Raw genomic sequence first — 112,610 nt, forward strand, 5'->3', positions numbered from 1 at the left:
GGAAAATGCATGTACTGTTTCAGTAACCTCAAAATGTGTCTGACTATTACCAATGTGCTATGTAACCTTCATTTAACTAGGCAAGTCAGTTACAAACAATTTCTTATTTACAATGACAGCAAACCCCGGCCAAACCCAGACAATGCTGGGCCAATTGTGCACAGCCCTATGGGACTCCCAATCACAGCCAAATGTGATGCAGCCTGGATTTGAACCAGGGACTGCAGTGGCACCTCTTGCACTGAGCTGCAGTGCCATAGACCACTGCACCACTTGGAGAGAAATCTCCACTTAATAGATTCACTGTTGCTATCGAAGTAATTCCTAAAGGTAAGTTCAACAGAGTAAATTAAATGTATTTATTTATCAATCATACATTATCAACAGCTATTGTTTAAAAAATCTAAATTAAAGAATAGGATTATATCAAATCACACTGAATTTAAAGTGCATTTAAGGTTTGATTTGATTTAGTTAAAAAAAAACTACTTTTTGGTTGAATTTGAGATGTGAAAACTGTAATTAAAGCCAGACTAAATGGCCCAGCGAGAGATATCCAAGCAGAACATACATCTTCTTCAAAAGTTGATATTTGGCTGCGTTGACAACCAAACAATGAGTAACAGACAAATATTAAAGCTAGGCAGGGCTAAAACCCTGGATGGGAGACTAGCCTGAAGGGATAGCTGTTGATAGGGCAACTTTCAAGTAGGAGGTGATGCCCAACAATCTGATGCTGTTTCAAAGGTACAGATTCAACATATTTAATACAAGTTATGTCTGTGTGGAAGACTGGTTACCAGAATGACATAATCCTGTGATGAAATGTTACCCTCAAAACAATAGTTTGATTACTTTTTAAAATCCAATGTAGTTTTCACGTAAAGTCCATGTCACAATACATAAGCATTTTTCTAAGGCTGGCCATGGTTTCCACCTGGCTACCCCTACCCCGGTCAACAGCCCTGCACCCCCCACAGAAACTTGCCCAAACCTCCCCCATTTCTCCTTCACCCAAATCCAGATAGCTGATGTTCTGAAAGAATTACAAAATCTGGACGCCTACAAATAAGCTGGGCTAGACAACCTGGACCCTGTCTTTGTAAAATTATCCGCCGTAATTGTTGCAACCCCTATTACTAGCCTGTTCAACCTCTCCTTCATATCATCTGAGATCCCCAAAGATTGGAAAACTGCCCCCTCTTCGAAGGGGGAGACATTCCAGACCCAAACTGTTACAGACCTATATCTATTCTACCCTGCCTTTCTAAGGTCTTCGAAAGCCAAGTTAACAAACATAAACCAACCATTTCGATTCCCACCGTACCTTCTCTGCTATGCAATCTGGTTTCCGAGCTGGTCATGGGTGCACCTCAGCCATGCTCAAGGTCCTAAATAATATCATAACCGCCATCGATAAAAAACAATACTGTGCAGCCGTATTCATCAGGCCAAGGCTTTCGACTCTGTCAATCACCACATTCTTATCGGCAGACTAAACTCAAATGACTGCCTCGCCTGGTTCACCAACTACTTCTCAGACAGAGTTCAGTGTGTCAAATCGGAGAGCCTGTTGTCCGGACCTCTGGCAGTCTCTATGGGGGTGCTACAGGGTTAAATTCTCAATGATGTTGCTCTTGCTGCTGGTGATTCTCTGATCCACCTCTACGCAGACGACATCATTTTGTATACTTCTGGACACTGTGTTAACTAACCTCCAGACAAGCTTCAATGCCATACAGCTCTCCTTCCGTGGCCTCCAACTGCTCTTAAATGCAAGTAAAACTAAATGCATGCTCTTCAACTGATCGCTGCCTGCACCTGCCTACCCGTCCAGCATCCCTACTCTGGACGGTTCTGACTTAGAATAAGTGGACAATTCCAAATACCTAGGTGTCTGGCTAGACTGTAAACTCTCCTTCCAGACTCATATCAAACATCTCCAATCCAAAATCAAATCTAGAATCAGCTTCCTATTTCGCAACAAAGCATCCTTCACTCATGCTGCCAAACATACCCTCGTAAAACTGACCATCCTACTGATCCTTGACTTTGGCAATGCCATTCATACAATAGCCTCCAACACTCTATTCAGCAAATTGGATGCAGTTTATCACAGTGCCATCCGTTTTGTTACTAAAGCACCTTATACCACCCACCACTGCGACCTGTATGCTCTAGTCGGCTGGCACTCGCTACATATTCGTCGAAAGACCCACTGGCTCCAGGTCATCTACAAGTCCATGCTAGGTAAAGCTCCGCCTTATCTCAGTTCACTGGTCACGATGGCAACACCCACCCGTAGCACGCGCTCCAGCAGGTGTATCTCACTGATCATCCCTAAAGCCAACACTTCATTTGGCCGCCTTTCCTTCCAGTTCTCTGCTGCCTGTGACTGGAACGAATCGCAAAAAATCGTTGAAGTTGGAGACTTTTATCTCCCTCACCAACTTTAAACATCTTCTATTTGAGCAGCTAACCGATCGCTGCAGCTGTACATAGTCCAGCGGTAAATAGTCCACCCAATTTACCTACCTCATCCCCATACTGTTTTTATTTATTTACTTTTCTGCTCTTTTGCACACCAGCATCTCTCTCTACCTGCACATGACCATCTGATCATTTATCACTCCAGTGTTAATCTGCCAAATTGTAATTTTTCACCTACCTCCTGATGCCTTTTGCACACAATGTATATAGACTCTTTTTTGTGTTTTTTCTTTTTTTTCTACTGTGTTATTGACTTGTTTATTGTTTACTCCATGTGTAACTCTGTGTTGTTGTCTGTTCACACTGCTATGCTTTATCTTGGCCAGGTCGCAGTTATAAATGAGAACTTGTTCTCAACTAGCCTACCTGGTTAAATAATTTAACAAGCGTTGTTGGAAGGATCGGACCAAGGCGTAGCGTTGTAGGCTTACATCTTTCTATATTACGATAAACACAAAAAAAATACAAACTAAAGTCTAGTATTGCTAAACAGCACAGTACCAAAACAAGATCCCACAAACTACAGGTGGGAAAAGGCTGCCTAAGTATGATCCGCAATCAGAGACAACGATCAACAGCTGCCCCTGATTGGGAACCATACCCGGCCAACAAATAAATAGAAAACATAGATTGCCCACCCTAGTCACACCCTGACCTAACCAAATAGAGAATAAAAAGGCTCTCTAAGGTTAGGGCGTGACAGGTGAAATATATATATATATTTTAAATGAGAAATTACATTGAAACAATGTTGATTTAACAAGTTTGTGCCCAGTGGTAACCACTATCATTATGCTGCTCCTAGCCTGTTGAGTAGTGTGTCAGACGGTTTGGTGCTGTGGCAGTAAAAATAGACATTTCAACTGTACAATGGATAGATGAAAATTTAATTTGTAATACTCCTCATTAATTTTGTTGACTGATACTACAACACTCATAAATGACTAGTTTCATGAAGGTGTTATGAAATTCTTACATGAATGCCTTCAAGTAAAGTATTACCCTGTGATACTTCACTTAGCCAAACAATTAGAACAGCATAAAATGTGCACAGTGGCTTATCCATCTAATACACTTTAATCTCCTGTTAATGAGATGGAGTTCAGAGACGATAGAGCACAAAAAACAAACAGATGTGACTGAGGCAGCTGGGTGACAAATCAATTTCATCCCTCGCAGGCTTCCAAATGGAGATAAGCACTTCATTATAAGAAGTCCTAAAATACGTGCACCGTGGTGAGATACAGCTGCACAGTTAAAGAGAGTAAGAAATGATCGTGTTTTAATTTCACTCGTATAAGGGCTGTTTTAACATCTCTACATTAGATGGGTTTGTTCAGAGTGGTCAAATATGCTGAATAGAAATCATACTGCTATGAAGACAATGTTCACATTTAGAATACAAGTTATAATACCCTATCTGGCCAAAACATCCCGAATGGATATTTCTATCAAAAACGAACCCTCACACTTTTCAGTGTTCGGTATTAGAGACAAATGGAACAACCCAGACTTTGACACATACAGTGCCTTGCGAAAGTACTCGGCCCCCTCGAACTTTGCGACCTTTTGCCACATTTCAGGCTTCAAACATAAAGATATAAAACTGTATTTTTTTGTGAAGAATCAACAACAAGTGGGACACAATCATGAAGTGGAACGACATTTATTGGATATTTCAAACTTTTTTAACAAATCAAAAACTGAAAAATTGGGCGTGCAAAATTAGTCAGCCCCCTTAAGTTAATACTTTGTAGCGCCACCTTTTGCTGCGATTACAGCTGTAAGTCGCTTGGGGTATGTCTCTATCAGTTTTGCACATTGAGAGACTGACATTTTTTCCCATTCCTCCTTGCAAAACAGCTCGAGCTCAGTGAGGTTGGATGGAGAGCATTTGTGAACAGCAGTTTTCAGTTCTTTCCACAGATTCTCGATTGGATTCAGGTCTGGACTTTGACTTGGCCATTCTAACACCTGGATATGTTTATTTTTGAACCATTCCATTGTAGATTTTGCTTTATGTTTTGGATCATTGTCTTGTTGGAAGACAAATCTCCGTCCCAGTCTCAGGTCTTTTGCAGACTCCATCAGGTTTTCTTCCAGAATGGTCCTGTATTTGGCTCCATCCATCTTCCCATCAATTTTAACCATCTTCCCTGTCCCTGCTGAAGAAAAGCAGGCCCAAACCATGATGCTGCCACCACCATGTTTGACAGTGGGGATAGGGTGTTCAGGGTGATGAGCTGTGTTGCTTTTACACCAAACATAACGTTTTGCATTGTTGCCAAAAAGTTCAATTTTGGTTTCATCTGACCAGAGCACCTTCTTCCACATGTTTGGTGTGTCTCCCAGGTGGCTTGTGGCACACTTTAAACGACACTTGTTTTGGATATCTTTAAGAAATGGCTTTCTTCTTGCCACTCTTCCATAAAGGCCAGATTTGTGCAATATACGACTGATTGTTGTCCTATGGACAGAGTCTCCCACCTCAGCTGTAGATCTCTGCAGTTCATCCAGAGTGATCATGGGCCTCTTGGCTGCATCTCTGATCAGTCTTCTCCTTGTATGAGCTGAAAGTTTAGAGGGACGGCCAGGTCTTGGTAGATTTGCAGTGGTCTGATACTCCTTCCATTTCAATATTATCGCTTGCACAGTGCTCCTTGGGATGTTTAAAGCTTGGGAAATCTTTTTGTATCCAAATCCGGCTTTAAACTTCTTCACAACAGTATCTCGGACCTGCCTGGTGTGTTCCTTGTTCTTCATGATGCTCTCTGCGCTTTTAACAGACCTTTGAGACTATCACAGTGCAGGTGCATTTATACGGAGACTTGATTACACACAGGTGGATTGTATTTATCATCATTAGTCATTTAGGTCAACATTGGATCATTCAGAGATCCTCACTGAACTTCTGGAGAGAGTTTGCTGCACAGAAAGTAAAGGGGCTGAATAATTTTGCACGCCCAATTTTTCAGTTTTTGATTTGTTAAAAAAGTTTGAAATATCCAATAAATGTCGTTCCACTTCATGATTGTGTCTCACTTGTTGTTGATTCTTCACAAAAAAATACAGTTTTATATCTTTATGTTTGAAGCCTGAAATGTGGCAAAAGGTCGCAAAGTTCAAGGGGGCCGAATACTTTCGCAAGGCACTGTACAATCAAAGTGTCAGTCTCAAATGTATTCTATGATCCTTCTTAATCCCTGGTTGAAGTGATTGAGTGGTGGTGAGTGGTTAGAGTGTTGGACTAGTAACTGAAAGGTTGCAAGTTTGAATCCCCGAGCTGACAAGGTACAAATCTGTCGTTCTGCCCCTGAACAGGCAGTTAACCCACAGTTCCTAGGCTGTCATTGAAAATAAGAATTTGTTCTTAACTGACTTGCCTAGTTAAATAAAGGTAAAAACATTTTTTTTATTACATGGATGGTACAGGCAGACAGGGAAAAGGCAGTGTCACTTTTCCAATTTGTCATATTTCTCAGCCATTTGATTGAATGGTGTAAATCACAGGTGTCAAACTCATTCCATGGAGGGCAGTGTCTACAGATTTCCATGCCTCCCTTGTACTTTATTGATCAATTAAGGTCACTGATTAGTTAGGAATTCCTATCTTGAGATCTTAATTGGACACGAATTGAATGGAAATAACCAAAAGCAGCATATACGCACACCTCCATGGAATGACTGACACCTGATTGTGTGGTGTAAATACACTGTACGACCATCTAAACAATAGGAATGTGATCTGTGCATCTTTGGGATTGACGCAGCCTACGATAAGATAGCACTGTTGACACTATTGACATTTTCAGTGGGTGCTGCTCTGTTTTCTTAGAATGAGCGCTCTCTTATTGGTTTCCTTTAGTAGTGGTTTCTTTGCAGCAATTCGACCACGAATGCATGATTCATGCAGTCTCTGAACAGTTGATGTTGAGATGTGTCTCTTACTTGAACTCTGTGAAGCATTTATTTGGGTTGCAGTTTCTGAGGCTGTTAACTCTAATGAACTTGTCCTCTGCAGCAGAGGTAACTCTTGGTCTTCCTTTCCCTTGGCGGTCCACATGAGAGCCTGTTTCATCATAGCACTTCATGTTTTTTGCGACTGAACGTGAGGAAACTTTCAAAGTTCTTGAACTTTTCTGGATTGACTGACCTTCATGTCTTAAAGTAATGATGGACTGTTGTTTCTAGTTGCTTATTTGAGCTGTTCATAATATGGACTTGGTCTTTTACCAAATAGGGCAATCTTCTGTCTACCCTCCTACCTTGTCACAGCACAACTGATTGGCTCAAACGCATTAAGAAGGAAATTTACTTTTAACAAGGCACACCTGTTAATTGAAATGCATTCCTGGTGACTACCTAATGAACACTGAATGAGCAGGTGTGTCCAACATTTTGACTGGTACTGTACGTTTAAGGAAAATGCCCTGTGGGGTGCATCCCGATTCAGAGGGACTGAACCTCACTGCACCCCAGAAACTATAATTGTACTGTTAGTGTGTGATTGTGGGCTTCAGCCAAAATGATGGGCCTGGCAATGGGACTCAAACAAAATAATTAAAAGGTCAAAATAAAAATGTATACCAACACACTCAGGTAAAGTTCAGCCTTCAGCTAAGCAAGAGAATGGTTCTGAGGGGTGACTGTCGAATGGAAGTCAGTCAGACTGTATTTTTTTAAATCAAATACCACACAGGTGCTGTCTGGAAACTAAAAGGGTTCTTTGGTTGTCCCCATAGGAGAAACCTTTAAAAAAAACTTTTTGATTCCATGTAGCACCCTTTTAGTTCCAGATAGAACCCTTTTGAGTTCCATGAAGAACCCTTTACACAGAACGTTTTACATGGAACCTAAAAGAGGTCTACGTGGTAGCAAAAAGGGTCCTCCATGGAACCAAAATAATGATTATTCTATGGGGACAGCTGAAGAACCCTTTTGGAACTCATTTTTCAAAGAGTGTGGCCTGCTCCTCTCCTGTGTGTATCCCTATGGAAATATCTGTATTATTAATACAGCTCAGCTCCTCTGTAAACTGTAGCATTAACGGAGCCAGTGGGTTTATGCCCAGGTTTGTTCAACTACAGCATCCCATTTCCATGCATGCATCTGGGTCATGAAATATGGTTAGGCAGAGAGGGAGTGCTGAAGAAATACACTGGAAGCACTGACTTTAACCTTCTCTCTCTCCCCTGTGGCACATGTATAGCCTGATCCATATAACATAATCATCTGATTGAATATAAGTAATTACACCAGTAGTGATTTTACATTACGAAGGAGGACATTATGGAGGACATTATTGTAAATAACCCACTGGGCACACACTGGCTGAATCAACGTTGTTTCTACGGAATTTCTACTGAATTACGTTGAACCAATGTGGAATAGACGTTGAATCAAGGTCTGTGCGCAGTGGGAACTCTCCTACAGTGATTGTTGATCATCATAGTTCTGACTGGATAAAACAGAACCTATGTGATGCCGTTCTGTATACCTCTGGCCCTTCTTTGGACACTGTGTTAACTAACCTCCAGACAAGCTTCAATGCCATACAACTCTCCTTCCATGGCCTCCAACTGCTCTTAAATGCAAGTAAAACTAAATGCATGCTCTTCAACCAATCGCTGCCCGCACCTGCCCACCCATCCAGTATCACTACTCTGGTTGGTTCTGACTTAGAATGTGTGGGCAATTACAAATACCTAGGTGTCTGGTATGACTGTAAAGCATCTATAATCCAAAATTAAATCTAGAATTGGCTTCCTATTTTGCAACAAAGCATCCTTCACTCATGCTGCCAAACATACCCTCGTAAAACTGACCATCCTACTGATCCTCGACTTCGGCGATGTCATTTACAAAATAGCCTCCAACACTCTACTCAACAAATTGCATGCAGTCTATCACAGTGCCATCCGTTTTGTCACCAAAGTCCCATATACGACCCACCACTGCGACATGTACGCTCTCGTTGGCTGGCCCTCACTTCATACTCGTCGCCAAACCCACTGGCTCCAGGTCATCTACAAGTCTCTGCTAGGTAAAGCCCCTCCTTATCTCAGCCAAAATAGCAGCACCCACCTGTAGCACCCGTACCTGCTCCAGCAGGTATATCTCACTGGTTACCCCCAAAGCCAATTCTTCCTTTGGCCACCTTTCCTTCCAGTCTGGAACAAACTGAAAAAATCTCTGAAGCTGGAACACTCATATCCCCCTCACTAGCTTTAAGAACCAGCTGTCAGAGCAGCTCACAGATCACTGCACCTGTACGTAGCCCATCTGTAAATAGCCCATCCAACTACCTCATCCCCATACTGTATATATTTATTTTTTGCTCCTTTGCACCTCAGTATCTCTACTTGCACATTAATCTTCTGCACATCCACCATTCCAGTGTTTAATTGCTATATTGTAATTACTTCGCCACCATGGCCTTACCTCCATTATCCTACCTCATTTGCACATACTGCATATAGACTTTTTCTGCTGTATTATTGACTGTTTGTTTATTCCATGTGTAACTCTGTGTTGTCGTATGTGTCGAACTGCTTTGCTTTATCTTGGCCAGGTCAATCTTGTTCTCAACTAGCCTACATGGTTAAATAAAAGGTGAAATATATATATAGATATTTTAAATACTCACACCGGCTGAGGAGAACGAGAGCTCACAGTCCTCGTGAGCGGCGGTGGCCCGCGTCATCGGCACTGTGCTTTCCCTGAAGCAGGCAAAGAAGGTTATCTTGTCCGGGAGCAAATTAGCCCATGGCTGAATCTAGTTGCCTACGCCTGCCATATAGTCATGGAAACACTTGCACACATGCATTCACAGAAACGCACGTGGATGTGCACACACACACACACACACACACACAGAGCTGCACTCAGCCAACGGCCACTTTTTACAAGGGCTACGCTGCCTGAGTTAAATTGCCTGTCAGCTAAAGCACCAATGACACACATACTAATTGCTTATCCTACAGGAAGCAGGAATGACTGTGTACCCCAGAATAGACACACTTCCTAAACCAAACCTGATTTCCTGCTGTGATTGACGGGCGTGTTCATCACTGGTGCTCCTGTCACACTGCCTCCATGCTGGCTGGGGGTGTTGGGGAGATGCTAACACTTTATTTGGATAGTCCACCTGTAGATGCTTTACAGATTACTGTATATACAGACTATCAGTAACATTTCAGCTGACAATCTACTAACCCTAACCCTAGCCCTAACCCTAAACTTAACCCTTACCCTAGCTCTAACCCTTAACTTAATCCTTATCCTAACCCTTATTCTAAACCTAACCCTAACTGTAACCTTAGCAAGCAGTTGCTTATCAACAGATAGTTTGTTGATAGCCAAATAAAGTGTGAGCAGGCAGAGTCAAGGTAGCCCACTGTGCTCAGGTTAATAAGGGCTTCTATGCTTTTAGATTAGGGTAAATGGTAAACCAGGGTTGGGTGAAATTGCACACAATCAAGCCACTAAGTTTCCCCCAGAGCTGGTTGTGGTTTAAGTTCAGCTGAGGATGGAGGATGAGGTTACAGCCCTGCAGTGGGAAGAGGCAGGTGTTGGCTGGAGTCCTAACAGTGGTCGGGTCTGGTTGTGGCAATGCATGTGACATTGGGAGGGAGGATTCTGGGATTATGTTCTCTGGCAGGCTGTTATTAAGGGTAATAATAACAAAGTGAAAACATTAAGCAAATTTATTGAAAATGAAATACAGAATTATCTCATTTACATAAGTATTCACACCCCTGAGTCAATATATGTTAGCATCACCTTTGGCAGCAATTACAGCTGTGTGTCTTTCTGTGTAAATCTCTAAGAGCTTTGTCAGTATTACTTTAGTGCCTTGTTGCAAACAGGATGCATGTTTTGGAATATTTTTATTCTGTGCAGTCTTCTTTCTTTCTACCCTGTAATTAGATTAGTATTGTGGAGTAACTACAATGTTGTTAATCCATCTTCAATTTTCTATTTTCTCCTTTGCCAAGATAATCCATCCACCTGGCAGGCGTGGCACATCAATAAACTGATTAAACAGCATAATTATTACACAAGTGTACCTTGTACTGGGGACAATAAAGGGCCATTCTAAATGTGTAGTTCTGTCACACAACACAATTGTCACGGATCCCTCCGGTACTGTTGCTCAGACGTTCTAGACGACCAATTCTCATTGCTGTTAGCCGTACCCTTATCCCACTCTTTTCCTCTGGTGATGTAGAGGTGAATCCAGGTCCTGCAGTGCCTAGCTCCACTCCTATTCTCCAGGCGATCTCTTTTGAAAGACTTATGTAACCGTAATAGCCTTGGTTTCATACATGTTAACATTAGAAGCCTCCTCCCTAAGTTTATTTTATTCACTGCTTTAGCACACTCTGCCAACCCGGATGTTCTAGCTGTGTCTGAATCCTGGCTCAGGAAGACCACCAAAAATTCTGAAATTTTCATCCCAAACTACAACATTTTCAGACAAGATAGAACTGCCAAAGGGGGCAGTGTTGCAATCTACTGCAAAGATAGCCTGCAGAGTTCTGTCCTACTATCCAGGTCTGTACCCAAACAATTTGAACTTCTACTTTAAAAAATTCACCTCTCTAAAAACAAGTCTCTCACCGTTGCCGCCTGCTATAGACCACCCTCTGCCCCCAGCTGTGCTCTGGACACCATATGTGAACTGATTGCCCCCCATCTATCTTCAGAGCTCGTGCTGCTAGGCGACCTAAACTGGAACATGCTTAACACCCCAGCCATCCTACAATCTAAGCTTGATGCCCTCAATCTCACACAAATTATCAATGAACCTACCAAGTACCTCCCCAAAGCTGTAAACACGGGCACCCTCACAGATATCATCATAACCAACTTGCCCTCTAAATACACCTCTGCTGTCTTCAACCAAGATCTCAGTGATCACTGCCTCATTGCCTGCATCAGTAATGGGTCAGCGGTCAAACGACCTCCACTCATCACTGTCAAACGCTCCTTGAAACACTTCAGCGAGCAGGCCTTTCTAATCGACCTGGCCGGGGTATCCTGGAAGGATATTGATCTCATCCCGTCAGTAGAGGATGCCTGGTTATTTGTTTTAAATGCCTTCCTAACCATCTTAAATAAACATGCCCCATTCAAGAAATGTAGAACTAGGAACAGATATAGCCCTTGGTTCTCCCCAGACCTGACTGCCCTTAACCAACACAAAAACATCCTATGGCGTTCTGCATTAGCGTCGAACAGACCCTGTGATATGCAGCTTTTCAGGGAAGCTAGAAACCATTATACACAGGCAGTTAGAAAAGCCAAGGCTAGCTTTTTCAAGCAGAAATTTGCTTCCTGTAACACAAACTCAAAAAAGTTCTGGGACACTGTAAAGTCCATGGAGAATAAGAACACCTCCTCCCAGCTGCCCACTGCACTGAAGATAGGAAACACTGTCACCACTGATAAATCCACCATAATTGAGAATTTCAATAAGCATTTTTCTACGGCTGGCCATGCTTTTCTACCCTGGTCAACAGCACTGCACCCCCCACAGCAACTCGCCCAAGCCTTCCCCATTTCTCCTTCTCCCAAATCCAGTCAGCTGATGTTCTGAAAGAGCTGCAAAATCTGGACCCCTACAAATCAGCCGGGCTAGACAATCTGGACCCTTTCTTTCTAACATTATCTGCCGAAATTGTTGCCACCCCTATTACTAGCCTGTTCAACCTCTCTTTCGTGTCGTCTGAGATTCCCAAAGATTGGAAAGCAGCTGCGGTCATCCCCCTCTTCAAAGGGGGACACTCTTGACCCAAACTGCTACAGACCTATATCTATCCTACCCTGCCTTTCTAAGGTCTTCGAAAGCCAAGTCAACAAACAGATTACCGACCATTTCGAATCTCACCATACCCTCTCTGCAATGCAATCTGGTTTCAGAGCTGGTCACGGGTGCACCTCAGCCACGCTCAAGGTCCTAAACCATATCTTAACCGCCATCGATAAGAAACATTACTGTGCAGCCGTATTCATTGATCTGGCCAAGGCTTTCAACTCTGTCAATCACCACATCCTCATCGGCAGACTCGACAGCCTTGGTTTCTCAAATGATTGCCTCGCCTGGTTCACCAACTACTTCACTGATAGAGTTCAGTGTGTCAAATCGGAGGGTCTGCTGTCCGGACCTCTGGCAGTCTCTATGGGGGTGCCACAGGGTTCAATTCTTCAACTGACTCTCTTCTCTGTATACATCAATGATATCACTCTTGCTGCTGGTGAGTCTCTGATCCACCTCTACGCAGACGACACCATTCTGTATACTTCTGGCCCTTCTTTGGACACTGTGTTAACAACCCTCCAGGCAAGTTTCAATGCCATACAACTCTCCTTCCATGGCCTCCAATTGCTCTTAAATTCAAGTAAAACTAAATGCATGCTCTTCAACCGATCGCTGCCTGCACCTGCCCGCCTGTCCAACTCACTACTCTGGACGGCTCTGACTTAGAATACGTGGACAACTACAAATACCTAGGTGTCTGGTTGGACTGTAAACTCTCCTTCCAGACCCACATCAAAAATCTCCAATCCAAAGTTAAATCTAGAATTGGCTTCCTATTTCGCAACAAAGCATCCTTCACTCATGCTGCCAAACATACCCTTGTAAAACTGACCATCCTACCAATCCTTGACTTCGGCGATGTTATTTAAAAAATAGCCTCCAATGCCCTACTCAACAAATTGGATGTAGTCTATCACAGTGCCACCCGTTTTGTCACCAAAGCCCCATATACTACCCACCATTGCAACCTGTACGCTCTCGTTGGCTGGCCCTCGCTTCATACTTGTCGCCAAACCCACTGGCTCCATGTCATCTACAAGACCCTGCTAGGTAAAGTCCCCCCTTATCTCAGCTCGCTGGTCACCATAGCATCACCCACCTGTAGCACGCGCTCCAGCAGGTATATCTCTCTGGTCACCCCCAAAACCAATTATTTCTTTGGCCGCCTCTCCTTCCAGTTCTCTGCTGCCAATGACTGGAACGAACTACAAAAATCTCTGAAACTGGAAACACTTATCTCCCTCACTAGCTTTAAGCACCAACTGTCAGAGCAGCTCACAGATTACTGCACCTGTACATAGCCCACCTATAATTTAGCCCAAACAACTGCCTCTTTCCCTACTGTATTTATTTTTATTTATTTATTTTGCTCCTTTGCACCCCATTATTTTTATTTCTACTTTGCACATTCTTCCACTGCAAATCTACCATTCCAGTTTTTTACTTGCTATATTGTATTTACTTTGCCACCATGGCCTTTTTTGCCTTTACCTCCCTTATCTCACCTCATTTGCTCACATCGTATATAGACTTGTGTCTACTGTATTATTGACTGTATGTTTGTTTTACTCCATGTGTAACTCTGTGTCGTTGTATGTGTTGAACTGCTTTGCTTTATCTTGGCCAGGTCGCAGTTGTAAATGAGAACTTGTTCTCAACTTGCCTACCTGGTTAAATAAAGGTTAAATAAATAAATAAATTTAAAATCCGTGCACCAGTTTCGGAGGTCTACGTCATCGGCCTCTAGGAACTGAACTGTCATTACGCACACCTGGTCCCCATATTGTCCCCTGGTTCACCATTGGGCTGTTGATTATTGTTCCAATATACGTTGGTCGTGGGAGTACCTGTGCTGCGTTGTTTTGGCTTTTGTGCCGCGTGTATTGCACAGATGATTACAGGTCTCGTCCCGTGTGGTATCATTGTGCGCTTGTGTATTTATTCAAGGTACTCCTCTCTCTTTTGTTTGGGTCTTAATCCTGTGTTTTGTATACGTGTTTGTTTTGTTTTATATGGCACGCTGTAATTTAGGTCAATAAAAAAAAACTATTACGCATTCCTGCACCTGTCTCTCGATCCCATTATACCAACGTGACAGAATAATTGACCCCTAAGGGAGACAGCGGGAATGGCCCGTCCGACGACGCTGCAACTGGCCCATCCGACGTTGCCACAACTAGACCGTCCGACGACGCAACTTCAGTAGCTGCAACTGGCCCGTCGGATGCCACCACAACCGATCCGTCCAGTGACGCAACTTCAGTAGCTACAACTGGCCCGTCCGACACCGTCACAACTGGTCCGTCCAACGCTGCTGCCACTTCAGCAGTGGCAACTGGCCCGTCCGGTGACGACGTGACTTCGGCCGCTGCATCGGGTCCTGATCGACCCGCACTGTATTCCTGTGATCATCCTTGAGTCTGGTTTCGTTTCAAAATATGTACAGTTGAAGTTGGAAGTTTACTTGATTTTCAACCACTCCACAAATTTCTTGTTAACAAACTATAGTTTTGGCAAGTCGGTTAGGACATCTACTTTGTGCATGAAACAAGTAATTTTTCCAACAATTGTTTACAGACAGATTATTTCACTTATAATTCACTGTTAAAAACGTCCATGTATCTACAACACACAATGAGTCTAATGAGATTTCCAGACAATCACTTTGATTTGTCAATCATCTCCTCAGCTCTCTTCCAGTGGGACTGAATGACAGCTTAATCCAGTCTTAGTTTGCTACAGACTCACTGGAGAACACATCGCTCCATTCAACAACAACAAATCACCACACGGATAAAACCAGAAAGTCCCAAAACCTTGTGTGAGCATCGTAAACTAAAGCTAGCTTCATCCTTTTGGTAGATAGAGGACTCATCTTATATCTCTACCATTATAGCATCTGTGACAGCATGGGCAGAACCAAAAATACATAACCATATCACTTTACTACAAGAATGTTCTAAGACAAAACTGAAAATATATACAGTATGTCTATTTTTTGGGCAACGGAGTAAGCCAAGCCTAACCACAATGACATGACACCATGGTGTAGCTAATGTTGGCATATCATAGGTGAAGAGGTGCAATCGGAGACGGAAGAGGAAGTGAGACATCCCACTCCCTAATTTATTTTGTTTCAATGGAAGTCAATGAACTAAGTAGACCAGACCCAGCTGCTATCACATTGGTGTCTATGGGAGAGCCACCCCCTTAAGTAGACAGGAAATGTAAAAAAAAATCAATGGTAAACAGCCTGGATGAATTATCTTCAATTATCCACCATCTTTGGTGTAATTACACACCTGAGATGGCTGACAAACACACAAAAGGCTTATTATTACTGTATGAAGGTTAAATCTTTCATTGGGATTTACACTGTACAGTATTATCAGAACACTGTTCGCTTCAGTCTGACAAAATGAGCAATGCAGCTTTTTCCCTTCCCTCTACTTAATTTTGGCATTACTAACTCAGGCCAACCCGAAGAGTGCCCACAGACATCAGTAAATGGAAATGCTTTTTAACATTAAACAGTCGTACACTATCCAGATCAGATGGAACCAACATCAAAGACCTATTTTCTCCACTGCACTCCATTATAACTGCGTAATTCCATTGACAGGTCAGGATAGCTTCCCTATCCAGAACCTCAGCTTTCCTGAAAATCGTACCCTTCCTTTCCAGGCAGTTGCTGGCTATAATTCGAACCAGTTTCGATGCCCATGTGTCTCAACAAATGAATCATGAAAAGAATAAGCCCGCTGTTTCTCTTTCCGGCTGATGACCACTATATTCTGTCAATTGTAAATGAATGCCTCCTGATTGATGTGTAGAATAACACAAACCTATCACAGGAGTGAGTGAGAAAGTCACAAGTCAAGTCATTGTAGGTTCCATGCCAACAGTTGCTTGGTACCAGATGGCAACGCCTACTGTATCTGTTTGTCAGCAGAGTATGTGAGTGAGTGAGTGAGTGAGTGAGTGAGTGAGTGAGTGAGTGAGAGAATAAAGCATAAGCTAATACATTGCTCATTATCCTGTTATATTACGCTAATCTGGCTACTACTGAGCTCTGTTTTGCCTGCTGACAGAGGGGCTCAACGTATGTAGGCTGGCATACTCCGGTAGCAGAAAAGGGCTGTGATTTCAGTTAACCTCTCTTAGGAGAAAAAAATATGCTTAGCTACGTATGGCAGGAAGTTGTTGGAATTCAGATAGGAGAGAGGGTAGCTTTGTGCAGTATGCTGAATGGTGAATGGGTGGATGATGCAACGTAGAAAGAAGGGGGCTAGGTACAAACCGCATAAATCTATGTCTGTGAAATAGAAGCCAAGTACTTTCTTCTATCAGTCAATATATTGCTTAAAAAATTGGTGTTATGGATTAACATCCTCTACCTTATCATGGATGGACCGTTACCTATCCAATAGAACACAGAGGGTTTTCTTTAATGGAAGCTTCTCTAATGCAAACACAAGTGTGGTGTACCGCAGGGAAGCCAGCTTGGACACATATTGTTTTCTATGTTTACTAATAACCTTCCACTGACCTTGAATAAAGGCTGTGTGTCCATGTACATAACTCAACAGTATACACGTTGGCTGCAACAGTAAAATAAATAACTGACACCCTTAACATAGAGCTCCAGTCAGTTTTAGAATGGGTAGCCAGCAATAGGCTGGTGCTAAATTTCTCAAAAACTAAAAGCATAATTTTTGGGACAAATCGCTCGCTAAACCCTAAACCTCATCTGGATCTATTATTGAATAATGTGGCTACTGAGCAAGTTTAGGAGACTAAACTGCTGGTTGTCGACCTAGACAGCAAGCTATTATGGTCAAAACATATAGACTCAATGGTTACTAAAATGGGAAGAGGTCTGTCAATTTCTTGATATCTCAGTCAACCAGACAGGTCCTACAGGCCTTAGTTTTGTCGCACCTGGACTACTGTCCAGTTGTGTGATCATGTACAGCAAAGAAGGACATAGACAAATTGCAGTTGGTCCAAAACAGAGCAGCACGTATGTACACAGAGGGCGAATGTCAATGACATGCATGTCAATCACTCCTGTCTCAAAGTTGAGGAGAGATTGACTACATCACTATTGGTCTTTGTGTGAGGTGTTGATGTGTTGAAGGTACCGAACTGTCTGTTCAAGCAGTTGGCACACAGTACGGACACTCATCGGTATGAGAAAAGACATGCAACCAGATGTCTCTTCACAGTCCCCAGGTCCAGAACAGAGGCTGGGAAACACACAGTATTAAATAGAGCCATTACTAAATGGAACTCTCTGCCACTCCTGGTAGCTCAAGCTAGCAACAAAACCAGATTTTAAAAACACATAGTAGAACACCTTACAGACTGTCACGCCCTGACCTTAGAGATCCTGTTTATGTCTCTATTTTGGTTTGGTCAGGGTGTGAGTTGGGGTGGGTATTCTATATTCTATTATTTGTATTTCTATGTTTTGGCCGGGTATGGTTCTCAATCAGGGACAGCTGTCTATCGTTGTCTCTGATTGAGAACCATACTTAGGGAGCCCTTTTCCACCTGTCTTTGTGGGAAGTTGACTTTGTTTATGGCGCATAGCCTTTAGCTTCACGGTTTGTTTTGTAGTGTTTATTGTTTTGTTCAGCGTCTTTTCTAAATAAAATAATATGTACACTCACCACGCTGCACCTTGGTCCTCTTCTTTTAACGGCCGTGACAGAACCTCCCACCACAAACGGACCAAGCAGCGTGGTAAGTAGGAGCAGCGTGTTCAGGAGGACTGAACATGGGAGGACATCCTAAATGGCAAAGGATCCTGGACATGGGAGGAGATCCTGGCGGGAAAGGATCGCCTACTGTGGGAGCAGCTGGAAGCAGAGAGGAAGTTGGAGGCAGCGAGAAAGAGGGCCCAGGTTTACACAGGGTCACGGCTGGCACTAAAGACCGGGAGGCCACTCCCCAAATTTCTTTGGGGGGGGGGACATGGGGAGTGTGGCAGAGTCAGGATTCAGACCTGAGCCAACTCCCCGTGCTTACCGTGGCGAGCATGTGACTGGTCAGGCACCGTGCTATGGGGTGATGCGCACGGTGTCTCGAGTGAGCATTCACAGGACGGTGTGCTCTGTGCTAGCGTCCCGCATTTGCCAGGTGGAAGTGGGCATCCAGCCAGAACGGGTTGTGCCAGCTCTGTGCTCGAGACCGCCAGTGCACCTCCACGGCCCTGTGTAGCCAGTGCCTCTGCCAAGAACTAAGCCTCCTGTATGTCTCCCTAGCCTGGTGAGTCCTGTGCCTGCTCCCAGAGCCAGGCCTCCTGTGTGTCTCTCTACTCCAGTGATCCATGGCAAGAAGCCTCCAGTGATGATCCATGGCAAGAAGCCTCCAGTGATGTTCCATGGCAAGAAGCCTCCAGTGATGATCCATGGCACGAAGCCTCCAGTGATGATCCATGGCACGAAGCCTCCAGTAATTATCCATGGCATGAAGTCTCCAGTGATGATCCATGGCACGAAGCCTCCAGTGATGATCCATGGCAAGAATCCTCCAGTGATGATCCATGGCACGATTCCTCCAGTGGTGATCCATGGCACGAAGCCTCCAGTGATGATCCATGGCACGATTCCTCCAGTGGTGATCCATGGCACGAAGTCTCCAGTGAGGATTCATGGCACGAAGCCTCCAACGACGGCCTCCAGTCCGGAGCCTCCAGAGACGGCCTCCAGCCCGGGGCCCGCAGCGAGGGTGCCAAGTCCGGGGCCCGCAGCGAGGGTGCTCAGTCCGGGGCCTGCAGCGAGGGTGCTCAGTCCGGGGCCCGCAACGAGGGTGCCCAGTCCGGGGTCGGCGACGAGGGTCCCCAGTCCGGGGTTGGCAACGATGGTCCCTGCACCAGAGGTGCCACCAAAGTGAGGTGAGCCAGTGGTGGAGCGGGGTCTGCGTCCCGCACCTGAGCCGCCACCGCGGATAGATGCCCACCCAGACCCTCCCCTATAGGTTTAGGTTTTGTGTCCGGAGTCCGCACCTTTGGAGGGGGGTACTGTCACGCCCTGACCTTAGAGATGCTGTTTATGTCTCTATTTTTGTTTGGTCAGGGTGTGAGTTGGGGTGGGTATTCTATAGTCAGGGACAGCTGTCTATCTGTCTATCGTGACGTTGTTTATGGCGCATAGCCTTTAGCTTCACGGTTTGTTTTGTAGTGTTTGTTGTTTTGTTCGGCGTCTTTTCTAAATAAAATAATATGTACGCTCAACACACTGCACCTTGGTCCTCTTCTTTTAACGGCGTGACAACGATGGAGACTATGAAGAGAGACAAAGAAATGTTTATGCATTATGTATTGTATGATGTATGTGATACGTGGATGGGGTACAACTGTGATATGTGGTTGTCTCGCCTGGCTACTTTAAGATGAATGCACTAGCTGTGGGTCACTCTGAATGAGAACGTCTGCTGAATGGCTAAATTGTAATGTAAATGTAGTGCAAAAAATATCAGCGTAACATGCAACAATTTCTAAGATTTTACTGGGTTACAGTTCATATAAGGAAATCAGTCGATTTAAATAAATAAATTAGGCCCTAAGCTATGGATTTCACATGACTGAGCAGGGGTGCAGCCATGGTTGGGCAGGGAGGGCATGGGCCCACCCACTGGGGAGCCAGGCTCAGCCAATACGAATGAGTTTTTCCCCACAAAAGGGCTTTATTACAGACAGAAATACTCCTCAGGAATGTTAACAAATTTGCTCACAAAATTTGAGAGAAATAAGCTTTGTGTGCGTAACCCGGACAGCTGATGAAACTGTGGGTTTGCACAACCAAAGAATTTCTGCACAAACCGTCTCAGGTAAGCTCATCCACGTACTCGTCATCCTCACCAGGGTCTTGACCTGACTGCAGTTCGGCGTCATAACCGACTTCAGTGGGCAAATGCTCACCATCGATGGCCAATGGCATGCTGGAGAAGTGTGCTCTTCACAGATGAATCCCAGTTTCAACTGTACCGGGCAGAAGGCAGACGTATGGCGTTGTGTGTGTGAGTGGTTTGCGATGTCAACATTGTGAATAGAGTGCCCTATGGTGGTGGTGGGGTTATGGTATGTGCAGGCATAAGCTATGTAAAACAAACACAATTGCATTTTATCGATGGCAATTTGAATGCCCAGAGATACCGTGACGAGATCGTGGGGCCCATTGTTGCGCCATTCATCCACTGCCTTCTCATGTTTCAGCATGATAATGCATGGCCCCATGTTGCAAGGATCTGTACACAATTCCTGGAAGCTGAAAATGTCCCAGTTCTTGGCCTGCATACTCACCAGACATGTCACCCATTGAGCATGTTAGGGAGGCTTTGGATCGACGTGTATGACAGCGTGTTCCAGTTCCCGCAAATATCCAGCAACTTCGCACAGCCATTTAAGAGGAGTGGGACAACATTCCACAGGTTACAATCAACAGCCTGATCAACTCTATGCGACGGGATGTTTCACGCTGCATGAGGTAAATAGTGATCACACCAGATACTGACTGGTTTTCTGATCCACACCCCAACCTTTTTTAAAGGTATCTGTGACCCACACATCTGTATTTCCAGTCATTTGAAACCCATAGATTAGGGCCTAATGAATTGATTTCAGTTGACTGATTTCCTTATATGAACTGTAACTCAGTAAAATATTTGAAATTGTTGCATGTTGCGTTTATATTTTTGTTCAGTGTCGATAGAAGAAAGTGCATTGGGTGTGGGATGCATCTATGCTATGGCATATTCACCTCAAATCCCTGCAGACTGAGACAACTGTAAAGCATGTGTGAAATAGTTACAAATCGAACTATACACAAACTCTATGATCAACTCCTTGTTAAGATCAGAGAATCTTATCAAAATAACTTATCAAGCAAACTACAAATTAGATTACGTATCAGACATAAAAAATGTATAGCCTTGAAGCCAGACCAAAGAAGTACTGTGTAAGTTAGTTCACTGAGCTCAGTTCTCTCTCTGCGGGGTGCTGGAATGAACTCGCTCACAATTCACTCTGTTCAAACAGAGTAGACAAAGCCAGCCAAACAGGGGAAGACAGGAGCAGGTAAAGAGCGACAGAGAGAGAGAAAGAGTGGGAGAGAAAAAAAGAAAAAGAGCAAGTTCTGAGAGGGGGAGGATTATATTTTCATCCTCTTTTCAATATTTGTTCACTCAAAGCCCATAGATGTTATGCTATACTGTAGGCATGCACCTACCTGTTTGCATACACATGGTATGTAAGGGGCAATCAATGATTGTACACCAACTGGTTTTGTCTAGATCATTCTGAAAATAATAATCGTTGATTGCGAGCATTGAGCTTTGCACAAGATGTCAGTGAGCATGACATTGTGAGAAGCATTACATTTTCACCTTATCCACCACCTACTACTGCAACATGGTGATGCACTGAAGCCATTTTGTCACCGAATGAATCAGAATTCTCAACACATATCAGTTCTTGCATATAATAAGGAATTAGAATGTATATATAGATCAGCAGAAAGCTGAAGAGGAAATTGAAGCAATTTCAGTGCATCACTTTTAACAGAGACTCTTATGGGGAGAACAGTGATAGCTGATAGCTGACACAATGAGACTGCCCGTCCTCTGCTAAGCACTATGTTCAGACAGAAAAAAAGAGACAGATCGAGACAAGACACTGCATAACATCTGATCTGAGGAGCAATAACACTTAAAGGAATACTTCTAAGACTTAAGCCAAAGGGCTGGTCACCATTCAAACACAATCTGTCCCCTCCAATCTGTTCCATAGCCAAACATTTGTCAAGGGCCTCAAGTGTGTGTGTTTGTGTGTGTATGTGCTTGTGCATGTGTGCTTGCATGTGTGTGTGTGTGTTTTTTTGCATGCGTGTATGCGTTGTTTACAGTATCTGGGATTCATGGTGTTTGTGCAGGCTTTGGTACGCAATTTCTCAGCTCCATGCATGATATGCAGGGGCTGTGGAGAGTGGATGGGATGTACTGTACCATGGGCTTCACTGGAGCTGCTGAGCAGTGTGTCTGGTGAGTGGTTGCCCTCTGCCGTGAATAATGCAATGAGTGGTGTGGGTGGCAGAGGAAGTAGGTATTGCCTGATGATAAACACAGCTTTCACTCAGTCAAATTGCACTCAGCAGCACAACAATATATAGGCTACATGCAAAGAAATAGAATAGATAAGTACCGGTAGCTAAATAAAATTAGATGGCAAGCTCTATGTCATCCCTTACTTAGCCCAACAACAGTACCTTGTATTTACATTGAACAAAAATATTAACTCAACGTGTAAAGTGTTGGTCCCATGATTCATGAGCTGAAATAAAAAATCCCAGATATGTTCCAAACCAACAAAAAGCTTATTTCTCTCAAACATTGTGCACAAATTTGTTAACATCTCTGTTAGTGAGCATTTCTCCTTTGTCAAGAGAATCCATACATGTGGCATATCAAGAAGCTGATTAAACAGCATGATCATTACACAGGTGCACCTTGTGCTGGGGACATTAAAAGGACACTAAAATGTGCCGTTTTGTCAACACAACACAATGCCACATATGTCTCAAGTTTTGAGGGAGCTTGCAATTGGAATGCTGACTGCAGGAATGTCCACCAGAGCTGTTGCCAGAGAAATGAATGTTCATTTTAGAGAATTTAGCAGTACGTCCAACTGGCCTCACAACCGCAGACCACGTGTAACCTCGCGAGTCCAGGACCTTCACAGTCGACTTCTTTACCTGCGGGATTGTCTGAGACCAGCCATCCGGACAGCTAATGAAACTGTGGGATTGGACAACCAAAGAATTTCTGCACAAAGTGTCAGAAACCTTCTCAGGGAAGCTCATCTGCGTGCTTGTCATCATCTTCAGGGTCTTGACCTGACTGCAGTCGGCATAGTCACTGACTTCAGTTGACAAATGCTTACCTTTGATGGCCACTGGCACGCTGGAGAAGTGTGCTCTTCATGGATGAATCCCGGTTTCAACTGTACTGGGCAGGTGGCAGACAGTGTATATGGTGTCATGTGGGCGAGCAGTTTGCTTATGTCAATGTTGTGAACAGAATGCTCAATGTGGCAATGGGATTATGGTATGGGCAGGCATAAACTAAGGACAACGAACAACGAGCATTTTATCGATGGCAATTTGAAAATATTTACAAATATTTTTTCTGCTAATACAGGAATATTAAAGAACCACTGCACTACTTTTGTGATGTAAGAAAAATGTATTAATATTTTTGTAAATATATTTAATAAAACTATATAGATATTCACATTTTTCAGGGGGTGCTCTTCCCGCGGCTTTGGAGCAGCATAAATTCACTGACTAGACACCTATTCTCATATCGTCTCACTGAATATAGGAATAGGTGGACAAGCAAGCAGAATGGATTGATGTCACACGCGCACGGTGAGGTGGTGGTGCCATGTCTTCCAAGCATCAAGACTTTCTTCCTGCCTTATCATCGCATTCAACCAGAGTAAAGTTGAACTTTATATAATAAGCGGCTTTGCAATTCGACAAAGTGGCAATTAGATCAAGCAAAGCGTGAGCTCTTCTACGTTTTGGAGCTGCCTGCGCTGAAATGGGCTCATTAGAGGACAAGTTACTGCGCTATTAATAGGCTTAGTTAAATAGGCAATGCTTGCAATAGTTTCGTGGAAAATGAGCTGACATGAACATCTATGAGGCCTGATCAAGACATCACAGCAATAGGGACGTTGGATTCTATTTTTAGAAACCAATTTTGTTCATAAATGTGATGGGAACGTTTCTGCTAGTGTGCGTCGCACCTGCTCTGGAGTAGTGTACACCGCTGGAGAATATGGAATGCCGTTTAATTGATTCCTTTTGCCCAAAGGTTGCAAAGTGAAGAGTGGTTGCCTTATGCTCTCCTAGAAAGCAACATGTGAGAGAGGTAACTTTTGCACTCTGGATTACAGAACACGTTTATCTGCTAAAACGGGTTGCTATTCTTGTGGGACTTTATGTACTATTTTCATCTTTGAATTGTAAGAGCCATTTTGTAAAATGTCATGATGTGGAAAATTTTTGACTAACAGAACTCCGACTAAATCCTTAAATATATACAATTTCATCCTATTTTTTTTATCCATATCGAGACACCATCTCTGTGGCTCTTATGGGAATGAAACACTCCTCCCGCTGTATGCTCCTCAGGAGAAAAATGGCGGAGTCCGAGAGCACTGAGGTAGGTGTGCAAGTTACGATAAATGAATGTAGGCTACACTAAATATATGAGTGATGAATAGGCTAGTGCAATGAGCTGTCAGGTTTGATTATCATTTCGAGAATGCAAAACCCATCCAGAGTAGGCTGGTACCTCTGAGATGTATTTTCTAGTACTCATCGGGTCCACTCTTGTGCACCAAATGCCCTTCGGTGACAGTGGCATGCTCCACTCATGCCATATAATTTTAATCAAAGCATAAAATAGTGACATCAAATTGTTATCTGAGCATAAATTGAGTCTTGTGACACCCTGTTTCATGGTAGCCTAGCTATCATAATGATAGCCTACTCGTGTGTCTGCCACCAACTATTTGTTTGTCTCTTATTCTGAGAAATGTCGCACTCCGTCACAGGTAAAGATTCAGAGCGATGTGATTTAGGGCGCGAAGATTTGAGCTCGTGCGTCTTCCCTTGTCCTGTAGCTGCATTGCTGGACCATGCGCCAAATTGTCGACTAAAAACGAGTTATAACCAACATATGTTTTTAGTTTGTTAGGCGAGTGTTTAAACAGATTTTAGCAGGAATCTGACTGGCCAAAATCCCGTTCAGACGAGTGAGAGGTCCCTTAGTTTAATCAGTAATGTGTGTTTATCACCAGTACCTAGCTGAGTGTGTTTGGAAAATGCATATATTTCTATTAAATGTTGGATACGGTATTGGGAAGTCCATAACTCATATTTGTATGCATAGCATAAAATAATCTGCTCATCATAATATGACAGCCTAGAAATCAGTTTCACTTTAGAAGTATGAGCAGGGTCTGTAAAAAAACTTTAAAGTACTACTTAAGTCGTTTTTTGTGGTATTTGTACTTAACTATTTATATTTTTGACTACTTTTACTTCACTACATTCCTAAATAAAATGTGCTTTTTACCCCATACATTTTCCCTGACACCCAGAAGTACTCCTTAAATTTTTAATGCTTAGCAGGACAGGAAAATGGTCAAATTCACTCACTAATCAAGAGAACATCCCTGGTCATCCCGGATTACTGCCTGTGATCTGACAGACTCACAAAATGCAAAATGCTTCCTTTGTAAATGATTTCTGAGTGTTGGAGTGTGCCCGTAGCTATCTCTGAATTAAAAAGATTAGCTTAATATAAGGAACTTTAGAGCATTTATACTTTTACTTTTGATACTTAAGGATATTTTATCCATTACATTGACTTTTTTCAAACCAAATACTTTTAGACTTTTACTCGAGTAGTATTTTACTGGGTGACTTTTACTTGAGTCATTTTCTATTAAGGAATCTTTACTTTTACTCAAGTATGACAATTAGGTACTTTTCCACTACTGGAGCAGGGTTTATGGATATTTAGGGATATCAAGAGTTAACAAAGGGTTGAACATTTTCTGGACATTTTCCATGGAAGTTAAGCCCGGGAATTTAGGGAATTTTGCTTAAATTCATCAAAAAAGTTAGCTTATAATAGTGAACCTTTTTTTTTGTGGGATATACATAAGACAATTCTAGGTCTTGTGGCATATTTTGGTTAAACTATCCCCAATTCAATGGAATTGCAACCCTTTGCGTGCACAGTGCATTCTTCCATCACATGTGCAGTGCACTCTTCCATCACATGTACAGCTGATTCTCAAGATCTTGCACACTAGTGAGATGCTATTGAGCCCACACTACTACACTGTCTGAGCCAAGGACTACATGCTTTCTGGTAAGTTTTTGATTACAATACTGGATGGGGTGAATATATTTTATGTGACATGCATGATTTTTTTTGTTAACTAGTAAGTAGTAGCCTACAGCAAAGTGTGTTTAAATCATTTCTAACTTGTTAGGAAGTTCTGCTAGTTAGTGTTTTGCTACCATGTGGGTTTTAGCTTGCTTGAGCCTGCTAACTGAGGAGTGTTAATTCACCTGTTTCCATACTTGTTTCATTTTAAAACATGTATTTTTACAAAGGAGTTGTTTAATCTGACTGCTTAACTATTTATCTGTACATGGAATTGTATTTATTTTTTTACTCATTTTTTTCTAATCTTTATAGGAAAATGCCATGGGCACGACCTGATGTGTGGAGACATTTCACTGCAACTAATGTAGATGGAAAAGCATTGTACATTTGCAAATACTGTGCCAAATCATTTGTGAAGAATGCAACAAAGATGCAGAATCATTTGGCCAAGTGCATGAAGTTCCCTCAGCACTCACAACAAGCAACCTCTGACAAAAGTCCCTCTACTTCTACTCGAGGTGAAAATGATTAATCAGACACCTTATTGATAGCAACAGCTCATGGTCCTCCTGGAATCAGAAGTTTTTTTTGATTCAATCGTGGAATGTAGTCAGAGAAATGCTGATTAATGTCTTGCTCAAGCTGTGTATGCTGGTTCACCTCTGATGCTCACAGGCAATGTGTATTGGAAGAGATTTCTGAATGTTCTTCGCCTAGCATACACCCCTCCAACCAGACATGCTTTATCTACTAATTTGCTGGATGCGGAGTTCAGCAGAGTTCAAGTGAAGGTCAAGCAAATCATAGAGAAAGCAGACTGTATTGCAATCATCTCTGATGTGTGGTCGAATGTTCATGGCCAAGGAATAATTAACTACATAATCTCCACCCCTCAACCAGTATTCTACAAGAGCACAGACACAAGGGATAACAGACACGCTGGTCTCTACATTGCAGATGAGCTGAAGGAAGTCATCAATGACCTTGGACCACAGAAGGTATTTGCACTGGTGACAGACAATGTTGCGAACATGAAGGATGCTTGGTCTACCCTCACATCACACCCATATGACTGTGCTGCTCATGCATTGAATCTGCTCCTCAAGGACATCATGGCACTGAAAACAGTGGATACACTCTACGAGAGCCAAGGAATGGTTAGGTATGTGAAGGGTCATCAAGTTACAGCAGCAATCTACCTCACCAAGCAAAGGGAGAAGAATAAGAGCATCACATTGAAGCTGTCCAACACCCGTTGGGGTGGTGTTATCATGTTTGACAGTCTCCTGGAGGGGAAGGAGTCTCTCCAAGAAATGACCCTATCACAGTCTGCCGATATGGACTGCCCCATCAAGAGGATCCTCCTGGATGATGTATTTTGGGAAAGAGTTGTAAGCAGTCTGAAACTCCTGAAACCTATAGCAGTAGCCATTGCACGGATTGAGGGAGACAATGCCATCCTGTCTGATGTTCAGACTCTGCTTGCAGATGTAAGAGAAGAAATCCGTACTGCCCTGCCACTTCACTGTTGCTCCAAGCAGAGGAAACTGCAGTTCTGAAATACATTAAAAAGCCTGAACACTTCTGCCTGAAGCCCATTCATGCCGCAGCGTACATGGTGGACCCCAAGTATACTGGCAAGAGCATCCTGTGTGGTGCAGAGATCAACAAGGCCTGTGGTGTCATCACTACTGTGTCTCTCCACCTTGGCCTGGATGAGGGCAAGGTTCTTGGCAGTCTGGCGAAGTACACTTCCAAGCAAGGGCTTTGGGATGGAGATGCAATATGGCAGTCGTGCCAACATATCTCATCAGCCACCTGGTGGAAGGAACTTTGTAGATCTGAGGCTCTTTCCCCTGTTGCCTCCATCCTCCAAATCCCACCAACATCAGCTGCCTCAGAGCGCAACTGGTCCTTTTTTTGGGAACACACACATCAAGGCACGCAACAGGCTGACCAATACAAGGGTTGAAAAATTGGTGTCCATCCCAGCAAATTTGAGGCTTTTGAGCCTGACAACAAGCCATCCTCAATAAGGTTGGAAAGTGACAGTGAAGAATAGGCCTCAGAGTCTGATGTTCAGGAGGTGGACATTAATGAGGTTCAGGGAGAAGACATGGGAGCCTGAGAGGAAGACAACGAAAGCTTTAGTTTCTAGACTATGATTTTACTGATGTATGTAGAAAATGTTTTTGGGAGATGTGATGGATCATTGGGGATCATTCGATATTCTTTCTTTTGTTGTTCAGTGAAATCATCCATGTGAAGACTCATTTAAATCAAGTTCAATTCGTAAGTAACATTTAATTTTTTTATTTCTCCTGGAAGGATTTAATCATTTGCAATTGTCATACTTATGATAAGGTCAAAGGTTTATGTTTCTGTCTCCATATAATATGGTAAATATATTCAATGTGAAAAACATCTACATTTAAATGGTATTAATCTTAATTTGCATATATTTTCGTTAATTTCCATATATTCCTGTTGATTTCCACAGAAAGTTTCCCCAAAATTTTCAACCGTAGGGATGTCCCAAGAATCCCAGATAGCATTGGGTGCTGCTGCTTCCAATTATTCAAAAACTACTTCTCTCTGCTGACATGTTGGCACATACACTTACATATAAGAGGCAGACTGGCACTCTGTTTTTCAAAAGGTCTTCTGTAAATGATTCATCCACAAAGTTCTTTCAGACGCGGATAATACAGGGGAAAAACATTGTCAAACCCCTCATCCTGTCGATTGTCATTACTAAGGTAGAGTGTAGTAAGTGGACTAAGACCATTATCTGAGGGCAATGGAGCCCTCTGAAGAAATGGAATGAGCCTAGTTGGATGTGAAGTGTTTGAGTGCCGTGGTGGCAGGAGCCCAGTTCCACAGTGGTTTTCTTGACTTCTGAAAGTGATAGACTCCCCTGACCAGGGCCAGAATACAGAACGGGCACACAGGGCACGCGACCCGGGACCGACGACCCCACAGATAGCATGTGATAGCAAAATGTGTACAATTACAGTAAATGGACTTTAACACTTTAAAATGATCTATGCTTCATGGCAAAATAGGAGGAAATTATCTTTAAAACTGTAACATTTTCCCTCAGCCTCATGGTAAAATGTAAACAATAGCATGAGATAAAAACAGCACATTTTTCTCTTACCCATGGCAGAAAGTGTAGAATTGCAGGAATTTAGCTTTAAAACTGCAATATTTGCTCTCAGTCTCATGACAGAATGTGTAGAATAGCATTATAAAACTGCAAATTCTTCCCACAAAATGTGTTAGAGGCTAGTGCCCCGGGGCCCCAAATGCGGTAGACTAGCCCTGAGAGCAATGATGCCTTCATGCACGAATTGCTCTTAGGGAACCATGGTCAATATCAGTCATTAATTTATGGGGAGTTTGTCATGTATATTCTGATGAAGAGCAGCAAAATCTGCCATGCACCTATTTCTGTTTCAGCTTGTTTTTCATTTGTACTGTACAGAATTCTGATTTATTTGTCTACTGTGGTTGTTCTCCAGACACCAAGGACTGAAGAGGTCACTTGAGGGTTAAGGGGCTGTGGTTTACACTAGCCAAAATAATGCTCCTCCCAAATAACAAGACCACATGTTGATGTCCAAATCTGACTGGTCAGTGAACAGAGGTTGACGGGGACACATCCTGTACAGTGTCTTAACCTTAAAAAACATCAGATTGCACGTTCCCCTTTCACACAAAGGACCCATCATTCCGCTCTTGCATTCTGAGTGTCTGTGCTTAGTGGAATTACTTTTTTCTCTGTCATTCTATACACCCTGGAATATTCTCTTCAGGCATCTGATGTTGAGCACAGCAACTTAACAGATTTAGGGAAGGATCTCAGCATTTATTTAATTAATGTCTCCAATTAACATTCATTCAGAGAGTCTGAGGTCCATTGCAGGACAATCCAACTCACTGAACTTTAGCAGATAGAAAGTAGTGGAGTTTTATTCTGTTTTTGTGGATGTTCCTGAGTAAAATATTCCCTGCTGTTTTGGGATGCGCTGTCATATTTCACATGAAGTGAATTGCACTCATTGTGTGTCATTTCCCGATGGAACATCAGTAAATAGATAATACCAGTGGATCTCAGTTTGGCAATTCACTGGCAGCGGCTAAAGGCTGCTGTTTTCTTTACATGCTTGACATGGCAATTGTACTATTTTCTGCTTGAGAGTAAAAGTTGAGGGAAAAAAATTGTGGTGAAAAAAAGATTACTGCAGTACCCATAGATGACCGCTCAGTCCCCTGCTGCTAGACCATCCCCATTACGAAAGAAAACAAGGACAAAGATAAAGCTGCACAGTCAGATTGGCTGCTGAAAGCACAAGACAGAGGAGAAGCACTTATTGTTTTTAACAAGACCAGATCAATATCACTGACATCCATGAGAGTGAAGTCTAAATCTTAAGATGTATGTGCACTGAGGAATGGAACAAATGGATTGAGTTGAATGCTCACATTAGATTTTTTCCCCCTCTGTCCTCTGATAATATGTCCAGAAGGGATCATTTTGAATCATTTTTCTCCTGCTGAGCTATGGGCTGATCAGATAGGCTTTTCTCTGCTCTCCCAGCATTCATTGCAGGTGACTATCAGAGTTTTACAGGCACACCTGTGTAGAATTATTTATATTCTGCTTTCCTCAGACAGACAGATATACAGACAGAAATGTAACATTTACATTTTAGTCATTTAGCAGACGCTCTCACCCAGAGTGACTTACAGTAAGTAGTGAGAGCATACATTTCCGTACTTTTTCGTACAGACCTCTGGTCAATACTGTTATCGTTGTCTAGGAGAATAGGCTCTGTGAACTCACCTCTGGGGCACCATGGGAAAGCTAATGGCAGCTGAGAGATGAAAATATCAAAGAATATAAATGTCTGCATGATTTAAGCTTCCCGCAGATTGTGAGGTGAATGCAAACAGTGTTATGTTCTCCAGAGTCAATGCATTGGGTTTTTGAGTTTTATCATCATTCAGTATGCCCTTCACCCACTGTTTCTCTATGGAAGACTTATCTGGCCCCGCCCCATGAAGACTTTATTGTGTATTACCATTCTTTCCAACCCTTAGCAGCAGCCACAGCCAATCCGCATCATCCAGTCTCAGCGCGTGCAGCCAACCTCGCTGCCCAAGCCTGTGCCCTCCATCCACCATGTCCCACAGCCGCCCCATACGCCCCACGCTGCCTCCCTGCCCAGCTGCCCTGGCCGGGGGAAGATGGCCAAGTTCCTCAACCCTGAGGAGATGACCTCCAGGGACTACTACTTTGACTCCTACGCCCACTTTGGCATCCATGAGGTAGGGCTGCCCTGTGGCTGTATGTAATGTATCAAGCATCTCAAAGTGGTAGTGCTGATCTACGATCAGCAAAAGATTAGACGGGGGGGGGGGGGTGGCTTGAGTTTAGATGAGCCTTCCTACTCTATATTATGATTATGATGACTATTATTCCTACTTTGCGATACCATGTAAATACAGGCCCACTTCTTACCTACTGTGTCTTTACATGACTATGTCAAGTTTGTGTCACAATAGACTGGCCCACTTTAGAACATATCACAGTAGTGCATCTCATCCCCAGAGATGTACTGTGTTTCAGGGAGTAAGGGAGGAAGATGTCAGAAGGGTGCAGAGCATCTTTCAAGTTAGACCTGTGAGATGAGGTTTATTCTGTGACATTTTTAGAATGTAAGTCAGATAGGTTTTAATCATTTCTGCTCTGTAAATGTTTCTGTCAGAGAGAGAATGGCTGAAATGACTTAAGAGGTATATGCAGTAACGCATTGTTTTTCACTGTGTACCAGTGTGTCTGAAATGGAAGGGTAGGATTACTGCAGATTAATATCTACATAGCCTGTGCAATTATGATTTTTATCCATACTACACGAATCTAGATTTGGACATCTCCCACCCTGACATCAATCATTTTTCACTGAGCAGGAGATGCTGAAGGACGAAGTGAGGACGCTGACCTACAGAAACTCCATGTACCACAACAAGCACGCTTTTAAAGACAAGATCGTCCTTGATGTGGGCAGTGGGACTGGTATCTTGTCCATGTTTGCAGCCAAGGCGGGAGCCAAGCACGTGTATGGGGTAAGAAAAGCTTTCTCCCTCCATGCGCCCTGTCCGGTCTCAAACTAGAATGTTATCAGTCAGAACCATTGCGACCAACAGCACCAGGAAATGCTGTGAAACCTAGCCTGACAATATGCTCGCTCTCCCCAGACTGTCTTTGTGTGTGTGTGTGTGTGTGTGTGTGTGTGTGTGTGTGTGAATTTGGACAAATGTTCTGCCAATACCGAGGCTGTGCAACACTAACTTCTCACTGCCTGAAAGTTGCAACTATATCGTTCCATCCGTCATTCTATTTTCCTGTTCTATTGGTTTTGATTTCCCATCTATATTCTACTGCAACCTATATGCAGTTTCCCGTCTTTGGTTTTATTATGCTCTCACTGTGAGCTCTGGGGCCATGCCGTTATCAGATCCATCACTTAGACTCCACCAGAGAGACAAACCCCAGAGAACAGATCTGGGCTCGAGGCCAACTCTGAACTCTTCCATACAGAACATCACCCTGTCAGAGAGATGGTCTTTCACAGAGAAAAGGAACATCTAATGTTATTATAAAAAACAGATCAAAGACCTTTCATACAGAACATCAAACCTGACATCCCAGTATCAGGATCATATCTAAGCAGTGGTAGACTCTAAATCACACAATTGGAGTAAAATCCTGTATCACCATTGCTGAACTGATAAGCCACAGTCTAGGAGTTTAATTAACAGGAAAAGCACACCCAACTATAGCAGTGTTGACATCTCTGCTACTGTAAGTCCTTCACACTAAATAGTTTAACAGTCCTTATGCAGATGTTTGCCTGCCTTAAAGGCTACCTAGTAGAAGTTATTCCTAAGAGGTAGCTGTGTGACTATCTCCAGGTAGGAGGAGCCGTGTGACTATCTCCAGGTAGGAGGAGCCGTGTGACTATCTCCAGGTAGGAGGAGCCGTGTGACTATCTCCAGGTAGGAGGAGCCGTGTGACTATCTCCAGGTAGGAGGAGCCGTGTGACTATCTCCAGGTAGGAGGAGCCGTGCGACTATCTCCAGGTAGGAGGAGCCGTGCGACTATCTCCAGGTAGGAGGAGCCGTGCGACTATCTCCAGGTAGGAGGAGCAGTGCGACTATCTCCAGGTAGGAGGAGCCGTGCGACTATCTCCAGGTAGGAGGAGCCGTGCGACTATCTCCAGGTAGGAGGAGCCGTGCGGCTATCTCCAGGTAGGAGGAGCCGTGCGGCTATCTCCAGGTAGGAGGAGCCGTGCGACTATCTCCAGGTAGGAGGAGCCGTGCGACTATCTCCAGGTAGGAGGAGCCGTGCGACTATCTCCAGGTAGGAGGAGCCGTGCGACTATCTCCAGGTAGGAGGAGCCGTGCGACTATCTCCAGGTAGGAGGAGCCGTGCGACTATCTCCAGGTAGGAGGAGCCGTGCGACTATCTCCAGGTAGGAGGAGCCGTGCGACTGCCTGTGGGTGATAGGTAGTGATGCCTCCTGGCCCCAGTGAGAGCTGAGCTATGTGAGGGGCATATAGATCTCTGTGGGAGAGAGTGCCCACTCAGGAATGGCACTGAAAGTAGATATATGTGCCCGTCTTGGGCAAGTGGAGAAATCAGTGCACACACACACACACACACACACAGGCTACACAAATCAATGGCATACTCTCGTCCACATGCCGTTATACAGCAGGTCAGGCCTTGGGGAACAGATGTGGTGGCAGGCTGGCAGATGACCATGGGCACTGGGGTGTAGAGGGCCAGGCATTCCCCAGGTGATAGACCCAGGACAGTGAGGCACGGAGCGGGCAGGCCTCAGCTGGGTCCCTCTACCCTGGCTTTACGAAGGGCCCAAGCATTAGCCAGCTCCACCCTGTTGCCCTGTCCTCTCTGTTTTCCAGAGTTCATTACAGATTGAGATCACATGGGTGGTGTAGAGCATGATTCCCCTTGTACACCTCAGACATACACATCCATAGTAGGCTGTGGCGCATACATGGAGGAAAAATCGATACCTTCAGAATCCTGACACTTTTAAAGTTCAATATTGATCAGTATGACTGTGTCCCGGGGCCTGCTTTATTAATGTGAAGGCTTTCAATGGAAGTCTCCACAGTTGATGGATGAGTGCTTTCATTGTAGAAAAACGTGTATAGGGAGCTGTTGGGCTCTCCTGGTGGGGTTCCAGACTATGGGCCTCAGCCCCCTACAGTGTGGCCATGGTGAAAGCCAGTCCGGGAGGCTGAGTACCAATGACAGGGGGAGAGATGCTTTTTTATACAGGCAGAGAGCAAAGTGTGAAAATATGACATTTTATTGAGATGCCTAACTCGCTGTGCTCTGTGTGTGTGTGAAAGGGAGAGAGAGAGACAATAGCGAGATAGAGAAGGCGAGAGGTTCTTCAGGTCCTGCTGAACTTGGGTTCCCGAGTGGCGCAGCAGTCTAAGGCACTGCATCTCAGTGCTAGATGTGTCACTACTTCGAATTCAGGCTGTATCACAACCGGCTGTGATTGGGAGTCCTATAGGGCAGTGCACAATTGGCCCAGTGTCGTCCAGGTTTGGCCGGTGTAGGCCATCATTGTAAATAAGAATTTGTTCTTAACTGACTTGCCTGGTTAAATAAAATGTTACATGACCTGAAGAACACAGCTCTGACAGCTGAGCACCGGAAAGGACAGACTGTTATATTATTTGTTTCTACAACTCTACTGAAGAAGACTTCAAATCAAATTTCATTTGTCATGCTTTGTAAACAACAGGTGTAGACTACCAGTGAAATCCTTGCTTATGGATCCTTTTCCAACAATGCAGAGTTAAAGGTAAAGATACAAAATTAAGTGTGTGACACAAGGAATAACGAATACAGTGAATAACGAATAATAATGAGTAAAAATAACATGGCTATATACAGGAAGTACTTGTAATGTCGATGTGCAATGGTACTAGGTAATTGAGGTAATGATGTATACTCAACAAAACTAAACGCAACATGCAACAATTTCAAAGATTTTACTAAGTTACAGTTCATTTGTAAGGAAATGAATTAGGCCCTAATCTATGGATTTCACATGACTGGGAATACAGATATGCATCTGTTGGTCACATACAGTGCGTTCTTGTCCTAGTCCTCTTCAATGGCTGTGCGAAGTTGCTGGATATTGGCTGTAACTGGAACACGTTGCCAAACACATTGATCCAGAGCATCCCAAACATGATCAATGGGTGACATGTCTGGAAAGTATGCACCGGGACATTTTCAGCTTCCAGGAATTGTGTACCAATCCTTGTGACATGGGGCCGTCCATTATCATGCTGAAACATGAGGTGATGGCGGCAGATGAATGGCACGACCAGCCTCCAGGATCTTGTCACGGTATCTCTGTGCGTTCAAATTGCCATTGATTAATATGCAATTGTGTTCGTTGTCCGTAGCTTATGCCTGTCCTTTCCATAACCCCACCGCCACCATGTGGCACTCTGCTTACAATGTTGACATCAGCAAACCACTCAACAACATGCCAACAGGCGGGTTATGGTAGAGAAATGAACATGACATTTTCTGACACTAGCTCTGGTGGTTATTTCTGCAGTCAGCATGCCAATTGCACGCTCCCTCAACTTGAAACATCTGTTGCATTGTGTTGTGTGACAACACTGCATATTTTAGTGGACTTTTGTCCTCAGCACAAGGTGCACCTGTGTAATGATCATGCTGTTCAATCAGCTTCTTGACATACCACACCTGTCAAGTGGATGGATTATCTTGGCAAAGGAGAAATGCTCACTAACAGGGATGTAAACAAATTTGTGCACAAAATGTGAGAGAAATAAGCTTTTTGTGCTGATGGAACATTTCTGGGATCTTTTATTTCAGCTCATGAAACATGGGACCAACACTTTACATGTTGTTCAGTGTACATATAGGTAGGCGTAAAGTGACTAGGCAACAGGATAGATAATAGACAGTAGCAGCAACGTGTCAAAGGGTTAGTGTGTGTAACTGAGTCAGGTTTGTAGGCCTCCTTGCTCGCACACGCTTTTTCAGTTCTGCCCACAACATTTCTATAGGATTGAGGTCAGGGCTTTGTGATGGCCACTCCAATACCTTGACTTTGTTGTCCTTAAGCCATTTTGCCACAACATTGGAAGTATGCTTGGGGTCATTGACCATTTGGAAGACCCATTTGTGACCAAGCTTTAACTTCCTGACTGATGTTTTGAGATGTTGCTTCAATATATCCACATAATTTTCCCTTCTCATGATGCCATCTATTTTATGAAGTGCACCAGTCCCTTCTGCAGCAAAACACTCCACAACATGATTTTTCCACCCCTGTGCTTCTCGGTTGAAATGGTGTTCTTTGGCTTGCAAGCCTCCCCCTTTTTCCTCCAAACATAACGATGGTCATTATGGCCAAACAGTTCTATTTTTGTTTTATCAGACCAGAGGACGTTTCTCCGAAAAGTACAATCTTTGTCCCCATGTGCAGTTGCAAACCGTAGTCTGGCTTTTTTATGGCGGTTTTGGAGCAGTGGCTTCTCCCTTGCTGAGCGGCCTTTCAGGTTATGTCGATATAGGTTATCTCGTTTTGCTGTGGATATAGATCCTTTTGTACCTGTTTCCTCTAGTATCTTCACAAGGTCTTTTGCTGCTGTTCTGGGATTGATTTGCACTTTTCGCACCAGTACGTTCATCTCTAGGAGACAGAATGCGTCTCCTTCCTGAGTGGTATGCCGGCTGCGTGGTCCCATGGTGGTTATACTTGCGTACTATTGTTTGTACAGATGAACGTGGTACCTTCAGGCGTTTGGAAATCGCTCCCAAGGATGAGCCAGACTTGTGGAGGTCTACCATTTTTTTCTGAGGTGTTGGCTGATTTCTTTTGATTTTCCCATGATGTCAAGCAAAGAGGCACTGAGTTTGAAGGTAGGCCTTGTGATACAGTGAATTATAAGTGAAATAATCTGTCTGTAAACAATTGTTGGAAAAATGACTTGTGTCATGCACAAAGTAGATGTCCTAACCAACTTGCCAAAACTATAGTTTGTTAACAAGAAATTTGTGGAGTGGTTGAAAAACAAGTTTTATTGACTCCAACCTATGTGTTCTTCCGACTTCAACTGTACATCTCGCTGTTTTTGCTATCTATCATCAAGACCGGACTGCAGACTGTGGTAAGACGAAGGGATGAGGGATGTGTCTATTTAACAACAGCTGGTGTGCGATCAATAATATGAAGGAAGTCTCAAGTTTTTGCTGACCTTTGTTAGAATACCCCGTTATAAGCTGAAGACCATACTTTTTACCAAGGGACTTTTCATCCATAGTTTTCGTAGCTGTCTATTTACCATCACAAACAGTTTCTTCAAGTCCTGGACTTCCAGTGCCAACTACTTTCTCAGAACTCATCTGTTGGACGGAGGTAGAGAGCACCATATTCCACCATTGTTGATTTGATTTGTCATCCACACATCTGATGCACAATGATGCACACATTCTTAAGTATTTTTCAGTTAATTAGTTTTCCTTGGTGATCAGTGATATCGGTGTCAAAATGTTTGAAGTGATGTTTGTTTTTTTCCCCAGATTGAATGTTCCAGTATATCGGAATACTCTGAGAAAATCATCAAGTCTAACCACCTGGACAGTGGTAAGAGCTGAAGGTCTTTCTTATTCACTGTGCCTATTTACTTTTCTCCTTAGAGATGCAGTACAACAAAGATGTGACCTTGACTGTCATTGTCTAAAAGGGGAGGATTCACCAAGATCGTGGGAAGTTGTCCATCTGTGTGTGAGAGGAAATATGGCTAATTTAAAACATAATGCGAAAGTAACTATATTCTCACTTCTCTGTAGAAAACAAGTGAGTTTACTTCTTGGGGATCATTTTCACAATTTGTACAGTGATATTTAATAGGGGATTAACCACATATTCATGCAAAATGTTTACTCAGCTAACAGCCAAATTGCGATTTAAGCTCTAACAAAATAATAGCAAAAAGTAGCATCAGCAAAATCAATCTTTCCAAAGCCCTGCCTGTTAAATATGGATGGAGTAATTGTGTGGACCAGCTCATTTGCAACTTCCAGTGTGTTTAGGGAAGCTTTTGGAAAGCCAATGACAGAGTGGTAACTGGTACCAATCCTGGGAGCGTTCATTTTCATGCTGACAAGACTTCTGTTATCTGAGAAACTGTATTCAATAACTCCAGGTAGGAGAAGAAACGTGATTGTTGCCAACTCATCTCAGCCGGAGTGAGATTCCACTTATTTTCTTTAGCCTCCAGGTGAGCTGATTTATATGAGAACATTATGGACTGGCTGTGTGGCTCTGTATAGGGATAGCCACCACTTAGAAAACCTACAGTGCATTCGGAAAGTATTCAGACCCCTTGCATTTTCCACATTTTATTATGTTACAGCCTTATTTAAAATTGATTAAATTAAAGATTGTCCTCGTCAGTCTACACACAACACCCCATAATGACAAAGCTAAAACAGTTATTTTTTATAAAAATAACAGAAACCTTATTTACAAAAGTATTCAGACCTTTTGCTATGAGACTCGAAATTGAGCTCCGTTGCATCCTGTTTCCATTGATCATCCTTGAGATGTTTCTACAACTTGATTGGAGTCCACCTGTGGTAAATTCAATTGATTAAACATGATTTGGAAAGGTACACACCCGTCTGTCTATATAAGGTCCCACAGTTGATGGTGCATGTCAGAGCAAAAACCAAGCCTTGAGGTCGAAGGAATTGTCCGTAGAGCTCTGAGACAGGATTTTGTTGAGGCACATATCTGGGGAAAGGTACAAAAACAAGAACACAGTGGCCTCCATCATTCTTAAATGGAAGAAGTTTGGAACCACCAAGCCTCTTCCTAAAGCTGGCCGCCTGGCCAAACTGAGCAATTGGGGGAGAAGGGCCTCGGTCAGGGAGGTGAACACTCTTACAGAGCTCCAGAGTTCCTCTGTGGAGATAGGAGAACTTTCCAGAAGGACAACCATCTCTGCAGCACTCGACCACTCAGGCCTTTATTGTTGAGTGGCCAGATGGAAGCCACTCCTCAGTAAAGGCACGGCACACTTGGGATTTGCCAAAAGGCACCTAAAGGACTCTCAGACCATGAGAAACCAGATTCTCTGGTCTGATGAAACCAAGATTGAACTCTTTGGCCTGAATGCCAAGTGAGATGTCTGGAGGAAACCTGGCATCATCCCTACGGTGAAGCATGGTGGTGGCAGCATCATGGTGTCGGGAGGTTTTTCAGCGGCAGGGACTAGTCAGGATTGAGGGAACCGTGACGTGAACGGAGCAATGAACCTGTCAGGACCTCAGACTGGGGCAAAGAATCACCTTCCAACAGGACAACAACTCTAAGCAAACAGCCACAAGAACGGGGTGGCAGGGTAGCCTAGTGGTTGGAGCGTTGGACTAGTAACCGGAAGGTTGCAAGTTCAAATCCACGAGCTGACAAGGTAAAAAATCTGTTGTTCTGACCCTGAACAGGCAGTTAACCCACTGTTCCTAGGCCGTCATTGAAAATAAGAATTTGTTCTTAACTGACTTGCCTAGTTAAATAAAGGTAAAATAAAAGAACGCAGGAGTGGCTTTGGGACTGTCTCTGAATGTCCTTGAATGGCCCAGCAAGAGCCTGGACTTGAACCTGATCAAACATCTCCGGAGAGACCTGAAAACAGCTGTGCAGCGACGCTCCCCATCCAACCTGACAGAGCTTGAGAGGATCTGCAAAGAAGAATGGGAGAAACTCCCCAAATACAGGTCTGCCAAGCTTGTAGCGTCATACCCAAGAAGACTCAAAGCTGTAATCGCTGCCAAATATGCTTCAACAAGGTACGGAGTTAAGGGTCTGATTACTTATTACTTATGCCATGTTTCAGTTTTTTATATTCATATATTAAAAACCTATTTTATAATTATAAAAAACCTGTTTCTGCTTTGCCATTATGGGCTATAGTTTGAGACATCCCCCGATTTAATCCATATTAGAATAAGGCTGTAACGTAACAAAATGTGAGGGGTCTGAATACTTTCGGAATGCACTGTATGTGTAGACAAAGCGCATACTGACTGGAAAAGGACTTTAAATTTGTTCAACTTTAATCTCAAGAAGAGATATGTTTTTGTGGCTACAACAGTACTTTGAGCCCACTATTCAGTCATCATTAAAGCGTAAATCTGATTTGATCTGAATGTCAGAAACAACATGTTGTGTAAAGTGAATAGAAATGTCGGCTGTGTGCTGTAGCCAAGGTCACCTAATTTTCCATGATGCACTCTATTCCTTGAAAAAGAAAGGAGAGCCACACACTCTAGGAGCTCAGATGCAATAATTTAATATTATTGCAAGCTGTCTTCAATCATCTGTCGAATGTTGGTTATTAAATTATTGCATCTGAGCTCCTAGAGTGTGCGGTTCTCCTTTACATTTTTAAGAGTTCTACACCGCTAGCCAGCACCTCGCCTAAATAGGTGTGCTTTTCTTTCGCCTCCAAATTACACTGTACTCCTTGTCATTATTGCGTTACCCAAAAGCACTTCAGCCTAGCTTGAACAGAAGGGGAATCAGTCGCTCAAGTGAGGAACTTGATTATCCAAAAACGTTTTCCTTAGCCTAGGACACTTCAACAGGTGACTCTCCCAGAAAAAACTAAAGGATCTTTGTTTTTATTCATGGGACCAAACAGACAGGCTTGCGTTTCAGCATAAGACGCCTTGAGCAGAGCCTGAAACTCATTGGTTTGATCAGAGCTAACATATTTGTCTTTGTGTCATTTGTAAGCGCACTTACTCTACAGATGATCTCAGGTAAACGTGAAGATATGGAGATTTTGTTGTTTGTCAACTGGTGCGATACATTTGGAGCAACACGGGTTTGTCTCTGTAACAGGGAGTCACACAAGGCACAGGGCCTTTTGCAGGGGGTGGATTTAGTGATTTGTCAAACAAATCAGTTCAAAAAGTAGGTTACCTTTGAACATTTATCCAAAATAACAGTGCACTGTGCACCTCCGCCAACTTTCCTTCAATTCCCAAGTGGCTTAAACATCTCACTGGAGAAAGCATCCGAGCGAGCGAAACGGCCCCCTCTGTCTTACTATATGTAGCCTGTGTATCTGTTGTCTGGCCAAAAAAATAGTATGACATGCAATAATATTTTGGTCCAGACAGCATCAGAACATGGGCTACACAAACATGTCCTCTGCCTTGAAGACGATGGCAGTATTTTACTAAAGAAATGTGTAAGCTCGAGTCACTGTGCAGCTCGCTGCTGGGTCTCTCTTTGTAGTCCGTAATAGCCGGTGTAGTAGGATTCAAGCCTAGTCCTGTATTGACACTTTGCCTGTTTGATGGTTCGTCTGAGGGCATAGCGGGATTTCTTATAAGTGTCCGGATTAGTGTCCCGCTCCTTGATAGCGGCAGCTCTAGCCTTTAGCTCGGTGCGGGTGTTGCCCGTAATCAATGGCTTCTGTTTGGGATATGTAAGTACAGTCACTGTGGGGACAACGTCGTCGATGCACTTATTGATGAAGCCGGTGACTGAGGTGGTGTACTCCTCAATGCCATTGGATGAATCCCAGAACGCATTCCAGTCTGTGCTAGCAAAACAGTCCTGTAGCTTAGCATTTGATTCATCGGACCACTTCCGTATTGAGCAAGTCACTGGTACTTCCTGCTTTTGTTTTTGTTTATAAGCAGGAATCAGGAGGATATAATTATGATCAGATATACCAAATGGAGGGCGAGGAAGAGCTTTGTCTCTGTGTGTGGTAAAGGTGGTCAAGATTTTTATTTATTATTATTATTATTTATTTTTTCTCTGGTTGCACATGAGGTAAAATGGATTTAGGTTTGCCTGCATTAAAGCGCAGCTTCTAGTTTAGCATTTTCTTGTTTGCTTATGGCCTTATCTAGCTCGTTGAGTGCGGTTTTAGTGCCAGAATAGTTTTTCTTTTGTGGTAAATAGATGGCTATGAATAATATAGATGAGAACTCTCTTGGTAGATAGAATCCCTCATGATACGCTGTAGATCACACTATCTCAGGCGAGCAATACCTCGAGACTTCTTTAATATTAGACATCGCGCACCAGCAGTTATTGACAAATAGACACACACCCCGTCCCTCATCTTACCAGATGTAGCTACCCTGTCCCTCATCTTACCAGACGTAGCTACCCTGTCCTGTCGATGAACAGCTTTGCACACTCTTGGCATTCTCTCAACCAGCTTCACCTGGAATGCTTTTCCAACAGTCTTGATGGAGTTCCCAAATATGCTGAGCACATGTTTGCTGCTTTTCCTTCACTCGCGGTCCGACTCATCCCAAACCATCTCAATTTGATTGAGGTCAGGTGATTGTGGAGGCCAGGTCATCTGATGCAGCACTCCATCACTCACCTTGGTAAAATAGCCCTTACACATCCTGGAGGTGTGTTGGGTCATTGTCCTGTTGAAAAACAAATGATAGTTTCATTAAACCCAAACCAGATGGGATGGCGTATCACTGCACACCTGTTAATTGAAATGCATTCCAGGTGACTACCTCATGAAGCTGGTTGAGAGAATACTAAGAGTGTGCAAAGCTGTCATTAATGCCACTGTGTTCTTGGGGACCTTCAATGCTGCAGCCATTTTTGCTACCCTTCCCTAGATCTGTGCCTCGACACAATTCTTTGTCGGAGCTCTACAGACCACTCCTTCAACCCCATGGCTTGGTTTTTGCTCTGATATGCACTGTCAACTGTGGGACCTTGTATAGATAGAGGTGTGCCTTTCCAAATCATGTCCAATCAATTGAATCCAAATCATGTCCAATCAATTGAATTTTCCACAGATGGACTCCAAGTTGTTGAAACATCTCAAGGATGATCAATGGAAATAGGATGCACCTGAGCTCAATTTCGAGTCTCATAGCAAAGGGTCTGAATACTTATGTAAATACCTTTTTTTATTTTTATTTTTATTTTTTTACATTTATTGTTTTAATACATTTGCAAAAATGTCTAAAAATACGTTTTTGCTTTGTCATAATGGGGTATTGTGTGTAGATTGCTGAGTTTTTATATTTTTATTGAAGCCATTTTAGAATTAGGCTGTAACTGAAAAAGTTAAGTGTTCTCAATACTTTCTGAATGCACTTTATGTATGACAGAATTACACTATTACAGAAAAACACTTCAGCTAATTGAATTCTTGTCATGGTTCAAGGCTAGCATCATTTGCAGATTGTGTTATTAGAAGCAGAGCTTAAGTGATCATATTAAGTGGTAAGCAAATGTCATAGTTGAGTAAAAGAAAAGATACCTTAATAGAAAATGAAAGTCACCCAGTAAAATACTACTTGAGTAAAAGTCTAAAATATCAAAAGTAAATGTTAAATATACTTATTTCAATTTCCTTATATTAAGCAAACCAGACGGCACCATTTTCTTGTTTACGGATAGCCAGGGGCACAGTCAAACACTCAGACATTTACAAATGAAGCATTTTTATTTATTTTAATTTGACCTTTATTTAACCAGGCAAGTCAGTTAAGAACAAATTCTTATTTTCAATGACGGCCTAGGAACAGTGGGTTAACTGCCTGTTCAGGGGCAGAACGACAGATTTGTACCATGTCAACTCGGGGGTTTGAACTCGCAACCTTCCGGTTACTAGTCCAACGCTCTAACCACTAGGCTACCCTGCATTTAGTGAGTCCGCCAGATCAGAGGCAGTAGAGATGACCAGGGATTTTCTCTTGATAAGCGTGTGAATTGGACCATTTTCCTGTCCTGCTAAGCATTCAAAATGTAACGAGTACTTTTGGGTGTCAGGGAAAATTTATGGAGTAAAAAGTACATAATTTTTATTAGGAATATAGTGAAGTAAAAGTAAAGTCTACTTAAGTAGAGGTACTTTAAAGTATTTTTTCTTAAGTTCTTTACTCCACTGCTCCCATGTTAACTTCACAGATACAGTGGGGCAAAAAAGTATTTAGTCAGCCACCAATTGTGCAAGTTCTCCCACTTAAAAAGATGAGAGGCCTGTAATTTTCATCATAGGTACACTTCAACTATGACAGACAAAATGAGGGGGGAAAATCCAGAAAATCACATTGTAGGATTTTTTTATGAATTTATTTGCAAATTCTGGTGGAAAATAAGTGTTTTCACAATTTGTGGCTGACTAAATACTTTTTTGCCCCACTGTACCTAATGTGATTTGCTCCATGTTAATGGTGTGTAATGATATGTTTTGCAGTTATCACCATCTTCAGGGGCAAGGTGGAGGAAGTGGAGCTGCCAGTAGAGAAGGTTGACATCATCATCTCAGAGTGGATGGGCTACTGTCTCTTCTATGAGTCTATGCTCAATACCGTCATCTTTGCAAGGGACAAGTGGCTGGTAGGTGTGTGTGTGTGTGTGTGTGCACATGCACTGACCAGACTTGCTAGCAGCATGACGAATGCTCTAACCTCACTGACTTACCCAGGGATAAAAAACATAACCTGGCCTGGTGTTTGCTTCTTCTCACATGCAGCACAGCTGAGAAATGAGATGTCCTTCTATGCAGGATTGATTGCAGGTACTTTTTTTCTCCCCAAATTTTAAACAGAAACCCGGCGGTCTGATGTTTCCAGACCGTGCTGCACTGTATGTGTTGGCCATCGAGGACAGGCAGTACAAGGACTTCAAAATCCACTGTGAGTGTGTATGTTTACTTGGCCCTGTGCCCTCACATAAGTCCCTCTGCCCCTGACTCGCTCTCTATTCCCGTGTTGGGTCTTACCTGGCTTATATTTCTGCTTTGCTAATCAACCCGTGAATGTAGAACAACCACAGCAGCACACGCACCAAAGAGACACACTTAAACATACACAATATACTGTACGCAGACACACACACACATACGGCAGGCACACACACACACGGCAGGCACACACGTTAGTGTTGGTCATACATTTGAACTTTACAAAGGCATAAGTGATGATCGATACACTATTCAAGTCAACAAGCCTCTCCCTCTCAGTTCTAGCTCACACAAAGCTCTCCTGGTGGATTTGGTGGAATTGTTCATCTCAGCACAGAGACCAGAGCCATGACATTCAAACAGAGGACATGAAGCAGAACAATGCCTCATACCACCACACACACCCATTCCACATACCTACACACACATACGTACACCACCAATAGGGAATTCCACACCAACACAATACTCTGAGACAGCGAGTTCCTTAGGCTTACAGAAACCCAGACCACATGACTGAGCGAGCACTGAGGAGAAGTCCAGCCAGTGCTGTTCCGCTTTCTCAGCCTTGTGCAGTGAGTGGTTTTAGTGAAAGCAGAGATAGGAGGTAGAGGACGAGTGGGGGACAGTGTCCATATTTGGCCCAGTCTGGTTCCAACAGACAGATGTCTTTTGGGAAAGGATGACATACCTGATCACTTAGTGTGCTAAAATAATGTTCTGCCATCATGAGAACAGGGTGGTATTCATTATGGCATATCATTGCAAAACATTTTGAAATTAAATTAGCATTTCTTATTGGATAAAGTCAGATAGTCACTCCCTGTTTCAATCTGTGTTCTTGCATGTTCTAGAATAATACCCAGGAGTACTTCAGTTTTAGGGCCTGATAATGCACAGCTGAGGAGCGACCTGCTCATTATTCCCTCCTCCTCCTGTCACGCTTAAGTGTTTCCACTTCAAAGGGACACATAAAGATGTTTACACACTATCTTTAAAAAATATATTATAATTCTTTTTTTTAATTAACCCATCCACCTCTTCGGATTACACAAATAACTTATTTTGTTTTTACATCTTTTATGCTACATATACATACATTTTACATATCACACTTTATATATACAGTTTATTTACACATTTGACATACATGGTACTTTTATATACAGCAATCACATACAATAATACATGACCAAACATAAGCTCTTAATCTCACCCCTCAGCAACTCTTAGCCTATCAAGTGTTGAATCAAGTATTGTTTTTTTTGTATCAGTTCATATGCCATGGAATCGGTACATCGAACATCTCTGCCCATTTATTTTGCAACCTGTATGGCGCAGCTGTAAAAAAAAATATATAACAAATTTTTAAAAATCCTCAAATGAAACTGGTATGTTTGTCTATTTATGCCAATCCTTTTCAGCCAATTCGTATCTTTAATATATGGCAGACAAACAAGTTCTCATTTTTGCGATAATGATGCAATCAGTTGGTTGTAAATTTGGATTGAGCAGACATTCCCATTTATTTTTGATAGCTGCACCATTTCTATTCATAGTATCATTAATAAATATAATAGCATTTAAATACTTTTTTCCCATTGTTTTTTTTTAATCAATCACCATATTTGAGTTTAACCATAATTGTTGTAATATTTGTTATTTCTTTTCTGGAGGATAAAATTGAAATTGTAACCAGCTTTGTATGGCTTGTTTAAGAAAGGGTGATACTTTTAACAAAGTTTAATTTTCAATTTGTTGGAAATGAGAAGTGGTAATATGTATAAAAGCTCATTCTTTGTTCCAACTTTTGCCTTAATAATTTACTGGAGAACCAGTTCAGGTTTTAGTATAACTTATGTATGAGTGAAGCTTTTAGTGATAGATTTAATGCGTTAATATTTATTAATCTTAGCCTCCCAAACTCATATTCATTATATAAATAGGCACGTTTAAATTTGTCTGGCTTAGCATTACAAATAAAGTGAAATATTTTTGGCTAAAAACGAGTCGTCCGGAGTAGGCAACACCATCAGTAAGTAAACTGTGATAGGACCAAAGAGTTAATCAATGTGATTTTTTTTCATAAATAGACATGTACAGTGCATTTGGAAAGTATTCTGACCTGGTGACTTTTCCCACGTTTTGTTACGTTACAGCCTTATTCTAAAATGGATTAAATAGTTATTTTCCCTCATTAATCTACACACAATACCCCATAATGACAAAGCAAAACAGGTTTATGTATTAAATATAAAAAATGAAATATCACATTTACATAAGTATTCAGACCCTTTGCTATGAGACTCGATATTGAGCTCAGGTTCATCCTGTTTCCATTGACCATCCTTGATGTTTCTACAACTTGATTGGAGTCCACCTGTGGTAAATTCAATTGATTGGACATGATTTGGAAAGGCACACACCCATCTATATAAGGTCCAACAGTTGACAGAGCATGTCAGAGCAAATACCAAGCCATGAGGTCAAATGAATTGTCCGTAGAGCTCTGAGACAGGATTATCTTGAGGCACCGATCTGGGGAAGGGTACCAAAACATTTCTGCAGCATTGAAGGTCCCCAAGAACACAGTGGCCTCCATCATTCTTAAATGGAAGATGTTTGGAACCACCAAGACTCTTGCTAGGGCTGGCTGCCCAGCCAAACTGAGCAAACGGGGGGAGAATGGCTTTGGTCAGGAAGGTGACCAAGTACCCGATGGTCACTCTGACAGAGCTCTAGAGTTCCTCTGTGGAGATGGGAGAACCTTCCAGAAGGACAACCATCTCTGCAGCACTCCACCAATCAGGCCTTTATGGTAGAGTGGCCAGACGGAAGCCTCTCCTCAGTAAAAGGCTGACTGCCCGCTTAGAATTTGCCAAAAGGCACATAAGGACTCAGACCATGAGGAACAAGATTCTCTGGTCTGATGAAACCAAGATTGAACTCTTTGGCCTGAATCACGTCTGGAGGAAACCTGGCGCCATCCCTACGGTGAAGTATGGTGGTGGCAGCATCACGCTGTGGGAATGTTTTTCAGTGGCAGAGACTAGTCAGGATCGAGGGAAAGGTGAAAGGAGCAAAGTACAGAGAGATCCTTGATGAAAACCTGCTCCAGAGCGCTCAGGACCTGACTGGGGCAAAGGTTCACCTTCCAACAGGACAAAGCCCCTAAGCACACAGCTAAGACACGGCTGGTGTGGCTTCGGGACAAGTCTCTGAATGTTCTTGAGTTGCCCAGCCAGAGCCCGGACTTGAACCCGATTGAACACCCCTTGAGAGACCTGAAAATAGCTTTGCAGCGACGCTCCCCGTCCAACCTGACAGAGCTCGAGAGGATATGCAGAGAATAATGGGAGAAACTCCCCAAATACAGGTGTGCCAAGCTTGTAGCGTCATACCCAAGAACACTCGGAGCTGTCATCACTGCCAAAGGTACTTCGACTATGCACTGAGTAAAGGGTCTGAATACTTACGGAAATGTGATATTTCAGTTTTTTATATTTAATACATTTTCAAAAAAACTGTGCTTTGTCATTATGGGGTATTGTGTGTAGATTGAGGGAAACTGTATTTAATCCATTTTAGAATTTTAGAAGTCCAAAAAGGGGTCTGAATACATACCTCGCCATGGTTGCAGCATCTTATCTGAGATATGAATACCAAGTATGTCTACTTCACCATCCACCAATTTTATTTGTAAACTATAATACGTAATATGGTACACTTTTCATAATTCGGTTTTAATCCAGAGAGGCTAGAAAAGTGATCAAGATCTTCATTGAGACTGTAGGGATCCAGATTGCGGACTCAATAAAATACTTCATTCATTGCAATACATTGACATTTTTTTTTTATTCCCTGGATTTCTAACCCCTTGATGTTCTTGTTGGATCTAATTTTAATAGCTAACATTTCAATGGCCATAAATAGATATGGAGACAACAGACAGCCTTGTTTTGCTCCTCTTAACAGCTCAATACTTTCTGAGAAGTAACCATTATTTACTATTTTACACCTGGCATTGCTGTACATATCATTTACTTATGTATAAGATATTCACTGAAATTAAAGTAGTCCAGGCATTTCTATATAAATTATCAAACAAAATCTGCTATGAAGACCAGGCCTGGTATCTTTGACGTTTCATAGTGTTCAATTGTTTCAAGTAATTGTCATTTATTATCTCCAATATATCGTCCTTGTAAAAAACCTGTCTGATCAGGATGAACAATATCTGGTAAAACCTTTTTTTATTCTATGTGCTATGCATTTCGCTAGGATTTTCGCATCACAACATTGAAGTGTAAGAGGCCTCCATTTTTTTTTAAATGGACTGGATCTTAAACACTATCTTAAGTACTGTAGCCATGCTTAATACATGATGAGTTAGCCTGAGGAGAGATTAGGCAATCTCTCTGTTTACTGCTGTGCACTGCACTACAGTGATGGTTAGCCGACACTGCGTCTGAAGTGGCCCCCAATTCGCTATTTAGTCCACTACATTTAACCAGGTATCTTGTGCCTTGGTCATCTACATAGGGAGTATGATGCCATTTTGGACACACACTATGTATTCCTCCCTCTCTAAGACTGATTTATTTAATTGCCCTTCTTCCACAAAGGTGTTCCATAATGCGCTGTGCATCCACAGGGTGGGAGAACGTGTATGGCTTTGACATGACCTGCATCCGTAACGTGGCCATGAAGGAGCCCCTGGTGGACATAGTTGACCCCAAACAGATGGTCACCAACTCCTTCCTGATCAAGGTCCGCTTTGTCTTCATTTCACGTGTGTGTGGATGTGTGTAGAACTATTGCATGTCTCTGTGTGACTGTATGTGTGGGTAGTTAATTGTTTTTTGTATTTGTGGAGAACCAGCAGTTCGAAAGCCCACTGTTGAATCACAAAGCATTGCATCAGCGTTGTCTCTGCCCATAAAAACGACACCCTTTTAAACTGTTTGTCTTCTGTGCCCGTTTCATTGTACCCTACGATGTAACTGCAATGATGAGATGGATGTTCTTCTTTGTTTTTCTGTTTTATTATCTCGCTGCCATACTGTGTTCATCCGTGTCTCAAGAGGACCACAATCCCTTTATTGTGTTATCCTCCATGATTTTACTCAAGTGCACCTATGGCTTTTTCAAGTTGTGTGCTTGTTTTTTTAAAATAGTAAGTAAACAAAAAACTCTAGGCTAATGTAGTGTAGGATTTACATCACCCGGTGTTACGGTTATTAGTATAACGGGCCACCAGACAATATCTTGATCTGTTCATTCGAATGGTGAACATAGCTGCTAAGCTTCAGGTTTTGGACTGCTGAGGTGTGTACTTCTCATCCACGTGCCTCAACGTAACATTGTAGCATTTTTGAAAACACACTGTAGGAATCAAGACTTTTTAACCTGTTTAACCTAATTCAGAATCAGGAAAGAGACCATATGTTACAGTAAAGAGACTGTAAATCATCCACATACATATCACAATCTAGTGGCGTATGTCTTCAGCTGTAAATGGACAATATTTCACCCTAATGTGATCCTCCAATTCCAGCCTTCTGGCCATGCTTTCTGTGTCCTTCACTACTGGCTACAGATTGTGCCATGCATGTTAATTCCCATGTCTAGACTGCTAATTGTCTGATTGTCTTGTTCACCTAGATTATTGATTGGATTGCCATTTCTAAGTGCATATGTTTATGTTTCTTTCTAAAGCCTTTTGTCTGTAAAAATAACAAGCAGGGAAATAATCTTTGAGAAGTCAGTGTTTTATCTTCCAGATTTTTATACTGGCACCTTGTTTGCACTCACGCCTGGCAAGATTAAACCTGACAACCCAGAAAATGACACGCCACTGACAAGGTGTTGCATGTCTCTGAATGGATTATAGGATGAGTCCTTTTAATTAATATTGTACACAGACAGTGTGCAAAGGAGCTTAGGATGTTAAAGGGATCAAACAAGTTCCTCATGTTCAAAATGTTTCCTTTACTGTGAGTGAGAGGGCGCCGAAGAGGAATTGTCGTCCTGCACTATGAAATATGGCTTTAAGGAGTTTGTGGCGCATGACCAAAGTAAACAGTTGTTACTCTTATGAAAGCTGGGAGTTGTTTGAGAAAGATAGCTGGGGACGTTGACTTGAATTATGCTGTTTTAACTGCTGATCGCCCGATACATAAAAATGGTATTTTTCACTGTAAATGGGTCTCTTTGGAAACAGAGCCAGTTGCCCCCTGCGGTGAATACATTATAGGGGACTGCATAACAACACATTATCTGAGCTCTAAACCATCTGTCTGCTTACCTTTCTCTGTAATCAAACGCTAACGTGATTTGGGAACCGCTGGTGTGCTGACATTTGAGTGAAAGATGAAATGTGGGCCTCACCGGAGCAGAAAGCTGTGTTTCACAACCATATGCTCTCCTCTCCCACTGCAGAATCACGAGGCAGTAGATACCCTTTTAAAATATGGGATATGAATCATACTGTAGGAGGTCTATAAAGGAGCAGCATGTGAGCACAATACAAGCCTAACAATAGTTATTGCCTTGGTTCTCCAGCCAAATGACCCCATCTTCTCCTCATTCATCCACCTTTTTAGTGGTGGTTTCTGGGCTGGTCCCTCTGGGGTGAGGTGGGGTTTGGTTTCAGCTCTGTGGCCCTTGAACCCAAAGGGAGAGGTTGGAGCAGAGTAGCAGAGAGCAGAGGCTTCAGCTCTGACAGACAGAACAAGAGGCTCATGGATAATACAGGACACAATGCCCAGGGGCACCGCCACATAGATCATATGACTCACATATAAGACATGCACGTGGACCTGCTCCGTACAAGACTTGTAAGGCAACAGGGGAAGAGTTAGGCCTACATGTACATACACAATGGAGAAACCACTGTGCTGGCAGTGAATGGTGTGAATAGAACCCCAATCACTATGAAGTATGTATGTGATTAGCATTAACACTGCTAGCTGTAGATGTAACAGGGAAGTGTGGTTGTTGTCCCTCTTCAACAGGAGGTGGACATCTATACAGTGAAGACTGAGGACTTGTCCTTCACCTCAGCCTTCTGCCTTCAGATCCAGAGGAACGACTACATCCACGCCCTTGTCACCTACTTTAACATCGAGTTCACCAAGTGTCACAAGAAGACTGGCTTCTCCACCGGTACATTTTCAACTCTCTCTCTTCCTGTTCTCTGCCTCTCTTTCTCTGTTATTGATATTCACACAGGCTTACACAAGTGTAGCCTAATTGTAGATGTAAGATTGACATGTGATTAATAAGAGGAATGTGTAGGTCGGGTTGGCAACAGGCAATTGTTGGGGGACGATGACAATAAACTGGATGATAAGAAAGTATGAGCAATAAAGGAAGGCTCGGTGTGGAAGGCTCATTAGCACTCTTTGTACCGTAGTACTAGCAGCTCTTCAGTTCAGTGTCGTTATCAGAACAACTTCTGCAGACCTAGGATTTTATCCTTTTAATTGGCGGCAGCAGCAGATTACAGGCTAGGAGAGTCCTGCTGCTCCCTGACTGGTTAGCTAGAGTTCCTGCTCCCTGCCCACCATCCATCCTCCCTATGGGTTCCATCCCAAGACAAAGAACCCCCTCTAATGAGCTCTTTGATAAGCCAGAAAGGCCTAGACTACAACAGCAAACGCTGATACACTATATATATAAAAGTAAGTGGACACCCCTTAAAATTAGTGGATTCGGCTATTTCAGCCACACCTGTTGCTGACAGAGGTATACAATTGAGCACACAGCGATGCAATCTCCATAAACAAACATTGGCAGTAGAATGGCCTTACTGAAGATCTGTCTTTTTCAATGTGGCACCGTCATTGGATGCCACCTTTCCAACAAGTTGGTTCATCAAATTTTGGCCCTGCTAAAGCTGCCATAGTCAATTATTGTGAAGTGGAAGCATCTAGGAGCAACAATGGCTTAGCTGCAAAGTGGTGGCCACACAAGCTCACAGAACAGGACTGCCAAGTGTTAGTGCACAGCGCTCCAAAGCAACGTCAGCACTGGAAGCAACGTCAGCACTGTTTGTTCGAAGCTTCGTGAAATGGGTTTCCATGGCCAAGCAGCCACACACAAGCCTAAGATCACCATGGGCAATGCCAAGCGTCGGCTAGAGGGATGTAAAGCTCGCGGCTATTTGACTGTGGAGCAGCGGAAACTTGTTCTCTGGAGTGATGAGTCACGCTTCACCATCTAGCAGTCCGGTGAACTAATCTGGGTTTGCCGGATGCCAGGAGAACGCTACCTGCCCCAATGCATAGTGCCAACTGTAAAGTTTGGAAGAGGAGGAATAATGGTCTGGTAATATCGATGCATCGCCTGTGTAAAAGAGTGCTTGCGTGTGTTACTCTTGTATAGCCAGCCAGCGCAGGGAGTTTTACAACCCTTCAAGTGTAAAAATGTGTTGTAACTCTCTATCTAGACCTTTATGATGGTTCGGGCTAGGCCCCTTAGTTCCAGTGAAGGGGATTCTTAATGCTACAGCATACAATGACATTCTAGATGATTCTGAGCTTCCAACTTTTTGGCAACAGTTTGGGGAAGGCCCTTTCCTGTTTCAGCATGACAATGCCCCCGTGCACAAAGCGAGGTCCATACAGAAATAGTTTGTCGAGATCGATGTGGAAGAACTTGACTGGCCTGCACAGAACCCTGACCTCAACCCCATTGAACACCTTTGGGATGAATTGGAATGCCGACTGCGAGCCAAGCCTAATCGCCCAACATCAGTGCCCGACCTCACTAATGCGCTTGTGGCTGAATGAAATCACAATGTTCCAACATCTAGTGGAAAGCCTTCCCAGAAGAGTGGAGGCTGTTATAGCTGTAAAGGGGGGACCAACTCCATATTAATGCCCGTGATTTTGGAATGAGATGTTTGACGAGCACGTGTCCACATACTTTTGGTCATGTATTGTATCAAGTCTAAAATTAGAAGACCTTGAGGCCCCAGTTGATTTGCATGTCCACAGAACGTAGAGCGATGAGCTGAGTTCATTTGGATCAGTCAGTGAGCGACCTCTAGTGGTGTGATGTTATACATTTTGTGATGTGATACCGCATAATATCTTAATTTGTTTGCCTTCATTTAAATTTGTGACACACATAGGAGACTTTGCACCGTGACTTTCTGTGGCGTACATTTTGCAGAGGCAGTGGCAAGATGACCATGTGTTGTCACTCTGCAAAGTGGACCATGTCTTAATTTTGACCTCTAATCATACAGCTCTTCCACCTCTTTGTATTGATTTGAGCCAGTCCATCAGACTAAATCACCTTAGCCAACGCTAAATCTTGCTACCCTCGCTGCACCCCTGATACGCATCTAAATGCACACAGAGGCCTAAGTCCTTTACGGCCATTGATTTCCTATGTTCTCCTGGAGGACAGGTATATAGTGTATGGAGCACACTCAGACATGCTGAGTTGAGGTAGAAAAAGTTCAAGTTATCTGCTGCTGGAAAATAACAACTCACCCATTGAATTAGCGAAACAAATCGAATAAAATGTTATGTCACATGCGCCGAATACAACCTTACCGTTAAATGCTTACTTACAAGCCCTTAACCAACAATGCAGTTCAAGAAATAGAGTTAAGAAAATATTTACTAAATAAACAAAAGTTAAAAAAAAATATGTATGCATGTGTTACAAGATATTTAAGATTACAATAACAAGGCTATATACAGGGGGTACCGGTACCAAGTCAATGTATGGGGGTACAGGTTAGTCGAGGTCATTTGTAAAGTGACTATGCATAGATAAACAGTGAGTAGCAGCAGTGTAAAAACAAAGGGTGGAGGGGGTCAAAGTAAATAGTCTGGGTGCCCATTTGATTAGTTGTTCAGCAGTCTTTTGGTTTGGGGGTAGAAGCTGTTAAGGAGCCTTTTGGTCCTAGACTTTGTGCTCTGGTACCACTTGCTATGCAACAGCAGAGAGAACAGTCTATGACTAGGGTGGCTGTAGTCTGACACCGCCTAGTGTATAGGTCCTGGTTGTCAGGAAGCTTTTCCCCAGTGATGTACTGGGCCGAACGCACTAGAATCTGGGGACCTTTCGAGGATCTGAGGAGGAAAAGCTGTTGTCATAACCTCTTCACAACTAGATTTACCTATTCTGTTTGTTCCCACACAGCTTTCATACTCTGTGTGTGTGTTTATGCAGCAACCATGCTGATCAGAAACTCTGTTTTTTCCGTGAGCCCTCAAATGGCATACATTTTTAAAGGTGCAAAGATACCCAGGGACAGCCGGCTGAAATTTGATTAAAGGTGTATTGACCTTTGGCTTGGTCCAGCAATCGTTTAACAGCGCATTCACAAGGGAACGTACACTTTTGTTTGGGGCGGTGATGACGGCTATCATCAGTGTGCAGCTGGAGATAAGCTGCCACACACATATACACACACAATTCAGGTAGCGGAATGCATGATGAGTGGCGAGGTAATGGGAGGATAAAGACGAATGTCGGTGGGGAGGTCAGCCCAGTCAGTTCCTCTTATCTGTTCATTACACCAATGATATTTATATCCTCAACCAGCATTTTAGCATTACACATCTGTGGTGTTACTAAATAGTATGATGATTAGTGATCAGGGTTCAATTCCCTCAGGCTGTCAGACGTATCATGTCCCTGTTCAGCGAGCTTAGCTGTCCTGTAAATTCAGCAATACAAGGAGAAATGCATTTTAACAAATCCTGCAGTCCATTTTTGACACTAAGTGCATTCATTCTATTAACTGGGAAATGTACAAATAATGAATCTCAATTCCAAAGATTTGACTGAGTTACAGTTCATATAGGGGTCAAAACTTTGGCTCATGATTGTTTTGGTTTTAAGGGTAAATGGTCTGGGGATCATGTCCACTCCAAGGGCCGAATTCTAAAATGAACTCTTCAGTTGACAATTATGCATAATTTACGTGGAAATGCGAGTATAAGGGGCAGTGCAGTCAAAAACATGATTTTCCTTTGTTTTATATACTGTATATTTCCACACTATGAGGTTGGAATAATACTGTGAAATTGTGAAAATCATGAAATTCCCTTTTAGTGTAAGAGCTGTTTGAAAATAGTACCTGGAATTTCAGCTCGTTTAGCAGGGTGGAGTTTTGCCCTGCCTGGCTACATCACCAGGTATAAGTTAATAGACCAATAACAAAGATAACTTTAAACCTCTCTGCCAATAACAGCTTGTTTTCGGGGTACATATCCCTCCCATTAGGTCCTTGTCTCAGACCACTCCCAGACAGTCCTAGCAAAATTATTGCTTGAAAAATGGCTTTTTGCTAATAAGCTATTTATTTATTTTTGACCATTGTAATTGAAAACAATTATGCAGAAATTATTTGATATTAAGATAAAAACGGTTGCATTGGACCTTTTTAAGCACACTGACCTGAAGTTAGGATTTGGCCTTAACTGCCTGTCTGTCTTCCTACAGCCCCTGATGCTCCGTACACACACTGGAAACAGACAGTGTTCTACCTGGAGGACTACCTGACTGTGAGGAGAGGGGAAGAGATCATTGGCAGCATCAACATGAAGCCCAACGACAGGAACATAGTGAGTATCTGGAATCTATGACCAGTAAAAAGTCATCAATTTAGAAGTTAAGCTTATAAGGAAAATTTCTGGGACACAGTGTAGAATCTCCATTGAAAGTGCTTTGTAGTCCAGGACTAAGCTAAATCTGTGTCCGGGAACATATATAATATCTATACTTGTCTACCCCACAGGGATAGGTACAGGTCATATATATAATATAATATCTGTACTTGTCTACCCCACAGGGATAGGTACAGGTCATATATATAATATAATATCTGTACTTGTCTACCCCACAGGGATAGGTACAGGTCATATATATATAATATCTGTACTTGTCTACCCCACAGGGATAGGTACAGGTCATATATATAATATCTGTACTTGTCTACCCCACAGGGATAGGTACAGGTCATATATATATAATATCTGTACTTGTCTACCCCACAGGGATAGGTACAGGTCATATATATAATATCTGTACTTGTCTACCCCACAGGGATAGGTACAGGTCATATATATAATATCTGTACTTGTCTACCCCACAGGGATAGGTACAGGTCATATATATAATATAATATCTGTACTTGTCTACCCCACAGGGATAGGTACAGGTCATATATATAATATCTATACTTGTCTACCCCACAGGGATAGGTACAGGTCATATATATAATATCTGTACTTGTCTACCCCACAGGGATAGGTACAGGTCATATATATCATATCTGTACTTGTCTACCCCACAGGGATAGGTACAGGTCATATATATAATATCTGTACTTGTCTACCCCACAGGGATAGGTACAGGTCATATATATCATATCTATACTTGTCTACCCCACAGGGATAGGTACAGGTCATATATATCATATCTATACTTGTCTACCCCACAGGGATAGGTACAGGTCATATATATCATATCTATACTTGTCTACCCCACAGGGATAGGTACAGGTCATATATATAATATAATATCTGTACTTGTCTACCCCACAGGGATAGGTACAGGTCATATATATAATATAATATCTATACTTGTCTACCCCACAGGGATAGGTACAGGTCATATATATAATATCTGTACTTGTCTACCCCACAGGGATAGGTACAGGTCATATATATAATATCTGTACTTGTCTACCCCACAGGGATAGGTACAGGTCATATATATAATATCTGTACTTGTCTACCCCACAGGGATAGGTACAGGTCATATATATAATATCTGTACTTGTCTACCCCACAGGGATAGGTACAGGTCATATATATAATATCTGTACTTGTCTACCCCACAGGGATAGGTACAGGTCATATATATAATATAATATCTGTACTTGTCTACCCCACAGGGATAGGTACAGGTCATATATATAATATCTGTACTTGTCTACCCCACAGGGATAGGTACAGGTCATATATATAATATCTGTACTTGTCTACCCCACAGGGATAGGTACAGGTCATATATATAATATAATATCTGTACTTGTCTACCCCACAGGGATAGGTACAGGTCATATATATAATATAATATCTATACTTGTCTACCCCACAGGGATAGGTACAGGTCATATATATAATATCTGTACTTGTCTACCCCACAGGGATAGGTACAGGTCATATATATAATATCTGTACTTGTCTACCCCACAGGGATAGGTACAGGTCATATATATAATATCTATACTTGTCTACCCCACAGGGATAGGTACAGGTCATATATATAATATCTATACTTGTCTACCCCACAGGGATAGGTACAGGTCATATATATAATATCTATACTTGTCTACCCCACAGGGATAGGTACAGGTCATATATATAATATCTGTACTTGTCTACCCCACAGGGATAGGTACAGGTCATATATATAATATCTGTACTTGTCTACCCCACAGGGATAGGTACAGGTCATATATATAATATCTGTACTTGTCTACCCCACAGGGATAGGTACAGGTCATATATATAATATAATATCTATACTTGTCTACCCCACAGGGATAGGTACAGGTCATATATATAATATAATATCTGTACTTGTCTACCCCACAGGGATAGGTACAGGTCATATATATAATATCTATACTTGTCTACCCCACAGGGATAGGTACAGGTCATATATATAATATCTATACTTGTCTACCCCACAGGGATAGGTACAGGTCATATATATAATATAATATCTGTACTTGTCTACCCCACAGGGATAGGTACAGGTCATATATATAATATCTGTACTTGTCTACCCCACAGGGATAGGTACAGGTCATATATATAATATAATATCTATACTTGTCTACCCCACAGGGATAGGTACAGGTCATATATATATAATATCTGTACTTGTCTACCCCACAGGGATAGGTACAGGTCATATATATAATATATGTACTTGTCTATCAAAATAAAGTCACAAAGTCTAAAGTCATTTCAGGCAGATAAAGCATTTATTCTAACATTATATAGCTAGAAAGAAACTATTCCACTGCTACTTCTCCACAATAGACAGCTTGTTATAATCATGTTTGCGATAAAGGTCAAAGAAGAGAACACTGATCATTCCCAGACCAAACAGGAGATGATACAGAGTCCTGGAATCCACCCTCTTTCCTCATCTGTAGAAATTGACTGTGAGAGAACTCTGTCAAGCCCATGTTCAGGTGACAGGCCTGAAATAAGAATCCTTTGATTTAACACTCACTCTGATTTCTCTCTTCCCCCCCTGGTGAATTCTCTCTTGTTCTCTCTCTCTCTCTCTCTTTCTCTCTTTCTCTCTTTCTCTCTCTTTCTCTCTCTCTCTCTTTCTCTCTCTTTCTCTTTCTCTCTCTTTCTCTTTCTCTCTCTTTCTCTTTCTCTCTTTCTCTCTCTTTCTCTTTCTCTCTTTCTCTCTGTCTTGCAGCGGGACTTGGATTTTACCTTTGAGTTGGATTTCAAAGGACAGTTATGTGAGGCAGCCATCTCCCACGACTACAAGATGCGTTAGCTAGGTGTCCAACAGGGAGAGCCGGTGTGCAGTGCTGCCTGCAGCCCCACAGAGGGAGGCAGAGGCACCCCCCTTAACAACAGACACTGAGGAGAGAGAATGGGGTGGAGGGAGATGAGAGAGTGGGATGGAAGAATGCGAGAGGTTGGGATGGAGGGAGGAGATGGTGTGAGGCAGGAATCAGAGAAGATAGAGGGATGAGAGAGAATAGATGAAGGAATGATGAGAGGATAGATGGAGAGATATGGTGGGATGGGCCAGATCAGAGGAATCAGGTGACGATGAGAGAAGAGTACAGAGGTGGCACTCCAAGCAATATCAACATGCACATCAACAGCTCTTACTGGTACTTTTTTCATTTGCATTTTTTTAATTGAACCTTTTTATTTAGCTAGGCAAGTCTTAACTGTTAGGCCAACTGTTCAGAGGACAACTTTGAATGTAACACCTTGTGAATTCAAGAATGTTCTAGTCATAATGAATGTTATTTATTATTTATCTATATTGTATGTTATCTTGATTTAGTTAATTGTTCTTCCAAAATAATCAGGCCACAGGATTAGTTAGCACTTTTTAAAATGTCTTAATTTTCCCCCTTTTTGGGGAAAATATTTTCTGTGAGCTTCAGTGTTTGGAGCCCATTATGATCAATTACTGCAGTTACTGTACTTTGCATATATATTGCATATAATGATACTTTTTAATATTCTACATCCTAGGCCAGCATCTTCTATCTTCAAATATACTTTTAAATTACCCAATTTTGCATGTTTGCAAATAATCTTCACCGTATCTGGTAGTGCAGTAATTAAATGTATCGGCCAAGAAGAATTCAGTGCTGCATAATGTATGTGTAACGATGTGAATGAGAGTGTGTGTTTGCAATCAGGTCATGTCATGTAGCTTTTTGGGAGTGTGCAATATAACAGTATGAGCGCTCATACATTTGCGCAGCTTGCACTCCAAAGTGTGGTCTGTGGTTTCTGTTAGACCTGTGATGTCGGCGTTGTAATCAGCATTGTCTGCGGCTCTTGTCTAGATGCCTGCAAAAGCTCCTGATTACAAGGCCTACCCCACTGGGCAGACACTGATCTTCAATAATAACCATTGTCTCTTAAATTCTGTGTACACACTGAAGCCATACCAAGAAGTGGCGAATGTGCCGAAGCATTCAGTGGGTGGGGCCTCACTTCGGTAGCTGCTGCTCACTGAACTTCTCTCAACTTGAGGGCATTGTAGTTACCATGCTTTCCCTGGCTCTGCTGATCTCAGGTCAGTGACTGGCCTGTCCTCAGAGCCTGGCCTAGCAACTGTCAGCAGTTAGTCCTGTCCTTAGATCAGTTGCAGACCATTCATTCCAGCCTCTGCTCAGTGCTGGAGTTGGACTCTCAGGCGGCAGCTCCTTCCCTTCACCTGTGCTCTTACTAACTCTAAGGTCATCGCCAAGGCAACAACTGGAAGTGTCCTCCAGTCCAACTGTGTGACCTCCCCTCACAGTTGTGTAGTACTGTTACACCATCCTTCCTCACCAAAGACGTTCTATCTGCAGCCAAGATACAGACTCACTTCCAGTCCCCTCGCTCTTCCATGCCTCTCAATGAAGCTCATCAGCACAACACGTATGACTGTTCAGAAGACGTAGGGTGACATGCCATGTATGAATAGACTAGTGGCTAGTAATGAGTGAGTGACATTTGGCTCATGCAGACTCTTTACGGTAGTTTCATGTTGACAGCGCTGTCTCTTGTGAACAGATAGTATGTCTTTCTTACCCTTTTTGCTTTTGATCCAGTATCAATGTGTGTATGTATAGCACAGCGTGTGAAATATAATAAAACAGCAGAATACTATGAAGAAAATCTAACTGAAATAGTATCCACTAAGTAGATTGTGTGCAATAGCAAGTCAGTGATTTAAGTTAACTAACTTTAAATTTTACCCTTCAGCAGATATAACACTTGATAAGTGTTATTCCTGTTTACCACTCATGGCATTCATTTAATTATTTACACCTGGTAACCTGCCTAAGTACTAAAATGTGGTTACCACTATTTCATTCAAGTCAGCTACTGAAATTGTGCTATGTTCATTTTGTATGGCAATTCCATATTCTATAGAGTTAAAAAATCGTGCTAGTCAAGCATTGTATTGTTCATTTGACCAACTGTAAGAGTTAAATAAAAGTTAAGCTAAAGACTAACATTGTCCACTAGGTGGCATCTGTAATTCAAGTTCACACAAGATCCCTGAAATATACAATATCCATTTATTATTCAGAGAAGCCATAACATTGTTCATATTTAAATTTTCACATTATTGTGCAAGAACACAGGCACAGTAACGTGGCACAAATGCAACCGGGTTGGTTAGTTTAGAGTGGCCATAGCACACTGTCAAATACACAAGATACTCTACACCGGAGGACCCCAAAGGACGATTTGTCAGTGTTCCTCAACATCCCAGAATATACACGTACTAATGACACCTCCATTGTCTCATAGGTATCGATTGGAAGCTAAATTACTATACTGTACGAGTGCAGTAATGGTGTACATTACAATATGTTATATTTACAACACATTCCCAGCTGGAGCACAAGAATTTGTTCAAGAATACTTGGTGCTATATCAACTTTTATAGAATTATGAGAAATGTTTTGGCAAGTCCACAAAAAGACGAGATCTGGTTATGGACAAGGCATATCACTTGGCAAGATTGAGCAAACAACTGCAGTTCAATAGACAACTCCTTCATATAAATAACACTTTACATTACATAAAAAGTATATTAAAAAGCCAAATAGTGATGACAGTTTACATGCAAGCGCTTTGATAGAGGTACAGTTTGGCAGAGCTCTACTACCATACACTGTCATTGCTAAGGCATTTCTATACACATAGTTGACTTCTGGACAATCATCCCCACATACAACAGTAAACCTTATTACGTTTGAGAGAGGCTAATATATTAACCCAATTGATCTGAGAGTCAATCTGACAAATACTATTAACTCTTCTTTACTGTTGGAAATGTTCAATTGGTTCTGAACAAAATCCCCATTTCACAAATTGTCTAAAACCTAACCCAGCCATAAACAAAGGTTTACTTTAACTATTTCAGTTTTATACAGGATATAACTGTTGGTTTTGGCTTAGCTGGTTGAAAATACATTTGAATTAAAAATACATTGTAATTATTAGGAACATACATCTATCTATATGATATTTTAATAGTACAATACTGTCTTTTTTTATTTCATTCTATTCACCAATGGTAGTGTCAGCCCATAGTCTGGCTCTTTCGTGGTGTGAAGTGCTAAGATAACATCTGAAAGAGAGCTGTTTTAAAAGCCACAGACTCATGAAAAAAGGTGTACACACTACATGTGGAGAGGGAGAGTTAGAGAGAGAGACAGATCGAAAGAGGTACAATTGAAGTAGGAAGTTTACATAGACTTCGGTTGGAGTCATTAAAACTCATTTTTCAACCACTCCACAAATTTCTTGTTAACAAACTATAGTTTTGGCAAGTCGGTTAGGACATCTACTTTGTGCATGACACAAGTCATTTTTCAAACAATCGTTTACAGATTATTTCACTTATAATTCACTGTATCACTATTCCAGTGGGTCAAAAGTTTAAATACACTACGTTGACTGTGCCATTAAACAACTTGGATAATTCCAGAAAATGATGTCATGGCTTTAGAAGCTTCTGATAGGCTAAATGACACCATTGGAGTCAATTGCAGGTGTACCTGTGGATGTATTTCAAGGCCAACCTTCAAACTCAGTGCCTCTGCTTGACATCATGTGAAAATCAAAAGAAATCAGCCAAGTCCTCAAAATAAATTGTAGACCTCCACAATTTCCAAATGCCTGAAGGTACCAACGTTCATCTGTACAAACAATAGTACGCCAGTATAAACACCATGGGACCACGCAGCCATCATACCCATCAGGAAGGAGACACGTTCTGTCTCCTAGAGATGACTGTACTTTGGTGCGAAAAGTGCAAATCAATCCCAGAATAACGGCAAAGGACCTTGTGAAGATGCTGGAGGAAACAGGTATAAAAGTATCTATATCCACAGTAAAACGAGTCGTATATCGACATAACCTGAAAGGCCGCTCTGCAAGGAAGAAGCCACTGCTCCAAAACCACCATAAAAAAGCCAGACTACGATTTGTAACTGCACATGGGGACAAAGATCATACTTTTTGGAGAAATGTCCTCTGGTCTGATGAAACAAAAAGGAATTGTTTGGCCATCGTTATGTTTGGAGGAAAAAGGGGGAGGCTTGCAAGCCAAAGAACACCATCTCAACCATGGAGCACGGGGGTGGCAGCATCATGTTGTGGGGGTACTTTGCTGCACAAAATAGATGGCATCATGTGTCAGGAATATTATGTGGAAATATTGAGGCAACATCTCAAGACATCAGTCAGGAAGTTAAAGCTTGGTCACAAATGGGTCTTCCAAATGGACAATGACCCCAAGCATACTTCCAAAGGTGTGGCAAAATGGCTTAAGGACAACAAAGTCAAGGTATTGGAATGGCCATCACAAAGCCCTGACCTCAATCCCATAGAACATTTGTGGGCAGAACTGAAAAAGCGTGTGCGAGCAAGGAGGCCTACAAACCTGACTCAGTTACACCAGCTCTGTCAGGAGGAATGGGCCAAAATTCACCCAACTTATTGTGGGAAGCTTGTGGAAGGCTACCCGAAACGTTTGACCCAAGTTAAAAAATGTAAAGGCAATGCTACCAAATACTAATTGAGTGCATGTAAACTTCTGACCCACTGGGAATGTGATGAAATAAATAATTCAATCTACTATTATTCTGACATTTCACATTCTTAAAATAAAGTGGTGATCCTAACTGACCTAAGACAGGGAATTTTTACTAGGATTAAATGTCAGGGATTGTGAAAAACTGAGTTTAAATGTATTTGGCTACGATGTATGTAAACTTCCCGACTTCAACTGCATTGTGCTATAGATCTTTGAGTTCCTAAGGACCGGAGGTTAAAATGTACAGAACATCTGAACAGGTACATGTGAGTACACTATGGTGTTGTGAAGACAGTAACTAATAGCCATTAAGTTGCTAGCAGCAGGACCTCTTATTCTGTGAAGGGCTGTTTACCAGATGGATCGTCTTCTCTTTCTCTCTGTCCTCCTGCTCTTTCAGAATTCTAGGAGACACAGCAGAAGAGAGTTCACTCAGAAATACGCCAGTCACACATGTACTTTAGGTTAATTGTTTATTATTGAGAGTGAGAACTCAACCTCTATTACAGTGACTTGACTAGAGAAGAAATTACACACAATATAAGATTCTGATCGTATTATTGAAGTTCTAGGATAAATGTATGTACTACGTGTCTAAAGTGTGTATTTAGGAATGATAAGATTGGTCATTGTTTTCTTAATCTTGCCGTGACACATTTGGCTTAATGTGAGTCACTGCAGACTGCACAAAGCCCAGTTTGGACTATGTCCAAGCAGGCAGTTATTACATTTTTGGCCTGACAGTATTAAGTTTGTTTTCCCGTCATATATAGCCTTGTTAATTAATGGCCTAAATTAAAATGACAAATAGTGTTAAGACAATAGTAATGTGGAATAAGTAGGAATTATGTCCTGTTAAAAATCCCTCACAGCACTTTACGCAACTCACCTTGCCAAATTTACCATTGAGTCTACCACGTTGTGTCCAGAGCAAGCACTGCACTCGTAGAAAATCAACTGGCAGTCCTGCAAAGGAGATTTGATAAGTCTTTACCAGATGACAAACATGAAGTCAATGGGATGTACAGAACAGCGCTGTGATTGGAAGCGGCTGTAGTAGGTATATCAGTCTCCTCTCCCACACAGCCATCTCCTACCCCACACAGCCATCTCCTACCCAGGCCTCTTTAGTAGCATTAAGGTGAACATCATCTGGACTAATGGCCATAGGAGCAAAATGAAAAAGAAGAGCAGCACTTGACTGATCTGAGGCACTTAGCAATTATCTATCACCATAGAAACTACATACCCAAAGAAAGGAAAAAGAAAACATAGATGAAAGAAGAATGTAGGAAGTAGAAAATAAATCCTGTGCCATATTAATAAGACCACATACGTCTTGTTAAAAAGCCTACATTTTTTGCTTTGACTTATTCAGTGAGAAGATCTGTGGGCACTGTGAAGCCTGTGGGTTGAAGACTGGACCATTAACAACGCCCCCCCATCCACATCGATGGAACAGTAGTGGAGAGGGTAGCAAGTTTTAAGTTCCTCGGCATACACATCACAGACAAACTGAATTGGTCCACTCACACAGACAGCATCGTGAAGAAGGCGCAGCAGCGCCTCTTCAACCTCAGGAGGCTGAAGAAATTCGGCTTGTCACCAAAAGCACTCACAAACTTCTACAGATGCACAATCGAGAGCATCCTGGCGGGCTGTATCACCGCCTGGTATGGCAACTGCACCGCCCTCAACCGTAAGGCTCTCCAGAGGGTAGTGAGGTCTGCACAACGCATCACCGGGGGCAAACTACCTGCCCTCCAGGACACCTACACCACCCGATGCTACAGGAAGGCCAGGGAATGGCTGATAGACAGACCTTGGCTAATTTTTCACCCATTCTCGTCTGAACCTTCCGCTCACTCCCCTTGTCCATTTTGTTCCCCAGCAGCATGATGGGAATGTCCTCGCCAGCCCCCTCCTGTGAAGAGAGAGAGACAGAGATTATGGACACAGAGGCATTACATTAGGGCTAGATCTCTCTCTCTCTCTCTCAGGTAGTACATGACAAAGCTGGCTTTATCAGTATAGTGGACATGATGTACTCTGAACTGTGTCACCGAATGCGTAACGATATTGAATGGTAACATGCCTCTACAGATATCCAGTATGAACTACAATAAGTGGCGCATTTCATCTGGTATTGTATATCAATGTTATGTAGGCATACAGTGAATGTGCTATTGAGCAGGAGGAGGCCTTCAGTGCGATCTACATTTCTATGAGCTACAGTGGCAAGAAAAAGTATGTGAACCCTTTGGAAATACCTGGATTTCTGCATAAATTGGTCATATAATGTGATCTGATCTTCATCTAGGTCACAACAATAGACAAACACAGTCTGCTTAAACTAATAACACACAAATACGTTTTCATGTCTGTATTGAACACACCGTGTAAACATTCACAGTGTAGGGTGGGAAAAGTATGTGAACCCTTGGATTTAATAACTGGTTGACCCTCCTTTGGCAGCCTCAACCAACTGTTTTCTGTAGTTGCGGATCAGACCTGCACAACGGTCACGAGGAATTTTGAACCATTCCTCTTTACAAAACTGTTTCAGTTCAGCAATATTCTTGGGATGTCTGGTGTGAACTGCTCTCTTGAGGTCATGCCACAGCATCTCATTCGGGTTGAGGTCAGGACTCTGACTGGGCCACTCCAGAAGGCGTATTTTCTTCTGTTGAAGCCATTCTGTTGTTGATTTATTTGTGTGTTTTGGGTCGTTGTTCTGTTGCAGAACCAATTTCTGTTGAGCTTCAATTGGTGGACAGATAGCCTAACATTCTCCTGCAAAATGTCTTGATAAACTTCGGAATTCATTTTTCCGTCGATGATAGCAAGCTGTCCAGGCCCTGAGGCAGCCCCAAACCATGATGCTCTCTCCACCATACTTTACAGTTGGGATGGGGTTTTGATGTTGGTGTGCTGTGCCTTTTTCCTCCATACATAGTGTTGTGTATTCCTTCCAAACAACTCAACTGTAGATTCACCTGTCCACAGAATATTTTGCCAGTAGCGCTGTGGAACGTACAGGTGCACTTTTGCAAACTTCAGACTTCTTCCGTGGTGTCCTCCCATGAACACCATTCTTGTTTAGTGTTTTATGTATTGTAGACTCGTCAACAGAGATATTAGCATGTTCCAGAGATTTCTGTAAGTCTTTAGCTGACACTCTAGGATTCTTATTAACCTCATTGAGCATTCTGCGCTGTGTTCTTGCAGTCATCTTTGCAGGACGGACACTCCTAGGGAGAGTAGCAACGGTGCTGAACTTTCTCCATTTATAGACAATTTGTCTTACCCTGGACTGATGACCATCAAGGCTTTTAGAGATACTTTTGTAACCCTTTCCAGCTATATGCAAGTCAACAATTGTTCATCTTAGGTCTTGTGAGATCTTTTGTTCGAAGCATGGTTCACATCAGGCAATGGTTCTTGTGAATAGCAAACTCAAATGTTGTGAGTGTTTTTTATAGGGCAAGGCAGCTCTAACCAACATCTCCAATCTCGTCTCATTGATTGGACTCCAGGTTAGCTGACTCCTGACTCCAATTATCTTTTGGAGAAGTCATTAGCCTAGGGGTTCACATACTTTTTCCAACTTTCTGTCAGGCGTGTGCGTACTTGTGGTGAAGTCAGATGCAGGAGAGCAGAGAATTGTGAATAGAAGTACACTTTATTACGGCAGTAGAGATATACAGATGGACGCAGCTGCCTCCAGCCAACAAGGCAAAGTGTATAGCGCACACAAATGTCACACAACATAAATGTATAGCAATACAAAATAAGCTTCGCGAAAACACACGGAAAAGAACAAACGCTTAGCCTAGTGCGTACAACACATAACACAAAAGAATTACACACAAAGACATGAGGTGGAACAGATGAATAAATACATGTAGTGTGATTGGGGAATGCAAACCAGGTGTGAATGGAACAAGACAAAACCAATAGATAATTGAAGAATGGAGCGGCGATGGCTAGAAAGCCGGTGACGTTGAACGCTGCCCGAACAAGGAGAGGAGCCGACTTCGTCGGAAGTCGTGACACCTACACTGTTTAAATGCTGTATTCAATATAGACAAGAAAAATACAATTTGTGTGTTATTTGTTTAAGCACACTATGTTTGTCTATTGTTGTGACTTAGATGAAGATCCGATCGAATTTGATGACCAATTCATGCAGAAATGCAAGTAATTCCAAAGGGTTCACATACTTTTTCTTACCACTGTATGTCAGAGGTGAGCAGTAAAGTGTTTGGGCACTTCCTACCTGTACACTGGTCAGCCACTGCCTCACCGCGGTAAAACTCTGCTCAGCAGTAATGTCATATATGACTACCACACCGTCAGCCTTGCGGAAGAACTGCTTGGTGATGCTGCGATACCTGAAATCAAATCAAATAGTATTCGTCATATGCTTCTTAAACAACAGGTGTAGACTAAGAGTGAAATTCTTACTAACGGGCCCTTCCCAACAATGAAGACAGAAAGAAAATAGAGAAATAAAAGTAAATACACAAAGAGTAACAATAACTTAGCTATATACACGAGGTACAAGGGTATTGTAGTCATTTAGCAGACACTCTTATCCAGAGTGACTTACAGGAGCAATAAGGGCACAGACAGATTTTTCACCTAGTCGGCTAAGGGATTCGAACAAGCGACCTTTCGGTTACTGGCCCAACGTTCTTAACCGCTAGGCTATCTGACGCCCCAGTACCAATATCGAGTCGATGTGCAGCGGTACGAGGTAATTTAGGTAGATATGTAAACTACCGTTCAAAAGTTTGGGGTCACTTAGAAATGTACTTGTTTTTGAAAGAAAAGCACGTTTTTTGTTCATTAAAATAACATCGAATTGATCAGAAATCCAGTGTAGACATTGTTAATGTTGTAAATGATTATTGTAGCCGAAAACGGCAGATTTTTTTCATGGAATATCTACATAGGGGTACAGAGGCCCATTATCAGCAACCATCACTCCTGTGTTCCAATGGCACGTTGCGTTAGCTAATCCAAGTTGATCATTTTAAAAGGCTAATTGATCATTAGGCAGGGAGCTCAGCCCAGTGATGTACTGGTCAGTATGCACTACCCTCTGTAATGCCTTGTGGTCAGATGTCAAGCAGTTGCCATTCCAAGCAGTGATGCAGCCAATCAAGATGCTCTCAATGGTGCAGCTGAGGGCCCATGCCAAATCTTTTCAGCCTCCCAAGGGGGAAGAGGCATTGTTGTGCCCTCTTCACGACTGTGTTGGTGTGTGTGGACCATAAGAGATCCTTAGTGGACACCAAGGAACTTGAAGATTTTAACCCACTCCACTACAGCCCCATCGATTTGAATGTGGGTGTGCTCGACCCTCCGTTTCGTGTAGTCCACGATTAGCTCCTTTGTCTTGCTGAAGTTGAGGGACAGGTTGTTGTCATGGCACCACACTGCCAGGTCTCTGACCTCCTCCCTATAGGCTGTCTCTTCGTCATCGGTGATCAGGCCTACCACCGTTGTGTCGTCTGCAAACTTAATGATGGTGTTGGAGTTGTGCGCGGCCACACAGTTGTGGGTGAACAGGGAGTACAGGAGGGGACTAAGCACATGTTGAGGGTCTGCATGGCGGATGTGTTGTTGCCTAACCTCACCACCTAGGGTTGGTCTGTCAGGAAGTCCAGAACCCAGTGCACAGGGCAGAGTTCAGAACCAGGGCCCTGAGCTTTGTGATGATGAGCTTGGAGGGTACTATGGTGTTGAAGGCTGAGCTGTATTCAATGGAATGCATTCTTACATAGGTATTCCACTTGTCCAGATGGGATAGGGCAGTGTGGAGTGTAATTGAGACTTCGTCATCAGAGGATTTGTTAGGGCGGTATGCGAATTGGAGTGGGTCCAGGGTGTCAAGATGATGGTGTTGATGTGAGCCATGACCAGCCTTTCACATCATTTCATGGCTACAAATGTGAGTGCCACGGTGTATAAGTCATTTAGACAGGTTACTTTGGCGTTCTGGGGCACAGGGACTATGGTGGTCTGCTTGAAACATGTAGGTATTACAGACTGGGTCAGGGAGAGGTTGAAAATGTCAGTGAACACACTTGCCAGCTGCTCTGAGTAATCCATCTGGCCCTGCGGCCTAGTGAATGTTAACCTGTTTAAAGGTCTTACTCACATCGGCTACGGAGAGCGTGATCACACAGTCATCTGGAATGGCTGGTGCTCTCATGCATGAATCAGTGTTGCTTGCCTCGAAGTAAGCATAGAAGGCATTCAGCTCATCTGGTAGGCTTGCGTCACTGGGCAGCTCATAGCTGGGTTTCCCTTTGTAATCCATGATAGTTTGCCAGCCCTGCCACATCCGACGAGCGTCAGAGCTGATGTAGCAAGATTTGCTCTTAGTCCTGTATTGACGTTTTGCCTGTTTGATGGTTCGTCAATGTCGTTAATTCCCCATATTGATGAAGCCGGTGACTGATGTGGTACAATCCTCAATGCCGTTGGATGAATGGCGGAACATATTCCACTCTGTGTTAGCGAAACAGTCCTGTGTCTTAGCATCTGCTTCATTGGACCACTTCTGTATTAAGCACGTCACTGGTACTTCATTTCAGTTTTTGCTTGTAAGCATGAATCAGGAGGATATAGTTATGGTGAGGGAGAGATTTATATGCGTTTCTGTGTGTGGAGTAAAGATGATCTATAGTTTTTTTTCACCTCTCGTTGCACAGGTGACATGCTGGTAGAAAATCACAGGCCACTAGGAGCGCCGCTTCTGGATGAGCATTTTTCTGTTTGCTTATGGCCCCTATACAGCTCATTGAGTGCAGTCTTAGTGCCAGCATCGGTTTGTGATTCTAAAAAGACTGCTATGAAAAATATAGATTAAAACTATCTTGGTAAATAGTATGGTCTATATATAGCTTATCATTAGGTATTCTAACTCAGGTGAGCAGAACCTCGAGATGGCACACCAGCTGTTGTTAACAAAGAGACACCTCCCCTCTTGAGATTACCTGATGCTGCTGTTCTGTCCTGCCGATGCATGGAAAAACCAGCTAGATGTACACTGGGTGTACAAAACATTAGGAACACCTTCTCTTTCCATGACTGACCAGGTGAAAGCTACGATCCCTTATTGATGTCACCGTTTAAATCCACTTCAATTAGTGTAGATGAAGGGTAGGATTTTTAAGCTTTGCGACATGGATTGTGTAGGTGTGCCATTCAGAGGATGAACAGGCAAGACAAAAGATTTAAGTGCCTTTGAACTGGGTATGGTAGTAGGTGCCAGGCTCACCGGTTTGAGTGTCAAGAATTGCAACGCTACTGGGTTTTTCACCCTTTACAGTTTCCTGTGTGTATCAAGAATGGTCTCCCACCCAAAGGACATCCAGCCAACTGTGGGAAGCATTGGAGTCAACATGGGCAGCATCCATGTGGAATGCTTTCGACACCTTGTAGAGTCCATGCCCCAACGAATTGAGGCTGCAAAAGGGGGTGTTCCTAATGTTTCATACACTCAATGTATATTATCCATGACCTTGTTCAGCCACAACTTTGAGAAACATAAGATATTACAGTTCTTCAGGTCCCGTTGATAGGATAGTCTTGAACAGAGCTCGTCCAGTTTGTTCTCTATTGAGTGTAGAGGCGGTTTATGTACTCGCCAATGTAGTTTTGTCAGGGTGCCCGCATGCCAGCCTCTCTTTTCTCTGGGATTATGGTCTGGTCCGGGATGAGCAGTATGTCCAGTGCCTACGACTTGTTGAAGTAGAAATCTTCATGCAAATCAAGGTAATTGATCGCTGTTCTGGTGTCCAGAAGCCCTTTTCGATCATAGGAAACGATGGCAGAAACATTATGTACAAAAAAAGTTACGATCAGCGCAAAAAACCCCACTAAATAGTAGAATTGTTCAGGAGCCTGTAAAATGACTGCTATCTATTGCAGGACCATTCTGATAGTCCTCTCCTGAAGTGGTGGAGAAGGGAGTCATTGTAAGACTGAGAATTCCCCCATTTGTATTTTATCCTCATGCACAACATTACATGTCATTTGATCTTTTAAAACTTTTGTCTCATTATTAAAATACTGACATTTAACCATAGTAGCAGTAGTGTGCCATACAGCCTAACTGCTTGTAGCAAAATAAAAGCTGCTGAGGCAAAAGGTTGAACATGTGTAAATCCACCCAGTAGAGTTCCCACCTCTCCTGTCCTGCTGTATCCCACATCTGCAGCGCCACCTGGCTGTTGTCCACCCGTATCGTCTTCACACTGTAGTCTATGCCTGTTGATGATGCAGGACGGACAAGATAGCATTCATCTGATTTAAGTCACTTAGTCATTTACTATCTTTTGCCTTACAATAATATTTTGGCCCTGTAATTTTGTATCCATATTCATTTTCAAAAGCAAACAAGAAATGATTGGCACGTAATAAGATACAAACATGATGAAAGGAACCAACAATTGATTTCCGGGCTAAATCTGGATAAAACAAGGAACTTCAAAGGATAACATGTGGAACTTTATATGGAAATGTCCTTCTGAGTTTCTGAAATGTTACTTATCCATTGATGATTCCAAATCGACTACATTTGTCCCCAGTGCTCAAATAGAAACGGAGGAACAACATGTTTTTTGTCAATGCTTGCGTCACAATTGCGTCAACAGGAGTTGATTGGATATTGTATATTGTTCTAAAGGGACCACACAATTCAAAATCCATCTGACTTTCTCAACAATAACAAAAATACATTCTCAGAATCGTATGACTATTTTGAGAATCAAATGGTTCCAAACAGGGCCTAAATAGAGGGGATATTATGAAAGCTGGAGCTGTTTGTACCAGGCTGCAGAATGACAGGAGAGGAACACGTGTCTTCACAAGCTGTTTCATGTGGCACTGTTTGGTCTGCCCAGCTCTACTGGTTTAAAACTACAAGATCCCCAATACACTTACAGTGCGCTTGATTCATGTATACAGAACGGTACACTGACTTACGATGGGATTGCACAGCACTATATGAGTGAAAAAACTTAATTGCATTAAACCAATATAAAATGGTATGGTGAGTCATGACATAATTGAGTATGCTCTCAGTCACACACAGAACAAACTCGTTTTGGGTGTGCAACATTAACCTACAGTACAACAGAAAGGTCAATCGGAAGAATCCAAGTCATGGTCAGTGTGAGTCAAGTCAGTCAATATACAGCACCACAATATGGTTTCTCTGCTTATTAGGCTGTGGCCTATAAGTGCAAGATCAACACAACATAATCAGCTTTCCACAGTGTTAAACAATCAGCATCTTAAAGTGCTTAGTGAGTAAAGCCAGTGTGAGAGGGAGGGTGAGGTCAACCAGCCACAGGACTGGGCTCGGCTCTGAGTCGTGTTCAATAGGGCACACCGTAGCGAAACATTTTTCAACGTAAAATAAAATGATTCTTCTACAACAATTCCAGGTAGTTCTGTTTCAGTTGGTTTTGTTCCGTTGGTACCTAATGAACACAACCCTGCTCTGCTGTAGAAAAGGAAGCCTGGAAAGGCCACTCACCGACGGTGGCAGAGGTGCCTGGGTAAAAGCAGTCATCACAGAACCGCCTGAGGAGAGAGGTCTTCCCCACACTGGAGTTGCCCACCAGGACGATCTTAAACAGGCGGTCTGGGGCCAACGCTGCACCCTCCTCCTGGAAACACAACACAGAGTGAAAGAGGGAGGTGTGTGTTAAGACTTCATATTATAAGTTTCATCCAACTCACTATGTACTCAAGTCTACTTTTCCTCAAGTAATTACCAGGATAATTCAGATGGCAAGTATCCAATTCGATATATACTGGGAGAGAGTACACTACAAACGACGACATGGCAACAAATATTTGAGCATTGAGCAGCATATTTGAACATATTATGAACACTGCATAATTAGCCCCCCTAATTCCAAGAAACTCCACAACTATTATCCTATTAAATTATTCTGTTATAGTAAAACAAAGTTGCACAAAGTTCTTGAAATACATAGTAATTTTCTAAAATCGACAGTAAATCATGGAAACACTTTCAACAAACACTAATACAAGTAGCTAATCCTGTTTGTGAGGTTCACTGCGGGGTCAACTCACTCAAAGTGAGAAACCCAACACCTGTGACTGTTTTGTTCCTATCTCAGGTCTGGTCTGTTGGAAAAACAGAGCTTTGTGAACACACTGTGCTGTACATCCACCTACACTCCTCCCCCACACCTCTCTTTACGGGGTCAGGAGAACAAACAAAAACCTGGTGACCTACAAACAACCCTGGAGGGAACATAATGTGAAAATGCTGAACAATCTCTTTCACTTCAAATGGAGGATAATTATGCCAAGCCAACTGAATCCTTCTAGTCTATTCAGTAGACGGACCACAATGTCTCTCCACATAATTTCATACCAACACTGATGTTGTGTCTATCTATCTATCTATGCTTACATTCCCCATATTCTCCTTTCCGACAGGCTGGCCCCTGGGGGATGTAGGCATCTCTGTCTCTCTGGTGTCAACTGGCTGCTGCTGCTCCATCGTTGGAGGAGAACTGGGAGGATTTATAGAGGTCATCTGTAGCTCTATGTGCTCTTCCTCCTCGGCCTCCTCATGCCACTCCCAGAGCTGAGTCTGGTAGTTATCCTGTAGGAGCTGGGGTAGGTGGTCCTCTTCTATGGAGATGATCCTCTGGAGGGGTCTGTGGAGGGGTCTGGAATCCACAACGTCCTCCAGGCTGTAGCCATTCACTCCACCTGGACTCTTCCTCTTAGATTGGGGGAGCACTACCTCCTCATCCTCACTGGAGAGACAGGGATGAGATGGAAATTGATGGGGAAATTGGCTCAATTTTTTTGGGAGTACAATGGTATGGATGTAGAATGTGAATGGACTTACAGGCATTTGCATATATTAAGAACAATGTAAATACTGTACAGACACATTCTACACAGAACTTAAACTGCAGCCCCATTGAGCAGCTTTCTGTCCAACATGTGACATCTGTTTCATGTGCTTTATTTGGCTTTTTGCAATGCCACCTACTTAGAAAATATGAATCATTCACTATTAATAACTACAGTCATATTCATACTGAACAAGAGTGTATTGTAGGTGAATTGAACATTTGTATCAATTAAGGCTTCCATAACAGCACCAGGCACTATCCATTCAATTTGTATTAAAAGCCTTTCTAAGCAAATAGTATACCTAAAGGCCTTTCTGTCAAAGGGATTCAGAGTATTTGATCCAGGTCTCAGGTTGCAAGCAGGATTTTTAACAGTATTCCTCAGTTTCTGCAAAACAACAAAATAAAAACTAATTCATCTGCAATTTGATTGAAAATGTTTTCTAGATTCCATGCTTTTCAAGGAATCATGTTTTTAGGTTAGTATCTATCAAACTTGATAGAGACAGACAGATACTGTAGATATATAGAAGGGGATTTCACAAAAAGAGAATGATTAATAAATACATTGCACATGTGTATACTTACTTGATAAGAGCACATGTCTCGCTCATCTCGTAAGTGCTTGTTCATTTCCCTGAAGATAATATAACAAGGAAGGGGTTCATTGCAACAGAAATACATACTTTCTAAGCACTTATAAACTGGATGGTTGGAGCACTGAATGCTGATTGGCTAAAAGCCATGGTATACGAGACTGTATACCACAGGTATGGCAAAACATTTAGTTTTACTGTTCTAATTACATTTGTATGACTAATTTCCCACAGCTAAGGGCTGTTTCCAGGCACTCCGCATTGCGTCGTGGTTAAGAACAGCCCTTAGCTGTGGTATATTGGCCATGTACCACACCCCTCGTGCCTCATGATTTAGTATAAAACAGCTTGAGGAGTTTGCCTGAGGTCAATGTGGTCTGTTGGATTGATGGCCTTGGTTTGTAGTGAATATAACATAACCTTCAGTATTGTACAGTATGATCATTGCTCCTTGATTTGGAGAGTAGTGGCTCTGAACTGATATACAGTAACCCACTGCCTCTCTCCTAGTGTGTGTGTGTGTGTGTGTGTGTTTGTCTGTTCCATCTCCACTTTTACCTCAGCAGGTCAAGTTGTTTCAGCAGGCTCGCTCGCTCCCTCTGCAATCCCTCTGTGACCCGGTACATCTCCCTGTGTTGGACAACAAATAGTCATATTCATGTTATAATATCAGTATTTCATTAGGATCCCCATTAGCTAGCAGCTGTGACTCTTCCTGGGGTCCAAACAGAACATAAAACATGATATAATACAGAATATTAACAGACAAGTACATCACACAGACAGAAATACATCAACATAAATTTAGGTATAGAGGCTTTTATACATTTATGCCTTCATAATCATGTGATTTATAGACGCTACTGAACGCAAGTAGCGCCTATGACAGATGTTCCCAACTCCGGTCCTTGAGTACCCCAAACAGTACACATTTTTATTGTAGCCCTGGTCAAGCACACCTGATTCAACAAATTAGCAGGCCCTCAATGAGTTGAATCAGGTATGGTTGTACGGGGCTTTTGGGGTACTCAAGGAGGGGAGTTGGGAACCACTGGTCTAAGATGTGGACTCACAAGGAGAAACAAGCACCCAAACAGGATCAAAGACACAGCCAGCCATCCAGATACTTACATCTCCCTCTCCTGGTTCAGGTGTGAGGACTGCTCCTGCAGGAGGACCAGCTGCTCCTGGGCCAGGCTCAGCTCCTGACTGGTGTGCTCCAGCTCCTGGGCCAGCTCCTCATTGGTCTGCTTCAGTGCCACGTTCTCCACCTTGGTCACGTGTTGCTCGCTGTGCAGCTCCCGGCACTGATGCTTCCACTGGGTAGGGGACACGGTCACACAGAGGAGACAAGCAGAGGTGACAACACACAAAACAACACTACAGCCTAAAGCAGACGCACTACAATAACCTGCACTTTCATTTCATTGATATCTGTGTTGAAGAATGGCAAGGCCAGTTGATCTGGGGTCACCATATCCCAGATGCTACTATGCAGTAACAATCATGGTCTGGGGTCTATGATTGGTAGAGTATGATCAATGTGCGATTGCTATGATACACCAAGCATTGATGAATCAAAGGATGAAACAAATGATATCTTCTAAACACATACTGGTCTGGTCTGACCATTGAAGCCAGGGGTTGTGTGAGAACACGCAGATAAGGCTATTGTCTGAATGCAGCCTCAAACACTACTATCACTGTTCTAAATATATAAGTGTCACAACAGATCCAACACAACAACATAAGAGATGTTTTATCTAGCGACACTGATTAGGCTAGCCAGCATAGCGCCTGTATGCCTGCTCTAGAGACGTGTTGGCACCATAGAAATAGAATATCTACATCGGACATTCCCAATCCAGTCAATGTTCTGCCATTCTATTTCTGGTTGGCAGAGAGGAATGTGGATGGTGCCAGGGAGATCTGAGTGAAGGCTTATGTGACCTGGGCACAGTACAAATTAAGATGCGCTGGTAAGACTCCTTTACATTTGATTAATTCGTTTTAAAAGCTTCCGTGGAGTTCTGTTTTTGATAGTGTTATTGTTGCGTATTATCATCATTGTGTATTATCATCATTTCATTTCCATTTGAGAGTAAGCTGCAGACACTCAGGGACAGCTCTTAGAGCTTCAAGTCTACTAATAAGGCTGGTCACAATTCATTCCTGATCAATCAGAGTTGATAATTCACATTGTTCAAAACACTTTCAGGAAAATGTGATTTAATAAATAATAATGATATGTTCTGTACAGTAGAATTCTATCCTTTACTGTGATGCCAGTGATGATCAATTTCTCATCATTGGTGTCCCGACTCACCCTCCTTTGTTTCTGGAAGATCTGATCCAGCTCCCTTTCCTTACTGGACAGCTGATGCTCCAGATCCTGACTCCTAGACAAGAAGTGCTCAGAGTCCTGCAGTGGAGAGTGAGAGTCAGTGTGAAACAGAGTGAGAGTCAGTGTGAGAGAAAGAGTGTGTGTGAGAGAGAAAGAGAGAGAGAAAGAAAGAAAGAAAGAAAGAAAGAAAGAAAGAAAGAAAGAAAGAGAGAAAGAGAGAGAGAGAAAGAGAGAGTGTGTGAGAAAGAGTGTGTGAGAGAGAGAGAGAGAGAGAGAGAGAGAGAGAGAGAGAGAAAGAGAGAGTGTGTGAGAAAGAGTGTGTGAGAGAGAGAGAGAGAGAGAGAGAGAGAGAGAGAGAGAGAAAGAAAGAAAGAGAGAGAGTGTGTGAGAAAGAGTGTGTGAGAGAGATCTCAGTGTGTGTTGTATTCAGTGGGAGATCTCTTTACCTGCAGTAAGATCCTGTCCTTCTCCTTTTTGATTTGCTGTTCCATTTCTTCATATAAGCGATGGATCTCATCGTCATGTGTTGCTGATTTTCTGTTCGGATTTAGAAATATTTTCATCTTGTTAATGCTAATACAGCATATTCCGTTAGTTTGGTGAATCACATGCATAGGCATAGAATCACATGCATAGGCATAGAATCACATACATAGGCATAGAATCACATGCATAAGCATAGAAAAACACATGCATAGGCATAGAATCACATGCATAGGCATAGAATCACATGCATAGGCAGCACATAAATTCCGTACTTGAGATCTTACATGAGCTTCCAGTCTGCCATTTCAATCATACAGTAGGTATTTGTAACCTATTGTGATGCATTCCAAACAGGCACAGCAACAAATAGATTTTCAAGGGAGTACCATGAAAAAATAACACGTATTATCAGTCTAGCATTACATGCAGTTCACATCTGAAGATAATAGGGATAACTGTAATTACTGAAACATTCCAGGCCTGACTACTCTGGTCAGCTTTAATTAAACTTCCCTGCGTGTCTACAGCTCAGAATACAGCAAGAAAGACATTGACAATACATTTTGAAACAGCTGCAAAGTGTGAGCCACACTTTCTCTCTCTTATGCAACATTTGCATTCATTTCTGTCAGAAACAGCCCACCGAACTGGATGCTTTTCAACTATGTGAAACTGTGTGATAATGCACCACTGTGGTACAAAAGCTTTGCTCAGTTGAAAAGTGACATAATAAACAAGTACTGTAGGTAGAGATTGTGGAGTAGTATTCCTTGCAGGACTAACACTCAATGTGTAGAATTTAGCTGGCTTAACTAAGGACTACAAATCTGAAAGAAAAAGTGATGCTTTTAGTAATAGAATTAAAAAAACTGGGAAAAACAGATACATACCTGGGGATGACCATTCTGTAGATGCCCTCATGCCATAAAAGTCTAACTGGCACACATAGCAAGTACATGCAGTAGGCTACTTCGTCCTTCATTACTCATGCAATGAGGTTTTCTGTAAAGGAACATTTAGAGCTAGCCTGGTCCCAGGTCTGTTGGTGCTGCTTTGCCAATGACCATAGGAGTTGGCAAGACAGCCCAAACAGATCTGGGACCAGGCAACAGTGGGCTGCTAATTGCCTAAATCTTACACGTGCACCAATATCTGATGAATGAAGTTGTAGGCTTCTAACCTTTTAAGGGCGCTCTCCATCTCCATCCTCTCCTGGTTGGCCCCTGTGATCTGTAAAATTACTCTGGCCAGGAACTCCTCAAAGTTGGACAGGAGGTGCGGCTCGTCCTTCCTCAGCTGGGCCCAAAGACTACGCACCTCACCAGGGCTGATGGGAAGCGGGTCAGAACAAAGATTAGCCTGAATGACAAGACCTGGAATACAGTCTGTATACTGCAGTTAGATTTCTGTAGAAGAACTGTACTGAGGTTCTTCATGGAGGAAAGAAATTGAATTATACTTGAAGTAGAATTGTATGGAGACACGGACATAGAAATAGAGCCATGAATAGATTTTCTTTTAAGACAAGGTCAATGTGAACAATTAGGACAATGTAGGCAGGCAGGCTGTGGACAGGCAGTGGGTGGCTGTGGACAGGCAGGCAGTGGGTGGCTGTGGACAGGCAGTGGGTGGCTGTGGACAGGCAGGCTGTGGACAGGCAGTGGGTGGCTGTGGACAGGCAGTGGGTGGCTGTGGACAGGCAGGCTTCCAATGGTGCAACTGCTGTCAGCATCCAAAGATTATCCATCTTGAATAAACGCTTGGAGGTCAGGATGACAGCAGTGGTGTAGTCAACGGCGATACGGATATGACTTATTATTGATATTCTCATTCTCATTCTTATTCCAAGGTGGCATAGCAGTTCAGACGTCTTTTGTCCTCGTCTTGTCGTGTCCTGTATATATATATATTTACAACTTTTTCACATACATTTTATTTTTATTTTCCATCAACTCATCTTCAAAACACTCTCCTGCAACCCGCCTCACCAATGTATATTTATAAAAAAGTATTATTTACCTCAGATCTGTAATCCTCCAAGAAGCTAGCCAGAAACTCCAAGAAGCTAGCCTGAAACTAGCCAGAAGCTAATCCAGAAGCTAGTTCAGAAGCTAGTTAGCTCCTTTACTGGCAAATCGTTAGTATTCAGCTAACCACGGTTTGTGGTCATCAGCTATCCTTTAGCTCGAAAATCTATCGCCAGTTCTGTACGGCGCAGCGCGGCTCGGAACGGAACATACCGGACCAATGTTTCTCTCCATGTCCCTGGATTTCGACTGCTCTCTGGACATTCATACCCGGATCTCACAGCTAGCTAGCTGCTATCCGTGTGACTATCGGCCTTCGTCGATTCCGGAGCAAACATCAATTGTTCCGGAGCTAGCAAGCTCCGTCAATCACTCCTGAGTTCCATCAATCACACCTGGGCTGCAGTCACCTATCCGGACCCGTTTTACTGCCTTCGCGGAGCCCCACCGGGCCTTCACAACTGGACTGCCGACGTTATCTACCCGAAGGAGTTATTCGGCTGGCTCCTCCGTCGCGACGTTACCTGAACGCCCATCTGCGGCCTGCTAACCGTTAGCTGTCTTACCGGCTGCTATCTGAATAGACAATCGGACATTTTTTTATTTTTTATTATTATTATTATGTTTTCTTCTTGGGCCTCTATAACTATATCTATTGTTTTTATTTTTGTTGTTGTTGTGTGATTTGGATTAATCCCCTCTACCACACGGAACCCCACTAATCTACTGACGGAACGCAAGAGGTGGCTAACAACAGACCTCCATCCTATGCTAGCTTGCTACCGATGCCCTGGCTAGCTGTCTAAATCACCAACCAACCTCTCCACTCACCGGACCCTTTTGATCACTCGACTAAGCATGCCTCTCCTTAATGTCAATATGTCTTGTCCATTGCTGTTCTGGTTAGTGTTTATTGGCTTATTTCACTGTAGAGCCTCTAGTCCTGCTCACTATACCTTATCCAACCTATTAGTTCCACCACCCACACATGCAATGACATCTCCTGGTTTCAACGATGTTTCTAGAGACAATATCTCTCTCTTCATCACTCAATACCTAGGTTTACCTCCACTGTATTCACATCCTACCATACATTTGTCTGTACATTATACCTTGATGCTATTTTATCGCCCCCAGAAACCTCCTTTTACTCTATGTTCCAGACGTTCTAGACGACCAATTCTCATAGCTTTTAGCCGTACCCTTATTCTACTCCTCCTATGTTCCTCTGGCGATGTAGAGGTGAATCCAGGCCCTGCAGTGCCTAGCTCCACTCCTATTCCCCAGGCGCTCTCTTTTGACGACTTCTGTAACCGTAATAGCCTTGGTTTCATGCATGTTAACATTAGAAGCCTCCTCCCTAAGTTTGTTCTATTCACTGCTTTAGCACACTCTGCCAACCCGGATGTTCTAGCTGTGTCTGAATCCTGGCTTAGGAAGACCACCAAAAATTCAGACATTTTAATTCCAAACTACAACATTTTCAGACAAGATAGAACTGCCAAAGGGGGCGGTGTTGCAATCTACTGCAAAGATAGCCTGCAGAGTTCTGTCCTACTATTCAGGTCTGTACCCAAACAATTTGAACTTCTACTTTTAAAAATCCACCTCTCTAAAAACAAGTCTCTCACCGTTGCCGCCTGCTATAGACCACCCTCTGCCCCCAGCTGTGCTCTGGACACCATATGTGAACTGATTGCCCCCCATCTATCTTCAGAGTTCGTGCTGCTAGGCGACCTAAACTGGAACATGCTTAACACCCCAGCCATCCTACAATCTAAACTTGATGCCCTCAATCTCACACAAATTATCAATGAACCTACCAGGTACCTCCCCAAAGCCTTAAACACGGGCACCCTCATAGATATCATCCTAACCAACTTCCCCTCTAAATACACCTCTGCTGTCTTCAACCAAGATCTCAGCGATCACTGCCTCATTGCCTGCATCCGTAATGGGTCAGCGGTCAAACGACCTCCACTCATCACTGTAAAACGCTCCCTGAAACACTTCTGCGAGCAGGCCTTTCTAATCGACCTGGCCGGGGTATCCTGGAAGGATATTGATCTCATCCCGTCAGTAGAGGATGCCTGGATATTTTTTTAAAATGCCTTCCTAACCATCTTAAATAAACATGCCCCATTCAAGAAATTTAGAACCAGGAACAGATATAGCCCTTGGTTCTCCCCAGACCTGACTGCCCTTAACCAACACAAAAACATCCTATGGCGTTCTGCATTAGCATCGAACAGCCCCCGTGATATGCAGCTGTTCAGGGAAGCTAGAAACCATTATACACAGGCAGTTAGAAAAGCCAAGGCTAACTTTTTCAAGCAGAAATTTGCTTCCTGCAACACTAACTCAAAAAAGTTCTGGGACACTGTAAAGTCCATGGAGAATAAGAACACCTCCTCCCAGCTGCCCACTGCACTGAAGATAGGAAACACTGTCAGTGGCTGTGGACATTTCAATAAGCATTTTTCTACGGCTGGCCATGCTTTCCACCTGGCTACTCCTACCCCGGACAACAGCACTGCACCCCCAACAGCAACTCGCCCAAGCCTTCCCCATTTCTCCTTCTCCCAAATCCATTCAGCTGATGTTCTGAAAGAGCTGCAAAATCTGGACCCCTACAAATCAGCCGGGCTAGACAATCTGGACCCTTTCTTTCTAAAATTATCTGCCGAAATTGTTGCCACCCCTATTACTAGCCTGTTCAACCTCTCTTTCGTGTCGTCTGAGATTCCCAAAGATTGGAAAGCAGCTGCAGTCATCCCCCTCTTCAAAGGGGGGGACACTCTTGACCCAAACTGCTACAGACCTATATCTATCCTACCGTGCCTTTCTAAGGTCTTCGAAAGCCAAGTCAACAAACAGATTACCGACCATTTCGAATCTCACCATACCTTCTCTGCTATGCAATCTGGTTTCAGAGCTGGTCATGGGTGCACCTCAGCCACGCTCAAGGTCCTAAACGATATCTTAACCGCCATCGATAAGAAACATTACTGTGCAGCCGTATTCATTGATCTGGCCAAGGCTTTCGACTCTGTCAATCACCATATCCTCATCGGCAGACTCGACACTCTTGGTTTCTCAAATGATTGCCTCGCCTGGTTCACCAACTACTTCTCTGATAGAGTTCAGTGTGTCAAATCGGAGGGTCTGCTGTCCGGACCTCTGGCAGTCTCTATGGGGGTGCCACAGGGTTCAATTCTTGGACCGACTCTCTTCTCTGTATACATCAATGAGGTCGCTCTTGCTGCTGGTGAGTCCCTGATCCACCTCTACGCAGACGACACCATTCTGTATACTTCCGGCCCTTCTTTGGACACTGTGTTAACAACCCTCCAGGCAAGCTTCAATGCCATACAACTCTCCTTCCGTGGCCTCCAATTGCTCTTAAATACAAGTAAAACTAAATGCATGCTCTTCAACCGATCGCTACCTGCACCTACCCGCCTGTCCAACATCACTACTCTGGACGGCTCTGACTTAGAATACGTGGACAACTACAAATACTTAGGTGTCTGGTTAGACTGTAAACTCTCCTTCCAGACCCATATCAAACATCTCCAATCCAAAGTTAAATCTAGAATTGGCTTCCTATTTCGCAACAAAGCATCCTTCACTCATGCTGCCAAACATACCCTTGTAAAACTGACCATCCTACCTATCCTCGACTTTGGCGATGTCATTTACAAAATAGCCTCCAATACCCTACTCAACAAATTGGATGCAGTCTATCACAGTGCAATCCGTTTTATCACCAAAGCCCCATATACTACCCACCATTGCGACCTGTACGCTCTCGTTGGCTGGCCCTCGCTTCATACTCGTCGCCAAACCCACTGGCTCCATGTCATCTACAAGACCCTGCTAGGTAAAGTACCCCCTTATCTCAGCTCGCTGGTCACCATAGCATCTCCCACCTGTAGCACACGCTCCAGCAGGTATATCTCTCTAGTCACCCCCAAAACCAATTCTTTCTTTGGCCGCCTCTCCTTCCAGTTCTCTGCTGCCAATGACTGGAACGAACTACAAAAATCTCTGAAACTGGAAACACTTATCTCCCTCACTAGCTTTAAGCACCAACTGTCAGAGCAGCTCACAGATTACTGCACCTGTACATAGACCACCTATAATTTAGCCCAAACAACTACCTCTTTCCCAACTGTATTTAATTTTAATTTATTTATTTATTTTGCTCCTTTGCACCCCATTATTTTTATTTCTACTTTGCACATTCTTCCATTGCAAAACTACCATTCCAGTATTTTACTTGCTATATTGTATTTACTTTGCCATCATGGCCTTTTTTGCCTTTACCTCCCTTCTCACCTCATTTGCTCACATTGTATATAGACTTGTTTATACTGCATTATTGACTGTATGTTTGTTTTTACTCCATGTGTAACTCTGTGTCGTTTTATCTGTCGAACTGCTTTGCTTTATCTTGGCCAGGTCGCAATTGTAAATGAGAACTTGTTCTCAACTTGCCTACCTGGTTAAATAAAGGTAAAATAAATAAATAAATAAAAAGGCTGTGGGTGGCTGTGGGCAGGCAGTGGGTGGCTGTGGACAGGCAGGCAGTGGGTGGCTGTGGACAGGCAGGCTGTGGGTGGCTGTGGACAGGCAGGCAGTGGGTGGCTGTGGACAGGCAGGCAGTGGGTGGCTGTGGACAGGCAGGCAGTGGGTGGCTGTGGACAGGCAGTGGGTGGCTGTGGACAGGCAGGCTGTGGGTGGCTGTGGACAGGCAGGCAGTGGGTGGCTGTGGACAGGCAGTGGGTGGCTGTGGACAGGCAGGCTGTGGGTGGCTGTGGACAGGCAGGCAGTGGGTGGCTGTGGACAGGCAGTGGGTGGCTGTGGACAGGCAGTGGGTGGCTGTGGACAGGCAGTGGGTGGCTGTGGACAGGCAGTGGGTGGCTGTGGACAGGCAGGCAGTGGGTGGCTGTGGACAGGCAGTGGGTGGCTGTGGACAGGCAGGCTGTGGACAGGCAGTGGGTGGCTGTGGACAGGCAGGCTGTGGACAGGCAGTGGGTGACTGTGGACAGGCAGGCTGTGGACAGGCAGGCTGTGGGCAGGCAGTGGGTGGCTGTGGACAGGCAGGCTGTGGACAGGCTGTGGACAGGCAGGCTGTGGACAGGCTGTGGGTGGCTGTGGACAGGCAGGCTGTGGGCAGGCAGTGGGTGGCTGTGGACAGGCAGGCAGTGGGTGGCTGTGGACAGGCAGGCTGTGGACAGGCAGTGGGTGGCTGTGGATAGGCAGGCAGTGGGTGGCTGTGGACAGGCAGGCAGTGGGTGGCTGTGGACAGGCAGTGGGTGGCTGTGGACAGGCAGGCTGTGGACAGGCAGTGGGTGGCTGTGGACAGGCAGGCTGTGGACAGGCAGTGGGTGGCTGTGGACAGGCAGTGGGTGGCTGTGGGCTGCCTGCAACCATGCTTACATATTTGTTTAAAATGTACATTTGGGCAAGATGATCTTGGCCTTGAAAATCCCCTTTCCGGTTAGAAGAAAACTATTATTGTGACGGTTTGAAGCCCTCTTTGTCTGTGCCCAGGTATTCACGTCAGTGTTCAGATAACGACTGCTATTGAACATTGTATTGTAAAAGGCAGGTGAATGTGTGGAAAGACAAAACAATCATCCTACGCCATGTCACCTTCAGGAAGACACACCCAGAGGTTGGTGCTCAAACCGATCTGATGTTATTGTCAGCATTCCTCTCTGGTTCTAACCCAGGTTTACACAGTCAATAGGAAGTCCTTATCAAATGTACATCCTCCACTACTACTGTTTAACTTTATTGAGCTGTAATTGTTTGCTAAAGGTGAGTCTAGTCATGCGTTATACGAGGCCTGGCTTTATCTTTTCCCTCCCAATGCCTGGTGTTCAAAAAGCCAAAATCATTGGTACCAGCACCCAGTCACCAATGTCTGGAATAGACATGAATGTCGTCGACTGTAATGATTTGTCGAAGGTTAAGCAAGCCAAATCAATTTTGATGAACTTTTCCTATGTCTGATGTTTTTGAGGAAGAAGACAGTACACTTCAGGATTTAATCTATATTCTATGCTTGGTTGTTAAGCTCAGAATTTCCAGAGAAATATCAAAGCAAGTAGATTGAAACAGCAAGTAGTGGCTCGCACTACTAAGGAGTGGCAACTTACAGTGCTTTTTGTTTTGCACAGCTGACCAATCTAATGGAATAGACAAATAGGTCATTTTAGGGCATTGTTGAGGGGTGGATTGCGTAAGACAAAAACACTCACTCCTCAAAGACGTTGCTGGCTCCCAAGCTCTCCATTAGCATGCAGAAGTGCTTCTCCTCCTCGTCCTCACTGCCCACCAACCGTTCCTCCCACTGGGTCTGGTACAGGGAGTCTGGAGGGCCCTGAGTGGGTTCCTTGGCAATGGGGCTGGCCATCCCCTCTGTTGCAGAGATCCTCCGGCCAAACAGGAACTCACCTAGAGAAACAAGAGTCCAGGAGATGATTCATAATATCCTTTACTCTCACTCTCCACTCTTTCCCTCTACCTGCACCTACGCTGAGCTACCATACTCCGCCTGCACAGTGCACTAGCACTGTTGATGTTATTATGTGGAAATAGAAGACACTAAGATTGACATCAAAACTGAACAATCACAGCACAAAAACATACAGTGGAGAGTAGAAAGTGAGAAGGGAACACAGTCAACCTACTAAAGCCCAAGGAGAATTCCTCCAGGGTGAGGTATCCATTGCCGTCAGAGTCCAGGGTGTCAAAGACGTTCTCCAGCTCCTCGGCACTGAGGGGCAGCTCTCCATGGAGCCTCTGTGGAGTAGGACACACTGTCAGGTGACATTGACACGACTGGGGACCTGAAGGATTCTGGAGTATTTACATTAACAATACAGTACATGGTACAACAGCTGCCAGCCAGGCATAAGCCCCTGGGAAAACACTCAACACTATGATTAGCATCAGAAGAGATTTGTATCCAAGTACAGGATGAGTCTTTGTAAGGACTTCATGTAAATAAGGAGTAGGATAGTGTATTATTTGAGCTCACACAACTGATCTAATGGATGTAAACGGGTTCATGATGAAGGAATCGTGAATAACTACTCTATTTGTTTTGTAAAACATTCGGATTGAACCCAAACATTTGAGAAATTAACATATGCCCAGTCAACAAACACAGCAAAAAAAAGTCACCAACATAAACCTTAATCTGTGTTAATACATAGCCCAAACCACCATTTACACACCAAGGCCAAGCAGAGTGTAAAAACTGTTTGGAATATAGACAAGCAAACAAGAGACTTAAAACCTACTGAAACCCTGAAAATAAACAGTAAAGACCAGAATGATCTTGAAAAGCCAAATGCTGCCACACCTCTGTGAGCTGTGCATGTCAATGTTTACACTGAAACAAACCACTTGTGAAATTCATAGTAGGAACTCTGCTGTCCACTGTTTGTACATTCTGTTATCTGGACTGAACACATCCCTTATGTCAGCAAACAGAGTTCACAGCCTGAGACACACCACTGCCAACCTTTAGGTCATGGTGTGAAAAACATTGTACAGGCTGTACAGTATGTGTATCAGCACAAAATGCTACATGTGCACATCTATGGCAATGCTGTCAATTGCTAGAATACGTTATTAAAGTAAATAAAACATATAAAAAGGGTTCTTCTGCCACTTACCCAGATTCTTAACCCTTGTGGATAAACAAGGGTTGGCTTATCAAGCATAGTAAATACCTGACTAAATCAAAATGACTTTCCTGTACCACCTGCTCTGGTTGTATGTAGTGGATTCGGAAAGTATTAAGACCCCTTGACTTTTCCCACATTTCATTACGTTACATCATTATTCTAAAATGGATTACGTAGTTTTTGTCCCTTGTCAATCTACACACAATACCCCATAATGACAAAGCAAAAACAGGTTTATGATATTTGTGCAATTTTTTTTTTTTTTAACCCCATCAATATCACATTTACATAAGCATTCAGACCCTTTACTCGGTACTTTGTTGAATCCCCTTTAGCAGCGAGTAAAGCCTTGAGTCTTCTTGGGTATGACGCTACAAGCTTGGCACAGCGGTTTTGGAAGTTTCTCCCATTCTTCTTTGCAGATCATCTCAAGCTCTGCCAGATTGGATGGGGAGCGTCGCTGCACAGCTATTTTCAGGTCTTTCCAGAGATGTTTGATCGGGTTCAAGTCCAGACTCTGGCTGGACCACTCAAGGACATTCAGAGACTTATCCCGAAGCCACTCCTACGTTGTCTTGGCTGTGTGCTTAGGGTCAGTCCTGAGCACTCTGGAACAGGTTTTCATCAAGGATCTCTCTGTACTTTGCTCCATTCATCATTCCCCCAACCTGAATAGTCAAATCAAACCACAGGTGCTGAATACAACAGGTGTAGACCTTAAAATGAAATGCTTACTTACGAGCCCTAACCAACCAAAAAGGATAAGAACAAAAAATAAAAGTAACAAGTAATTAAAGAGCAGCAGTAAAATAACAGCGAGATTATATACAGGGGGGTACTGCTACCGACTTGTGCGGGGGCAGCCGGTTAGCTGAAGTAATATGTACATGTAAGTAGAGTTATTAAAGTGACTATGCATAGATGATAACAGAGAGTAGCAGCGGTGTAAAAAAAAGGGGGGGGGTTGGCAATGCAAATAGTCTGAGTAGCCATTTGATTAGGTGTTCAGAAGTCTTATGGCTTGGGGGTAGAAGCTGTTTAGAAGCCTCTTGGACATAGACTTGGCGCTTCGGTACCGCTTGCCGTGCGGTAGCAGAGAGAACAGTCTATGACTGTTGTGGCTGGAGTCTTTGACAAGTGCCTTCCTCTGATGGTGTCAGAGGGCCTTCCTCAGACACCACCTGGTATAAAGGTCCTGGATGGCAGGAAGCTTGGCCCCAGTGATGTACTGGGCCGTACGCACTACCTTCTGTAGTGCCTTGCGGTCGGAGGCCGAGCAGTTGCCATACCAGGCAGTTATGCAACCAGTTAGGATGCTCTCGATGGCGCAGCTTTCGAACCTTTTGAGGATCTGAGGACCCATACCAAATCTTTTCAGTATCCTGAGGGGGAATAGGTTTTGTCGTGCCCTCTTCACAACTGTCTTGGTGTGCATGGACCAAGTTAGTTTTTTGGTGATGTGGACACCAAGGAACTTGAAGCTCTCAACCTGCTCCAATGCAGCCCTGTCGATGAGAATGGGGGCATGCTCGGTCCTCTTTTTCCTGTAGTCCACAATCATCTCTTTTGTCTTGATCACCTTGAGGGAGAGGTTGTTGTCCTGGCACCATATGGCCAGGTCTCTGACCTCCTCCATATAGGCTGTCTCCTCTTTGATGGTGATCAGGCCTACCACTGTTGTGTCATCGGCAAACTTAACTTCTTGGTGACAGGGGGGCAGTATTGAGTAGCATGGATGAATAAGGTGCCCAAAGTAAACTGCCTGCTACTCTGTCCCAGATGCTAATATATACATATTATTAGTAGTATTGGATAGAAAACACTCTGAAGTTTCTAAAACTGTTTGAATGATGTCTGTGAGTATAACAGAACTCATATGGCAGGCGAAAACCTGAGAAAAATCCAACCAGGAAGTGGGAAATCTGAGGTTTGTAGTTTTTCAACTCTTTGCCATTCCAATATACAGTGTAAATGGGGTCATATTGCACTTCCTAAGGCTTCCACTAGATGTCAACAGTCTTTAGAGCGTTGTTTCAGGCTTTTACTGTGAAGGGGGGCCGAATGAGAGGGGATTGAGCCAGGTGTCTGGCAGAGTGCCACAGGCTCTGACGCACAGTTAGCTCTCATTCCATTGCTTTTCTACAGACATAGGAATTCTCCGGTTGGAACATTATTGAACATTTATGATAAAAAACATCCTAAAGAATGATTCTATACTTAGTTTGACAAGTTTCTACGGGCTGTAACGGAACTTTTTGAACTTTTCGTCCGACGTTCGGCAGGACCTGAATGAGTGTTTGGATTTGTTTACCAAACGCCCTAACAAAAGAGGCTATTTGGACATAAATTAACTTTATCAAACAAATCAAACATTTATTGTGGAACTGGGATTCTTGGGAGTAGATTCTGATGAAGATCAAAGGTAAGTGAATATTTATAATGCTATTTCTGACTAATGTTGACTACACCATATGGCGGATATCTTTTTGGCTGCTTTGTTGTCTGAACGCTGTACTCAGATTATTGCATGGTTTGCTTTTTCTGTAAAGTTTTTTTGAAATCTGACACAGCGGTTGCATTAAGGAGAACTATATCTCTAATTCCATGTACAACACTTGTATTTTCAACATTTATGATGAGTATTTCTGTAAATTGATGTCGCTCTCTGCAAAATCACTGCATGTTTTAGAACTACTGAACGTAACGCGCCAATGTAAAATGAGATTTTTTTTATATAAATATGCCCTTTATCGAAGAAAACATACATGTATTGCGTAACATGAAGTCCTATGAGTGTCACCTGATGAAGATCAAAGATTAATGATTAATTTTCTCTATTTGTGCTTTTTGTGACTCCTCTCTTTGGCTGGAAAAATGGCTGTGTTTTTCTGTGAGTTGGTGGTGACCTAACATAATTGTTTGTGGTGCTTTCGCTGTAAAGCCTTTTTGAAATCAGACACTGTGGCTGGATTAAAGAGAATCTTATCTTTAAAATGGTGTTAAATACTTGTATGCTTGAGGAATTTTAATTATGAGATTTTTGTTGTTTTGAATTTGGCGCACTGCACTTTCACTGGCTGTTGGCGATGTGGACGCTACCGTCCCACATATCTCAGAGAGGTTAATGGTGTTGGAGTCGTGCCTGGCCGTGCAGTCATGAGTAAACAGGGAGTACAGGATGGGGCTGAGCATGCACCCCTGAGGAGCCCCTGTGTTGAGGATCAGCGTGGTGGATGTGTTGTTACCTACCCTTACCACCTGGGGGTGGCCCGTCAGGAAGTTCAGGATCCAGTTGCAGAGGGAGGTGTTTAGTCCCAGGGTCCTTAGCTTATTAATGAGCTTTGAGGACACTATGGTGTTGAACGCTGAACTCTAGTCAATGAATAGCATTCTCACATAGGTGTTCCTTTTGTCCAGGTGGGAAAGGGCAGTGTGGAGTGCAATAGATTGCATAATCTGTGGATCTGTTGGGGTGGTATGCAAATTGGAGTGGGTCTAGTTTCTGGTATAATGGTGTTGATGTGAACCATGACCAGCCTTTCAAAGCACTTCATGGCTACAGACATGAGTGTTATGGGTCGGTAGTCATTTAGGCAGGTTACCTCCTCTTGGGCACAGGGACTATGTTGGTCTGCTTAATAAATTATGGTATTACAGACTCGGACAGGGAGAGGTTGAAAATGTCAGTTTAGACACTTGCCAGTTAGCGCATGCTTGCAGTACACGCCCTGGTAATCCGTCTGGCCCTGCGGCCTTCTGAATCTTGACCTGTTTAAAAGGTCTTACTCACATCGGCTGCTGAGAGCGTGATCACACAGTCTTCCGGAAGAGCTGGTGCTGTTAAGCATGTTTCAGTGCCATCTGCCTCGAAGCAAGCATAGAAGTAGTTTAGCTCATCTGGTAGGCTCGTGTCACTGGGCAGCTCTCGGCTGTGCTTCCCTTTGTAGTCTAATGGTTTGCAAGCCCTGCCACATACAATGAGAGTCAGAGCCGGTGTTGTGCGATTCAATCTTAGTCCTGTATTGACGCTTTGCCTGTTTGATGGTTTGTCGGAGGGCATAGCGGGACTTCTTATAAGCTTCTGGGTTAGAGTACCGCTCCTTGAAAGCAGCAGCTCTACCCTTTAGCTCAGTGCGGATGTTGCCTGTAATCCATGGCTTCTGGTTGGGGTATGTACGTACGGTCACTGTGGGGACAACGTCATCGATGCACGAAGCCAATGACTGATGTGGTGTACTCCTCAATGCCATCAGAGGAATCCCAGAACATATTCCAGTCTGTGCTAGCAAAACAGTCTTGTAGCTTAGCATCTGCTTCATCTGACCACTTTTTTTATTGATCTAGCCACTGGTGCTTTCCGCTTTAATTTTAGCTTGTAAGCAGAAATCAGGAGGATAGAATTAGGGTCAGATTTGCCAAATGGAGGGCGATGGAGCGCTTTGTATGCGTCTCTGTGTGTGGAGTAAAGGTGGTCCAGGTTGCACCTTTAACATGCTGATAGAAATTTGGTAAAACGGATTTAAGTTTCCCTGCATTAAAGTCCCTGGCTACTAAGAGCGCAGCCTCTGAGTGAGCGTTTTCATGTTTGCTTATGGGTGGAATACAGCTCATTCAATGCTGTCTTAGTGCCAGCCTCTGACTGCTGTGGTATGTAAACAGCTATGACAAATACAGATGAAAACTCAAAGTAGATAGTGTGGTCTACAGCTTATCATGATACATTCTACCTCAGATGAGCAATAGCTCGAGACTTCCTTTGATATCATGCACCAGCTGTTATTTACAAAAATACATAGCCCGCCGCCCCTTGTCTTACCAGACACCGCTGTTCTATCCTGCCGGTAGAGCGTATAACCATCCAGCTGTATGTTGATAGTGTCGTCATTCAGCCACGACTCCGTGAAGCATAAGATATTAGTTTTGAATGTCCCGTTGGTAGTTTAATCTCGCGCGTAGGTAATCTATTTTCTTCTCCAAAGATTGCACATGTGCTAGCAGAATGGAAGTAAGTGGGGTTTTATTAGATCGCCTACGAATTCTCAGAAGGCAGCCCGCCCTTTGGCCCCTTTATCTCCACCTCCTCCTCACGCAGATCACAGTGTTTTGGTACCCTCCCCAGATCTGTGCCTCGACACAATCCTGTCTTGGAGCTCTACAGACAATTCCTTTGACCTCATGGCTTGGGTTTTGGCTTGACATGCACTGTCAACCGTGGGACCTTATATAGACAGGTGTTTGCCTTTCCAAATCATGTCCAATCAATTGAATTCCAAGTTGTAGAAACATGATCAATGGAAACAGGATGCACTTGAGCTCAATTTCGAGTCTCACAGCAAAGGGCCGGAAAACTTATGTAAATAAGGTATTTCAGTTTTTTATTTCGAATCCATTTGCAAAAATGTAAAAAAAAAAGGTTTTTGCTTTGTCATCTTGGGGTTTTGTGTGTATAGATTGATGCGATTTGTATTTATTTAATACATTTTAGAATAATGCTGTAACGTAACAAAATGTGGAAAAAGTCAAGGGGTCTGAATACTTTCCGAATGCACTGTAGCTATAGACCAGCAGATCTGCATTTCAGTTGCTAACACTGACTACCTACTTGTATGTTAATTAGACTAATTTACACAGTGGGAGAATCAATGTACTGTGCACTCCTGCATATGTTGAGTTATGCATTTCCATTACAAAAAAAAATGTAATTCTTCCACTCCTAATGAACATGATAAGGTCATTTTCAATATATTTCCGTAAGCAATGATCAAAGAGACCCATCCATTCTATTGAGAGACCCTTGTCACGGCGTGGGCTCACAAGTGCTCCATTAAAATAATACTGCCATGGATGAATGTGAAAGGCTTCTGGATCTGCACAATAATGCAGCTGAAGGAGATGTATGACAAAGCGTGGATCCGCTTGGCTCTTTGCTGCCAGTAGGTGTTGTGGGTTCCTGGCACTCTTTTCACATACACTCCTGAATTAGAATGAATGTCCTCAGAAACATCTCTAATGAGCATACAACAGAGATATAGAAGTGTTCTAGCTAATTCTAAGGAGCACACACAGTCTCTGTCTTCCATGTGCAGCCTAATGAAATTACCAGATATTTGTCTCCAAATCTAACATAAACGTCTATGGAGGATTTGTTGCAGTTGTTAGATTGCTATAATTTCCTCATTGTTTAGTGTATTCTATTGTTAACAGCAGTCATTCAGAAGCCCTTACAAAAACCTGAATGATAACAATAGTGAGATACGGGACCAGGTGTGTTGGCTAGAATACATCTAGAGAAATCCATCACAACTCCAACCGACTACCACTCAGAATTATTTTGAACCTTCAGAGCGGCAAAACAATATTCAGCATGAATCACAGTTCAAAACAAAACGGTCATAACTTATTGCATCGTAAAAATCAGTATCAAAAGTTGGAGCTTTAAAATATTTGGTACTCTTGACATAATGACATAAAAGTAACATTGACACATGACTAGGGAACTACACAGTAGGGATTGGAACATACATAATGCACGTCTGGTGTAGCCTAAACATTTCAATAACTTCCCATGAGATGATTGTCAGACTCGGTGATCCCATATAGGTGATCTTACCTGCATGTCCCGGCGGGTGATGAAGCCCTTGTCCTCAATGTCACAGGTCTGAAAGAAGTCATGGGTCTTCTCCAGCATGGTGCGGTGTCCTCTAGACCTCTCGCTGCCTCCAGTGTCACAGTCCTTCCAGTCACACTCCGTTGGGCTCTCCACCCTGAACCCGTGGTGAGGAGCACTCCCGGAATTCACTTTCGGGGTACTGGTGAAAGCTGCCATGGTGTGTGGTATGTGGTGAGACTCCGCTTTCTCTCTCTCTCCCCCTACTCCTTCACATGGGTCAGGTGCACTCAGGTCTAGATGGGGGTTAAGAGAAGAGACCCAGAGTAGAGATGCAGGTTCAGGCTGCAGCACATCAGAGGCTCTCAGCAGCGATGTCACTGCTTGTTATCTCTTAGCAACCGCCTCTTTAATTAGTAGATGAAGCATAGTCTGAGAGAGATAGACAGGAAAGAAGCAAAGGTAAAATAGATCCCTTTAAATAACTCTGAATGAAGGAGCATGTCAGACTATTGTCTTTCTATACATAGCATTTTAATGTTGTTCATTTTCTCTAGATAACATAACCTTGAGTAATATGTTTGGAACATCGAATCGGAATAAAATCACAGTATCGAATCACAATACATATAGAATCGTGATAATCGCAATTAGGGTTGCACATTTTGGGGAATATTCAGAGGTGGAAACTTTCCGTGGGAATATATGGGAATTAACGGAAATATGTAAATTAATATTAATACCATTTAAATGTAGATGTTTTTTGCATTGGATATATTTACCATATCATATGATCCAAGATGGCGTAGCAGTCAGACGTCTTTGTCTTGCACCATGTGTATATATTTTTTTCTTTGTGTTGTATGACTGTTTTGTTTATTCCATGTGTAACTCTGTGTCGTTGTATGTGTCGAAGTGCTATGCTTTATCTTGGCCAGGTCGCAGTTGCAAATGAGAACTTGTTCTCAACTAGCCTACCTGGTTAAATAAAGGTAAAATAAATAAATATGGAGACAGAAACATAAATCTTTTACCTTATCATAAGTAGACATAATTGCAAATTATTAAATTAAACTTTAATTAAATGAGTTGACTCTTCACATGGGATGATTTCACTGAACAACAAAAGAAAGGGAATATTGAATGATCCCCAATGATCAATCGCATCTCCCAAAAACCTTTTCAACATACATCTGTAAAAAGTCTAGAAACTGAAGCTTTGGTTGTCTTCCTCTCAGGCATCCATGTCTTCTCCCTGGACCTCCTCAATGGCCACCTCTTGAACATCAGACCCTGAGGCCGGATGGCCACCAATTTTTCAACCCTTGCATTAGTCAGCCTGTTGCGTGCCTTGGTGTGTGTGTTCCCAAAAAAAGGACCAGTTGCGCTCTGAGGCAGCTGATGTTGGTGGGATTTGGAGGATGGAGGCAACAGGGGAAAGAGCCTCAGATCCACAAAGTCCCTTCCACCAGGTGGCTGATGAGATATGTTGGCACGACTGCCATATTGCATCTCCATCCCAAAGCCCTTGCTTGGAAGTGTACTTCGCCAGACTGCCAAGAACCTTGCCCTCATCCAGGCCAAGGTGGCGAGACCTGGTAGTGATAACACCATAGGCCTTGTTGATCTCTGCACCAGACAGGATGCTCTTGCCAGTATATTTGGGGTCCACCATGTGTGTATGGGCTTCAGACAGAATTCTTCAGGCTTTTTATGTATTTTTCCTCTGCTTGGAGCAACAGTGAAGTGGGCAGGGCAGAACAGATTTCTTCTCTTACATTTGCAAGCAGATTCTGAACATCAGACATGATGGCATTGTCTTCCTCAATCCATGCAATGGCTACTGCCATAGGTTTCAGGAGTTTCAGGCTGCTTACCACTCTCTCCCAAAATACATAATCCAGGAGGATCCTCTTGATGGGGCAGTCCATATAGGCAGACTGTGATGTGGCCATTTCTTGGAGAGACACCTCCCCTCCAGGAGACTGTCAAACATGACGACAACACCACCCCAACGGGTGTTGCTGGGCAGATTCAATGTGGTGCTCTTATTCTTCTCACTTTGCTTGGTGAGGTAGATTGCTGCTATAACTTGATGACCATTCACATACCTAACCATTTCCTTGGCTCTCTTGTAGAGTGTATCCATTGTTTTCAGTGCCATGATGTCCTTGAGCAGATTCAATGCATGAGTAGCACAGCCAATGGGTGTGATGTGAGGGTAGGACTCCTCCACTTTAGACCAAGCTGTCTTCATGTTCGCAGCATTGTCTGTCACCAGTGAAAATACCTTCTGTGGTCCAAGGTCATTGATGACTTCCTTCAGCTCATCAGCAATGTAGAGACCGGTGTGTCTGTTATCCCCTGTGTCTGCTCTTGCAGAATACTGGTTGAGGGGTGGAGATGATGTAGTTAATTATTCCTTGGCCACGAACATTCATCAGAGATGATTGCAATACAGTCTGCTTTCTCTCTGATTTGCTTGACCTTCACTTGAACTCTGCTGAACTCCGCATCCAGCAAATTAGTAGATAAAGCATGTCTGGTTGGAGGGGTGTATGCTAGGCCAAGAACATTCAGAAATCTCTTTCAAAATCAAAAATAAGTACTGCAGTGCACCTCCCCCTCATGGACTGCACCAGATTTGCCAGTTCTTGCTGTGAGACGCTACACCACTCTTCCACCAAGGCACCTGCAAGTTCTTGGACACTTCTGGGGGGAATGGCCCTAGCTCTAACCCTCTGATCCAACAGGTCCCAGACGTGCTCAATAGGATTGAGATCCGGCCTCTTCGCTGGCCATGGCAGAACACTGACATTCCTGTCTTGCAGGAAATCATGCTGGAGGGTCATGTCAGGATGAGCCTGCAGGAAGGGTACCAGATGAGGGAGGAGGATGTCTTCCCTGTAACGCACAGCGTTGAGATTGCTTGCAATGACAACAAGCTCAGTCCGATGGTGCTGTGACACACCGCCCAGACCATGACGGACCCTCCACCTCCAAATCGATCTCGCACCAGAGTACAGGCCTCGGTGTAACGCTCATTCCTTCGACAATAAATGCGAATCCGACCATCACCTCTGGTGAGAGCTAACCGCGACCTGTCAGAAAAGAGCACTTTTTGCCAGTCCTGTCTGGTCCAGCGATGGTGGGTTTGTGCCCATAAGCGATGTTGTTGCCGCTGATGTCTGGTGAGGACCTGCCTTACAATAGGCCTACAAGCCCTCAGTCCAGCCTCTCTCAGCCTATTGCAGACAGTCTGAGCACTGATGGAGGGATTGTGTGTTCCTGGTGTAACTCGGGCAGTTGTTGTTGCCATCCTGTACCTGTCCCGCAGGTGTGATGTTCGGATCTACCGATCCTGTGCAGGGGTTGTTACATGTGATCTGCCACTGCGAGGACGATCAGCTGTCCATCCTGTCTCCCTGTAGTGCTGTCTTAGGCCTCTCACAGTATGGACATGGCAATTTATTGCCCTGGCCACATCTGCAGTTCTCATGCCTCCTTACAGCATGCCTAAAGCACGTTCACGCAGATGAGCAGGCCGCCTGGGCATCTTTCTTTTGGTGTCTTTCATAGTCAGTAGAAAGGCCTCTTTAGTGTCCTAAGTTTTCATAACTGTGACCTTAATTGCCTACCATCTGTAAGCTGTTAGTGTCTTAACGACCGTTCCACAGGTGCATGCTCATTAATTGTTTATGGTTCATGGAACAAGCATTGGAAACAATGTTTAAACCCTTTACAATTAATATCTGTGACGTTATTTAGATTTTTACTAATTATCTTTGAAAGACAGGGTCCTGAAAAGGGGACATATCTTTTTTGCTGAGTTTATTTACTAGTTAACAAAATAATCATATATGTCATATAAAATATATTCACCCCACCCAGTATTGTAATCAAAATTTACCAGAAAGCATGTAGTCCTTGGCTCAGACAGTGTAGTAGTGTGGGCTCAAGAGCATCCCATTACTGTGCAAGATCTTGAGATTCAGCTGTACATGTGATGGAAGAATGCACTGTGCATGCAGAGGGTTGCAATTCCATTGATTTGTGGATAGTTTAACCAAAATATGCCACAAGACCTAGAATTGCCTTATGTGTATCCCACAAAAAAAGGTATACTGTTATAAGCAAAGTTTTTTGATGAATTTAACTTCTTAAGAGATCCCTTCCCGCGGGATTGACTTGACAACATCCAGTGAAATTGCAGCACGCCAAATTCATAAACAGAAATACTCATAATAAAAATTTATAAAACATACAAGTGTTATAAATCAAAATAAAGCTTAACTTCTTGTTAATCCAGCCGCCGTGTCAGATTTCAAAAAGGCTTTACGGCGAAAGCAAACCAGGCGATTATCTGAGGACAGCGTCCCGCATACAAATGCATGACAAACCTATTTCAACCAGTGAGGTGCGACACGAAGGTCAGAAATATTGATATAAAAAATGACTTACCTTTGATGATCTTCTGGTCATTTTGTTCGATAATGTCCTTCTTTATATCCATAAAAACTTAGTTTAGCTAGCGCGCTTCAGTCAATAACCCATCCAGTTTCCCTTCATCAAAATGCATACAAAATGAATCCCAAACGTTACTAATAATCTTTTCCAAACAAGTCAAACAATGTTTATTATCAAACCTTAGGTATCCTAAAATGCAAATAAACTATCAAATTTAAGACGGAGAATAGTATGTTCATTACCGGAGATAAGAAAGAATGTGCTTTCCTCCACGCGCTTGGAAACACTACAGCCAAAATGGGAGCCACCTAGAAAACCTACAATTTCTGGGCCATTTTTCCAAAAACCAGCCTGAAACTCTTTCTAAAGACTGTTGACATCTAGTGGAAGCCATAGGAACTGCAATCTGGGAGGACTTGGACTTATGATTAAAGTTCTTGCCATTGAAAATAGTGGTAAGCTGAATTTCTTTGGGGGGGAAGGGGGGTGGTTTTTCCCTTGGGGTTTCGCCTGCCATATCAGTTATGTTATACTCAGACATCATTTTAACAGTTTTAGAAACTTTAGAGTCTTTTCTATCTAAATCTACCAATTATATGCATATCCTAGCTTCTGGGCCTGAGTAGCAGGCAGTTTACTTTGGGCGTGCTTTTCATCCAGACGTGAAAATACTGCCCCCTATCCCTAAGAAGTTTTAAGCAACAACGGAAAAAATATTTTACTTTTAGATGTGTGTATTGTTGAGAATTGTTAGATCCTAACTTCAACAGTGCAGTAGTAACACAAGCATTTCACTACACCCGCAATAACATCTGCTAAATATGTGTATATGACCAATAAAATTAGATTTGATTTTTGATATGATAGTAAACATAGTACAGAAACGTGAAGGGGTTAATACATTATAAGTGATCTTGTCCATATACTTATGACACCTTCAAATGGGGGGACTAGATACATAAAGTGCTTTCATTTCTAATTGGCAAAAAATACCTTCAAATAAAAGGTGACATTCTGTACTGTATCTCAAATCCAAAATGCAGGAGTATAGAGCCAAATTAAAAGTTTTAGCTTCAATGTCCAAATCAATATATATGGGAGTGTAAGTAACTAGGTCAATGTGTGTGGTAACTAAACAGCATCCTGTCTTGATATGTGACAATCTAGTTCAATCAGGCCGAGGCCATACATCAGTCTGTGGTTCCAGCACATCTTACCGGGTCAGAGGTTTTTCAAGTACACCAAGTCAGACAACTGGCAATTGAAACTCACTTCCGAGTTGAGGCCACTTCCCAATGCTGCTCTCAATTTAACATTGTGGATAGTGGAAAAATTATACAATGCTAAAGTAGTGTAGTGAAATTGTGTAACAGGTCTGCACTGCAATATTGTAATGCAATGGCAAAGCAGTGTTGCAGACTATATTATAAAACTAATGACTGGATGAAAAATGAGGTTCTGATCTGCATTTTCTAAAGATGTAGACATACTTTTTTAGTGGACTTAAGTACGACCAATTGATCATTCGTGTAGAAAATCAATCAGCACAATGCCTAACACACCCTATGAGACAGACAGATACCTTCATCTTCAATTATTTACACGACTTCTTTTAACAGATCATCAAGCCAAGGCATGTGAAACATTCAGTTCACAACACCTGAAACAAAATGTAACCGACACTTCCTGATCACGTCATATTTTTGGCGACGTAAGTGACTTTCGTTACTAAAATAGAAAATGTTCCTCCTCCCTAAGAAAAACATATTTATATGTGTAAGGTAAAACCGCTGGCACCACCGCAATGAAAGAGTTGCCGACATAAAGTTAATATCAAGCCAGGGTGATGATCCGTCAAATATTTCTCAAGTTAACGTTAACTTACCCGCCACTGTAGACAGTTGTACAGTCCAACTAGCTAAAGTAGCCTAAAAAAGTAAGATAAAGTAAAGTAATACGTTACCATGTGAAGGCAGTAAAGATAGTCGTAGACAACATCAAAAGTGTATCTTTGTCACAATTTGATAAAGCTGTATTTCTTCTGTTTACAATGTAACAGTGGAGGAATTTCACTGAACTGCCTGCGGGGGAGGAACTTTCAAAAAAGCTGACAAGACTCGCTCATCGTCTGTAGCTATAGTAACCTTTCCACGCAGAAGTTACGTGGGACAACCTTGGGGAACAGGTCGGAAAATCCCCATGCCACAGCTGGACTTTCTCAAGACATAATGCAGTGTGCCGAGTGTGGTTGGGGCAAATAATTGATTCACTCCAGTATCCAGAGAAGAAAATATAAATTGATATTTGTTATTAGCCTAGCTAGATATTTTGACATCATAATTAGGCCCGGCTTTTACACTGTATCTGCAAATTAGACCATGACCATCGTTATGCATGACATTTGCAGCTGAATCCCATTCACAGCATAATTTCACAGAGAGCTCTGACAAACCTGACAGTTTTCCACTTCAAAGCCATAGATACCTTGCTTATTGACATGGGCAATAATTCCTGCTGGTTTACTCTTCTCTGCATTTGAGACAGTGCATTATAAATGAATTAGTGTCTATGTTGATTATTAAAATACCTAAGTATGACGTAAAACATCTCAAAATGTAGAGAAATGTCATTAACCAGAACATTTTTGGAAAGAGGTTCTTGGCTTTGGTCGGTTTGTCAACTTTCCTCTTGGCATGCAGAGATGCTTCAATGGGGATGCAGATTCTTAGGTGAAGGTGCCACCAAGTGGTGTCAAATGAAACAACACATACATTTGATGGAACTTGAACAATGCAAAGCCATTAGTATAGTAGTGAGACCATGACAGAATAGGCTACTCATAATAAAGGTTGGTTTTAATGTCACTCTCAATGTTATTTTTTTACCAAATGGTATTTGTATGGTGACTGTACAGATCAGAGGTATGAGATTTGTAGTATCAACAATATTCAGATAAGGGCATTAGAGGAGCATGTACCATAGCCTGTAAAACATGTATGTACACTGGTGCTTTCAAGATTGAAGTACAAAACAGTATGGTAAAGGTGTGGTGGCCCTAAGGGGCAAACCAGCTTTCAAAATAGACGTGTAAAATATTTCCATGGACAACAAAATATATGAAATGCTCACAAAGCAATTCAAAGGCCTGCCAAGTATTTCAAAGGCTGTCAAAATATTTCTAAGTCCTTTGAAATATTTTGCAGGCCTGTGAAATATTCAGCAGGCCTTTGAAATATCTGGCAGGTCTTTGAAATATTTATAAGGTCTTTGAAATATCTTCTTGGGTTTGAAATATTTCACAGGGTTTTGAAATATTTTGCAGCCCTGTGAAATATTCCGCAGGTCTTTGAAATATCTTCATGGCTTTGAAATATTTTGCAGGCCTTTGAAGTATTTTGATGGACTTTGAAATATTTACATGACCTTTGAAATATTTTGGTGGCGTTTTACATATTTCGCAGGTTTTCTATATATTTGATAACCTTTGAAATGTTTGGTAGGTCTTTCAAATATTTTTATGGCCTTTGAAATATTTTTCAGCCTATGGAATATTTTGCTGGATTTTGACATATTTTGCATCCTTTTTAAATATTCTGCAGGCCTGTGAAATATTCTGCAGGCCTGTGAAATATTTAGCATGCCTTTGAAATATTCTGCAGGCCTTTGAAATATTTTGATGGCCTTTGAAATACTTTGATGGCCTTTGAAATATTTTGATGGCCTTTGAAATACTTTGATGGCCTTTGAAATATCTAGCAGGTCTTTGAAATATTTTGCTGGCCTTTGAAATATTTAGCAGGTCTTCGGAATATTTAGCAGGTCTTTGAAATATATTGATGACTTTGAAATATTTCACAGGGTTTTGGAATATTTTGCAGGTCTTTATCTACGAATTTGGTGAGTGTGTATGTACACGTGTGGGACTTCACAGGACATGACCATGACCCTTCATACACTCTTCTGTGGACAGCTAGTGCTGCTAACCACATTGCTAATATAGCTACCTAAGCTAGCGTAAGTAACAATGAAGCTGACTACCGTAGTTAGCGCTGCTGACGTCGTAGCTAACTTGTTATCACATCTACGGACTTAGATAACATTGCTAACTTCGAAGGCAAAAATATTTCTCAGTGCTTTAATGAACTTTACAGCCTGAAATATTTAGATGGCCTTTGAAATATTTTGACGGAAATATTTAGCAGGCCTTTAAAAATACTTAGCTGTTCTTTGAAATGTTTGGCAGGTCTTTGAAAATGTTTGGAGGATGTAGAATTATTTTCCAGGTCTTTTCATGGCCTTTAAAATATTTTGCAGCTTTTTACCAAACTTCGCAGTTCAAATTATATCGCTGGCCAAAATATTTCACAGGCTGAAATAATATGCTCTCCTAAAATTTTTGCAGAGCTAAATATTTTGCAGGCCTTTGAAATATTTTGCAGCCTATTACCAAACTTCGCAGCCTAATATTTTGAAAGCTGGTTTGCATCTTAGGGCCAACGTATGAAGGCCTTTGTGACTAAGAAACTGAGATGTTATGCATCTTTTCTTCAAGGCATTGTTTTCGGAAAACTGAGGTTTGTGTCGAGCATTTGGAAATTGCATTAGTCTTTGTTGTGGAAGAACACATTATCATGAAAACAGAATTACCCTCTAAAGTTAACTGGACCAAGTCTTTCATAGCCTTTATTGAGAATTTATTTGTCTTTGGGAGAATCAAAGACCAATAAATCAGAATAAAGAATAGTTCCCTGGTTTAGATAGCTTATGAAGCTGTATCTATAGAAATTCCTTAATTGGTCAAACTTAGCATTCAGGCTCAGCAACTATATTTAGTCATTTAATTTACAGTAAAACTGGCATGCATCCATAAACAATGTGATCACATTTTTACTTGATACTTGACCATTCTTTGATCATTCTTTAGTATGTGAATAAGCTAGTGACATGTTCATCAACCTGCCAAAGTGCTGTTTTATACGTGGCTGTTTCAAACTTGTCTGCTCCATCTCACGGCATCCATGTCTGTCACTGTCACCCAGGTTTTGGACTTGTGAATGTTCCTCATATCTTGTGATGATTAAGGCTAGAGCTTTGTACATCTTCTAAAACAGCGATCATCAACTAGATTCAGCCGTGGGCCGATTTGTTCTTGAGCAGATGGTCGGGGGGCCGGAACATAATTGCAAATAATGTGTAGATTGCATATTGACCCTAAGAAGCCCAAAGAGATATAATGTTTAACTAAAACATAATCATTTCAAATCGTGCTCACATTTGTATACGATCACGTGTCTCTCTATTATGAGTGGGAATACTTGGAAACAGATTTCTTACATCAAAATCACTTGGAGCTGATTTCCTGGGGGTTTTACAATATTTTATGTCCATCAATGAAAACATTCTAAGCCCTTATATGCCAAATACATGTATTTGATTAAATTCATTGTCGCTTCTGAAATACAGCCATTTCAGTGTCATACTATACTTAGTCTTTGGACACATGGGGTTACTGTTTTTTGCACATTTCATGAAGCAAGTAATGTGAATACATGTTCAAATGATCAGGTCTACTCATTGAAGGGTTTTCTTTATCTGTAATATTTTCTACATTGTAGAATAATAGTGAAGACAAAACAACTATGAAATAACACATATGGAATCATGTAGTAACCAAAAAAGTGATAAACAAATCAAAATATATTTTGTATTTGAGATTCTTCAAACTAGCCACCCTTTGCTCTGATGACAGCTTTGCACACTCTTGGCATTCTCTCAACTAGCTTCACCTGGAACTCTTTTACAATAGTCTTGAAGGAGTTCCCACATATGCTGAGCACTTGTTAGCTCCTTTTCCTTCACTCTACGGTCCAATTCATCCCAAACCATCTCAATTGGGTTGAGGTCGGGTGATTGTGGAGGCCAGGGGCCTCATTTATAAAACTGTGCAGCGGATTCAAGTCAAAAGATGGCATACGGACGAAACACAGAAAGTGCTTACACACAAAAATATTCTGATTTGTAACACAGTGCGCACGCACGTCCCACGCCGGTTTCCATTTATAAATCACAATCAACTCGAAATTTGGCGCACGTGAGCGAGCGTCTTGTCCCACTCTTTTAATGCCCATAGTTGCCTATAAATAGTCAGTGAAGCGCTCCTAATTAATATTCATCCATACTGACTGCATGACGACAATGACGTCAAATCCCGACAGAAATGCTAAATGCTACATATGTAGTCCTGCAAACGCAAAGAGACACCATCGATGCTATTAACGAGGTTGCCAAGGAGTTGACATGGGACAGGCACGGCTTGGTTTCTGCAGGTGCTTCACTGTAAAGCTGGGCCCACTACAGCACAGAGGTCCAAGAGAACAGCTCTTGGTAATCGGAACCAGCTCATAAGCCACTCATCATTGGCCAGTAAATCTTGCTGGTCTCTGAAAATTCACTTTCTTCGAATTCTTCCATTTGCCAAATCTTCCAGCAGTGCCAAAGCAGCCATTGCGTGTCATTACGCATTGTAATTGCATGCCTTTTATACCCACCCATGTGATTGTCTAAGCTACCCAATTGCATAACACCTTCAGGTGTGGAAATGACCCTGATTGTAACTGACAATGACAGGGCCATTATCACATTGACAGTTCTGCGCAACGAACATGTGCTAAAAATATATGAAACTGTGCACTCGTATCTGCCTGACTGAGGCATTGAAAACAGCTCAGTTTAAATGTAATTTATTTTACTGTTCACCTTATTATTCATGAGCATAACATGCAAGTATTATTTAGTAATTACAGATCCAATTAAACATGATTCCCGATTAAACTGTACTACATATTTGAGGGGTTCTTTTGCAAAAACAGATATCTCCATTTGTATTTATTATCCTAAATCATGTTTTTTTTATGTGCACTTCATTTATAATACGTGAGAGGTAATATTTCAATTAATTCAATTGTTTCTCGAAGTTATATCCATTCTCATTTCTCCAGTTTATGTGTGTACGTATGGGTCAAAGTGTCTGTGGAGGACAGGCACATTCTCCTGTCAAGTTTGTTTCTTATAAATCCAAAAGTTTTTTGCCTATGCAATGTTAATAAATCAAATCAAATGTATTTATAAAGCCCTTCTTACTTCAGCTGATATATCAAAGTGCTGTACAGAACCCAGCCTAAAACGCCAAACAGCAAGCAATGCAGGTGTAGAAGCACGGTGGCTAGGAAAAACTCCCTAGAAAGGCCAAAACCTAGGAAGAAACCTAGAGAGGAACCAGGCTATGAGGGGTGGCCAGTCCTCTTCTGGCTGTGCCGGGTGGAGATTATAACAGAACATGGCCAAGATGTTCAAATGTTCATAAATGACCAGCATGGTCAAATAATAATATAATAATTGGCTTTTCATAGCCGATCATTGAGAGTATCTCTACCGCTCCTGCTGTCTCTAGAGAGTTGAAAACAGCAGATCTGGGACAGGTAGCACGTCCGGTGAACAGGTCATAGCTGCAGGCAGAACAGTTGAAACTGGAGCAGCAGCATGGCCAGGTGGACTGGGGACAGCAAGGAGTCATCATGCCAGGTAGTCCTGAGTCCTAGGGCTCAGGTCCTCCGAGAGAGAGAGAGAAACAGAGAAACAGAGAATTAGAGAGATCATACTTAAATTCACAGGTCACCGGAAAAGACAGGAGAAATACTCCAGATATAACAGACTGACCCTAGCCCCCCGACACATAAACTACTGCAGCATAAATACTGGAGTCTGAGACAGGAGGGTTCAGGAGACACTGTGGCCCCATCCGATGATACCCCCGGACAGGGCCAAACAGGCAGGATATAACCCCATCCACTTTGCTAAAGCACAGCCCCCACACCACTAGAGGGATATCGTCAACCACCAACTGAGATATCGGATATCGCAACCATCCTGAGACAAGGCCGAGTATAGCCCACAAAGATCTCCGCCACGGCACAACCCAAGTGGGGGCGCCAACCCAGATAAATGAGGCCCCTGGTCATCTGATGCAGCACTCCATCACTCTTCTTCTTGGTCAAATAGCCCTTACACAGCCTGGAAGTGTGTTTTGTGTCATTGTCCTGTTGAAAACAAATGATAGTCCCACTAAGCCCAAACCAGATGAGATGGTGTATCGCTGCAGAATGCTGTGCTAGCCATGCTGGTTAAGTGTGCCTTGAATTCTAAATAAATCACAAACAGTGTCACCAGCAAAGCACCGCCACACCATCACACCTCCTCCTCCATGCTTCACGGTGGGAACCACACATGCAGAGATCATCCATTCACCTACTCTGCGTCTCACAAAGACACGGCGGTTGGAAGCAAAAATCTTAAAGTTGGACTGATCAGATCAAAGGACAGATTTCCACCAGTCTAATGTCCAGTGCTTGTGTTTCTTGGCCCAAGCAAGTATCTTCTTATTATTGGTGTCCTTTAGTAGTGGTTTCTGTGCAGCAATTCGACCATGAAGGCTTGATTCACCCAATCTCCTCTGAACAGTTGATGTTGAGATGTGTCTGTTACTTGAACTCTGTTAAGCATTTATTTGGGCTGCAATCTGAGGTGCAGTTAACCCTAATGAACTTATCCTCTGCAGCAGAGGTGACTCTGGGTCTTCCTTTTCTGTGGTGGTCCTCATTATTCTACTGCACTTGAAGAAACTTTCAAAGTTCTTGAAATTTTCCACCGGACTGTCTTAATACTTTTTTGGTTACTACATGATTCCATGTGTTATTTCATAGTTTCGATGTCTTCACTATTATTCTACAATGTACAAAATAGTACAAATAAAGTAAAACCCTTGAATATGTAGGTGTGTCCAAACCTTTGGTACTGTATATATATAAAAACATTGGGGGCCGCCAGCTGGGTAACCCTGAGCTAAAATGTTGTGTTGTGAGTCTTGTGCAGCTGACAGATACAGGTGGGATTCCAAATAAGATTCTAAAGCCAGGTACATGTACGGAGTTTATTTTTTTATTTTTTTATGGATTGACAATGTTACTCCAATGTAAAGATCACAGGGAATATTTATTTAATGTTCATTAGGTAAATGATGCACAGCACTGATGAAGAGTGTGATGGTGATTGCACTAGAAGCAAGGCTATATGCCTCCTCCTTATTGTGCTTACACAATCGATGGACTCTGGCTGTGGAGAGCACTGGTTTCCCCTGTCTTCCAAGGGCTCAAGGTTTACAGCTTTGACTCATCCAGCACTAACTCCCCGGGAGGAGCCCAGGAGAGGAACAGGAAGCTCAAGAAGTCATCTGAAACATACCAAAGACTACTAGACCCTTGGGAGCCATCTGATTTAGCGGAGAGGAAAAGCAGACCACATGAAGAGAGTAACAACGCCGCCAGGCCAGAGTCACACGGCACAGGTTTAAAGGGCGTGGAAGGACTGACATCACTCTTGGAGTGTCCCTCTGCCTCTCTGAGAATGACCGTGGCCTGAGGACCCACCGTGGTATTCCTGTTTCAGGCTCCAGGAGAAAAGCCCACTGCTCTTTTAGTGTTACAACAGGATACATGCACTGAGAGATGGAGGAGTATGTTAAATTACATGGCTTACGGTTACGTCAGTCTTGCTTATTAATTCACATCTGACCTTTTCTGTCAAAAAGGAAGACAAGAGTCATCAAAAACGTTATAATGAGCAACCCATGCCTTTTTTTCGTGTACCACTTCTGTCTCTGCACTGCAAATAAATAAATGTAAGGCTTTCAAGTAGGTCAGAGACACTTTGAAGGATTGCTTAATTTCTGGCTTGAGGCCTCCAAATTTAGCCCCAGTGTGACAGCTATGATACAGTGAGTGTCCTCAGCCATGTACTTGGAGGGCCTTACTAACGCATCCGGGTTCTGTTTCAACGCTCTACTGTTTTGTTTTGTGTGATTGCCATCTGTTTTTTAGCAACTTTTGATAGTATTTTTGGGTTTGATATATTTACTTTGATTAGCACTAAAACAAAACGTAAGTAGGCTAGTTTTAGGTAGTGTAATGTAAATCGTTGAGTTGCAGTCCCCCCAGGAAAAGACAATAAAGCAAATAGATATTGAGGCATTTGAATCAGACAAACTATTGTTGAGCAGTGGCTGAATATTAATCAATCATTGTGATGTTTTTAGGGCATGAAATGTCATTGAAGAGTGTTCCTGTGCATGTGAAACATTGGAAATATGAGAGCAGAAATATATTGGTATAATTTGCTTGTTGCCACCCCTAGGTGGCAATCTTTAGCAGTGATAATGATGTTGGGAGCAGAATATTTGGTTGAGCACCTGTTTTGTTGCAAACACTGCCAAAAGCTTCCATGCACTTGAACTCTGACTCTTCCTTGCAAGAATGTGTCACTTTATGTTTTCTTCAAATCATATTTGAGCAACATTTTATGACTTGAAGACAAACAAATATATTCAATTAATCAATCTAATACTAGTATTAAACTGTTTTAACTTGTGGAGGTACTGTACTCAGCAAATTGGCCAGTGTTACATACTGTAGTGTTGATTTTTCTATGTAACATTTATAGTGTTGATTAAGGGATTCAATTAAGTCTGTAAAAGTGAAATTAACACACAGTGGTGGAAAATAACCCCAGGGTTGGTGTTAATAACCAGTGTTGAGTGGGAGAATGTGAATATGTCAGTTTTATTCTGTGGAGAGTAAAACATTCCCATCAAACCATGCCCATCATTATCAGATTTCCCCCCATGCTCTACTGCAGGTAGACATTTTTAGGATTGTTTTCACTATCTCTGTTTTTGCATGAAGGCCTATATTGACTGATTGATTGATATTATGCTACACAAAGATAAATAACGTAAATGTGTATAAACTAATCCAATAATTTTATTCGATTTAATTGCAGCCATTGCAGCCGTCCCAGTTTCAATGGTTAACCTAGTCTCCTCACAATCTTTCTAATCCTGACAGTCATTCTGAATGCAGGTTGCAGGTGAATAAAAATCCTAACTCCTGCTGGATTGCAATAGGAATTACACATCACTTTGTAAGCCATCGAAATGTTACTTGCAGGCCTGATGTGGCCTGTGAACCAGGGAGGTTCCTAACACCATTGTGTTAAGGAAGAACTTGGCCTTGACTTGACTTGACAACCAAGGCCTTATTATATATTTAATGTATTGTCCTAACGAGTTTGATTTGAATGATAACATCCGCCTCCAGTAGGAACTTACTTTGTGAAATCCACAGGACTGAAAATGACCGAATTCAACAACCATCTCTCTCTCACTAACAAAACAGTCATGGGTGGTAATGCTACAATTCACTCGAAAAGGCAAGGCAAGGCGTTATAATGTAGGCGTGGCTTAGTGGGGGCGTGGCTTTCAATTCATTGTTTTTGGCCAGCCATGAGTGGAAGTTTTGTACTAGTTTAAGTGGTCTATGTTTATGTTAATTAAAGTTTGAACTTGTCTGCTGCCAGTCCTGAAGTCTTTGGAAATCAGCACATAAGAGCATATGAAAACAAAGACTTGCAAATATTATTGTTATGTCCTTAATGCAACATGAGTTGGATCCTAGTGTTAAATGCTAAAATGTTAATTCCCTAGCACTGACCAAGTGTAACAGTGTCAGCACTAAGCACAGTGTTAATTTAACACTGAAAATTGTGGACTTGTATAGACACTGGCCCAGTGTTAACTTTGCTTGCTGTGTAAGGGGCAGATAGTTATATATACGTTGAATCAATGTGGAAAACTGAGTGGATTTGCAAAAAGTCATCAACATACAGTAAAGGCATTTTGTATTTTTTTCACCCAAATTTTACCTAAATCCAATGACAATGGTGAAATGTATTTTTTGATTTCACATTGAAGAATGCAGTCATGGTTGGCCTGCAGTCATGCAACAACCTGGCTCCTAACTCTAGCCAAGTTAACGCTTAGGACTGCATGCAGAGTAGGCTGCTTTCCTTGCTGCTATCGCCTCTTATCACACACAGTCTTATTGTGCAAGACAAGCTATTACACACCCCATTTTCAGCCTGGCTGCAGATACGATGTGGAAGGTCAGAGTTGCCAGATTACTTTGTGATATGGAACAAAGCTGCCCATTACGGAGCATTATCAATCCAGCCACTTAGACTGGATTCAATCTAGATTAGGATACTGCAATTACAGCTAATTGATTGGAAAGGCACCTGTATTTGTGCTCACCCTTACAGTATATAAATTAGCATTAGGGTTTTCCATCGCCTCTTGTAACTGGCCTACGGCCGTTAGACATGATTGTATGTAAGCACCACTCCCCATAGGCCTCTCCTTTGAGAACATATGGTTCCCATTGCTTAGTGTGTTCCACCATTCAGTACAGTATTTTGGCCTCTCAGGCTTTCCAGTGTCTCATATGCCTCCACAGTTCTCCCTCTTTCTCTGTATTTATATCATAGACTAATTCCAGCCCCTGAGGTTAGTAGCACATTGCATGCTTAGTGTACTGAGTATTTAATCTAGTGTGAATCAACCACATTATCGCTGCATACTTGTATGTTGTGCAGTGGCAATTGGTGAGCTGTAAATGACAGATTTTTGTTAGTTTATATTAAAAAAAACAATATAAATGCCAGGTCCCAACATATCGTAGCGAACGAGAAACAAACTCAGGTATCTGGCGTGAAAGGCAAATATCCTATGCATCAAACCAATAGGGTTAACCCACTTGGTAGGAATTGAGGCGTGGCTCATATATAGGGAGGATCACTAAACTATTGAATTATAATTGAGAGTTGAGGTGATCTGAAGGGTCAAATAGTCATTGAGGGAATACTACAAAGTGTTCCCCATGTCAGAAGAGAACATTTAAGCCCCGCACCACTGTTTTTCCAGTTAGTTGCTAAGTGTGCTACACTGCAATTTCAAACATCTGTCTGAGTTTCTGCAATCCCTTTAATTTCAGCCCC

The 112,610-nt window shown here is 42.6% G+C and overlaps 2 protein-coding genes across 4 annotated transcripts; one reads left to right on the plus strand and one right to left on the minus strand.

Moving 5' to 3' along the window:
• Positions 1 to 23,692: 23,692 nt before the first annotated feature.
• On the plus strand, positions 23,693 to 61,896 carry LOC109866835 (protein arginine N-methyltransferase 8-B). 2 transcript variants are annotated; one of them, XM_020455692.2, is made up of 11 exons: positions 23,693 to 24,250; positions 24,456 to 24,544; positions 31,394 to 31,621; positions 32,264 to 32,419; positions 37,971 to 38,034; positions 44,654 to 44,796; positions 45,008 to 45,095; positions 49,797 to 49,912; positions 52,159 to 52,309; positions 56,615 to 56,736; positions 59,624 to 61,896. In XM_020455692.2, exons 2-11 carry the CDS (start codon positions 24,476 to 24,478, stop codon positions 59,705 to 59,707), a joined length of 1,221 nt encoding a protein of 406 aa, XP_020311281.1. In that variant the 5' UTR covers positions 23,693 to 24,250; positions 24,456 to 24,475; the 3' UTR covers positions 59,708 to 61,896. The 2 variants fall into 2 exon arrangements, with proteins under 2 accessions (XP_020311281.1, XP_031657513.1); XM_031801653.1 differs by having other exon boundaries at positions 23,693 to 24,544; positions 31,397 to 31,621.
• Positions 61,897 to 64,601: 2,705 nt separating this feature from the next.
• Positions 64,602 to 101,790, minus strand: LOC109867728 (ras and EF-hand domain-containing protein homolog). Of its 2 annotated transcripts, none has more exons than XM_020456995.2 (18): positions 101,632 to 101,790; positions 95,205 to 95,497; positions 87,590 to 87,701; positions 87,158 to 87,353; positions 80,039 to 80,185; positions 78,819 to 78,909; positions 78,355 to 78,450; positions 77,160 to 77,347; positions 76,587 to 76,658; positions 76,021 to 76,069; positions 75,735 to 75,820; positions 74,976 to 75,327; positions 74,064 to 74,196; positions 72,709 to 72,790; positions 68,784 to 68,898; positions 66,327 to 66,428; positions 65,394 to 65,470; positions 64,602 to 64,908 (listed from the first exon to the last, which is right to left on the minus strand). In XM_020456995.2, the coding sequence occupies exons 2-18, from the start codon at positions 95,418 to 95,420 to the stop codon at positions 64,821 to 64,823; spliced, it is 2,202 nt and encodes a 733-aa protein (XP_020312584.1). In that variant the 5' UTR covers positions 95,421 to 95,497; positions 101,632 to 101,790; the 3' UTR covers positions 64,602 to 64,820. The 2 variants fall into 2 exon arrangements, with proteins under 2 accessions (XP_020312584.1, XP_020312585.1); XM_020456996.2 differs by having other exon boundaries at positions 95,205 to 95,633.
• Between the last annotated feature and the right edge of the window lie 10,820 nt (positions 101,791 to 112,610).

Source organism: Oncorhynchus kisutch, linkage group LG22, assembly GCF_002021735.2.
Source record: "Oncorhynchus kisutch isolate 150728-3 linkage group LG22, Okis_V2, whole genome shotgun sequence".
Lineage (NCBI taxonomy): Eukaryota > Metazoa > Chordata > Actinopteri > Salmoniformes > Salmonidae > Oncorhynchus > Oncorhynchus kisutch.

Bases quoted from the DNA above. Each gene is read 5' to 3' on its own strand.
- LOC109866835 (XM_020455692.2), top strand. From the start codon at position 24,476: ATGGGAATGAAACACTCCTCCCGCTGTATGCTCCTCAGGAGAAAAATG. The intron at 24,545-31,393 runs GTAGGTGTGCAA...TCCAACCCTTAG, and splicing joins CGGAGTCCGAGAGCACTGAG to CAGCAGCCACAGCCAATCCG. The intron at 31,622-32,263 runs GTAGGGCTGCCC...TTCACTGAGCAG, and splicing joins CCCACTTTGGCATCCATGAG to GAGATGCTGAAGGACGAAGT.
- LOC109867728 (XM_020456995.2), bottom strand. From the start codon at position 95,420: ATGGCAGCTTTCACCAGTACCCCGAAAGTGAATTCCGGGAGTGCTCCT. The intron at 75,328-75,734 runs GTATACTATTTG...CTGTCTCTCCAG, and splicing joins TTTGACAGAAAGGCCTTTAG to TGAGGATGAGGAGGTAGTGC. The intron at 65,471-66,326 runs GTCTGTCTATCA...TCTCCTTTGCAG, and splicing joins TGGGTGAAAAATTAGCCAAG to GACTGCCAGTTGATTTTCTA.